This window comes from Bos indicus, chromosome 26 (genome assembly GCF_029378745.1).
Source record: "Bos indicus isolate NIAB-ARS_2022 breed Sahiwal x Tharparkar chromosome 26, NIAB-ARS_B.indTharparkar_mat_pri_1.0, whole genome shotgun sequence".
Lineage (NCBI taxonomy): Eukaryota > Metazoa > Chordata > Mammalia > Artiodactyla > Bovidae > Bos > Bos indicus.
In genome coordinates this window covers 21,770,121-21,912,096 of record NC_091785.1, presented here as the reverse complement: position 1 = coordinate 21,912,096, position 141,976 = coordinate 21,770,121, and the positions used below count along the sequence as shown (strand labels likewise).

General features: G+C 50.0%; 3 protein-coding genes across 15 annotated transcripts; all 3 read right to left on the bottom strand.

The window, feature by feature from the left end:
* Window positions 1-43,558: 43,558 nt before the first annotated feature.
* On the bottom strand, window positions 43,559-50,127 carry TLX1 (T cell leukemia homeobox 1). 4 transcript variants are annotated; one of them, XM_070780691.1, is made up of 3 exons: window positions 49,066-50,127; window positions 46,805-47,042; window positions 43,559-44,487 (listed from the first exon to the last, which is right to left on the bottom strand). In XM_070780691.1, exons 1-3 carry the CDS (start codon window positions 49,646-49,648, stop codon window positions 44,148-44,150), a joined length of 1,161 nt encoding a protein of 386 aa, XP_070636792.1. In that variant the 5' UTR covers window positions 49,649-50,127; the 3' UTR covers window positions 43,559-44,147. The 4 variants fall into 4 exon arrangements, with proteins under 4 accessions (XP_070636792.1, XP_070636793.1, XP_070636794.1 ...); XM_070780692.1 differs by having other exon boundaries at window positions 46,805-47,006; window positions 49,066-50,118; XM_070780693.1 differs by having other exon boundaries at window positions 44,268-44,638; window positions 49,066-50,119.
* An 11,448-nt stretch (window positions 50,128-61,575) lies between these two features.
* Window positions 61,576-113,407, bottom strand: KAZALD1 (Kazal type serine peptidase inhibitor domain 1). 9 transcript variants are annotated; one of them, XM_070780683.1, is made up of 6 exons: window positions 113,246-113,407; window positions 112,289-112,849; window positions 111,008-111,189; window positions 110,780-110,927; window positions 110,475-110,596; window positions 61,576-61,755 (listed from the first exon to the last, which is right to left on the bottom strand). In XM_070780683.1, the coding sequence occupies exons 2-5, from the start codon at window positions 112,797-112,799 to the stop codon at window positions 110,502-110,504; spliced, it is 936 nt and encodes a 311-aa protein (XP_070636784.1). In that variant the 5' UTR covers window positions 112,800-112,849; window positions 113,246-113,407; the 3' UTR covers window positions 61,576-61,755; window positions 110,475-110,501. The 9 variants fall into 9 exon arrangements, with proteins under 9 accessions (XP_070636784.1, XP_070636789.1, XP_070636791.1 ...); XM_070780688.1 differs by having other exon boundaries at window positions 110,502-110,596; XM_070780690.1 differs by lacking the exon at window positions 61,576-61,755 and adding an exon at window positions 73,593-76,392 and having other exon boundaries at window positions 110,502-110,596.
* A 21,089-nt stretch (window positions 113,408-134,496) lies between these two features.
* SFXN3 (sideroflexin 3) lies at window positions 134,497-141,645 on the bottom strand. Of its 2 annotated transcripts, XM_070780681.1 has the most exons (11): window positions 141,471-141,638; window positions 140,105-140,268; window positions 139,278-139,452; window positions 138,885-138,979; window positions 138,462-138,537; window positions 138,229-138,314; window positions 137,900-138,027; window positions 137,654-137,703; window positions 136,709-136,758; window positions 136,195-136,242; window positions 134,497-135,873 (listed from the first exon to the last, which is right to left on the bottom strand). In XM_070780681.1, the coding sequence occupies exons 2-11, from the start codon at window positions 140,263-140,265 to the stop codon at window positions 135,777-135,779; spliced, it is 966 nt and encodes a 321-aa protein (XP_070636782.1). In that variant the 5' UTR covers window positions 140,266-140,268; window positions 141,471-141,638; the 3' UTR covers window positions 134,497-135,776. The 2 variants fall into 2 exon arrangements, with proteins under 2 accessions (XP_070636782.1, XP_070636781.1); XM_070780680.1 differs by lacking the exon at window positions 137,900-138,027 and having other exon boundaries at window positions 141,471-141,645.
* Window positions 141,646-141,976: the final 331 nt, after the last annotated feature.

Sequence of the window (141,976 nt, the reverse complement as noted above, 5' to 3'; positions counted from 1 at the left end):
TGTGACATTGTACAGGAGGCAGTGATCAAGACCATCCACGAGAAAAAGAAATGCAAAAAGGCAAAATGGTTGTCAGAGGAGGCCTTACAAATAGCTGGGAAAAAAAGAGAAGCAAAGACAAAGGAGAAAAGGAAAGATATACACATTTGAATGCAGAGTTCCAAAGAATAGCATGGAGAGATAAGAAAGCCTTCCTCAGTGATCAATGTAAAGAAATAGAGGGAAACAATAGAATGGGAAAGACTAGAGATCTCTTCAAGAAAATTAGTGATACCAAAGGAATATTTCAGGCAAAGATGGGCACAATAAAGGACAGAATGGTATGGACCTAACAGAAGCAGAATATATTAAGAAGTGGCAAGAATACACAGAACTACACAAAAAATATCTTCATGACCCAGATAACCATAATGGTGTGATCACTCACCTAGAGCCAGACATCCTGGAATGAGAAGTCAAGTGGGCCTTAGGAAGCATCAGTATGAACAAAGATAGTGGAAGTGATGGAATTCCAGTTGAGCTGTTTCAAACCTCAAAAGATGATGCTGTCAAAGTGCTGCACTCAATATGCCAGCAAATTTGGAAAACTCAGCAGAGGTCATAGGACTGGAAAAGGTCAGTTTTCATTCCAATCCCAAAGAAAGACAATGCCAAAGAATGCTCAAACTACCACACAATTGCACTCATCTTACATGCTAGTGAAGTAATGCTCAAAATTCTCCAAGCCAGCTTCAACAGTATGTGAACCATGAACTTTCAGATGTTCAAGCTGGATTTAGAAAAGGCAGAGGAACCAGAGATCAAATTGCCAACATCCGTTGGATCATTGAAAAAGCAAGAGAGTTCCAGAAAAACATCTATTTCTGCTTTATTGACTATGCCAAAGCCTTTAACTATGTGGATCACAACAAACAAACTATGGAAAATTCTTCAAGAGATGGGAATACCGGACTACCTTACCTGCCTCCTGAGAAATCTGCATATGCAAGTCATGAAGCAACAGTTAGAACTGGACACGGAACAACAGACTGGTTCCAAATAGGGAAATTGTAGTCAAGGTTGTATGTTGTCACCCTGCTTATTTAACTTATGTGAAGAGTATATCATGCAAAATGCTGGGCTGGATGAAGCATAAGCTGATATCAAGATTGCCGGGAGAAATATCAATAACTCATACGCAGATGACACCACCCTTATGGCAGAAAGCAAAGAACTAAAGTGCCTCTTGATGAAAGTGAAAGAGGAAAGTGAAAAAGTTGGTTTAAAGCTCAACATTCAGAAAACTAAGATCATGGCATCTGGTCCCATCACTTCATGGCAAATAGATGGGGAAACAATGGCAATAGTGAGAGAATTTATTTTTCTGGGCTCCAAAATCACTGCAGATGGTGACTGCCGCCATGAAATTAAAAGACGCTTGCTCCTTGGAAGAAAAGCTATGACCAACCCAGACAGCATATCAAAAAGCAGAGACATTACTTTGCCAACAAAGGTCTGTCTAGTCAAAGCTCTGATTTTTCCAGTAATCATGTATGGATGTGAGAGTTGGACTCTAAAGAAAGCTGAGCACCAAAGGATTGATGATTTTGAACTGTAGTGTTGGAGAAGACTCTTGAGAGTCCCTTGGCTTGCAAGGAGATCCAACCAGTCCATCCTAAAGGAAATCAGTCCTGAGTATTCATTGGAAGGACTGATGCTGAAGTGCCAATACTTTGGCCACCTGATGCAAAGAACGGACTCATTGGCAAAGATCCTGATGCTGGGAAAGATTGAAGGCAGGAGGAGAAGGGGACAACAGGATGAGATCGTTGGATGCCATCGCTGACTCGATGGACATGAGTTTAAGGAAGCTTTGGGAGTTGGTGATGGACAGGGAAGCCAGGCATGCTGCAGTCCATGGGGTCTCAAAGAGTCAGACACAACCGAGCAACTGAACTGAACTAACTAAACTCCATGTTATTCAGTTTCACTAGATTTTCCACTAATGTCCTTTTTATGTTCCAGGATTCCATTCAGGATACTTCGATACACTTAGTTGTCACATCTTAGTTCTTCTGATCTGTGACAGCTTCTCACACTTTGCTTGCGTTCTTAATGTCCCTAACTGTGGAGGAATACTGGTCGGGTATTTTGAGACTCACAATTTGGGTTTGCCTGGTGGTGCTGTTCTCCTGGTTAGACTGGGGTTCTGGGTTTCGGGAAGAAGACCAGAGAGGTCACGTGCCCGTCCTCCTCACATCCCACCTCATGGGGGACACGTAATCCACAAGACTCTTCACCAATGATGTTAAACCCAGTGACCTGGCCGAGGTCCTGCCTCTCCTAACCTGCCCTTTCTTCTTTCCCCAAGTCTCTCTCATTTCCTTCCTGGGAGCCTGTCGACGTTTTGGTAGTTAATGATATGTTTGTGCTGCAGCATCTCCTCCACCCCCTCTCCAGTGCCTTCCTCCCTGTGCCACTTAGGTTGTTGCTCTGATGCTTTTATTACCGATAAGGTGTCCTGTCGGAACACATCCTCTGCCAACAGAAGCACTCATGCAGTCACATGTCTCCTGCCAGCATGAAGCCTCAAAGCTAAAAGGAAGCTGCCCACGGGGGCTGGGAGGCCGGGCTTTGAACAAGCCCAGATAACGCTCCAGGTGATTTAGGAATGTGTAATCTACTCCCATTGAAGGAAAAAATTAGTGATCAGGAACAGGGCAGGACTAGATGAGTAATGGAGGGAGATATCCAGACACACCTGAGTGTTTGCATTTCTTTATATTTTATTCTAAATTCTGAATTATCCCTTTCAATCATATTAGGCTGTAATTATGTGCTGCTGCTTTGACAGCAAGCCAGTCATATTTTCATTTTAGAACAGCAACATTGAATGGGAAACAGCCGGCTGCCCTTCGCACTTTGAGCCTTCAATCTGCCTGTGCTCAATCAGGCAGCCCCCATCCCCACCCTAGACCCAGGGCTTCCTGCTGCCAAGTAGTCATGGACAATGGAGACGTTAAAAGCACATTCCAGGGACTCCACCAAGCAGACTAGGTGCTCAGGAAGGCAGGCTCTGGCCTCCAGGTGGAACTGACTTTTTACAGAGTCCTAAGCACAGGATGGGACAGGTGCCCAGGACTCAGGCTGACCTGCCTCAGCCCCTACAGCCCTAGCAAAATCTGTAGAATCACGTTCAACTTCCAGAATTCTCCATTCAGTGCTAAGTCTGTATGGTTCCAGGACTGTCCTGAGATGGTAAAACATTGGTACCTGCCCTTCCTGAAAGGGCAAGTCATGTACCTGCCAGGCAGGAGTCTGCCTATGGAATGTTCTGTAGGATTCTTAGCCACCCTACACAGGATGCATGATGGGTCCAGATAATGTGTTAGTTCTTCAGTCATGTCCAACTCTATGCAACCCCATGAACTGTAGCCTGCCAGGCTCCTCTGTCCATGAAATTCTCCAGGCAAGAATACTAGACTGGGCTGCCGTTTCCTTCTCCAGAGGATCTTCCTAACCCAGGGATTGAACCTTGGTCTCCTGCATTGCAGGCAGACTCTTTACCACTAAGCCATCAAGGAAGCCTAAAAAACACTCTGTTAGTCCATATAATATGCCACTGGCCAGTACTCCTTTAGGGGTAGTTGTGGTAGGGGGTGGGTGGGACAGTCAGCTGGCACCATCACAAATGCTGGTTGCTCACATGAGATCGAGTGAGGAAAAACGTTCTCTGTGCTTATTTACAAAGAACCGGCCCTTTGATCCAGCTGAACCACACACAAGGAAAGGTGAGGGGCAAACAGGCCCCGAAGGCTATCAGCACCTTAGTCAACTCTGATGGCAGTGAGTGGAGACCCACCCAAAACAGCTTGATACAACAGTCGTCGAGGACTTCTCCTTGAGCCTTCCCCAGAGTCAGGCTGTAGAAGCTGGCGTACAGTGTGACCTCCCCTCCACCAGACATGGCTGATCAGAGCAGAGGTGGATATGACCCAGACTGGACCTGAGCCTTTCTCCTCATTTGGACGAGGGCTGGAGGGTAATCAGGACATCTCTGTGGCCACTTGAATGTGTACACTCCAGGGCTACGAAGGCGCCATGCTCAGCCTTGTGCACACAGAGAACTGGAGGAAGCTGGCCTCAACTAAGATGCTTCAGACCATGGGACCCAGAGAGAGAAGGGCTTCTGGGTGCTCCTGGGGTCGGAAGTGCCACCTGTCCCTAGGGTCCAGGAGACATCTGTCCTACCCTTATGGCCTAAGTTAGCCTGGGTGAGTTTCTGTCACTTAGACCCAAAAAAGCCTAAGACAGAGGGTATTGTAGGAATTCAGAGATTGTCAGAGAAAGGAAAAGCAGGAAACATACTGGGGCTCAGGAATTGGAAAAATCATGTCTTTCTCAAGCTGCCCATCTGCTTCTTTTTCTTGTCTCTATTTATCTCAACAGAAAAGTTTTCTTTTTCTGTTTCCATCAATGAATCTCAAACCCAATGGTTGCCCTAGTCCTGAATCTAGGCAACCTTTAGTTTCAACCATCAGACTGTAATCTCAGTGAAAGTGAAAATCACTCAGTTGTGTCTGGCTCTTTGCGACCCCATGGACTGTATAGTCCATGAAATTCCCCAGGCCAGAATCCTGGAGTGGTCCTCCAGGAGATCTGCCCAACCCAGGGATCGAACCCAGGTCTCCCACATTGCAGGCAGATTCTTTACCAGCTGAGCCACAAGCGAAGCCCAAGAATACTGGAGTGGGTAGCTTATCCCTTCTCCAGCAGATCTTCCCAACCTAGGAATCAAACCAGGGACTCCTGCATTGCAGGTGGATTCTTTACCAACTGAGCTATGAGGGAAGCCCTCTAGTTAAATATGAGAAAGAAATTCTGCTTAGCCTGGGAGACAAGGAGTCTCACACAGTATTTTAACCAGGGACCCTTTCTTCCTCACTCCTTTCTTTCTTTCCTTTCTATCACAGAAGTCCATCTCTAAGTAGCCCAAGGAGAAAAGTGGGCATAGACTAGTTCACACCACTGACATGAACAGACCCGGAAAGGACTCAGGAACAACTCGGCTGAGAAATACCAACAGGGTCCCTGGGGCTCTAGTCTTCTCTTTGTTGGCCTCATTATCTCGTATTGGACCTTTGTGTGGAGTATGGGGAAGGCTGACACCTCTCGGCTTGTATCACCCAGAGTAAATAAAGTGATCCCAGATTTTTCAAAGACCTTCTCTCTCCTGTTACCTGTATGCAAAATTGCAGTTAAGGAGCTAATAACTCAGTCAGAGTCACACTCCCTTCCTTTGGTTGATCACTGTAGCCAGGAGTGCAAGGATAGTGTGAAGACAGCTCCTCAATGCCCCCATGGAAGGGAGGGGGCTCCTTAAAGAACAGAGCTGGTTAGGAGGGTCCACTGTCCTCGGTCTGCAGTGTGACACCCACCCCCGTCAGGGGCCAGGGGTATGGTCGATTATCATCAGGGAAAGCTGGGTTGTGGTGATGGATTCAGATCCTCCCCTTCCGTTTTCTGATCACTCTCCCTCGGATCCTTGTCTTTGCAGATCTTAATCGTTCTGCCAGAAGCCCTTTGGTTTCCTGTGTTCTTGTTCTCCCTGTAACTTTAGTTTCCCACTATGACCTACTCTGCCTGGACCCAGCCCCCTGGCTCTTGGACCCTTGCTTACACTCTGGGGGAAACTGGGGAGAGTAGACCTTGGCTCACAGGGGCCACTGCGGCCACAGGAGGTCAGTTTATGGGGGAAATGTTTGTACCTGGCCCAGTGTCCCTGGCCCAGGCATTAGACCTGGAAGATCCCAGGTTGGACTGACTTCTGTTCTAGGGAGGGTCTTAAGAGTGAGTAGCCCTTCTAGCAGCAATTATAAGCTCCTCTCTGTGTTGATTTCTGTCATCCCCAGGTCTTCAGCAAAGTTCTGTCAAATGCTAACAATAACAGAAAGACATTAAAGGTCAGAGGCCTGCAGGCAAACCCTGCCTTCCACACCGAGACACGGGGAGACATCCGGATTACTTCACAGCTCCAGTTGTCTCTCAAACAAGTCTGTTCAGACATCTTTAAATATGCACTTTAGCACTTCTCTCTGCCAGAGTGTTGACACTCGGGCTGGCTTTCCCAGGGCTGAGTGATGCCTCGACGGGCGTGTGTCACCCCTTCCTGGTACTCGGAGGTTCAGGCATCGCCAAGAGGCAGGAGGCTGAGCCAGAGGAGCATTCCTGCTTCTCAATCAGTATCTTTTCTGTTCGCAGATCGCTCAACACCAACCACTTAGTCCATGTGGACAAATCTGTCCAGACTCTCAAAAGATACAGTTCCTAAGGTGAGGAAAGAGGAAGGACGGTCTTCCTCATACCCTTCGCCCACCTCCTCCTATCCCCCACCTCTCAGCTCTGGCTGGGATGATTCTGAGAGTGGATACAAAAGTGGAAGGTAGGGCATTGCAGTGAAGTCAGATGAGGGTGAGGACCCTGACCCTGGGTCTCCCTGAGAGCTTGGGGTGGTGCTGACTTTGGGACCCATCTCACAAAAATATGAACTAGCATCTGCTGCTGCTGCTAAGTCGCTTCAGTCGTGTCTGACTCTGTGCCCATAGACGGCAGCCCACCAGGCTCCTTCATCCCTGGGATTTTCCAGGCAAGAATACTGGAGTGGGTTGCCATTTCCTTCTCCAATGCATGCATGCATGGTAAGTCGCTTAAGTGGCCCCATGTCTGACTCTGTGTGACCCCATAGATGGCAGCCCACCAGGCTCTTCTGTCCACAGGATTCTCTAGGCAAGAATACTGGAATGGGTTGCCATTTCCTTCTCCTAAACTAGCATCTAATAAGGTTTAAACCAATGCCAGGCTGTGTTAATCAGTAACTCTCTTTAAACAACCTTTTTATGTTGAAAAAATCTTAAACCTACCAAAAGAATAGTATAATAAACTCCCAAATGGCCTTTTCCAAGATTCACTGATAACTAATATTTTGCTGCATTGGCTTTTTTCTCCGTCTCTTTCTCTAGCACATACACACACAGCTGTAATTTTTAAAATGTATTTATTGTTTTGACTGTGCTGGGTCTTTGTTGCTGCTCGGGCTTTCCTGCAGTTGTGGCGAGTGGGGTCCACTCTCCAGTCGTGGCGCGCAGGCTTCTCACTGCAGTGGCTTCTCTTGTTGCAGAGCACAGGCTTTAGGGCGCTCCAGCTTCGGTAGTTGTAGCTCCCAGGCTTAGTTGCTGTGCAGCCTGTGGGATCTTCCCGGATCAGGGATCAAACCCATATCTCCTGCTTTGGCAGGTGGATTCTTTACCACTGAGCCACTAGCAAAGCCCTGTAATTATTTTAATATTTTTTCCTGAACTATTTGAGGATTAGATACAAATGTCATATCCCTATATACTTCAGCAGCATATATCTCTTAAGAACAAGGATATTTTCTTACATATCCTTAGGACAACTACCAAACTAAAAAAATGTGGTTGATAAACACTATTATCCAACATAGGGTGCACATTCAAATTTTGCTCTTTGTCCCATACTGTCTTTTAGAGCATTTGCTTTTTCCCAGTGCGGGACCCAATGCAGAATTACGTGTTGTGGTTAGTTGTCACATCTCTTCCGTAATCTGCAAACATTCTTCTCATCTCTTTTGTCTTTTATAATGTTGACTTTTTGGAAGAGTTTGGATGTCTGACAGCTTTCTCATGGTTAGAGTCTCATGTGCGTTTGGACAAGGATGCCAAGCGAGTGACGCTGCAGCCTCCTTGGTGCCTCCATCAAGAGGGCCCAGGACGTCATTTGGCCCCACTATTGGGGATGTTTAACTTGGTCACTAGGTTAACGTGGTCTCTGCCAAAGGTTATTTTTTTCCCTTGAAATTAATAAGTGCTCTGTTAATTAATGAGAGGTGTTTTGAGACTGTCTTTCCCCCCATAACCTCTTGCCCAATAGTTTTAGCATCCACTGCTGATTCTCTCCTGTATCAACAATTACTGTGACAGTTGAGAAACGGAGTTGACGCCTTTCAACGTCTAGAATCAGTTGCTATTTATTATCTCATTTCACAGATTAAACCACTGAGGCTCTGAAGGTAAAGTAAATTGTAAAGTCAAGTCATTGGGTAAAGTCATTGTCCCACAAAGTAGAAAGGCCACAAAGCTGTGAGATTCAGACTCAGGCCTGACTCCAGGGCCCATCTGTTTGCCCTTCTTCTCTCCTGCCACTCTACTGCTTCTCCAAGCCATCGGCTGTGGAGGTGATGGGATGGTCTCTCAACCCTGTGTGCCCCTCTGAACACATTATTCCTGTTTCTTTCCCTAAATTTGAGGCTGAGGCTCTGGTCACAGAGAAATGGGCCTCAGGGTCATTTTTGCAACACCCCCCCCCCCACCCCGCCCCAACCATGTCCAAGCCTTCCTGCCTCAGTCTCACCTTCTTCCTCGGCAGCCTCTCCAGTGACCAACCACCAGTTTGCTCCCCTTGTGGACACTGTCCTGGGGCCAGGGCCTTCCAAGGCTCCTTTGCAGGAAGGCTATTCTGGTCATGGGGGCTGGGAGGGCCAGATGACTCACTCACTTACTTGTTTGCACTTTATCTCTCACCTGCTTCCAGAAAGTCTTTGAAGTAATTGAAGCCTCAGGTTCCTCAGCCTGCTGAGACAAGGGAATGTCCCAGCTGGAGCATGGCTGGGGTGAGGTGGCTCGGCTTGGCAGGCCCTGGGTTCCTCCGGAGGTTGGAGGAGGGCCGGCCTCCGTGCATGATGGGGAGGACATCAGGGATGAGGCTGAGGAAGGGAAGCTGGACCCAGCCCTGACTGACCACCAGCCTAGAGGGCCAGAGGGGCTGGAGTTTCCACTCTGGATGACGGAATGTGGGAGGAGGCCTGGTGGCAGGCGGGCCCTGAGACCAAAAGTTCCCAGAGTCTGACTGGGTCCACTTCTGGGATTTGCTCAGTTGCTTTCTTGAGTATAGAGAGCCCTGCTGGATATTCCTGGTGGCCAGTCCTGCGTCCTCCAGCTGCCCCAAGGCCCAGGCCCTCTCCACCAGGAACCACCAACTCCTCATCTCTGGGGGGAGGGCCTTTCCCCTGGGGTCCAGGTGCCCCTGGCCACAGGCCGAATCACTTGTTGGGTCCCTGTCCTCCCCCACCCACAGCTGAGTTGGGCCCCAACCACCCCACCCTAAAGCGGTGGAACACCCTGACGACCCACTGCCTTGACAGCCTCGAGGAGGAAGCTCCTGCCCCCACCCACGGGAGGCCCTTCTTTTCCTGCCCCTCCCTACACCATTTCCGGCCTCTTACCTGGAACATCCTGACTTGCCCCAGGCTCCCCTCAACTCAGGTTTCCTTAGGGGGCAGGTTGATGGCGTCCCCACATTACACCAAGTTTTGGCAAGTCCAGCCCAACTCTGACAGACTTTCTGTCACACTTCCCTACAGCTACTTAATCCACTCTTTACTGTGTAATGGAATGCCTTCCATTTAGGGAGGTGGAGGGGGTCTCCCCCAGGCAGGATTAAACGTGATGACAGTTCCTAAAGGCAGCGGCTGGAATCCAGGCTAGAAAAGTAAGGCAGAAAGACTGGAGGGCGACCTCCAAAGTTAGGGGCCAGCATCTGCCAGCCTGGGTTGTGGCGGAAAGGAGGAAGGTGGGGCCTTGGCAGGAGCGAAGCCCACCCTGAAGACAAACGAGGGGGCTCAGCAGACAAGGTGAGAGGGGCTGAATGAGAAAAGGAGGGGAGCGAGCACAAGGAGTGAGGCATGCGCCATGCAGGGCATGGGCAAGGCAAGCTGGGCACCCAAAGCCAGTGCTCTGGGACAACCCAGAGGGAGAGGGTGGGGAGGGAGGTGGGAGTGGGGTTCAGGATCGGGGGCACACATGTATACCTGTGGCTGATTCATGTTGATGTATGGCAAAAACCGTCACAATATTGTAAAGTAATTATCTTCCAATTAAAATAAATAAATTTAAAAAGAGCTTCAGGGCTAGAAGTGCGCTGGCCTCAAATCTTGAAGGCCAGAGGACAGGACAGGGTGCAAAGAGGGCAGGGTGGTGGGGGAGGCAGGAGGCGCCTGGGCAGACAGTTGTTGACCACCATCTGGGATAAAACCTTTTCATAGGTTGAGGTGCATCTGTGTGGGAACAAGTTCCCTGTAAGAGGAATCACTGGCTGCAAGGAGCAGAAACGTGCTCAACTTGCTGAACCAAAACAGGATTTACTAGAAGGAAACAGCAGCAAACCTGTCATACACTTTAAAAAGTTATTATTATTTATTCGATTGCATCCGGTCTTAGTTGTGACATAGAAGGTCTTCACGGCGACAAACAAACTCTAGCTGTGGCCAGCGGCATGTGGAATCTTAGTTCCCCAGCCAGGGATGAAACTTGTGTCCCTTGCATTGCAAGGCGGATTCTTAACGCCAGACGGACAGCTGAGTCCCTGTCATAGATTTCAAGTTGCAGGGATGAAGCTGAGCCTAATAAGGAGCTAGATACAGACATTTGAAAGTGATAACTGGGGTTATTATCCCCAGATGTCAGCAAGCTTACCCACTTGCGTGTCATACTCTCTCTCAACGGGTTTGATCTGCATCTCTTTGCGCCTTGTAGTGGACATTTGCCATTTTGGGGCTACTCAACATCTATATCCCCCCAGTAGAGCACCCCTATTTCCTATGGAGGACTGTTTTTAAATATACTCTGGATTTTGTTTTTATTCAGGAGTGATGAGGCCAGCTGGTCAGGAGATGATTGCCATTGAAAAGACCATTTGTTACTGTTCCCAAGAGAGGAGGGCATGCCTGCCTCACAGGGCCCCAAGGGGAAGCACTGGGGTCACTCACGAGGCAGAAGGAGCCCAGGGAAAGCATGGGCACAAGACTTGCGGTTTCTGGGGGAAAGGTTTAGAATTTGCAAAGTTGAATAATCTCAGTGGGTTCTGGGATCTAGGATGGTGTGTAATTGTCTGGTATCTGGTATCTGGGTCCTGGGATGATCAGGGCTGAGGGATGTCGTGTCCTGGAGTGTAAGAGCCAGATAGGGGTGTTGTTTTGGAGTATGGACTATGGACTGGTTGATTAGTATATATATGAAAGTCACATTCCCTGTACTTCCCTGGTGGTTCAGTGCCAAGACTTTGCATTCCCAATGCAGGGGGCCTGGGTTCAATCCCTGGTCAGGGAACTAGATTCTGCATACTGCAACTAAAGATCCTGCATGCTGTAACTAAGACCCAGCACAGCCAAAATAAATAAATACATTTAAAATAAAAAAAAATTTAAGGTATATGTATATATATATATATATATAGATATATATAAAAAGGCATATTGCCTGTTTGTAATCTCTAAGAACTGGTTAACCCTAGAAACGAGCAGTATCTCTCCAGTCAGTAAGTCCCCAGCTGCCAGAGCATCAAGAATATAGAAAATCAGAAATTATAACGAATATAGGAACTTATCCCACTCCCATTGGACATGACCTTGGTGGGATGGTAAATGCAGGCATTCTTCCTCCATCTATAAAACCAGAGATGATGGGCATGAAGCTGGAGCTATGGGCACAGTTTCTGTGTCTCACAGTCACTCTTAAGGAACTGAGAACTTAATGTTTCAAATGTCCAGAAAAAAATCATCTAATGACCCCACCTCCTACTCCAGCTCCTACAGTACAAATGCCCAGCACACTAGGGCTTATGGGAGATGATCCATAGAGTCATCTTGACTACAAGGCTGGGAGGAAACCTGGGCACTACCAACTGGGCTGTGGTGTCCTCTGATATTATGATTCAAAACCCCCAAGGATAAACCACTGATGCCCTACAGGACGGACAGCAGAAAAGGCTGGGGCCAAGTAAAGGCTTCTAACCCTGACCTAAAGTTGTGGGAAAGTGGCAAGATTATGCTGGCATGTGGCGAGATCTTAGGGCTTCCCAGATGGCACAGCAGTAAAGAATCCACCTGCCAATGCAGGAGATGCAAGAGGTGTGGGTTTTACCCCAGGGTCAGGAAGATCCCCTGGAGTAGGAAATGGCAACCCACTCCAGTATTCTTGCCTGGAAAAGTCCATGGACAGAGGAGCCTGGCAGGCTGCAGTCCCTGGGGTCACAGAGAGTCAGACACGACTAGAAACAAAGATATTTAAACAAATATGAAGCAGAAAATAGAGAGTGAATTTATGAAGGTCTATCATAATCCCCCCACATCCTATCTTCTTTACACAAGTGAAAAAAGTCACGCAGAGTGGATTTATAGGAAGACTGTCTCATATAGAGAAGGGAGAATCTCACAAGAGCATTTAGCCTGCTAAAGATCCAGGGGATTATGATGATGGCTTTTTGATTAGTTAGACTTTTGGAGCAGTTTTAGGTTCACAGTAAAATTGAACATAAAGTACAGAGAGTTTTTGTAAACCCCCTACCTCTCCTTCCATAGCCTCCCCCTGCTATTAACATCCCCATCCAGAGCGGTACGTTTGTTACAGTTGATGAGCCCACATCGACACATCACTATCGTCCAAAGATCATGGCTTACCTTAGGGTTCACTCTTTTGGTTCCATGGGTCTTGACAAATGTATCATGTCATGTATCTACGATGATAGTATCATATAGAATGATTTTGCCACTCTAAAAATCCCCTGTGCTCTGTCCATTCATCTCTCCCTCCCCTCTAACCCCAGGCAACCACTGATCTTTTTCCAAAATGTTGTAGAATTGGAAACATATTGGCTTCTTTCGCTTAGTAACGTGCACTCAAGTTTTCTCCATGTCTCTTCATGGCTTGATAGCATGCCAGCTTGACAGCTTCTTTTAGGTGCTGGTGATATTTCGTTGTGTGATGGTACCAGAGCTTCTTTATCCATCCACCTCATGCAGGAGGACATCTTGGTTGCTTCTGAGTTTTGGCAATTATGAATAAAGCTGATACAAACTGTTTGCAATAGCCAAGACATGGAAGCACCCTAAGTGTCCATCAGCAGATGAACGGATAAAGAAGAGTAAGAACAAAAAGGAGCTCTCTGACACATGTATGTCTGTCTCTTTCTGCCTCTGCCCACAACCTTCAGAAGCAGAATTCCTTCAGAGCTGTTTTACTTCCACCTTCCAAATCTCGAGCAAACTTCTCATTAGGCCAATTCTAGCTCAGAACCACACAAGCAAGGGTGTCTTAAAGTGTACTTCCGGTATAATCGAAGTGACATGGTGCCACAGCACCACAGGACCCAGGCTCCTCCTAGCTCATTGCTAGGTATTCTCACCTCCTGTTAACCACCCTGCGTTGAATCTCCTGAGGAGAGGTAGGTCCACCTTGGAGAGTGGCATTTCAGGAGTAGCAGAACCCAGATTGAAACCCAACGGGCTCATCCAAAGGCACATTCTCTCCTGCCTAAGCACATGGTTGCGGGGGGGAGGGGGGAGGGTCACTGGGGAGGTGGCAGCCAAATTAAGGATCCAGATTGGAGTAGTTCCCTCCCTAGGTACAGACCACCAGGGGAACTTGAGCTCATAAAGAAAAATGAGAAGACGTTGAGTAGTATAATACCTGTAAAAGAAAATGCAAAAAAAATGAACCTATATGAAATGAAGCAGAATGAATGGACCAATAAGAACTGGCTTTAATCATAATAAAATTCTCAGATCATGGATGATAGTATAATAATTGTAACATTATAATTGAAATAGGGAATGAGAATGTATAAAGAATCATCAAGTATGAAAAATATAATAGCTGAAGTAAAGAATTCAATATGAAAGTTGAATGGCAGAATAGATTCAGACTGAGAATGAATTCATAAACTGGAAGACAGGGTTGATGAACTCTCCCAAAAGGTATCAGGAAGGAATAAAGAGGAAGAATACAAGGGTAAAGTTAATAGATATGGAAGATAGATATGTCTTCAAAATGAAAGTTCCAGAAGAGGAGGGGGAAAAAAAAAAAAGCTGGAAGGAAGGAAATATTTGAAAAAAAATAATGAGTAAATGAATTCCCAGAATTTCCCAGAATTAGAGAAAAGTATAAGATTTCAGGCTGAGTACCAACAAGATAGATTTTTTTTAATCACTTGAACTTATTATAGTAAAATTTAATAAAGTGTGTTATCTCTTATTTAAATAAAAATTTTATTTATCAAATAAAATTTAATAAAATTCTAAAAGCTTCTACAGAATCATAACAAATAAGCAAACAAACATAAAATAAAAAACAACACCCACACACTAACCACTAGGAACAAGTATATTGACATCAGCTTTCTCAGCAGCAATACAGAATGCAAGAAAAAGAACTTTAGAACTCAAATTTTAACATAAAAGTGAAATAAAGATGTTCTAAAGCTTTCAAGTTCTTAGAAGATTTATTTACCCAAAGGCCCTCTTTGAGAATACTTTTGGATACTTTAGGACTTCCCCGGTGGCTCAGATGGTAAAGCGTCTGTCTACAATGCGGGAGACCTGGGTTCGATCCCTGGGTCGGGAAGATTCCCTGGAGAAGGAAATGGCAACCCACTCCAGTACTCTTGCCTAGAAAATCCCATGGACGGAGGAGCCTGGTGCAGGCTACCGCCCATGAGGTCGCAAAGAGTCGGACACGACTGAGCAACTTCACTTCACTTCACTTGGGTACTTTAATATATACTTTAAGACATACTTTATCTAATACTTTAAGATACCGGAAGGAAGGCTAATTAAAGAATAGAGTAAGGTATATATTTGTCTAGATGAATAAGTCTAAAAGTAAAAGCAAAAAGCTGTATCTTGAGCATTAAAATTCTAGATGATACAACATGACAGGGTTGTATGTCTGGAAGGTTGTGAAGTCCATTGGGAGGCAAGCACATGCTTTTTATGGAGGAAGAGATATAGCTACTGATAAGTTCAAAATTGATAAGGAAAAATAAACAGAAGTAAGGGTTATCACACATAAACTAGGGGTAACACCAGAAGAATGAAAATAGAATGTATAACTTTCAAACCAAAAAAGAAAATTCAATCTATCCAGTGAAAGTTATGGAAGGAGAAAAAAAGAAAAATTCAATATGGTAAATAGGAAGTATGAAATAAGATAGCTGATATGGGTCTGAATACAACAGCAAATAAACTTAAATATAAATGGGTTAAATTTATAAATCAAAAGAATCTCATTAAATAAAAATAAATAGTATATTGAAATAAAATATGTTATTTTAAAAAGGGACACAGAAAGGTTGAAAACAAAGAGGAAAAAAGATAAACTAAAACATCAATCAAAATAAAGTCATTGTAGCAGTTTTTTTTTTTTTCTTCTTTTTTGAGCTGTGTCACCATGGCTTGGCTTGTGGGATCTTAGTTCCCTAACCAAGGACTGAACCTAGGCCATGACGGTGAAAGTGCCGGGTCCTAACCACTGGACCGCCAGGGAACTCCCTGTAGCAGTTTAGAATCAGACCAAAAAGATTTTAAGGTGAAAAGCATTATAAATGACAAAGAGGGACGTATATATTTGTTAAAGAATAAGTCAAAGGGATAAAATAGCAATGAATAGTGATATAGATTAAATTATGTAAGTGGCAACTGAGAAAACTTGGGTTTGGGATCAGATCAGATCAGATCAGTCGCTCAGTCGCATCTGACTCTCTGCGACCCCATGAATCGCAGCACGCCAGGCCTCCCTGTCCATCACCAACTCCCGGAGTCCACGCAGACTCACGTCCATCGGGTCAGTGATACCATCCAGCCATCTCATCCTCTGTCGTCCCCTTCTCCTCCTGCCCCCAATCCCTCCCAGCATCAGAGTCTTTTCCAATGAGTCAACTCTTCGCATGAGGTGGCCAAAGTACTGGAGTTTCAGCTTCAGCATCATTCCTTCCAAAGAAATCCCAGGGCTGATCTCCTTCAGAATGGACCGGTTGGATCTCCTTGCAGTCCAAGGGACTCTCAAGAGTCTTCTCCAACACCACAGTTCAAAAGCATCAATTCTTCGGCGCTCAGCCTTCTTCACAGTCCAACTCTCACATCCATACATGACCACAGGAAAAACCATAGCCTTGACTAGACGAACCTTTGTTGGCAAAGTAATGTCTCTGCTTTTGAATATGCTATCTAGGGTTTGGGATGGGAATACATAAATCAATGATGGTAATTAGAAAATTTTAACAGATCCTTCTCAAAACTGATAGTTTAGGTAGACAAAAATTGAACAAAGATAGAGCTTATATTTAAACAATATATTAATAAGCTCAAATTAATAGGTATGTATAGAGAAATTTATTCCTTAAAATTGGAAATATTTATGTAATATTAGCAAAACTTGACCTTGTAGTAGATCACAAAGGAAGCTTCGATTAATTTCAAAGAATCAGCATAAAAAATATAGGTCTCAGACTATAGTGCAATAAAATTAGAAATTTACAACAAAAGGGTAGCTTTAAAAATCTATGTCTGTAAGCTAAAATAATACTTCCAAATTATTCTTGATTTAAAGAGGAAATGATAAGGAAAAGTAGGGGAAAATAACTACAGTCACAGCAAAGATTATAAAAATAGTGAAAGCAATCAATACTATATGCTATAGATTAGACTTGTAAATAATCTAGTGGGACAAATTAAGGAGCCCTGAAAAAGACTCACTTATCTATAGATACATACAATATAACAGAGGTGGTATTGCATGGTTTGAATTAGTTAGCTTTCCATATAGGAAAAAATTAGACTTTTATTTCACATCATATAAAAACAAAATTTAGAGGTATTAAAGACATAAAAGGCAAAACTAAATTTTTTAGAAAAAAATAGAATTTTTTTTTTTAGTACCTTTAGGGTAGGTCAAGACTTCTTGAACAAAGAATAAAAGCTCAAATTGTTAATATAAATGCTGATGTATTTCCCCACGTTCAAAATTTTAGGTTACACATGAAAATGACATAGGCAAGGTTGAAAGATAAAGCATAGACTGGGAGAGGACACGTACTGTGCACATTGCCCACAAAGAGTCGGAACACAGAGGACTTTATAAGGAATTCCAACAAATCAATAAAAAACAAACAGCCCAGTAGAAAGGACAAACTCAATGGCCAAGGAAAATGTAAAAGAATGTCCACGTTTGTTCTGCACAGCAAGGGAGACCATAAACAAAATGAAAACACAACCCACAGAGTGGGAGAAAATATTTGCAAATGAAGCAACAAGGGATTAATCTCCAAAATATACAAACAGCTCGTACAGCTCTACGTAAAAGCCAAACAAAATCCTCCCAAAATGGGCAGAAGATCTACATACACATTTCTCCAAAGAAGACATACAGATGGCCAAAAAGCACATGAGAAGATGCTCAACATCACTAACTATCACAGAAGTGCAAATCAAAACTACAAAGACGTATCACCTCCCACCGGTCAGAATGGCCATCATCAAAACGTCTACAAACCGTAAATGCTGAGAGGGTGTGGAGAAAAGGGAACGCTCCTACATTGTTGGTGGGAATGTAAATTGGTACATATACCTATATCCACTCTTTTTTAGATTCTTTGCTGTATATAGCAGAAACTAACACAACACTGTGAATCAACTTTATGCCACAGATATTAAAAAAGAAAAGAATGTCCAACCATTCTAGAGGCCACGGAAATGTGGATTTTTAAAAAATGAGATACCAATTCAGAAAGATTAGACTGGAAAATTATTTAATATCTGACCAGACCAAGTGTTGTCAATGAAGTAGGAAAAGAAGAACTCACATATTGATGGGAGTATAAACTCAGATATTAGTTTAAGTGGAGGATGTTCATGCACACCGCCCATTTCCCTTCCAGGCGTACACCCCAGAGAAAACCTTACCTGTGTTCACAAGAAGACATGTATTCAAATGTTCACCATTGAGGGAATTCCCTGGTAGTCCAGTGCTTCGGACTTGACATATTCACTGCTGTGGCCCAGATTCAATTCCTGGTTGGGGAACTAAGATCCCACAAGCCATGTGGCACAGCCAGGAAAAAAAACAAACAAACAAACTTTACCATTGACAACAACAAGTTGAAAACAACAAGTTGAAAACAATCCAAGTGTCCATCAACAGCAGACTGGAAGGGAAGTACAATCACATGATGGAATTCTACACAGCAGTTAAAATGAACTGGAATTAAAATGATCTGTTAACATGGACAGTCTTCAGAACACGATTTATGAAGCCAGAGAGAAGTTGCAGAATAACATGTGCAATATCTGGAGAAAGGGATGGCAACCCACTCCAGTATGCTTGACTGGAGAATTCCCTGGATAGAGGAGCCTGGCGGGCTACGGTCCATGGGGTCACACAGAGTCGGACACGACTGAGTGACTAACATACACACATGTACGTCATACACTATTTATTGACTTTTAACTTTCTGAAAACAAAATTACATGGCAGTTAAGGAACACAAAAATGGAATAAAAGTACAAAAGTGTACGTGGGAATGATAACGACTAAGTTATTGACAGCAGAAAGCGAAGAAGAACTAAAGAGCCTCTTGATGAAAGTGAAAGAGAAGAGTGAAAATGTTGGCTCCTGAGGGGCTGTGAGTGCGAGAGAGCCAGGAAACCTGTCTCAACTCCCCACCTGCCCGGAGTGCTGTGTGGGTTGGAACACAAAGGCGAGGGCAGAATGGACTTGAGTTTGGCAGATTCACCGGATTCAATTCCACTGAGATTTTCTGGCCACCAGCTGTGTCAAGCCCAGTGAGACAGGCTGGGGGCACTCAAGGTGGGGCCTGGGGTGGGGCACAGACGTGAATCTAGCACAGTGGAATAGAGGTGGCCAAAGAGGGTCAGGGGAGGCTGTACAAAAGACAGGACCAATTCAGCAAGTCTTTAAGGATAAACTGGTGTTTCCCATGCAGATGGGGACATGGGACACACTTCTTGATTTAATTTTGCAGAGCCAATGGATGAAGAAGAACTAGAGAGCCTCTTGATGAAAGTGAAAGAGGAGAGTGAAAAAGTTGGCTTAAAACTCAACATTCAGTAAACTAAGATCATGGCATATGGTCCCATCACTTCATGGCAAACAGTTGGGGAAACAACAGAAACAGTGTGAGACTTTATTTTCTTGGGCTCCCAAATCACTGCAGATGGTGATTGCAGCCTTGAAATTAAAAGATGCTTGTTCCTTGGAAGAAAAGCTATGACCAACCTAGACAGCATATTAAAAAGCATAGACATTACTTTGCTAACAAAGGTCCATCTAGTCAAAGCTCTGATTTTTCCAGTAGTCATGTATGGATGTGAGAGTTGGACTGTAAAGAAAGCTGAGCACCCAAGAACAGATGCTTTTGAACTGTGGTGTTGGAGAAGACTCTTGAGAGTCCCTTGGACTGCAAGGAGATCCAACCAAGTAAAGGAAATCAGTCCTGAATATTCATTGGAAGGACTGTTGCTGAAGCTGAAACTCCAATACTTTGGCCACCTGATGTAAAGAACTGACTCCTTGGAAAAGACCCTGATGCTGGGAAAGATTGAAGGAGGAAGGAAAAGGGGATGATAGAAGATGAGATGGTTGGATGGCATCACCGACTCGGACATGAGTCTGAGTAAGCTCCGGGAGTTGGTGATAGACAGGGAAGCCTGGCATGCTGCAGTCCATGGGGTCTCAAAGAGTTTGACATGACTGAGCAACTGAACTGAACTGAACTGAAGTTACTGATTGTGGTTTCCTTGGGGAAGGGAAGGAGTGAGGTGGGAGAGAGGAGAGGCACCCAGCAGTCTCAGTTGTATTTTCAAGTTTTTCAATAAAACCTCTGAAGTTGACATAGTATAATATTAAGATGTGACAAAGTTGAATTGTGGATACACAGATGTTCTTATATTATTCTCTTTTCTTTGTTTGAAAATTTCATAATTATGCAACAAAGTTTAAAGTAAAAGAATTATTAGAAATAGCTTTATACCAATAAGATTTTAAATCTATAAGAAATGTTTATTGAAATACATAAAATGCCAAACTTTGAATAAGAAGAAATAGAAAATAGGCCAACAACCAATAAAATAATTGAAATTATAATCAAAATTAACACATTAATTTTTTTTTTCTCAGCTCAGTTGACTTTGTAGCTAAGTTCTACCAAACTCATAGTATTAAGCATATCTTTTAATTCTGATGCTTTAATATCTGGAGCCTGGCTAACCTTGGAGAGACTGACATCTGAGGGCCAGCCAATTCCTACAGCTGGTAAAGGACTCACCTTCAAGCACACCTTTGACCTGCAAACTAATCAATCCAGAGTCTACACACCCTACTCCATCTTCTCTGGGCACTTTCTCTCCAGGACACTATTCACCTGCTCTAATCACCAGGGCCAGACACCAGGCCAGTAAGGGCAGCCCCTGTACCCAAGAGTCCAGCCAATTATTTCAATCAGTCAATCCTAAACCTGCTTGCCTTGCCTTGCCTTATCTCCTCTGGGTCTCATGCCTCAGAGCAACCCAAATTCAGGTCCATGAGGAAACACCTATGAGTGTTACTCTCTTCAGCAGAGAATTGGAGTTATCCTAAGTATCTATTATTAGGAGAAAGGATGAGAAAAACCATGATGTGAAAAATGAAAAATGCATTCTGTGGAGTAAATGGGCAGCAGTTGGAAGCAATGGGTTTGAGGAATATATAATAACATGGGTAAGTCTTAAAAGCAGTAAAAAGGAAAGAATAAAAAGAGATATAAAATGTTCACACATTCTCTCTACTGTATAACCCAGGACTCTGCTCAATGTTATGTGGAAGCCTGGATGGGAGGGAGTTTGAGAGAGAATGGATACATATATATGTGTGGCTGGGTCCCTTTGCTGTCTACCTGAAACTGTCACGACATTGTTAATCAGCTACACTCCAATACGAAATGAAAAGTTTAATAAAAAATAAAATGTACACACATTCAAAACTCAATATATTTCTCAAAGACACATATATACACAGGGCTTCCCTGGCGGCTTAGCGGTAAAGCATCTGCCTGTAATGCAGGAGACCTCTACAATACAGGAGACACTTGTTTGGTCCCTGAGTTGGGAAGATCCCCTGGAGGAGGAAATGACAACCCACTCAGTATTCTTGCCTAAAAAACCCACGGACAGAGGAGCCTGGAGGGCTATAGTCCATGGTATCATAAGAGTCGGACATGACTTTGTGACTAAACCACCACCAATATATACCCAAGGGCATAGGCCAACTACAACATAGTAAGTGTCTGTGGGGGAAAGGGGAAAATATTAGCAGCGGTAGTGGTGAAGGGAAGAAAAATACACATACAAGAGAAAGGGCAAGTGTGAGCCCGATTTGGTTGCATGATCCTGCATCACAGCTAAAACACGACACCACACACACTCACAAACACTAAAGCCTTCATCTTATACCAGACCTGTTGGCTTCCTTAAAATCAAGTCTGGGGCGTCTAAGGTGGCAAAGGAAGGGTATCAGGGGGCCCTGGGGTATAAGTACTGTTCTACTACTTGCCCTGCATGATAAGATACTCATTTTATAACTAATTGTTAAACTACACAAATAAGTCGTCTGGATTTTCTTTATTATTCTTTTCCCTCAGTTTTATTTATCTATTTTTTATCTTTGGCTGTGCTGTGTCTTCATTGCTGTGCAGCTTTCTCTAGTTGCGCCCAGCAGGGGCGACTCTTTGTTGTGCTGCTCAGGTCTCTCATTGCAGGGCCGTCTCTTGTTGTGGAGCATGGGCTTTAGGGCAAGCGTGCCTCAGTGGTTGCGGTTCCCAGGCTCTAGAGCACAGGCTCAGCAGTTATGATGCATGGGCTTTGATCCGCAGCACCTGGGATCATCCCGGACCAGGGATAGAACTCATGTCTCCTGCATTGGCAGGTGGGCTCTTCACCACTGAGCCACCAGGGAAGCCCCTCTCATTTTAAAACATGATCTTTTTTGTGCTTCTCTCGTGAAGTAGACAGAGGGGGCTTTGAGCATTTGTAGTCCACCTCATCTCCCTCTCCCTGTCTCCTTGTCTCTGAGAAGTTCTGAGGAACACAGTTTCAAAACTTTCAAACAGATCCAACTCTTGTTTCACTGAGGGGCAAACTGCAGTCCATGTGGGGTGCCTCTGGACTGCCTGTGATCTTCTCAAGGGGGCTAAGCCAGTTGACTATGATGGTCCAGATGGGGATGAAGGCTCCTGTCACTCTGGACCCCAGGAGGCTTCCCTTAATGTGCCTAGCACTAAGCTGGGCACAGATGGTTGAGGTCTTGTTCCTGCCCCCTGCAGGGACAACTGACCTGTGAAGTCCACCCATCCCTGTGCTTCCTTTACTTGGAAATCCTTCTGCTGTCCCTTTTCTGACCTCATCAGGTCCTGTGCTTGTCAGTCCTCAACCTCACCAGATTCCTCCCGGTAGAAAGTTAAAACGGAGTGACTTCCTGCCAGCCCCCAACTGAACCCACGTTTTATCTCTTTGGCTCGAAGCCATCTGTCAGGAAACGGCCCCTCTCCTTTGGGGGACTTACCTGTCAATCTCAGGGTGTGTTTAAAAAGTTTCCATGGGACAGGGGAGAAAAGCAATAAGGTCGCCTGTGAATATTCCTTTCTCTGTGAACATTCTTCTCTCTGAGCAGGGAACACCTGCTCTTTTCAGTCACCCTACAAGTAACTTCCTACAAAAAGATGTTAGATCTTCTTTTCATATCTGTTTCATGGGTGATGACCATGGAGGAGATGGTCTTGCCCAAGGTCACCCACAGAGTGAGAACTGGACGACAGAGCCAGCTCACTCCAGAGCAGGTAGATCAAATCCTATCCATCAGGGCAGAGACTGTGGGGTTCACAACAAAGAGTGCATTCCTAACTGAGGAAGGATATTTGTGGAAGAACACCTTTTCATCCCCTCTGGAGAGATACTAGGAACCTGGTGGTGGTTTGCAGATGCAGAAAAACGAACCTCTGCTGCCTAGATGGCTCCAAGGCCTCAGTGGCCAGGTTCTCGCCCCCATGGGTGAGAGAGGGAGAGAAAAGAGGGCTGGGAAGGAGGGAGGATGGGCCCTGGGGATGTCTAGTGTGGGTGGGAAGAACCAGGAAGAATGAAAAGAACATAATTGGTGGCCATTTGGGGAAACTGGAGTTATTCTGAGGTGGTAAGAATTCAGAGGAAAAAATTCTGGGCTTTAAGAGAAAATACCAGGACAAGGCTGTCAGGAGCCACATAAACTCAGGCACGCACTGGCCTTGGCAGGGGCTGCAGGTGTCTGAGGGTGCTTTGTAACAGCTTTGTAAGGTGTAAATAACCAGTCCTTAAGAGTCGGACATGACTGAAGCGACTTGACGGCAGCAGCAGCAGCAGTGGGAAGAAGCTCCATTGCTGTCCCAGGAACAGGAGCTGCTGCTGCTGCTGCTGCTAAGTTGCTTCAGTCGTGTCCGACTCTTAGCGACCCCATGGACTGCAGCCTACCAGGCTCCTCCGTCCATGGGATTTTCCAGGCAAGAGTACTGGAGTGGGGTGCCATTGCCTTCTCCGAGGGACAGGAGCAGGAATGCACAAATAACTGGGGACGAGCTCCCTCTTGTGGTATTTTGTGGTAATGGCAACCCTGAACTCAGGCCTGGGAATCTGGGGAGATTCCCTCAGGTACCAGCAAGAACTGATGGAGCGTTGATAGTGTGTTGAGCCTTGCAGGAGCCTTACACCTACTGTTTCACCTTTACAACAGCTGGAGGAAAACTGCTTCTCTTTATCTGGTCTTGTCCTCCACCCACTACCTTGAGATGCGAGCTGAAAACTCACTTTCCAGACCTGGGGGACCCCTGCCCCTGTGTCCTGAACCTCTGCTGGTATTTCTAGAAAGCTTGGCTGCCTCTCTGATGCGGTTGCACTTTACTATGATTTGTTTATCCGACTGTTTAGCTTCACCAAAGGACTGTAACTTCCAGCTTAGTCTCCATTACATCCCTGGCAGAGAGAAGGGACTGAATTAATCTGTCAGATGAATAAATGATGAATGAGACAGGATTCCTGGTCTGGTATGCGTGGTTTGGACACAGGGTCAGCATCACCGCAGTGGAGTTATGCAGTGCTCCAAGTGGGTGCTCACTTCAGGGAGAATGTCTCTAAAAAACGTTAAGCTTGAAATCTTGGGTATTTCTCTCTGCAAAGCCCCAGACGACTACGTGTTCTATTCCTTCATGTGAGAACTGTTCTCTCACTGGTAAGATGGAGAGAGGAAACAAGGGAGGAATTTTAGGACATAACCATCTGGAGTTGGGACAGAATCCCTGAGGGTTGGTCCTGGGCACTATCACTGAAGTGGAGGAAGAGGGTCCAGCAGATGACATCACCCAGCAGGTGAACCCCAGGACATTACTTAAGCTGGCTCCTCAAACTTGGGGTTAAGTTCAGTGGGGTCAGGGATCACACTGTCAATCTCTCACCACATTACTTTCTGTAAGGTTTTGATAAGTGACTCTGGCCTCTCCTGGTCAGAGGCTTCTCCTCTTTGGTCATCTGTATGTAGTGGTGGAAATGGCAGCAATGCCAGTGAAACCCTGTGCTCCCTTAAATGTGCCACAGAAACACCTTTGGCAACTCTCAAAGCGCTGGGAAGGCTTCCAACAGTTCAATTTTACAGATGCAGAAACTGAGACTCAAGAGGAATGCAGTCTTGCTCACCATGATACAGCTGGTAAGTAGCAGAACGGGGAGGGTGATCCAAGTCTGTGGTTCCAAATGTGTGAGTAAATAATATACTCACACAACCGGATTCAAACAGTTCAAAGCAGCGGCAAGTCCGCCTCCCTCCCACCCTCTCTCTCAGTCACCCCGTGGCTCTCCCCAGAGAACCAGAGCTGTCGTGTCTTGTGTCCTTCCCAAGCTGTTTCAAACACATTCAGACCCACGTGTTCTCTCCCTCCCTGCACGCATACGTGGAGGGCAGCCTGGCACACGTCCTGTTCTGCATCTTATTCTTTACACATAATATATCTTAGAGTTTGCTCCACGTCAGTGTAATTAGAGCTCTCATTCTTCTCATGGCTGCACATATTACACTGATGGATATAGCATAATTTTCTCAGTTCTCTACGGATGGTCTTTTGTTTCCAATCTTTGAGATTACAAACAACAAGGGAGAGTTGGAGAGGGGGAAATGAGTGCACCAGTGTGGGCTGAGATTGCCCCAGAGGGAAATTACTACGACTGTACTTTCTTCATTCTCCAGCCTTACAGACATCTGTGAGTTCACAGATACCCGCCTCTCTGCAACTAAAACGGTGCTGTTTTGTTCTCAAATAACTTAAAAAATACTTTGGTGAAGGAAATAGCAGAAGCACCAAAAAGCATTAGTAATCTGTTCTGTACAGGCTTGGGGTGCTATTAGAAGATGGTATGGGGCTCTTTGTTTCAAAGAAAATGAAGAACACTATGTGCTTTAGACCAAGTAGTGGCACTTAATAGCAGAGGGAGATGAGCATAAAGAAGACACTAGTCAACAGAACAGACAGGTACTCCATAGACAAAGGTCCCTGACCATTATAGTTATTTTTGTTTCTTCTAATTAAGTGCCTGAAACAAAAGAGGCCACTAAGATGCCACTTGATCAGTACTTAAAAAAAAAATTTATTTATTTAACTGTGCCAGGTCTTCTTTGCGGCATGTAGAATCTAGTTTCTTGACCAGGGATCAAGCCTGCACCTTGTGCATTGGGAGTTGAGTCTTAACCACTAAACCCCAAGGGAAGTCCCAATCAGTACTTTTTAATAGTAAAAACTGGTGAACAGAGGCTTGAGCTGAGTTACTGTGACAAGGATTACTAATTGCTTTCCAATATCTATTTCCCCCTTATCTCTCATAGAAATAGAACCTATGTATGACATCCCTTATATGTGGACTCTAAAAAGAAATGATACAAATGAACTTACTTACAACACAGAAAGAGACTCACAGAATGAACTTATGAGTTCCAGGGGAGTTTGGGATGGACACATACACACTGCTATATTTAAAATGGATAACCAGCAAAGACCTACTGTATAGCACCTGGAATTCTGCTTAATGTTCTGTGGCAGCCTGGATGGGAGGGGTAGCACATGGCCATACCTACCTGCAAGGGAGGCTGGGAAATGTAGTCTTTATTCTTGGTAGCTACGTGTTCTGCTAAAAATCAGAGGTTCTATTTCTTTTTTAAAAAACGTATAATTTTGTATTGGAGTATAGCCAATGAACAGTGTTGTGATAGTTTCAGGTGAACAGTGAAGGGACTCAGCCATGCAGACACATGTATCCATTCTGCCCCACGCTCCTCGCCCGTCCACGCTGCCACACAACATTGAGCAGAGTTCCACGTGCTATACAGTAGGTCCTTGTTGGTTATCCAACCTTCTGCTCAGAACATAGAAGTGGTTATGAGGCATCTTGGAATGTGGATAAGGGCAATAGTTAGTGGTGGTGAGAAAATAAGATAAAAAGGCATGTAGGTCCCTGAGTGTCTTTGTGGACTAGAGATGCCATCCAGCCCTGGACAGCCTGCATTCTGACACTCACATGAGAAAGAAAGGAACTTTCACCTTGTTTAGGACACTGTTATTTTAGGTCTCTGTTACTTGCAGGTAAATGAGTAATGATGATAGATTGGTAAACCCCAATGATAGGGAATGAGGCACCTCCCTCAATTTCCAGACCTGAGTCATTTCATAGACACCCTTAAGTAAAAGGAAAATAGTGTTCTTAGTGAGGAATTCCATAATAACAGCGAAAGAATGTTCTTTAATAATTATAGCTATCATTTATCGAACTTCATTATGTGCCAAGCTCTGTTATAAATGTGTAACATACATTATTTAATCCTTGAAACTATATATAATCCTATACCAAAGAAAATTGGCATATTAACAAAAATTAACTCAAAATGGATTATAGTTCTAAGTATAAAACCAACTATAAAATATCTAGAAGAACACATGGGAGGAAATCTTTATGACTTTGTGTTAAGCAAAGACTTCTTATCTATAGCACCAGACTCACTACCCATTAAAGAAAAAAATCATAAATTCTACTTCATGAAAGTGTTAAAACTTCTGCTCTTCAGTAAACACTGCTCGGAAAATTAAAAGACAGGATACAGACTGGAGGAAAATGTTTGCAAAACATATATCATGGATTGAGGAAGATCCCCTGGAGAAGGAAAAGGCTACCCACTCCAGTATTCTGGCCTGGAGAATTCCATGGACTACAGTCCATGGGGTCACAAAGACTCGGACACAACTGAGTGACTTTCACTTTCACATACTGATCAAGGATTTGTATGCAAGATATATAAAGAGCTCTCAAAACTCAATAAAAAGAAAGCGAGCAGTCCATTTTTTGTAATGGACAGGTGATTTGAATATTTTAGCAAATAGGCACATGGAAAGATCATTAATCATTAGGATAATGTAAATTAAAACCACAGTAAGGGGACTTCCCTGGCGGTCCAGTGGTTAAGACTCTGCATTTCCACTGCAGGGGACAAGGGTTTGATCCCCAGTTTGGGAACTAAGATCTCACATGCTATGCAGCCAAAAACAAACAAACAACAACAACAAAACACCACAATAAGATACCACACCTTAAAATGGTTAAAAACTGAATGTACCAAGTGTTGGCCAGGATATGGAGTGACTGCAACTGTCACACATTGCTGGTGGAATGAAAAATGGCTTATCCATTTTGGAAAATAGTTTCTTATAAGAATATACTTACGCACTTATCATATAACACAGCAATCCCTCTCCTGGGTATTTAACCCAAGAAAAATAAAACTGGAATGTTCACCAAAATCCTGAACATGAATGTTCAGATTAGCTTTGTTCTTAGTTGCCCCAAACTGATAACAACCCTAAAGTCCTTCAACTGTGAATGGAATGCAAACTGTGGTACATCCATACAATGGAATACTACTCAGCAATTAAAAAGTAATGAATTACTGACACATACAACAAGGATGAATCCTAACTGTATCATGCCAAGTGAAAAAAGCCAGACTCAAAAGGCTACATATACAGGATGATTTCATTTCATGGCATTCTAGAAAAGGCAAACTACTGGGACAGAAAATAGAGCAGGTGTCACCAGGAGCTTCAGATGAGGAAGAGGTTGATTACCAAAAGGGTATGAGGGACTTTGGGGGGATGGTGATGAAAATGTTCTATATCTGAGCGTATACCCTCCTCATCCTTCAGCACCAGCTGAGAGATCACATCCCCTGGGCAGTTTACCCTGACCTATGAGTTTTGTCAAAACTCATAGAATTGTTCACTAAAAAAGATGAAATTTGCAGTATGCAGAGTATATCTCAAACATGACTTAGACTTCAAACTACTCTTTGAAGTAGGCACTAAGTTCTACAGTTTAAGAAACTAAGATACAGAGAGATTTCAAACTCACAGAGTCCAGCTCCAGACCTGGGCTCCTGACAGCAAAACTATATTGAATTCCTCTCATGGTCTTCCTTTAAGGAATCCTTTACTATTTCAAGGGGAATTGAGCCCTAGAGAAAGAGGAACACTCATCCTTTAGAGAGATTATTAGTTGCTAGCTTTCAGCTAACATGAATGCTTCTGTGGTCCATTAGAGTAGAAGCTTATGGAGGTCATGAGATCAGTTTTCACTCAATTTGCCATACAGAGGGTCCAATATAAACTATTTCCTGATTATCTTCCTTTCCATCTTCAGAAACTAGCACATACTGGAAATCTAGTATTTGGAAGGGCACCATGGAAGACCCTGGAACTTTCACCAAAACAGTAGATCAAAAGCTACATCCTGAGGGAATTGCAAAACTTATATCATGAAGGACTATAAAAGTGAAGTGGCGGGGGCTTCCCTAGTGCTTTCTTAGTGAAGAATCTCCCTGCCAATGCAAGAGACACGGGTTCCACCCTGATCCTGGGAGATCCCACTAAGCTCGTGCACTGCAACTACTGAACCTGTGCTTTAGAGTCCGGGAGCTGCAACTCCTGAGCCCACCTGCTGCAGCTACTAAAACCCTCGTGCCCTAATCTGTGCTCCATAAGAGAAGCCACCACAGTGAGAAGCCCTCGCCCTGCAACCAGAGAGCAACTCCCACTGGAGGCAACTAGAGAAAAGTCCACATAGCAACAAAGACCGAGCACAGCCAAAATTAAACAGATAAGTATGAAGGCTGATGACTCCTATCACATCTCCATTTAACTACCAAGACACAGTAGAGCATGGATAAGGCTTGGACAAAAGTTCAGTCACTACAGCACATACGGGTGCTACGTGGAGCCTGTGGTATGTCACCATAGAATAGTCACAGAGGAGGCACCTCTCATGGTCCAGCAAAGACTCAAGAGCCTTTTTTTCCCCAAAAAGAAAATAGCTACTCACAGAAGGGGGCTTAGTTTGCTATAAATCACTAAGTATACATGAAACACCAAGATGAACTGAGTCGGCTGCTGTTTGATCTAGCTAACCACGTGTTGACTGTACCCTTTAGAGTCTGTCATCAAGCAGAGGTGGAATCCAGGCAATCAGGTGCAAATAAGTCCTGAAGGCATAAGTAAGTGTCCAGTACAGTCCACTCACCAGGGCCTGGACTAGGGGGAGGTTGACAAGATGTCTATGGTGTAAAATTTATGGAGGCATTCACCCAGGTGCTGAGCTAGTACTTGCACAATCCTGAGAGTGGATGCTTCTGTGTATTTTTCACAACAGGGAGCCCACGGGCCTCACCCTAGCTTATACTACAACATGCCACCCCTCGCTCCACATTTATGGTCTCATGGGGAATACCCTAACACCAGATGAGGGAGGAAGAAAAGTTTCAAGGCCAGTTTACAGTGCAATACAATGACCCTGGTCAGAAACAAATCATTGCTGTACAGTCCCATTTGGGACGGCTCTGAAAAACAACAGAAAAGAGGATCTTACCCAGTGGGTAGAATGTCAAACAGTGTATTTTGTGCTCACCCTGTCTGCAGACAGAAGATGACCTGAGGTAAGGATCTGCAGTGAATGTATGGGTGGTGGCTGATGGTTTAGACAGATGGTCAAGGACTTAAAAGGATTGATGTTAGAGGCTTCAGGTAAGGAAGTGGAAAGAAAAAGGATAAAGAAGAATCTCTGGGAATGGATATAGAGTGTGAAAATATTCATATTTTATGACATCAAGCACCAAAAACCTCCTACTATAGAACAGGTTCTTAATAATCAGGCGGACAAGATAACACATTCTGGATCTGAGTCCTTTACCCCAGGGAATTCCAGGGCCTGCCAGACCTTCTGTTGAATAGATGGTCCCAAGACTGAAATGAAGGCTATATCTGAATTCAACATCTCATCAAAGCCAACCTGGTCACCATCATTGGGAAAGTTCCTAATTTGCCAGCAGCAGCAATCAACCCCAGGTTCCCTATTCTATTGCCCCAGGGGGACCTATTAGACCAGGATCTAGTGGAAGATTTGGATATGTCTTCACCAAATATCAAGATTCTGCCAATATTATCTCCCATAAAGTTAGTCTATGCCTTATAACTGCCATATTTCCCACACAACATTGCTTCTTAAGAATTCATACTCCATCACAATACTGTAATTATCCTCCAATTTAAATAAATAAATAAAATTTTTAAAAAGAATTCATATTGCAGTTTCAAAACCAGGCTAAATTTCATGATATTGACTGATCTTATGTATTTCATCATCCAGAAGCAGCTGACTTTACAGATCAATGGAATGGTATAAAGGAAACTATGCATGTGATATGCTTGGTCACTTCAGTCCTATCTGACTCTTGGTGACACTATGCACTGTAGCCCACCAGGCTTCTCTGTCCATGGGATTCTCCAGACAAGAATACTAGAGTCTGTGGCTTGTCCCATCAAATTCATCCTCCCTTTTTCCTGAGCATATGGTTGTCCATACAGGGACTACATTTCACAACCTCCCTCATTTACCTCAATGGAATGTGAGTGGAACTGAGAAATCATTTCAAGTCATCTTAAAGAGCCTGCCCTGGAGTTGCTGTACCTTTTCCTTCCTGCTAGCCAGGACTGACAACTTTGCAAGGCACTTACTGAGGATGGTAGCACTCCCTCATTAGCGCAGGTCTGGAGATGTGTTCAACCCCCTTCCCTGGTTGTAAGAGAGAAATACATTTTGTCTAGTTTGACCCATTGTGCTTCTAGACTCTTTCTTAAAACAATTTAGCTTTTTATCATGGTGTGCTACAGTACTTCAAGGATGAGCTATATGTTGTGGGCTAGTGATTAATACAGAAGGCTATTTCTCCCACAACCCAATTATATGGGCCCCAAAAGAGGGCCAGAGTTTCCTACAAGTACCCAATGACTCTCTCACTTCTTATGACCCTTATTTCTGCCGGATTGGGGTTAGGGAGTCCTCAAAGGAAGAAAGTTCCTACCAGGAGAAACAACAGTATTTTTACTGAATTATAAGCAGAAACTGCTACCTGGTCACTTCTGGTTACTCACGGCAATGAATAAGGATGTTAAAGAGGGATTATGGGATTGGCCAGGGTGATTAATTCTGAATATCAAGATCAAGCAGGATTTTTTCTCTACACCATAGGCAAAAGGAAGTATTTGTGGAAACAAGGGGCTCCCCTGGGGAGCCTCCTAATGCTGTTATGTCCAGTGGTAAAAGTTAATGGAAATTAAAGTTTAAAATGTTGATGGAAGTAAAAGTTAACATTAACTATAACCCTTCCTAGGCAGGATCATCAAGGTTCTCAGATCCTTCAGACGTAGAGACTTGCTCCTCCTCTGGGTAAAGAGAAAACCAGCAGGTGATAGCTGAAGGCAAGAAAAACACAACGGAAAAAGGAGGAAGGATGTCATAAATACAAAACAGAATCTAATATTACCTAAAGAAAGTGGCTTTTACCTCCGACCTTCTGTCATATTAGACATTTATATATTTGAACTTATTTGCATTTTCTTCCAATTCTTATTTCCTTGCTATTGTATTATTATCTGTGGTGATAATTATCTTTACAATTTGGTCTAGTTCACAGGTTGCAGAATACTGAGCTAGGATGCCAAAAGAATAAGAGGAGAAATAGAAGGAAGACCCTGAATTTAGAGCTATGAGGGTTTGGAATGTCTCCCTTGAGGGCAAGTCAAATGCACTCTGTATGAATGACAGTAGCATGACACTGGATGGGAGCATTTTGTAGGGGGAAAGACTGTAAATTTAGAAAGAAATGTGTGTATGGATGTTGGGCAAAGGGGTGGACTGTAGCAGCATTTATCATTCCCCCCCCCCCATTTTTTTTAAACCCTTCTGAACACTTTCTGATTGGAGAGACTCTCCCCACAGAAGGTCAACATTGGTGGGTGAATTTTAGTTTTTCATATAGAAACCTAAAGGACTGTGTTCATTTTCTCCCCATCTGTGATAGCTGGTGCCTACATGTGTCCTAGGTTTAGCCAATCAAACGATTCCACACAAGATTTAAATCTGAAGGATTAAGGGCAGTAAGGATGGAAGGAGACTTGAAAGATGACACATAGTGATACTTGTATCTCTAAATACAAAAGTATTGGGGTGCCAGAAGTAATGTACTAACTGGGCTTTTCTGCAGTGTGACCTTGTGGTGTCTCCTGATACAATCTTCCTCATTTTTCAACCTTCCTATTGCTCCTGTATACTATCCAATATCCCTGTATTAAGTTAAATTTTCTCTCGAGTTAGCTGAACCCAGACTTACACTGCTGAGCAGGGAGAAAAGTATTCTTGCCTAGAGAATTCCACTGATGAAGGAGCCTGGAAGGCTAGAGTCGATGGGGTCGCAGAGTCAGACACGACTGAGCAACGAACACTTTCAAGGAAGGGGAGGATTCTCCGCAATCTCGGGCAGAGAAGTAGTGAACTTTATACAGGTGGTAAGGGTTTCTGTCCTGTACTGGCTGGAGAGGAACGCTTGTTTCCTACAGGTCCCTTTTGTGGACTCTGGTCACTAAGAAGACTCATTTGTCCTCACAGCCAAGGAGGCTATTGACAGTTGCCAGGCCTGTGGCCCAAAAGACTCAGCCCTCCTTCCCACTGCCCTGACATCCAAGGGCCATAAAGGCAGAGATGCTGTGTAGGCTCAGTTGTCTGGGGAGGAGCAGTCAGGGCTGATCAGCTCCTTTTTCCTGGGATTCCTGGCTGTTCCAAGGAATGTGGGGCTTCCCTGGTGGTTCAGAGGGTAAAGAATCTGCCTGCAATGCAGGAGACCTGGATTCGATACCTGGGTGGGGAAGAGCCCCTGGAGAAAGGAATGGCTAGCCATGCCAGTATTCTTGCCTTAGAAATCCCACAGGCAGAGGAGCCTGGTAGGCTACAGTCCATGGGGTCACAAAGAGTCGGACACAACTGAGCAACTAACACTCACCAAAGAATGTGAAGAGGAACAGCTGCGTTCACTGTAATGAACCTCACAACACAGCTACAAGGGGGCTGCCCAGTAACCCAGGAGCCAAAGGTGCTTTTTCTTCAACAAAAGATAAGGGGTGCCTGAACTCTTCTATCAGCCTTGCCTTTGCCCTCATCCTTCCTGGAAACCGCTAGCTAGGCCAGCCGAGGGGAGAACATATTAGGGGATGATTCCATGGGGGCCTCTTGGGCTGTGATCCCTCTGTAGTGGAGTAATGCCGTCCTGAGGTCCTCCTGGAGCCCCACGGGGCCCAGGACGCAGGTAGGACTAGAGAGAAAGAGGCGCACAGTGGTGCTTATTTGTGCCGGAGGGCCACCAGCAAGTGTGCCTTTCTTTCTGGGTTCTCACCCTGCAACTCTCCTCCCGGCCACTGGATGAATTCTCACTCGAAGTACCCAGCTCCTCCGGCGGGTTTCCAAGCGTTTACAGTTCTGCGGCTGGGCGGATCCCGGGCAGTTGAGCGCTTCTCTAGACTCTACCCCGAAACCCACAGGAGCGAATCCGCGGCCAGGGCGGCCCCGGGTTGGGCAGGGCAGGGCTTCTGCTCAGTCGCGCGTTTCCCACAATTTCTGGAGGCGGGAGTCGGGTAGGGAGTCCTAGAATAGGCAGAAAAAGCGAAGTCGCCGCGCACTTGCCTGCCCGGCTCTGGGTCTTGGGCCCCAGGAAGGGATAAAGCCACCGGAGAGGCCAGGAGCCGCCTGGTGCACGCGTTCCTGGAGCGCAAGAAGAAAAGGCAGGCCGTTCTCTACCCGGGGCCGAGGCCGCCCTCCGCAGCCCAGGTCAGCGCCGAGCGGCTGGATTCCCTAGCCTCTCAGGTCCACTTGGCCGAGTGGAGCCACTCGCTGCTGAAGGAGGGACCAACTTTGCCGAGTTGCCCAGCCCTGTGGGGATCCCCGGGCCCGTGGGATCCACCTCAGAGCTGGGTAGAGGCTTGACTTTACCAACTGATCGGATCCAAGCTGGTGGACGCAGGCTGCGTTTTCTCCGCTGCCGCCCGGCCCCTCGACACCCTAGAAGACCAGTTTGGGAGGACAGAAGTACAAGATGCCCCTCTTCTCCTCTATTTATATTCCTTATCCCAGACCTCACACTTTTCACATTTCTTACAGTTCCAGCCTGGCATCTCCTGCCTGTGTGGCCTCGACGGAGGCGAGGGGACGCTCACTAATCGTCCTTCGAAAGCAGAATTTTCTGCATGTCCTGGAGGCGTCCTGAGTGCCACAGGGCAGCTCCCCGCAGGCCGGCGCTGGAGCTCACTGGCGTCCTGTGAACTCCGGTGAACTGGCGGTGACACCCCGCGACAAGCTGTGTGGAAGGGACAGTGGAACTCACCCCTGGGCAGAAGGTGCAGGAAGTGGTAGGGGGTCCCTAGAACTGAGTATTTGGCTCTGTTGGTGCAATCAAAGGCCCCAGGCCTTCCAGTGATTCCTCTACGTCGATCTACCCCACCCCCATCAAGAAGCATCCAGTCTCTGAGGGACCACCGACCCCTCACTTTCTCTAGGCTAGAAGCCTCCCCCACAGCACCGAGGCTGGCTGGTGTGGACCAGCCCTATAAACCGGACTGAAGTCGCCCTGGGATCCGGCGCGCCTGCGCAGAGAGGCAGGCCAGCACCTAAGACAGTAACCTGGGGCTTCTGTGGGGTTAATAAACTGTCCTCCCCAACTCATGCTGCCCACCAACCGGCAGAATCCGCCCCAGTGGAGCAACCATGCCTCCCCTGTGCTGACCAGGAAGCCCCCAATTTCAGGCCTGAGATGCTAAAGGGAGAGAAGTAGAAGCCTGTGGGTAGAAATGGGTTCAAGGGTACCACTGTGTCTGTGAGCTTGTGGGCTGGACTCCTGAACAAAATGTGTTCAACACACAAGAACTGGTTTTCCCCTGACCGCGAGTAAACTGGTGAGAGGATTCTGCATAGGCTCCTAAGTGTTTTCCTGTGAATCTGTAGGACCCACCTCCGAGCCTATATGCAGGCAGGTGTGACCTTGTGGCCACTGGGGAACAGGTGGGCGAATGCCTGCAAGCCCACAGTTTCCCTAGACTGACACAATCGTGAGGGTGAGATCTGGGGACAGCAGCTGTTGTGTAACCAAGGATCCTGCTGGAATGAATGTGTAGACATATGACAGGATCGTCCCGCCCTGTGGACGCATTGGTTGGTCTGAGACCCAGCCTGAGAGTGAGATAGGAAGAAGGCAGTGTGTGCCTGTGAGCACCCGTGGAGGAAGGTGTGCCGTGTATCTGTGGAAGCGGTGATGGACATTGCTCTGCAGCGGCCCCACCCTGCCCGGGCCTCCAGCCCTCTGGGGCTGAGCCTGTCTCCACCCGTCCCATCCCGCTGGGTACCGGCTCTCACCCCGAGGGCCCGCCCCGTGGACAGTTGGGCGCCTGTGAACACGAGGACTCGCTAATCTGTTCCTTGTTGCCAGGAGGAGCAGGAAGCGCAGCACCTAAATGCACAGTAAGCCTCCCTTTGAAGCGCTGAGTAGGGAAAGCTGCGAGGCCACTTGACTTTACCCCAGGAATCAAGAATCTGGGGATGGGGAGGGGAGGAAGGGGACCTCTGCAGTTTGTAGGACCCGCCCCCCTACTGCCCAACCCCACCTGGTACACAGAAAACCTAGGTCAAGCCACCCTGGGGGCTCCTGGCGCCACTCCTGGAGCACCAGCTAAGAGCCAAAGGCTTTTACTTGCCTTATCTCCTTAATCCCTTCTGTAATCCGGGGAAGAGTTGGCCCTATAATTTGGTCAAGGAAACTGCAGGCTCCTAAAATTTAATTAACTTGCCGGAGGTTAGAAAGCAGGGAAGCAGAGCCCAAAACCTAGGCTGATGCCCAAAGTCACCTCAGCAGGCACCTGGGAGTGAAAGAATTTTAGAAAGAGGGACAGGTGCACTGGAAAAAGAGGGGCCATGCAGGTAACAGGGAAGGAGCAGGACATAAGATAGCAGGGAGTGGTGAGGCCTGTGGCATGCTGGAGAGTGAATTTTAGGGTGCAGTTGTGTCTGTGTTTTTAATTTCTTTAAATAAAATGAAAAAATACTTGGGCAAATAAAGCTGCAGGCCATATTTGATAGATAAGCTTGAGAACCCAGAATTAGATCTCAGACATACAGGGGTGGTACCTTGATCCTTGAAGTAGCATCACCACCACAGGAAGCTTGTTCTAAATCTGGAATCTCAAGCCCCACCCCAGACATAATGAATAAGAATCTACATTTTAACAAGGTTCCCAAGTGTTTCTTATACACCTGAAAGTTTAAGACTGTCAGGTGAAAATTATATATAAATGAATACACCTTCAGTTCAGTTCAGTTCAGTTCAGTCACTCAGTTGTGTCCGACTCCATCACCAACTCCCGGAGTTTACCCAAACTCATGTCCATTGATTTGGTGATGCAATCCAACCATCTCATCCTCTGTCTTCCCCTTCTCCTCCTGCCCTCAATCTTTCCCAGCATCAGGGTCTTTTCAAATGAGTCAGCTCTTCACATCAGGTGGCCAAAGTATTGGAGTTTCAGCTTCAACATCAGTCCTTCCAATGAATACCCAAGACTGATTTCCTTTAGGATGAACTGGTTGGATCTCCTTGTAGTCCAAGGGACTCTCAAGAATCTTCTCCAACACCACAGTTCAAAAGCATCAATTCTTTGGCGCTCAGCTTTCTTTATAGTCCAACTCTCACATCCATACAAGACTCCTGGAAAAACCATAGTCTTGAATACACCTTATATTGTTTGTAAAAGAGCCTCCCAGAGACAACTCACCTACCCACCTCCCCCTTCTCTACCACTCTGGAGGAGGCAGGGAAGAAGGGAAGACAGTGCTCTCTTTTCTTTTCATATTCTGACTGAATTTTACTGTTTAAAAGGTCAGGGCATAAGCCCTTGCTAATTCTCTGACCCACCCCAACATGCTCCCCCATCCTCCAACCCAGAACAACCCCCTCCAGCTACAGGCTTTGCTCAGAGCAGATGGAAAAGAGAGGAAGGTGTCGTGTGCCCTTAAGCAAGTTGCTTAACCTCTCTGGACTTCAATTTTCCTTGTCTATAAAGTGGGATTAAAATACCACTCACATCATAGGGTGGCACTGGTACCCCACTCCAGTACTCTTGCCTGGAAAACCCCATGGATGGAGGAGCCTGGTAGGCTGCAGTCCATGGGGTTGCTAAGAGTCGGACACGACTGAGAGACTTCACTTTCACTTTTCACTTTTCATGCATTGGAAAAGGAAATGGCAACCCACTCCAGTGTTCTTGCCTGGAGAATCCCAGGGATGGGGGAGCCTGGTGGGCTGCCGTCTGTGGGATCACACAGAGTCGGACACGACTGAAGTGACTTAGCAGCAGCAGCAACAGCAAGAATGTATTAATACCTTTAAAACCTAGTGCAGGTTACCTTCCTGGTTCTCCACTTCTTCCTCTAATCAAGTGTGGTACGTTCACTTCTATTTTAGATTTTCTGTTGGCCTGTGTCCCCTATCCTGCTGACCCAGAAGAGCAAGGGGTGGAAGTATATGGAACCCCCTTCCAATCCCAAAGGGCTCCTGGAAGGTGGTAAGCCCTAGCTGAGAAAGCCTAAAGGGTTAGGTGTGGGGAAGGAGGAGGGCAAGGTCTCAAGTCCTGGCAGTGCTGCAGAGGGGATCCTGGAGGGGGGAGCAGTAAAAGCTGGAGGGAACCATGGACTGGGGTGGCTTGGAAACATTTTTTCCAAAGTCCTAAGGGAGTCAGACACGACTGAAATGACTTAGCAGCAGCAGCAAGGGAGCAAAATCCCAGTGGACTTCTGAGCTAAGAGCTCCCTCCATAAAACAAGACATTCCTTGAGGAGTCCTCCCCAAGTCTACCACATCCTAGGACTCGCCATCCATCCCAAAGAAACTGGTTCCAGGGTTAGACCCTGGGGTCTGCCCTGGTGGCTCAGAGGTTAAAGGGTTTGCCTGTAACGCGGGAGACCTGGGTTCAATCCCTGGGTCTGGAAGATCCCCTGAAGGAAATGGCAACCCACTCCAGTATTCTTGCCTGGAGAATCCCACAGAGTCGGACACGACTGAGCGACTTCACTTTCTTTCTTTCACTTTCGAATGCTGGAGTCGTGTGCCCTTAGGCAAGTTGCTTAACCTCTCTGGACTTCAATTTTCCTGTCTATAAAGTGGGATTAAATTACCACTCACGGCATAGGGTGATTGTTAAGAATGTATTAATACCTTTAAAACCTAGTGCAGTGCCTGGAATACAGCAAGTGCTCGATATTGTTAATTATTAATATTATGATCGTTATTATTTTCCACTGGGACTGGTAGCAGCCGCCCCTGAGGTCTCCAGGGTCCCTCAGACCACAAGCTCCCACGGCCTCGGTAGAGGCGCCTCTCCCCGTGCGGCCCCTAGAGGGCGCCCGGAACTCACTTGTCCTGCGTTTCTTCGGGGAAGCCCAGGTCCGGCTCCAGCAGCTTCTGGGCCTTCAGCTTTCCGGATTTGCGACTCCTCCCGCAGGAACCGAAGATACATGGGCTCTGGGGCCACAGGACGGAAAATGTGAGGCGGCAGGAGCAGCTCCTACCAAACCTCCCCATTGAACGGCACCCAGAAGGGGGGCCTCGCACCACCCCCCCATGCCTCCCACGCCCCCCTCTTCTCGCATATACAAGGGAGGCCAGATCGTTGTGGGCTTCGTGGAGGCAGCGGCGGCCGCTGGACCTCCCGGGCCTTGCTAGGGTTCTCGGCCGAATCCACGGCGGCCCGCTGTCCCCACGGTCACGTTGCCAGAGCTGCGGGAGTGGAAACCAAAACGCAGGCCTGGGCAATCTCCACCCCCAAACCGACCGGTAGTTGAATTAGACCCTCCTCCCTCCAGGCTGGGGGAGGAGAGATGGGGAAAGGAAAGGAAGGCCCTTGGCGGGATAGACGCGTGGTAACCACCCATAGGAACTTGATGGGGTCGCCCCTGGCGTGAGCTTCTGGGGATAACTGCGAACGCAGTAGTGGAGACTTCATGCGTGCATGTGTGTGTGTGCCGTGTATGCCCGCGCGTAGAACAGCACACCTGTAGCTTGCCTTGTGTAGTATCGCACACTCCAGTCGTTGTGTAGTTGGAGGAGGTATGTGAGGTCCACAACAACGCAGGCCAAGGGTGAGAGGATGTGATTTTGTACCCATCCTTCAACACAACACGGGCACTCATCGCTCCCTCTACTCACCATCCGCCCCCCCTCCCCCCCCCGCCAACTCCTCTCCTCCCCTCCCCTCTCCTTTCCTTCCCCTCGGTCTTTCCCCACTCGCACCTCCGCCCTGGTTTCCCACGCCCCGGCTGCAAACACCATATTCCGAGCCTGCTCTGAGCTCCTTGGAAAGTCTGAACTGGCTGCACACCTCTCACTCACTCAGCCTGTTCCTATCAGACTCCCGAGGATAAGGAATCCAGGAGTGAGTGCAGGTGGGCCGTTCCAGAGATCTTCCTGGGCCTGCCGTGGATTCGAACGATGCGGGAAAATCGCGCGGGCAGCTCCTCTTAGCTACCCAGGCAGTGACCTGGCTGCTGGGCTCCGAAATCTGAGCTGATTAGGAAGGCCTAGGAGAGTGAGAAGCTGCTTAGGAGGGGGAGGGGGTCTCAGTTCAGTTCAGACGCTCAGTTGTGTCCGATACTTGAGCGGGGGTCTGAGAGGAGTAAAAGGGAAGTGTCTGTGGGGGGGGGGGGGGGACAAGTGTGTGGGACGGTGGGGGCCAAGTGTGTGTGGGGGGCAAGTGTGTGGGGCGGGGTGGGGGGGCAAGTGTGTGGGGCGGGGTGGGGAGCAAGTGTGTGGGGGCAAGTGTGTGGGGGCGGGGGGCAAGTGTGCCTGAGCAAAGTTGGAGAAACAGAGTGGAAGGGGGTCGGTTTCCTCCAGCATCTGGCCTTAGTGCAGCATCTGGCCCTTCGTGCAGCTCTGGGGCCCCAGCTCTAGCCCACTGCCCCTTGCAGCATGTCCTCTGAGTCCCAGCTGCTCCAATTCTGCACAGCCTGGAGATCCCTGCATAACTGTATCATACACCTGGAACCGGCCTGCCCACCTGCAAGTCACTCAGGCCACAAACGGGATGTCTGTCTGAGTCCTGGGCCCAGTGCAGACCCCGTACCTGCCACTGCGGTGGGGGCTTCAGGAGGCAGTACTCAGATTGTGCCCATAGAGCTCACAAGCACGGATATGGCCACACAAAGCCGCTATTATCGTTAACAGGTTAGGCCAGATTCTCTGTGTGCCACCCCAGGGGGCGGGGGCACGGGGCGCTAGGACCCCAGCCCTGCTTGGGTTTCTGGGCCCCAGAAGGCCACCACTCAGTCAGCCAGGTCTGAGGGAGTGATCAAGGCTCACTCACCGCATAATTTGGTCAGGGCAGTCGGCTCACTCAAGCCAAGGAAGGATGTGGCCCTTTCTGCTCAGACAGGTTCGTTAATTCCTCTTCTCCCTCTGCATCTCTACACACCATTATTCGGATCATTTGTTCCTTTTCTATTTCTGAACAGAGACAGACCCTTGCCTGCAGGATTGGTGGCAGATAGGAGTTGTGAGCTTTCTTTGTGCGGCGGGTAGTTGGCCCTGATTGTGACCCTGGCAGCCCCGCCTCCCTTCCAGCCCGCGTCCCCTCGAGACTACGGGGTGTGCGGGCCCCGCCGCCATCCCGGCCTGTCCTCGCCGCGGCCCTCGGCCGACGCGGGATTTACCGAGATTCGGTCCCAACGAATTCCCGACCGAGAATGGGGAGTCGTACGCCGTCCTTCAGCGCCGAGGGCCCCAGTACCCCGGGGAGTGTGCCCCCACCCCTGGGACGCGTCGCCTGGGGTCCCGAGCGCGTGGGAGGGGCCCCGGGAGAGCGCGCGACTGGGGCGGCCTGGGATCCCCGGAAACAGTCGAGCGGGAGCCGGAGCGGGGAGGGGAGGGAAGTCGGGTGGCCTCCCGCGATGGGCGCCCGGGATTCCGGCGTGCGGAAGCCCAGTTCTCCGAGAGGCCCGAATAAGCTGGACTGGGTCTGAGAGCAGAGGGTCTGAGGGGCCTAGCCCCGCGCTGTTTTGAGTGTGACCCCAGCTGTTGATGAAGATCCGGGACGTAGGAGGTATTTGGGGGAGGAGGTGTATTATGCCTGATTTTGCCTGCTTTGTCTCGCCAGAGCAGGGGTGAGGGAGTGCTGGTGAAGAGTCGGGGTTCTCGGGAGTTTGGAGGTTGACTTTGAGCCAGACAGCCACTCCCCGTTCCTGCCTCGGCTAGACAGTCTGTGGCCAGAAAATATCCAGGAGCCCCCGGGCGCCCAGCCTGAAGGGTCCCAGGAGTCAGGAGGTGGGAGGAAGGCCCCAGTTTCCCCTGGGGTTGGCAACTCTGGAATACGGCAACCGGCAGGCACTGAAGGTGCCTCTTAAAGACGCAAATGGAGGAGACATCGCACCAAATGAAAATGGTTTGGGCTGGGCAGCTCCAGTCCTGGCAGGAGGGGAGGGAGAGCCAGACCTACCCAGGTAGGAGGAGCAGAATTCTGCGGTTCCAAGAGGATATTTCCGGATTTCGATTTCGCTTGGCCCGGTACTGGATACCGCCGCGGCACAGGCAGGAGGCCCACTGCAGACCTGATTTTGAGACCAGAACTTTCTCCCCTCGACCCACACACTGTCAGGGTCTGGCCTGGTCACCCGGTGGGTCTGGGGTTGGGGTAGCCCCTCCACTTTGGAAGTCCTTTGGACTCAGAATCCTCCTCTCCTGCCCAGATCCTGCTCAAAGAGGAGCACAGATAAGGGTGGACAAGCAGTGCCCCTTCCACACTCAGCCAAATTTCTTCCTGGGCCTCCTTGGGTTGGAGGTTGCTGTGCTTTGTCCTGTGATATGGCAGAGCCAAGAGGGCAGTCTAGGCCAGGATGAGTACTCTGATGGTTTCCATAACTCTCCTGCCCTCAACCCCAGTCTGGGTGAACACAGCTCTGCATACACGAACAAGTCCCACAACCTACTCTCTTCCAGTTTTTAGCCATAAAGTTCTCTCACTCTTCCACCCTAAAGAAAGAGCCCCCTATGTCCCCACTCTACTACCCCAGGATGGCATGTTTCCTAAAGCCTCTACCACCTGGCTTCTTCCAGAAAAGCAGGCTTAAGTCAGTTTTGTATGTCCTGACATTGGTCTGGTAGGTGGGGGACTAAATGTTATGGGGAGTGTTGTGTACTGTGGCTGCTGTCCTGGCTAGAGTGGTCTGGGGCCTCCCTGAAGGTCCTGGGAAGTCAGTTTTTCAGATCCCTCCTAGGCCAGGCTAGTCTGGAAGCTGGGAAGTCTTGGCTTCAAGCACCACAGAAGATCCTGGTCCAATTACTCATAGAATGCTCCAATCTCTGCAGCTTGCTGGGTAAGGTCCTAGAACCCCAAACTTCTAGCAGATGTGTATACCCCTACAATGGATCTGCACACCCCACCATCATGTACTCCAGCAGTGTACAATTAATTATACCCACTAACACAGCACCATACACACTCACCACAGGGACATGTCATCCACAATGATACATATTCCCCATTAATTCACTCCCCCAATTATATACAATCCTAGACAAGTATCACTCATACAATGAAATACACCTCTAACACATGATTACATACATACAATTATAGATGATATACAGCCATAAACATTCATACATTTAACACAAAAATAGATTCATAATGAAAAACTAATACGTACTCTCACAAATATTAGCCCCTGATTCACTAATAATCACGGATGTTGGTGGGTGATTATACAACTACCCAAAAAGCCAAATTTACACATGATCACACACATACCAATACAAGTCTGTATATATAATGGTAGTTTCGATTCACAACTGAAGCAAAATAAGCACACACAACTGCATACAAAATCACACACTTGAACACTTATTATACAAACACTCATTGTCAGTATAACATCCCGATTGCCCACACCATCACAAACACAGAGTGCACACACGTAACTCTCACTCCCAAAGACAAATCTTGAGCACTAACTGTCCCAGGAGACACTGGCTCTCCCAACTTGTCTCACTGCTGCCTTCTCTTCATTTCTCCTCCTCCTTCTTTCCTCTTTCCAGAACCTGACAGTCCTGACCCCAAGATGTCCTTCAAACTTAAGTATGAGGGGCTGCCCTGGCTGCACCAGCTCACACCAGACCCAAGTAGCTGCAAGGTGCTGGGCTCAGCAAGGAGCAAGCAGCCTTGATTCCGGATTCAGAGGGTTTTATTATTTTTCACATAAATTACACAAGCACTTTATAAAAAGGTTACACAGAAAACACCTTATAAGTGCATAACTTAAACCCCCCCCCCCCCAACAGGATCTGGAGAAATAGGCTTTTTGTGTGGAAACCTGCCTGTGCGTACCTGGGTGCGGCTAGGGTGTGTGATAGGGGTCTGGCAGGCCAAGTGACGCTGTTGTGGCTGCTGTGTGTGCGATGGTGTGTCACAGTGTGACTGTGGCCTTGTATTTGTGAGAAGTGCCATGCTGTTCAGAATGAATCTGGGCCACCCCTGATCGTAAGGGCCAAGGGAGTGAAGGCTATGACCCTGTGTGTGCAAGACACTCTGCCATAGGGCCCCTGTGACTGTGGGGAGACACTAGGAGGGACAGTGAAATCACGTCCGTGTGGGCCGGCTACTACCGGGAGTGGAGAACAGAGAGGGCGGTCTTCCCAAGGCAAGTTCAAACGACAGCTCATGCTGTCCTCTAGGGACCCCACCAGCTCTTCTTCCACCACCTCTTCTGCCTTTCTCAGTCCCACGTTAAAAATCATAATAAAATAAAATAGACGCTAACGGAGGACTCTGAACAGTTCCAGCAGGCGCGGGACCGCGTAGGCATCTGGGAGACGGCGGCGCGTCTCTTTCCTGCGCGCTCTCTTCTTCTTTTCCACCCCAAAGAGAACGGCGTCGGCGCGCGGGCCGGTGCGGAGGGGCGCCTCGATCCCCGGAGGCGTGCAGTCTGCGGCGGAGGGCAGGCGAGAGTCCTGGCTCTCGGGGGGCCTCGAGACCCCTTGGCTGGGCCCGGGTCTCGGGTCTCTCAGAGAGTAGCAGACAGGCTCACTCGCAGGCCGACGCCACGGACGTGACGCTGGTGATCTTGGTCGAGTCGTCAGACCACGGCTGCAGGTTCTGCAGGGCGAAGAGCGAGGAGTTGTGCACGCACAGCGGGTCCGCGGGCAGAGGCTGAGCCAGGCTCTTCTGGAAGGCCTCCTGCTGCAGCTGCAGGAGGATGCGGTTTGCCTGCTGCCTCTCGGCCTCACGCTCCTCCGCAGTCTGCCGCCTGCACCGGGGACAAACCGTTACCCACGCTTCGGGTGCGCTCCCGGGAGACCGCCTGGGAGAGCGCAGCTCCCCCTCTCGGACCCCAATTCCAGCTGGGGGCCCTTGAAAACACTCCCCTAACTTGAGGGTTCTAACTCCGACAAAGACTGGAAACCACCAAAGTAGATAGGGGGTACTCTGGGGGAGCTGTAGGGAGATCCGCTAGGCCCAAGCAGTTGGGGCTCTCTGGCTCCAGGCAGGGCCCACACCCTCACTGGCCTTGGAAGGCACAAGCAGGGCTAGGGTGGCATTTTGCCTCTCCCCAGACTCGAGGAAGACCAGGAGCCTTCCCAAGTCTGAGCGGTCTCACCCTCCCCATCAGTCCAGGGCAGAGGCAGGGACCAGTGGATGTGAGCTGCCACGATGGACCTCTTCACCCCCTTTCTCTCTGAGAATCTCTCCCAGACTTCAGACCTCCTGTGCCAAGCCCTGTGCCGGCCGGGATTCCCACCGGACCAACTGGCTTCCTCCGAGGCGGTCCAGGGAGGCGATGACTCACTTATTCCATTTAATGCCTCCCCTCCACCCAGTCAACTGAGATCAAACGTCTGTCTCTAAGGTGGACAGACCTAATGGGAGTCCCCGGGGCCTCCAGAAGCAATTTGTAGGCGATCGATGAAGGCGAGCGAAGCCAGCGAGAGGGCCTCTCCCAGCAGCGGATGCCGACCTTCTTCTCGCCGCCCTTTCTTGCCTTTTCGCTCTGTCTCTCGTCTGCCCGTTCTTTCCTGAATTTCAAACTATTTCTCTTCTTTAGGCTTTGTGTCTTTTTCTCTGGTTTTTCTCTCACCCCACCCCTTTCCTTCTCTCAGAATTTAAGGGAATTTGTTTGAAACGAAAATGAAGGTTTCCCTAATCTATTGCTTTCCTTTATTATACATAAGACTTCTTCGCCTCCAGGGAAGTCCACTTTATGTTTTATTTTCTCCCTGGGTGGGGTGTTTATCTTTGCCCCCACCTTGTGTATCAGTTTCTCTAAGCCTGCTATACTATTTTCTCTGTGCGCCCACCCCAAGGGCTTGCCTGACTCCCTCCCCTAGGCCGTAGCCTCGGATCGGCCTTGGGAACCCGAGTACGTTCCCCCCTCCCCCCTCCAGTCCTTGCTCCCTCCCTAGCTTTCCAGAGGTCTGAGCTGCGTCCCCCACCCCTTCCCCAGCAGCAGGAATGTGGGGAGAGGGGGAACAGACTCGCGGGGCAGTGGCTTCCTTTGTGGCCACGGTGGCGGAATCTCAGGCAGATTCCTCGCCTTCATTCAGAAAAAGAGGAAACTCCAATTCCTTCCTCCGGGCCCAGGCCCTCCCTGCCCGGCGCCGGGGACTTCTCCCAGACTCTCTTGCTCTCCCGCCTGAGACCTGAGCTAGCAAGAAACTCCCGGCGTGTGTGGAACCAGCAGGCGGGCCAAATGTGCCGGAGGATGCAGGGGTGCAAAAGGGTTCAACCGAAGAAAGCGCCTGCTTGTGGGGAAAACGAGTGTAGCTATGGGTGTGTGACGGGATAAGAGAAAATGTTTCTCTCTTACACACACATACCCATCTGTTCCTGATTGATCCCCCTTTCAGTGGGACCCTCGGAAACCCCGCCGCAGGCGGCGCAGATTGATTTTCCCCTTCCCGGGTGGGGGACCTGCTGCGCCCAGGCCAGGCGTCTAGGGAGGAGGGAGACAGCAGGGCCCAGGCTCGCGGTCTGGGGCCCCAGGCGCTCTAGCAGGAGCCCCGGCTGGGGCGCAGAAACAGAGAGCGTGCTATTCTGCCTCCGGTCTCCAGGATAGAAGAGGCATGTACGCGTAAGTCTGCGCAAACAAAAAGTCCCTCAGGACTCGCTGATCTCGGAAGCCCAGACGGCGTAGACTGCTTAAATCCAGACGTATACCCCAAGCAGCGGCAGAGACCAGCCGCGTCTACCACCGCACTGAGTGTGCCGGCCAGAAAGCCAGAAAGCAAAACAGAGGGGGCTCTCCGGCCCCATCCAGTCATCGGCCACGGTTGCTTCCCACTCCCCTCGAGCCTAGCAGAGCGGTCCGCTCCTCCGAACCAGAACCATCCATCGGAAGGCAGGGATCGAAGGAGTGTGAACTCCCCAGGAGAGGCCTGGAGCCAGAGACTGTGCCGCCCACGCCCCGCCAGCTCACCTCCACTTTGTCCTCCGGTTCTGGAACCAGGTTTTGACTTGCGCGTCGGTCATTTTGAGCGCCTTGGCCAGGGCTGCGCGCTCGGCCGAGGCCAGGTACTTCTGGCGGTGGAAGCGCTTCTCCAGCTCGCAGATCTGCAGGCGCGTGAAGGACGTGCGCGGCTTCTTCTTCTTGGGGGGTGTCCGATTCTGATAGGGGTGACCTATACGGCGTGTTACAGTGAAGGGTGAGAGGGCCACTGGAGCGGGAGAGACAGACAGATGGCAGAGGCAAGCGGCAGAGCGTCAGGAGGCGTCCCAGGCCCGACACCCCGCGAGTCAGCGAGCCCAGCGGCTAGACCCCAGAAGCAGGGCGGTGGTCCTCCTGTCAGCCCTCAGCTCAAGCCTGTGGCCTGAAATGGCCCCCCACCCAGCGGCCAGCCGGGCCGACTCCGCGGCCTCTGCCACCACAGAGGCCTCCCTAGCCCTGGGCTCCTATGTGCCCATCAAACACAGATGCAGTCTTTTTGAGGGGCATGTCTGAGGCGAGCTAAAGGTCGCATTCCCCCCATGGCCCCAGGCCTCCAGCCTCAGAGAAGCTGCTCAACAGTAAGAGACCATCCTTGGTCAAGGCCAGGAATCCTGGATCCTGCCCTGAGGCCTCCATTACACACCAACATACAGACACATCACATACAACAGGGGACAAATGAGAGATCTATAGACCCAGAAAAGCTAACACAGACGACAAGCACAGGCACAGAGACAGATGCCTAAGGTGACAGCCATAAACTCCTTCCGAGCCTTCTTAGGGCTGAAGCAAGGTTAGGGCAGGCTGTGGCTCCCCTCAGTGGGCTATGTGGAGTACCTTTCCACCACTGGGTTCCCAGTGGTTCCAGGCTGGGGGGGCTGGTGGTGCTCCATCAGGGCCCTTTAAGATTAGCTTGGCCTGGCTGGGGGAGTAGGACGGGGCACTAGGCCCTGCCTCCCCAGGACTGAGAGGACTTGGGCTGGGGCACAGGGGCCCTTCTTGAGGCCCAGAGCGAATGGATCTTCTGCTTTCCTCCACCTCTCTTTGCCACTGACCAGAATCTGGGCCAACGTTTCAAGGCTGGAACACGACGCTAGCCCAGGGTCTAGCTCTTAACTGCCTATTCCCCTTCCACCGTTGGGCCCTGGAGCCCGAGCCCCACGGGAATCCCACGTCGTGGTCGATCTAGGCAGCGGCCTCTGCCTCCTGCTTCCTCTCTCTCTAAGGCCCCGCCGGGAACCCAGGCTCAACTCAGGGCTGTTTCCCAGCGGACTTGGGGGCCTGGCCTGGCGGGAAGATCGCAGTCTCGCATCCAGGGAACGCTAGGGGCGGCGGGAAGTGAGGCGGCGTGGAAAAGGACCCGCTCAGGAGCAAAAGCTGAGTGCCGTGAGCGGAAGCAGGAGCGGAGGGAGCCGAGGCGAGCAGAAGCAAGGCGCAGAGTAGGCAGCGGAGAGGAGGGCAGACTGCCGCCGCCGAGTGCGTTATCGTCCCAGGGGTTCTTTCGGCTGCCGATCGATCACGGGCCTGGCCGGTGCATTATTCACGCCAGAGGAAACGAGGCTGGGCCCAGAGCGGAGGACGCTGAGCCCGGACAGAACGAAAATGAAGCAGGCAGCTCAGCCTAGTCGCTGCCACTGACCCGGACGGGGCCCGCAGTCCGGGAAGAAAGGCCGGCCAGCTCTGCGGCTTAACTCCGGCTCACGGTCTCTATCGGCAGTGCGACGGGCACTGGACCTTGGAGCGCGAAATGTGTGTGCGTGCGTGTGTGTGTGTGTGTGTGTGTGTGTGTGTGTGTGTGTAGGGGAAGGAAGGTGGGGAACCTGTTTTCCTTGAGTCTGATTCTGGGGTTCGCCGCCTCGGCCAGACAACGTCTGCCAGGACGTAAGAAACAGTTTGTTCACCTCGCGCCCCTTTCTCCAAGATCCCCGAGCCCCAAATGCCGGCAGAAGGTAGTACCGACGCTACAACCCCTTCCCTTCGCCTGACCGGCCCAGGGACTCCGAGAAGGGATCAGGGAGAACTTCTCAGAGTACGGGGTCCTGTGGGAGAGACGAAGAGGGGCCCAGGCTTGGAGAACTCTTCCAGCGAGTCGATTCCGCGAGAGAGGCGGCGGGTGGCGGAACTTGGGGGAAGCACCCAGAGGAGCCAGGCGGCCGGGCGCGCAGAGGGGGCTGCGGGGAGCCCCGGGGCGGAGGAGGGGTAGAGGAGAGCCGGGGCCGCGGCCAGGCGGGGCGCGCGCGGGCCGGACTCACCTGTGAACCTGTCCTTTGTGTATCTGCGGTTACTCTCCATCCAGGGGAAGGTGAGGCCGGTGAGGTTGTTGACGCCCGGCACGGCAGGCACGGAGGGCACGGTGGGCAAACCGGTAGCCAGAGGTTGAGGGTGGGCCACCGCTCCAGTTAGCGGCCTGTGCGCAGGCACTCGGATCACTCCCGCAGCACTCAGCGTGCCCCCACCGCCGCCTCCACCCCCGCCGCCGCCGCCGCCGCCACCGGGACCGGGGCCGCCCGCCAAGGCCATGTTCACGTTGTAGGAGCCGGCCAGCGGGCCCATGCTGCACGCGCCGCCGCCGCCGCCCGCCGGGCCACCGGGGCCACTCGGGCCTCCAGCGCCATAGGCCCCCGCGCCCCCGGCCCCCGGCCCGGCTGCGGGGCCCCCGCCGCCGTAAGGGTAGGCGCCTCCAACCAAACACCCAAGGCCGTATTCTCCGTCCTGGAGGCGCGAGGAGGGCCCCATGCAGCCGCCCTGGTCTGGGCTGTTGAGGATCTGGTCGATGCCAAAGCTGATGGGCTCCGCGTGGCCCGGGTGGAGATGGTGCGGACCCAGGTGCTCCATGCTGGCCCCCGACCCCGGCCCCGCGGAGGGGGGGGCCTGGGCGGTGGCACTCGCGGTGCTTGGCTCGGGGACAGCGCGCGGCGGCGCGGAGGCGGCAGCGGCTCCTGGCTGCGTGGAGACTTGGAGGCGAAGTGCGCAGAAGGGCTAAAGTGGGCGGGGGGGAGGGGAAGGAGAAGAGGGGGCGCCGTATTCTTCCCCTCTCCGGCTGCTCCTTCCCCTCTCCGGCTGCTTGGTCGCTGTTGACTCTGGGACATCAATCACCGGGCGAAAAAGCCCGGTGCGAGCTAGCCTCTCAGTTTCGGCCGGGTCTCTCCATTGGCTGTGAGCGGAGAGGAGCGGGGTGAATGACAGCGCGGGGGAGGGGCGGAGAAGGCGAGAGGAAAGCCTGGAGCGGAGACAGATGTAGGAGCCAAAGACGGAGGGACTGAGACCGAAGCTCAGAGAAGTAGTTCAGGAAGAGAGGGAAGAGGCGAACCAGAGGCTTCAAAGGAGAAAGAGAATAGGAGGCTGGCATTCCCAGAGACGGATAGACAGATGGCCCCAAGGAGGTGGAGGTCAGAGCCCTCTTCCCCGCCTGACAGGAGCCACCCCCTCGCTTAGAATTGGGCCAGAGGAGCTAGCCCACCAGGCCTCTGGGGAAGGGGCACCCAGCGCTACTGGAGAATCTCCCCAGGGGCTCAGCCGGGAAGCACCAGTCTGTCAACCAGAAGATTTACTCCCAATTTTGTCTGGCTTGTTAGAAAGTAGAAGGCTGTCTGCTCCCCGGGGTATGCCTCCCAGACAGGAAGGTGAGTTCAGGATTGTCTTTTAAAACAAGGGCTTATAAACAGTGGCTATATGTTTTTGAAAAAGTCAGCAGCAACCTCACCTCAGCCTATTTAGAGAAACTGAGGAAGGGAAACTTCCTGAAAGGCAGTCACAAGTCAGAGGAATTGGCTTGGGGCCTGCTTCGGAGGTGCCCAAGATACCCCCTTTCCTTTTAAATAGAAGTCCCAAAAAGCAGTTTCCACAGTATGCGGATGAATTCAATCAGATTGCTTTCACCAGGACTGGTTATTCCAAGCAAGAAACCTTTGGATTGTAGCAAGGGGAAGGAATTATTTTCTTACTTTTGGAATCTTGGAAGGGAGGCCTAGGGGCTTAAGGCAGTGGGGGCTGGGTATGGTGGGACCAAGATCAGGGAAGTACAGCAGGACAAATTTAGGCCTTTTCAAAGTTTTGCCTGTGGCTGACTGGCTTAGAGCCCAGGAGAGAAGAAGGAAACTCCCTTTTTCTGCTTCCTCTCTTTCTCCTCTCTAGTAGAGAAATGTCTGCTCCCTCCTAGGCGCCAAGCCCTAGTAAGGGCACAGGTTGGATCACTTGGGATCTATTTCTGGTCTAGTTCAGATTCAACAGGTCTTCAGGGAGGGGCTGTCTATCAGACAAGATGCTAGAATGTGGTGGCTCATATTCTACTTAACAAGTCTCATTCCAATCTACTTGCTTTGGCCATATGTGTTACTGTAACCTGAAGAGAGCTCCATGGAGGCAGAGAATGGTTTCCTCATCTCTGTCCCTCCCTGTGGAGTGCAGCCCCAACCCATGAAATATACTCATCTTGGGTAGATAATGAGTGAAAGAACCTCTTTATGCAACACATATTTTATTGAATATCTACTACGTGTCAGTCGCTGTTCTTGGCACTGGGAAAACAGCAGTGAACAAAACAAAGTTCCTGTCCTCATGGAGCTTATATTTCACAGCATGAGTGAGACAGTAAACAAAGAAGCAAATACGATAAGCCAGACGGCGGACAGTGTTATGTAGGGTATAAACTCTACACCAAGTCTTCAAGACAAGGATTGTTCCCATTTTATGGATTCAAGGAAACCACATTTCAGCAAGGCTAAATGACTCGATTAAGATGGAGGAGCGGGGTTCAACTTGCTTTTAGGGGTTGGCCTGGAGAGCTGGCTGCTGGTTGGTGGCACATTTCTATGGGAAAAACCTTGCTCGGGCTCCAGGCAGGTGGACAAAGGCCCCTCAAGACAAAGCCAAGTATGAAGCTGTTGGTCGTTTGTAAACATTAAGCAGAAACATGAGAAAGAACTCTATTCCCTTGCCAGTTCTCTCCTCTCCACCCTCCCAGTCAGGCATACTGCACCTTTACACAGGAGGTTCCAGAACTTACTTTGGAAGTTGTTTGAACCTGAATGAGTCTCTTGTCTCTTATCTTGAGGGAACTAAAGCAGAGATAAATATAAATATTTTGCTGAGAAACTAGTGTGCCAGGCACTGATCTCATTTAAGACTCACAACAATCTTGTGAAATTAATAGAAACATCCTCAGTTTTAAATAATTAAGAAAACAGAATGAATGTTCATAGCAGTATTATTCATAATGGCCAAAGTGTGGAAACAATTCAGATATCCATCATCTGATGAATGGATAAATTAAATGTGGTATATCCATACAGTGGAATATTGTTCAGCCATAAAAAGGAATTCCTGCTACAATATGGACAATCCTCCAAAACATTAAGTGAAAGAGGCCAGGCACAAAAAGAAACGTGTAATATGATTCCATTTATATGAACCATCCATAATAGGCAAATCCTTGGAGACAGAAAGTAGACTAGTGGAGCTGGGATTGGTGGGGTGGGGGGAGTAGGAATTGGTTGCAAATGCATACAAAGTTTCTATTTGTAGGGGTGGAAATATTCTAGAATTAAACAGTGGTGATGCTTGCACAACATTGTGAATATAATTTTAAAAACCACTGAATCGTATGAGTTAAAAGATAGTCTGTGTGATATTATAGGAAATTATATCTCATTTATTATAAAAGGAAACAAAAACTGAGGCTTGAGATGAACAAACTTTCCCGAAGTCCCACAGACAGAAGAGGACTGATCTGGGACCCCCAGATCTGAACTATTTTCTCTGTATGAAGCTGAAAATGATGCAGAAGGAAGCTTCAGCTTCCTATGAGGCTGGGTCCCAATTGCCTTCCTCCTTTTGGTCAAGAAGTCACATTTGGGTCTAACCACAGTTCTGGCTGCTACAGTGAAAACCCTGTCTTTCTGGGTTACCCTTGGAACAGCTCCTCTTTGCCACTCTCTGGTCTGTGCTGGAAATCCCTTGAGTGTTTCTAACACTCTTCTTTTCTTCTTTCTCCTTTCTCCTCCCTCCAGATGGACTTTACAGCCCCTTTGGCTTTTCAACCCTGTCTGTTCCAACCCTTTGGACATCTGCCTCACTTACCTCCTCAGGTCTGGCACAAGTTGTCCAAGGTACCTTGGAGGAGACTTTACCCTTGCTGGCCCAGCCCAAGGATGGCAGAGGTCACAGTCGCCTAGTAGCCCACTAAGACTGACTCATCAAAACCCAGAAACCCAGGGACGTCCTAACATTCCCCTGCCCTCACAGGTGCCTGCCTGCCTGATGGCTTCAGTGCCTCCCACTCACCTCTCCTTCTATGAGTCAACTTTTATCCCAATCTAGTTCTGAGGTGCTGGTCTCCCCACATCTGGAGTTTTTGAGTACACTTTAACTTCAGCATTTGTCCCCCACTGAGATAGTTGCTGAGGGGCCAGGGTTATTCTCTCAGTCCCATCTCTGCCTAGGAAGATGAAACAAAAGGGTGAGGATTCACTGGGCTTTGCCCCCACCACACCTCCCAGTGTTAGCTGAGCACAATGCTATAGGTTGGCAAGTGTTCTGAAATGGAGGAGGAGACTCACACAGAGCTTATAGCCAGTGCAGCTTCAGTGTTTCCACAGCGCTTTTCCATACCTTGCAGGATAGTCCTTTTAGGAAAGGGCCCCACAAAGCACAGGTGATGTCCTATGCATCTGCAGTCACAATTACCTCATCTCATCTTTCAATAATCCTGTGATGTGGCTTTTATTATCTCCATTTTACAGATGAGAAAACTGACTCACTGAAACCTGGAAAGGGGCAGAGACTGGACTCAAATGCAGCTTTTCTGACTGCATTCATTACTAGCTGCTTTCTCAACACCAAAGTTGGCAGAGGTGGTCTATGCCTTGCAGGAGTACCCTGCACACATCTAGGTGCCTTTAAGCCCTTAGGCCCCCTGGTAATAACACCCCCAACCCCACCGCCATCCCAGACCCCCTCCCCTTGCCTGCAGGATAATAAGTACCTCCAATTAAAAGAAGAGCAGCTGGGACTGAGGCTGGGGCAGGGGGAGGAGAAAAGGGAGGGCTCAGCCATAGGCAGAGGCCTCTTTGGATCCCACCCGGCTCCCTCCCTGCTCAGGGAGAGACCCCTGGGCCAGAGGTTGTCCTTTAGCTTAGGGGTGTTTGTGATAACTTAATTACTTTGTGTTTGTGGGACTGCAACCACAAGGGGAAAGCGGGTATGAAAGTGCATGGCAGTGAGGGTAGCTGTGCATACATACCGGGCATGTCTTTTAGGACTAATTTGTTAATTTATCCAACAGATACATATTGTCTATTATGTATCAGTGTTAGACTGTTGGGATAGTACCCTATTAGGCTGCAAGAAAAACACTTCAGTAAGGGTGCTGTAAGAGATGAAAGGTGTCTAGGTCATTTTTACAACTGGATTTGTTTGTGTGAGGCTGGATGTCAGTGAGAAGGCAGGTAAATGTGTTTTCTGTAACAGGATAAGAATGTGTTTCTGTAACTGTTCCTCTATAATGGGCACATTTGATAGGGCAAGACTATATTCCAGCTGTGATAGTGTGAGTGTAACAATGATGTGTGCTGCTGATGGTTTGTGTGCATCTGTGGAAGGGGCTTCTTATTTCTAGTGTAATTGTCAGGGAAATAGCCATGTGTTGGCCTGTAGGTGAGGGTGGCAGGAGACAGGGTATGCCCAATAGGCGTTTTGAAGGGAAAGGATGGAACAGGCTGGGAGCTATGTAAAGGCACATGTAGCATAAAGCAGACCATGGGGGTTGGGGGCTGGATTCCCAATACCAAAGGTGTCCCTTCTGCCTTGCTTCCCTGCCTCAGGAAGGGGGCAGAAAATGTCACCATCCATGAAGGAGGCAGGTGAAGCTGGTGACTCAGAGATTTAGAAACCCAGTGAAGGGCACTTCACCTCTGAGGAACCTGGGGGTGAGGGGGTAGGGGAGGTGGTGTTGTCTTTGGGAACCTAGGATGGAGGAGGAGGGATCGAGCAGGTCAGGCTGGTTCCAGTCACACAATTCAGTGATTTTTCAGGGCAGGGAGTGAGGGTTGTCCAGGGTCAGCCCCAGGTGCCCCCACCCAGTCCTTACAGAGTGAGGCCCAAGGACCCCTCCAGCATGGAAGGACAGGCACACGTTTCCCCATCAGTAGAGGAATCCCAAGTCGGTCAAAGACAGAGGGACAGGGGACAGACCTTCCCTGATATTAGACAATCTCAGCTGTCACCTGATTTAGGGGTGAGGACCTTTCTCCTCTTCCTACCCTCAACCCAAAGCCTCCTTGAATCATGGGGTCCTTATGTTCTGGCCCTCCCCTCTACACTACCCCCTCTCAGCTTCTGACCAAAAGGAAGCTGTTGGCCCCATCAGCTCTGGGCAGTGAGCTAGGGCCTCAACTTTCTCTGACCAAATCCATCCCAAGGAAAGCCCAGAGACCCTCAGGCCTCACCATCCAGCACTGGTGCCCTTGACTGGGTGTGTCTTCCATGCTAAGCGTGCTCTCAGGAGGAAAGGGTGGTATGGGGGTGGGAGGGCGTAGGGTCGGGGTAAAGGTGGTGTGAGAGAAAATTCAGGGGAAGACAGATATTTGTGGCTTGGTGGGAAGGCTCCAGAGGCACAGCTTAGGAGGGCTTCCCACCAGTGGACCCCAGTAACAAGGGCCCAGGGCCATGGGAACATGCCAGCCTCCCTCATCTTTGGCCTCTGCCCTTGGCCCTATTCATTGACAGGTGAGTCTCTCTGGATCTGAGGAATTTTCTGTGGCAGAGGGCATCCCCTTAGCCAGGCCCTCAGCTGAGGTGCCCAGGAGGGAGTCAGAGCAGAGAGGGCACAGGCCCCCTGCAGGTCAGCTGTCTGAGGACCACCACTGCCTTCTAAGAACCTCCTCCCTGCGCAGAGCTGGCAGGCTCTGTGAACCACCATGGCCAGATCTACCCAGACTCATTGCCACAATTCCTGTCCACTCCTGGAGCAGAGAGTTGGCTTTAGAGGAAGAGCGGATGGAGATCTCCAAGCCCCTGAAAACCCAGACTCCCTGCGGCGGTTGGGTTCATCCCCCGCTGCAGAGGGGAGGCCAGTTGAAGGTCTCACGGTTGCCCCTAGGAGCTAGGGCTGCCTTGGCAGGAACAGGTCTGGGAGTTCTGAAGGCGCTCAGGGCACATTGTCAGAAGCTGCACGCATCTGTGGATCCCATCACGATGCTCTGGCAAAGGAAAACCTGGCTGGCTGGAAGCCTGCCATCAGTGAGAGCGTCTGACCGCCTCGGCTGTAGCCTCCGTGCCAGCCTGGTGGTTTGGGAAGCATCCTCAAATAAATGAATTGAGCTGGAGTTCAGGTTTGAAGTTAACTCTCAAATCTCTTCCTCCATCAGAAAACACGGGGTGGGGTAAGGGGGACATGAATTCGGCCTGGAAGACCCAGCTGCTCCCACTGTTGGCGCTGGTGCTGGTGGTGCCGGCAGTGGGGTGATGTGTTCCACACTGTCCTGACTGCACTTGGACCCCCGCATGTACACCGATGGTCACGGACAGACATCATCGAATGCCCACTACCTGAGGGTTTCCAGATAACTCCTTGGCGCAGACACAACACCCTCTGGCGCCCAGACTTACAGACCCACACTCACTCTCGCGCACAAAACACAGACACTCCTGTGCGCAATCCCCGCAGATGCTCACAAAGCCTCCTTCTCCCATTCGTATTCAGGTGCCCACAGACACAGGACACATTTTGCACAGATTCAAAACCAAACCAAACCTCTCCCTTCGTGCACACAACCCCACAGGTCACACGGACGCCAGTCGGCAGAAAGGCTGCGAACCTACAGGTACACTCTCTTCCTCGCAAACCCTCCTGCTCAGGTAAGACCCACCTCCCTCCCTTCACTGCACACCCCCAGACGGGCCATTTGGGGCCCACCAGCAGCCAACTGTTTTCCAACTTTTGCAGGGAAGCCAAGGTCGCCCTCTCTCAGGGAGGGCGGGATACGGAGCCGCAGATGCCGGCAAGGGGGGTGGGGAAGCCAAGTTGAAGCGGGAGGGACGGTATCCATATGCATGGGCTCTGCGCTCGAAGAGCAGCTGCCCAAAGCTGAGCCCCAGTGGGCCCAGAGTTGCGGGCAGGCGGCGGCGACCCAGCTAATTGAATTAGGCCGGCCAAGCCCTGCCACCCGCGCCACCCGTGTCCGCTCTGCCATCCGCCCCAGCCGCCGCAGGCGCTCGTTGGGTGCCAAGGGACGGATTGAGGGAGGGAGGCGCTCCCGCCTGAGCCGCTGCCCCAGGCAGCCTCTCCCCCTGGAAATAATCCCATTGTCCCGGGGGCTACGTGGGGCGCTGGGTGCCGGGATCCCCAACTGGACTGCGACGCTGTGATGAATGGGATGGCGGCGAGGGAGCGGACACAGGGAGGGGCCGCGGCCCTTCTCCGCCCACTCTTCTCTCGGTGCTCAGCTGCCTTCCTCTGCGCCCCTTCCGCCTCAAAGTGGGGGCAGGAGAGGGAGGGAGGGGAACCTGCCACTGGAAATGAGACCAGTTGGATGCTTCAGTGAGGGAGGTGGGTGCAGTCTGCGTGGGTATCGGGTGAATGAGTGGGTGGAGGGTTGCAGCCCACTCCAAGTGCGCAACAGCATGGAGAGCTGTGAGCACCTCCCCGCCCTGTAGGTGCAGTGCTGGCCATGTGTGGGGGGCTCAAGGGTAGAGTGTGGAGCTGTGTGTGAGTGAGGTGTGAGTGGGGTGTGTAAGGACACCCAGCCCCTACTACTGGGAGCCACGCGCGGACCCCAAGGCCCTATCTGGAAGCGCCTGCCTAGGGATCTGCCTTCCTCTCCTCCTAGACTTCCAGGGAGTCTCACGGGGGTTGAGAGACCCGCCAGAGTCCACACCACCAGAACTGACAGTGTGGTTTCTGACCCTGCACTTCTGCTCCCCTCCCCCATCTTTCTGGACAACCGTTTCCAAGCACCGGCATCTTTTTGTTCAGCTTTTCTCCTACCCTGACATACTCTAAATCTCGGCTGATCCAGTAACCACACGCAGCCTTTTGAGGTCTGACTCCCAGTGCTCTCCCCACAAGTGCCTGAGAAATAACTCTTGCCCTAGGCCTGGGACTCCCAGGGCTGGAATCAGGTCTCTGTGTCCATCCTAAACTGCCCCGTGCCTCCTGCCCCTTAACTGTACAGTGGGCAGGGTCCCAGCTTGCCCCCCAGCGCTGGCACACACCTATCTACTGGTGCTCCAACACCAGCGAGACTTCCTTGTCTTGTGAGCTCAAGAGCTGTGGAGACTGGGATGTTCAGGGGTTGGGGGCACACGGCCATGCTTCCAAGTCCCTTTGGGGCAAGTTTGCACCCTTGCCTCCTCCACCCAGAAATAGGAGACCTGGGGCTGGCCCCAAATGTTGGGGGGGGGTGTCCTAAGGATTGAGCCACGGGACCCAAGGAAAGCAGAAGAGAGCCACCGCCCTGGGTCTGCAGCTGGTGTTGAGGATCATCCAGTGGCCAACACTGCCCCTGAGACTCTGCCACAGCCAGGACCCCCACCCCAGCCAGGACTCCCACCTGCTGCTGCCTTCCACTGCTGCCCACTGAGCTTTGACAAATCCTCAAGGCTATGCTGTGAAGGTAGAGTTCCTGGGTATCCAACTGGGGTGAGGGGAGCCAAATCTGGGGGCCTTGGGCCCAGCAGAAGTTTCGTGTGTGTCCAGGAGGGCAGCAACTAGGACCTTCTAGAGGAGGGCCACTAAGGGGATCAGTGGCTGTCACCTCTGTTCACAACCCCCTGCCTTGCTGCCTGAGGCTAGGGAGAGACGGTGGGGGTGGGGGGCTCAGGGTGGGCCACCTTGAAAGACCTCGGCACCCACATTGCTCACTCCCACAGCCCATGGCCAGGCCTCAGCAGCCCATGCTGTGTTTCCCGGGACTTTTACTGCAGCACCAAGATGAGCAGTGACGTCCCCTTCTCCCCTTTCATAAATATTGCATCTTCCCAATGCAATTACAGGAGACGGAGCGGCATGAGTGTTTCCTAAATAAGATTATGGGGTAATGCTAATGCCGTTTATGTCTACGCTCTGACACCAGACAAACTCCCTATTAATAACCTCTCAATGAGGCTTGAGGCTCAGAACACGGGGGCTGCCGGCCGTGCTTGGTAAGAATGGCCACAGCATGGCTGCCCGCGCTTAGGGGCTCCACCAGCCTGCCCCTCTCCCTGGGATACCAAGACCATCCTGCTCTCCAGACCTCCTGGCTTGGAGCTCTCCTTGTCTGGAGGCAGCCTCACATCCACCCACAAGCCAGGAACCTCATTGGACACCCTCATTTCTTCCACTTAATTTCTTTATCAGCAAGTTTGGTCCCAGCTGGCACCCCACCCCTCTCCTCTGACTCCACACTGTTGGAAGAGCCCAATTCTCTCCCCCTACAGAGTGTTCAAAATTTCCCAGGTAGCGTTAATGGTAAAGAACCCGCCTGCCAATGCAGGAGACACAGGTTCGATCCCTGGATCAGGAAAATCCCCTGGAGGAGGAAATGGCAATCCACTCCAGTATTCTTGCCTGGAGAATCCCATGGACAGAGGGGCCTGGTGGGTCCATGGGGTCTCAAAGAGTTGGATACAACTGAGGGACGGAACACTCAAAGGGTGTCCAGGGCATGTTCTTCCCTGGCTTAGGAACCTCTTACTGTTGTCTATGGGAAACTCAAAACCCCTCATCCCCGCCATTCAAGGCTCTTAATTTACTTTCCACTCCAGCAACTCCCCCAGTTGCTGGATACTGTTAGCCTTTTTAATAAATGTTAAGAGAGAGAAATATTCTCTCACCTTCCTGCTTGTACCCAACTGTTGGGTGCTATGCTCTGACAACACCCATCTCCCCCAGTGAAAATAATAATAATAAAAGGAAAGGAAATTCCCAATCCTACTTTGAAGTTCTGGCTCCCATGACATTCTCCAGGCATAATTCATGAGGCCCTCGTGGGATCGATAGTATGTGTATTTTAAAAATTACCTTTTCTGTTGTTGTTATTCACTTGGAGTCACGGAGGCATGGAGTGAAGTCTCATCTGCACTGCTTTACAAATGTGAATTGGAACAGATTCATGAACTTCTCTGGCCCATGCTTTTTTCAGGCACAGTGGACTCTGCCTTCAATTTCAACAAGCTACTGTCAGAGTCAGTATAAAGATGAAACATTGTAAGTGTCCTAATTCATCCAGTGTATCTCTGCTTTACCATCTTTCTTATTGCATTGACACTTACATGAAATGTTTGTCATCGCTACGGGTCTGGGAGTCATTGAAACTGAATATTTGTCAAACCCGCCTCAGTTTCCCAGTCCCAGCAGGTGAACTCCTCAGACATACTGGATGCCTTCTCCTTGCCTCCCTAACTCCCCTCCTCTTGAGTCTTCTTCAGAGTCCAGCTGAGAGGGTATGACCAAGGCATTAGAGGTAAGTTCTGGAAAAATAGAACATCGACACAGCAGAAAAGTGTGGACAGGGTTTCAGGTGAGGCAAACCCGGGACTTCCCTGGTGGTCCAGTGGTTAAGAATCTGCCTTCCAGTTCAGGGGTTTGGTCCCTGGTCAGGGAGCTAAGATTCCACCAGCTACAGGGCAACCGAGCCAGTGTACGGCAGCTACTGAGCCCACGTGCTCTGGAGCCCGTGTGCCACCACTAGAGAGAAGCCTGTGCACCTCAGTGAAGACTCCACATGCGGCAGCTAAGACCCAACACAGCCAATAAATAGATAAATAAAATAGAAAAGAGAGGCAGCCCCTTGCTTCAGGCCTTGCCCTGGTACAGGCTGGTCATTAACACAGCCCTGGATTCTTCTTGGCCTTCAACTCAAAAGACATTCATGCCCGAAGACCTCAGTAATAAGGGACCAGGGAAGGGCTGGGCAGCCTGCACGCTCAGCATAAGTTTCCCGGCCTCAGAGGCCTCCCCTCCTTTCTCCTTCCTCCACCATCCCTCTGAAGTCAGCGAAACCATTGAGCAGCTTCTGGAAGAAGGCCTTTGCCTTTGGAGAAGGCAGAAGGGCAAGGGGAGCTGGCAAGACCCCCTCCTAGGCCTCCTGGAGCCTCTCTCCCCTCCCCCAACCTCTCCACCAAGGCCTAATAGTCTTTAGCTCAAAAGGCCATTAGGTCTGGGGGCCCGGGGCCTGAAGGATGGGAGAGGGGAGCCATGCTTAACCATATTCTCCAGTCCCCTTAAAACTAGGGTTACCCCTGGCCAGACCAGCACATACTTATCACCAACTTTGACCTGCCATTCTTGCCCTGGGCTGCAAGTGACTTTGCTGAATTCTGCAAATTGGTCTGAATCTGGAGCACTTCGGACTTCCCACAGCATCCCTTCACTTGGTTTCAAAGCCTCAAATTTGATTGTCTTTCCTCTTCACTTTCTGTCCACCCTAACTCTCTTGTCCCGCCTCCCCGCTGCTTCTTTTCTTCGTGTTCTTGGTACAGGAAATCTTCCTCAGCAGACCTTCTGCCCACTTTGTACATGTGTGCACACAAACACACACAAATTCAGGGGTACATGTAGACGTTCACTCTCAAAAACACAAACACAAACCTTTGAGCTTAAGACATCAGGCTGTCATTGAAGCCCCGGGTTCACCTACTCACACATGCATCTCTGGTATCTTCCACCCAAAAAGCATGCACTCAGAGATGTATCCAACCACACACATTGGCCTGTTCACACCAAAGGACACACAAACACAAATATGCATCCACTCAACATGCCAAGCGTGGTTATCACAGTTTATGCTGCCACCAAATCTTCCAGAGCTTGCCAGGGAATTGCCGTATTTTATTCCTGTTGGGAATTCTGTATACATCTGTGTAATGTCCGCGCAGCATGTTTGGGGCTGGAACAGTTGTACGACAGGATGGATGAAAACCACTCCCGGAAGGTCCCTGAGCTCTGAGTCATCCCAGAGAACCTGGAGAAGGAGGAGGAGCAGAGATCCGAGTGAGGGGTGTGGTCCGCTCGTCGGAATCAGAACCTGCCCATCACCTGTGCTCTGTAAACCAGCAGAAGATCCTGAGGCAGGAAGTAGGAGCCAGTGGGTAACGCCAAAGGGGCGTGGACTTCAAAACAGGAAAGGAAGGAGCTATTGGGGCCTCTAAGTTCCAAAAAGCACAAGGTAAAAATGGCATTTCCCTTGGGGGTGGGCTACATGGGCTCTGGTGAAGCCAGGACTGACTGTGGCCAGGAAGAGCAGCGAGGCTACACCACCACGGTTGGTGTCCATTTTGGTGTGTTTCAAGAACACCAATCAGGGCAAAAAGAAATGGACTAGGGTAAAGAGTGGGGTTTCAAGGAGTCAAGTATAATGGAAAGATCAAAGGCATTGATTCAAATTCTCCTGCCACTCTAGTAGCTGTGTGGTCTTGACAGACATACTTAACCTCTCTGATCCTTAGTTTCCTCCTCTGTTAAATAAAGGTATGCTGCCTTCCTTGTGTGATTGTAGTGAGGATTAAAAGAGATGAAAAGACATAAAAATACTAAGCCCAGTGGCTGGTGCATGCAAGATCCAACAGATGATGGCTGTACGTGAGAAGGAAGTAATTACAAGGCCAGTGTAAGATGGCCTGAAACCCAGGACAGGAAGATTCAGAGTCTTCCTTTCCTTCAGGACCCAGAAAAAGAAGGGCAGCTACAAGCTGAAATGCCTGTTTCTTATCAAGGATGCAGTGCACTGTGGTTAAGAAACTAACGCCAGATGGCCTGAGTTCAAATCCTACTATGTGACCTACAGCTAACTTCTCTATGACTTGGTTTCCTCCTCTGTAAAATGGACATGATAATAATAATAGGATCTCTCTTATGAGCTTATTATGAGAAGTAAATGGCTTAATATTTGTAAAGTACTTAGAGTACTATCTGACACAGAACAAATGCTGTACAAACATAAGCTAAGTAAATAAAAATAAAGCCAGGCTCACATGCTGATGGGGAATATGGCTCTGAGAAGGATTCATAGGCGGCATGGCAGCCATGGGCCAGGCACAGACTGCCTCTTTGGCTGCAGGATCGGCTCTCTTCAGAACCCTGCACTCAGACTCCCTCTTTTGTCTGTGGTTTGTTTACCTTAGGAACAAGTTATCCTTTTAAGTGTTCAAGCTGCTCAAGGTTTTTCTAAGGGAAGAGTAGACATTTCTTTATATGTTGCTGGTGTCGCTATAAATTGGTCCCGTCCTCCCTGGGTTATGTAACAAAAAGCATGATACTGTTCATATCCTTTGATCAGATAATCCCACTTTGGGGATCACATTCCCAAGGAAATAAAAAAGCAGTTTGTACAAAGATGTTTATAGCATCACTATTCACAGTGGCTCAGCCTTGGAAGCAACCCAAATACCCTACACTAGGGGAATGATTAAACCAGCCAGGGAACATCAGCACAAAGGAATAGTATACAGCCAGTCAATCCTCAATGAAATCAGCCCTGAATATCCATTGGAAGGATTGATGCTGAAGCTCCAATACTTGGGCCATCTGATGCCAAGAGCCAACTCATTGGGAAAGACTAACGCTGGGAAAGATTGAGGAGATGGGGGTGGCAGAGGATGAGATGGTTAGATAGCATCACTGATTCAATAGACATGAGTTTGAGCAAATTCCAGGAGATAGTGGAAGACAGAGGAGCCTAGTCAGACATGACTTAGCAGCAGAACAACAAATTCAAATTGCTAACTATGACACAGACAAAAGCAGAACATAACACCTTCCTTGGTGAAGATGCTGAACAGTGTAAAAATATCAATATTCCCCAAGAAAATTTACAGACTGGATTTACTAGTCAAAATCACCCTAGAAATTTTCTTGACCTCAGAAAAAAATTATTCCAAGTTTCACATGAAAGAGTAAATAGGTGAATATATCAGATAATTTTTCTAAACAAGAGCAATTTTGACTAGATGTTCAAATGTTTTGTTATAGAGCAACTAAACGGAAACAGTGTGGTGTAGGCACCAAGATAGACATTGAAATCAGTGGGACAGAAGAGAGCCCAGAAACAGAGCCAATCACACCTAAGAATTGAATAGAGATGTTTGAACACAAGGGAGAAGGGAGTGTAACTCAATAAACAGGGTTGGGAAAGGTTTACCACTTGAACAATAAGTTATTTTATATCATAAAATGTAACACAAGAGGGACTAAATAGTTAAAATGATGACTAAGAGGATGCAGGGAAATGAAATACAATGTAATGTTAAATTTTAAAAATTCACAAAAGATTGTATGTTCTTACTGACTACAGGGGCTTCCATGGTGGCTCAGACAGTAGAGAATCTGCCTGCAAAGCAGGAGACCCGGGTTCGATCCCAGGTTGAGACGATCCCCTAGAGAAGGGATAGGATATCCACTCCAGTATTCTTGCCTGGAAAATCCTATGGACAGAGGAGCCTGGTGGAACATGACTGAGTGACTAACACACACACTCACTGACTACAGTGCTGAAAAAGTACAGGTCATAACCTTGATAAGGATCAAGGGATGGAACATTACAATTGCTGTAATAGTTGATGCTTCAAACTGACGGAATTTTTTGTTATTGAGAAGATAGGAGTTCGATAAAATAGGGAAAGGAGAGGGTGTGAGTCATCCCACCTTTCCATTAACACAGAGAAGTTGGTGCTGCTTGTGGAAGGGGTAGGACTATGTCTGCCCTAGGTCAGAGGAGAGGACCCCAGCAGCAGAGATTCAGGACAGCTAACAGGATACTCACTACCTTCCAAATCTGACTCCTGACTTGGGCTTCGCGTCCCCAAGCCAGCTCCTACCAGCTGGTTATACTCACCAGCTCCCTAGAGGCTACATTGCTGGGTTCCAGTTTCAGTCATTCATCTAAAAACTGGGTAACCTTAGACCAGTAAATTAACCTCTCAGGATCTCAATTTTCTCATCTGTAAAATGGGGATAGTAGTAGCACCTATTCTTAGAATCATTGTGAGGATTAAATCATTTAATTCATGTAACTCCACATAATAGTGTGTGGCCCAGAGTAACTTCTCAGTAAAAGTCAGTCATGATCTGGGGGAGTTGAAAGTTGACAGAATGCTAAGGGAGAAGTCAGAAAACAGCGTTCAATTTCTGCGATACCTATGTCTTCTGCGTCTCCAGCTGGTTGTGAAGCTGAGCCCACCTGGCTCTCTCCCTCATCTCGACTGATGAGGCAAGAGAGACTGGGCCAAGAGGGGCCCTCGAGTGCAGACTAAGAATCCAGTGCTGACACACAGGGCTCAGCTGCCTCAGATTCTTCCTCCCTCCATGGGGGTTCCGCCTCCCCTCCCCACCCAGGGACAAAGACCAAGCAAGTCACCATCAGGGATTTGGGGGAAATAGGCTTTGTGCCTGGGTGATAGAAAGGGGCCAGGTTCTGGGAGCTTGGCTGCAGGCCATGTCTCACTGGCCAGAGGCAGCTCTCCCAGCCAAGAACTGGGCACTCCCCCCACCCCAGCGAGCTCTGTCCCTCTTGGAGTATGCTTGTGTCCTTCAGCGATCCCTCCCTCCTGTTCAATTCCAGCCACAAGTCTTCAGGCTTACAGGAAGATGGAGATGCTTTTCTTGTACTGTCTTCCCTCTTGCTAAATCAGGCATAGATGGGTGGCAAGGGTAGGGGTACAATGGTCTGCTTCGCTGTACACTCCTCGCACATCAACCTGGGAGTACTCTTATCTTTTGATGAACACTTCTGTGTTTATTGCTATATGGCATTGTCATTATTACTTTTATTATAATTAGCCAAGGCAGGACTTCCTAGGACCTACTTAGTGTCCCCCAGGAGGGGCAAAGAGAGTGACTATTGGGTCCATTCAGGATGGAGAGACATGCAGGGCAGGGCTCTTTGAGAACCAGATTGCAAAGTACTTTCTTCTCCTGGGAACCGGACCAGGGGACCCTCTAGGAACCAATGTGATTATAGAATAAAGTGAATGTCAGCCCTGAGGAGGGGCATCCAGAGGGTCAGCTGCAGAAAGAAGAGACGAGGAAGCCTGAAAACGGCTGAGGGTCCTTCCTAACTCCATAGTGAGGCTAATCCCACAAACGTGTTGAAAGACTTTTGAAGCCAGACCCACGGAATGAAACCTCCTTTCATTCATCCCTTCACTTATTTATCCATGCAGCCAACTCGGCTCTGTGCAGACAAACACATATAAGGACAGCAGCTGGGGTGACCACCACTGACGACCATTTCAACGCCACTGACCCAAACAACGTTTTCTCCAAACCAGTGACTGAGCTGGACAGACCTCCTGCGGGGGAGTTCACAGCGGGCAGGCCCAGAAACACTCTCATTTCTGTCAAAGCCGGAAACAACCACTTCTCAACCTTTCTGGAATTCCTGGTGACTTTGTAGTTTGCCTGTGTTTGTTATTTTTGCTAACTCCTGTTTGCCTGTAGTTCCTGATGATTAGAAAAATAAGCAAAGCAAGCCTTAAACACGAGAAGGGGGACATATGGTTATTTCAGAGCTCAGGAGCAGTAGAGACCTGGAGAGGTACAGAGAGAGAGAGAAGTCAGTCTCCTCCCCATCCCCACCACTCCCCCACGAATGTCCCCAACCTCCACCTCACATCCTCTACTCCTTTCTCCTCCCCCTGCTCCCTGACATGTCCCCTAGCATCATACAGGGGCTCAGGTCCCCTCCCCCTCCCCCTTGGGAGTCTGGCCTTGAGCCTGGGGTGCTGGAGAACTTGGGCTGGGCCTGAGCACCCCCTCCCCAACTAATGAGCATTCGTTCTGGGATGAGCCCTGGCCTCCAAGGGTCAAAGGTGGCAGCTTTATTTACTCACAGCCATGCTCTCACTGCTCCAGCCCTTTCATCATTTTTTATAATGGAAACAGCCCAGTGGCCACAGGCGCCCTGGGAGACCACCCCACTACCTCCCTTCTCCCCGCAGCCTCCAGACACACAGACAGTTGTATCCCTCCAATAAGGGCTCAGATTTCTCAACAAAGTACAGCTTTGCTCTCAGGACAGTTCTCAGCTGTCGATTTGATCACATTCCTCTGTCTGTTTAGAGCCTGAACCAGAGAGGCTGGGGGTTGGCCTCAGCCTGTGAAAGTGGGCACGGGGTTGTGAGAAACGGGTGTCATGCATGAGCCTGGGGGTGCATGGTGTGAGGGTGCATTTGTGTGGGAAAACCAAGGTAAGTATAACACATCTGTCTTGAAAACATGTTTGTGTGTGTGAGAACCCCTGTGAGTGTGTATAAGCATGAGTATCTGGGTGTGAGTATTTATATGTGTGCATGATAGTCACATATGTGAGTGTAAGAGAATGTGCACATGTGCATGAGAAGTTGGGTGTGTGTGCATGTGCTTATGTGTGAGTTTGTGTGCATGCTTGTGGCAGAACCATGTACACATGCGCCTGCCTGCCTGTGTGTGAGCACACATATAAGTTTGTGTGCATCTCCAGGTATGAATAGTGTTTAAGGCTGTGTCAGCACAACCTAGAAAGGTCTCAGAACTGTAATGTTAAAGCAAAGACAGACACAGAAGTTAATGTGCTCTACAATGCCATGTGTATGAAGGATGTGTGTGTGCATGCTATATCACTTCAGTTGTGTCCGACTCTTTGTGACCTTATGGGCTGTAGCCCACCAGGCTTCTCTGTCCATGGGATTCTCCAGGCAAGAATACTGGAGAGGATTGCCATGCCCTTCTCCAGGGGATCTTCCCAAACCAGGTATCGAACCCACATCTCTTTTGTCTCCTGCATTGGCAGGCAGGTTCTTTACTACTAGCGCCACGTGGGAAGCCCTTATATGAAGGATAAAAATAGACAAAACTAACCCATTGTATGAGAAGTCAGACTAGGGTATTGTGCATGGAAAGGGGGCATGAGGGAGTCCCTGGGATACTGAGAATATTCTTCATTTTGATCAGGATACTGTCTACATGGGGGTGTCTACCTTGTGGAAACTCACTGAGTTCTATTCACATATATAATAATAAACCATAAGGCACATAATTTAGATATTGTCTGAATATATGTTGTAATTCAATAAAACATTTACCCCCAAAATGAATGTGAAGACTGTCTCCTAAATCTCCACCCACGTGCCTCACACGTGCCCCCGTCATCCCTTCTGGCCACTTGTTCCGCATTCTCTTCCTTCCCCTCCTCACACCCCCTGAAGGTGGGGGTGTCTGGGTGTTTAAGAGGCGTATGTATCAAGGTCACTGAGTCTGGGGTCCTCCCCAGCTTCATGGCCCTCCTCTCTACCTCCATCTCACCTTCCTTGGCCTCTCCTTAAAACTCAGCGACCCCATCCGAGACAGTGTCCTGGGGCTGGAGCTCAGATGAGGGGAGATTTGGGTCTACCCTCTAGGAGCCCTCACACTGAAATTCTGCACTGGGCCAGACCTCAGGTGTGTACACTGATGTGACAATGTTAGAAGTCCAGTCACTCTTAAGAGGGACAGAATGCACATGGGAGGGAGCGGGCACTGCAGGGCGTGTGTTCAGTGTGGGTTTTTAGAAGAAAAAAATCTCAAGAGGGTCTCTCTTTGGAAACCCCCAAAGACAGACCTTGGCTGCACTATTTAAGCTCCTGGGATCTGATTTCTTAAAGTGAAAGAAAGCATTCTGGGCTCCCGCACCGTCCCTGTGATTATGTGTGTATGTGATTGTGTGCACGTGCCCGTGATGTGTGTGGCCATGTGTGTGCTTGTGGCTGTATGTTAGGACACACACATGAGCCCCTGTGATTCCAAGGGGCACAAGAGCGCTTGTGCTCCAAACGGGGGACAGAGTAAGCACATTTCCTTTCAAATTACTCTGCCTTGTGAGTCCCACAACACTGGCCTGCCACACATCCCACTTGGGGGTTCAGACCCTCAGATTTATGCAGGTCTCCAAGACCTGGGGTCTACCCTGGGAAGGGGGCTGTGCCTCTGAGGCAGGAGGGTCAGCTTGGCTCAGTCCTCCCATACTCCTCCAGGCAGACTCATTCACTCCCTTCCGCAGGCTGGCGCCTGCCCTGGCACTCTAAGGAACCTGGCTCTGTCAGCTCCATCCCAGGCCCCCCCTACCCTGCCCCCATCCCTCCCTGAATCAGGGCCCCTCCCACCCTCTCCCAAACCTGCTCAACCCGCCTGGCGGCCCAGCATCTCCCAGAGGTGCCTCTTGCACCCCCCTTCAGGGGAACAGCCATCACACAGAACCAGGAGAGACAGTGAGAGCTGGGAGTGGGGTAGGTGGAGGGCGGGCTGACCCCTTCAGAAGGGGTGGGGAGATCGGGCTTGCTGCTTCCAGAGCTGTCCTGATGCTTCTCTCAGAACTTAGCTATAGCTCCCCCTCCCCCACTGCCCAGGTCTCTCCTGCCAGTCAGGACTCTGATAGTAACCTCCTTTTTCCCACCCCCATCCTCAGTGGCTCAGTCTACCCTGCGGGCTCAGCTGACATTCTATCTAAGTGACCCAGAGGGGCCACTGGGACTTGCCACACCCAGGAGTGTCTTGGAAGCATGGAAGGGATGAGAGACAGTTGTGAGTCACCACACCCCTTCCCAGGGCTCCCTTTGAGGATGGGGGCCTGGCTCTGGACTCTTGGAATAGTGACCCCAATTTCCTGAAGCACCTTAGGAGGAGACCTGGGTTCTATACCTGGATTGGGAAGATTCCCTGGAGAAGGGAAAAGCTACCCACTCCAGTATTCTGGCCTGGAGAATTCCATGGACTGTATGGTCCATGGGGTCCCAAAAGGTTGGACATGACTGAGCAACTTTCACTTTCACTTTAACTAGCTCTATTTCACTTCACAGCAATCCTATGGCAAAGGTACATTCATTATCCCCATTTTAGAGATGGGAAGACTTGTTCAAGATCATATCTCCAGTAAATAGTGGGTTCAAACCCAAGCAACACAAACTGCACTCTTAACTGCCACAACATTTGCATAATTACCCTTAAAGATACACATACTTACTCATACTTAGGACAAGCCATCTCATATACACAGCATAGAAATACATCATTACCCAGATGTTAATCATACCTAATATTCATACAGCAATTCATTTACAAATCACTTTCACGCCTGGACACAATACCTACCAAAGGAGGGATTGTTTTCCCGTAAATAGCGATTAAAGCTGCCATTTACTGACTCAACTGAGGTTCAACTATTTGCTGGAAGTGGTTCATCTTCTCTTTCCTTTCTCTCTTTAAATAAAGGTAAAATATGATTTTACTAAATTAATTTTAGCAGTAAAATGAGAATAGCAGTAAAAATGAGAATAAAGTGAAAAGTAAAAGTCCACCTTCTTCCTCCTGATATTCCCACTTGCAGAGATAACCACTTTAACAGTTTCTTTGTATATTATCCCAGAAATTGTCAATGCACACAGAAGCAAATAGTATTAGAGATTATATGTGGATCTAACCCTTGGGAAGAAGCTTTGCTTCTCCTCTTTTACAGATGAAAATTTCTTAAAGGTGGGGCAGCTCTCCAAGGTTGCTCAGCTATGGTGTTGAGCAAGTTTTGTTGCGAATCCACCTACCTGGCCTGAAACCTGTGTTCTCATTCCCTCTGCTCCCCAGGCCCATTGCATCCTCTTTCACTGTGATGGCCCAGCCTAGGTGAAAGGCTCCATCGCCCCCATAAACAGGTCTGGCCCCTGCTGCTCTGCACTCTAGGGCAGGGTGGGGAGCTCGTCTGGAGAAGTTCATTCCCTCCAGCAACTCAATCTGGGGGACAAGTAGCTGGGCCGATCCCTGCTAAGAGGAGGGTAAGGAGCAGGCCTAGGAACCTGACTGACATCCCTGCAGGGTCCACATCACCAGAGGGACACATCCCAGGGTACCCCTCTTGAGTCCACATTAGGCTCCCCAAGGCCTTGAGGATTAGGGAGTGCTGTAGGAGACAGGCCTTATCAGACGGTGCCTCGCAGGCAGGGACACAGATCAGGGAGCGGGGTGAGGCCAGGGCTCCCAGGAAGAAGAGGGATGTTAGATATAATGTCAGTCTTTAGATACGAACTTCAACCCTCCGCTCTGCCTCCAGGAGAGGCTGACCATGGACACGGCAAGGACTATTCCTAGCTCCTGGGTGCAAGAGGCTCTGGAAGCACCCTGCCCTCTGGGTAAGCTTTTTGTGACTGCTCCTGGGTCAGCTTTCAGTAGGACCTCCCCCCGACCTGTCCTCAACTTCTCTCCCTACAGAGAGGGTGGGAGGGTGCAAGGGTGGGACCTGGGCAGGTGTGAGTTGCCAGGGTTTGGCTGCAACCCAACTGCTGAGGCTTTTAAGACTCCCAAGTGGCTGTTCTGACACAGGTGGCCCAGGCTGTCCCTGATGGTCCTTTGTGCCTTGGAGTTACCACCCAGTACCCACATTTCCTGTCGTTATACATAATCTGGAGAATGGGCCAGGGCCGGGATGCGACCACCCTTCCCCAGTCCACAGGGGAGACTCTTTGGGATAGAATTCTCAGCGAGTTGCCCCCTTCCTATGTGAACAAGAGGGAGTGTCCATCGGGAATGCCTGAGGTCTGTTCTCAGGGGAGGGATAGGAAGCCAAGGCGAGGCTTTCGAGGGCCACGGGGGAGGCACTAAGGCTTTACCCATTGCTCAATCATCTCTGGGCCACGCTGACGCCATGGGACAAGGCAGTTCCTCAAGAGCTCACCCTCTCCCTCCTCTGCACATGGCAGGGCCCCCCCAGGTCCCCGTCACTCCCAGGATCACGACCACACACCTGAACATGGATTGTTTTTGAAAGCCCACAGCTCGTTGAGTACAGGATGGGTGTTCGTGGGACACCCCATTTCCATCTGTTGATAGCACCATGCTGGACCTGAAATCCAAGGACACAAGTCTCTTTCCAGCTTGGCTTGACTCTGGCTAGTCAGTTTCCCACCCTGAGCCTCAGTTTGCCCATCAGTAAAATATGATTTGGACTAAATTTAGAATCATGGGAATCTGGGAATGAGCTGGGGTGAGTGAAGTTGGCAGTGGGGGTTCTGCTTGTGGAATTGAGCAGGATCTCTCTCCAGGGGGAATACTGTGGAAGGCAGGAGCCCCTAAAAAGACATCATTGGTCAAGGAGAAGGGAAGCATGTATGTTTGTTATGAGTGTTTTTATGAATGTATATGTGATGCGCACATGTGTACACAGGGGCACAGACTTATGTGTAAGGGTGTGTGTGTGTGTGTGTGAGGCTAATTGATCCCTCCCTCCCAGTTGGGGTGGGGGAAGGGCCAAGAAGGCAGCCACTCATTAGGAGGCAGCTAATGGGCCCAAATGGCCGTGTCAGCAAAGGCTGAGCTCAGATGAGCTTCCTCCCGGAGGGGGGAGGGGGAGAGATGTGAACTAGGAGGAGGAGGGGGAAGGAGAGCGAAAAAGATGGGATAAGGAAGGGGAAAGAGTAACGCTTTCCCAGAAGAAACTAGAAGACTTGACATGTCTCCAGTGCTGTCCCCGTTAATAAACCCTCCCACCTGCGAGAAGAAAAAGCTCTTTGACCAGAGAAGTGGAGATGGAGAACCAGTGGGGGAGGGAAAGGAGGCCCCAAGAGTTCCTGCCCCAGACACAGGTAGACCGGCCTGCACTCACAGTCGTAGAGACACACACTGCATATCGCACACCCTCAATATGCATCCATGCATGTAGAGGGCCGTGTGCTCACCCTGGGACATGCCCACGAGAAAGTATATGTGCATTCACCCAAGGATGACGGCTCTGTGTCTGGTGCAAGGGAGATAAAAATGAAGAGCCTGCTCCAGGAGCTGACATTTAGTTGGGGCAGTGCTAAGGAAATAGACCATTCATGTGGTCTGACACATGCTGTACCGCAGATGCACCTGTAAAGACCATGAGGGGATCAGCTGCAGTTCTTGCCTGGAGCCACGTTCAAACTGAGGATCGGGGAGTGAGAACCCAGGCCTGCAGCCCCTACTTCTCTTCATTCAGCTGAGTCCTGTGAGGGGACCCTTCACGTCCCACCCATCTCCACCACCACACCTCCTTCCCCACACCAGAAACCTGCCATTGCTTACAGTCTCTCACTTCCAATTGTGAAAACACTACCAGGCAAGCCCTGATTTTGGCAAATCAGATTCCTAGTCCAGGGACCCCAATGATGATGGAGGAGGTCTCCAAACTTTACATATTTCTTTCTATCTTGCACCACTCACAAAGTAGACTCCAGAGGAAATAAATGTTAGGCCCTAAAAATGCTAGAAGACATGTTAAAATTAAATAATTTTGGATTAAAGAAGGCTGTTTAAGACACAAGCTATAAAAGCCATAAAGAACACTGACAAATATACTACAACTAAATTTTAAACTGCTATGTGATAAAAGGTCAGAAATTGCATAGAAAGACAGGCAACCGAAGCATAACAGATGTTAACATCCAGAATAAAGAATGCTAACACACTAAGAAAGAGATTTTTTAAAGCACATTAGGTGGGAGTTCCTAGGTGGTGTAATGGTTAGGATTCGGTGCTTTCACCGTCATGGCCTGAGTTCGATCCCTTGTCAGGGGAACCGAAGCAAGCAGCATGGTACCGCCAAAAAAAAATACTCTAGAAAGATGGGCAAAGTATAGGAGCAGGCAATTTATAGAAACAGAAATACAAAATGTCCAATAAACTTAGGAAAACATGTTCAACATTACAGATGTGCAATTCTAATTATAGAAATGCAAATTAAAACAAATATCAGATTCATTTTTGCTTAATCCAATAGATTAGCAAAAATTCAGAAAACTGATGTTATCCAGCGTTGGAGAAAGCATCCATAACTGGGTGGTCTCATCAGTAACTGGAAGCACTGTAAACAGATTCAGTCTTCTTAGAGGGCACTGTGGCAGTTTCTGTTAAAATCAACAATGGCCATCTTTATCTTAGCAACTTTATTTCTAGATACTCATTATCCTAACGAAATATTCACGTCTGCCCACAGAACCATATACCAGAGAATTTACTGAGCATTGTTCATAACAATGAAAAATTAGAAGCAACCTAACAGTCCCCTGGTGAGGGGTGGCTAAATAAACAGTGAAACCCCATGCTACAGAATACTTAATATGTCACAGTTAAAAACTATGATGTAATCTCTAGGTATTGATTCAGGAGAATCTCAAAGACATTTTTTCCAAGCCATATTTTTAATTAGAAAAGCAAGTTGCAGAAAAATAAGAATATTTGTCCGCAAAGATTAAAAACACACCCCAAAATGGTGTGTTTCTTTGTATATATAACATACAGATAAATGCATAAGAAACGGTCTGGAAGGATACCCAGTACACTGACCACAGCTGTGAACTCTGGGGGGAGATTCTGGAATTGGAAAGGGCGCTTCATCTATATTTCTTACAGCAAGAATTTTGCAATTTAAGTTTTAATAAAAGTTTACTGAATCAATTAATAACAAGATCAGCAGTGAGACCTGACACACACATGAGACACGAAGAGTCTTGGCCACTGACTGCAGAGGGAGGCCCTCTGGCAACAATCCTGCTTTGGCAAATGTCACAAAGGTTTGCCTTCCATTCCACTCCTGAAAAGTGAAAATTAGGGAGCTGTCCAGATGAACTGGCTCGGATCCCTTGTTTTACAGAAGTAAGGAAAGATGGCCAGAGCTCAAAACACAGCTGCCGAAAGATCACAAAAGGTTAACGGAAGGGGGAGCGTGGCAAGTTGACCTAAAATTTGTCATCTTAGATATGGGAGACCTGGGTTCGATCCCTAGGTTGGGAAGATCCCCTGGAGAAGGGAAAGACTACCCATTCCAGTATTCTGGCCTGGAGAATTCCATGGACTATACAGTCCATGGGGTCCCAAAGAGTTGGACGCGACTGAGTGACTTCCACTTCACACTTGTCATCTTAGATATATGTCCAGGCCCAGGGGCTCCTGGTTGTACCCACAGCCTCCGAATTCTGCCCCAGCAATCATGACAAAATTTTTAAAATTCTTTTTATGTTATATATTTATGTATTTATTGGCTGTGCCTTGCAGCATGTGGGATCTTAGTTCCCTGACCAGGGATGGAACCCACGCCCCCTGCATTAGAAGCACAGAGTCTTAACCACTGGACTGCCAGTGGTTATGGGAGTCCCTATTAGGGAGCTCCCTAATTTTCACTTTTCAGGAGTGGAATGGAAGGCAAACCTTTGTGACATTTGCCAAAGCAGATTGTTTGTCCCATAACAAATACTGAGTAGTGGCTGGCACTAACAGTCATTCCATCAGACAGTCCTCTGTAGTCCATAGGATCCTGCCTTATGTTGACGCATTTCCTCACTTGTTCCTCAGTCCATCTCGGAGAGGTAGCTTCTGCTGCTACCCTTATGTCACCGATGAAGAAACTGATGCTCAGAGAGATTCAAGATTTGACCGGGTCCACTCAGACAACAAGGGGCCGAGCAAGACAACCTCAGTCCTTTTGAATCCTAATCTCCAACTCCTTCGACTGCAGCAAAATCCCTTCCAGGGTTCCATTTGTTCCCCGCCGAGTTTTTCTGGGCCCAAGATTTAGTCCTGGCCTGATATTTGCTCTGGGAATAATCCAGACTCTGAGGCTGATCCCAGGCAGAGGACTTAACTGAGGCCTTGGAATGCTGATGAAGACCACGAGAGGCAGTATCGAGTGGTGGTTAAGAGCAGGCACTTAGCATTAGATGCAACAGGGCTCCAGTCCCAGTTTCTAGCCTGGTGACCTTGAGAAAGTTACTTAACATCTTTGCCTATTTCCTCATCCATAAAATAGGAATAATATGAGAATCTCTCAGGGTTGTATTAAACACGCACAGAGATAACAGATGTTAAGGCCTTAGTTCAGTGTTCAGTTCTCACTAATATGCTGAAGATGCTATGGCAAATATTCATGGTGGATGGCCCGCCCACTCTGGTCAGCATGACTTGAATTTTAAGTTTTTTTTTTAATTTCTTTAAAAAAAATTTTTTTTTTACTTATTTGGCTGTGCTTCGTCTTCGTTGGTACAAGTAGGCTTTTCTCTAGTTGTGTGCTCAGGCTTCTCATGTCGGTGGCTTCTCTTGTTGCGGAGCATGGGCTCTAGAGCACAGGCTCAGTAGCTGTGGTGTATGGGGTTGGTTGCTCTGTGGCATGTGGGATCCTCCTGGCCTTGGGATTGAACCCATGTCTCCTGCTTTGGCAGGTAGATTCTTTACCACTGAACCACCAGGAAAGCCCTGGATTTCAGTTTTAGTGCACACTTGTGCCATAGAAGAAGCTGTATCAGAGAAAGATGTGACCGAGCAGCTTGGAAACTGTAGAGGAGCGCCTGACTCCTGGATGCTGAGCAGGCATCCAGCTGCAAACAGGAAGTGAGTCCCCACAAAGATGAGTCCCCACACAAGAAACAGGTCCTTGCAGTGGACAGTCTAAGAGGTAGTCTGAGCTCACTGTGGGGGGATGGGGGAGGGCTGAGGTCAAAAGCAGGATGGGCCAGTATGCTAAGCAGAGTTGCCAGGAGGCATGGACTGGAGAGGTCTTGTGATACTTAGGGTCCAAAATGAGACTCTGCCAGATAGGAACCATGGGCCCAGGTGCTTCGCGGATCTGGATTTCTCTTCATCTGGGTGTCTGTGTCTGGAAGGAAGCCAGAGAGGGATAAAGAGAACAAGGTATTCAGAAGACTTCATCCCCAAAGCAGCCTCCAAGTCTTGGCAACTGCTGACGGGGAACATCCAGAGCTTTCCAAGGTCAAGGAGAGGGGCTCCCTAAGACATCAATTCTGCAACATCATTTCCACAAGGCTGCTTCTGTTGCCTCTCCTCACCCCAATCCTGCAGGAGCCTAAGGCTTAACAGTTACCAGATCGTAGGGCAACAGGTGTGGAAGGAAATGTCCACCTTGCCAAGGCATGGGGCACTTCTCTTCACTAGTTGCCAAGTCAGCAGCTGACTCAGGGGCCACTCTTAAGCCTCCTTACCCTCCAGCTCACCCCACATCCAACTGATCACCAAGCCCTCCCCAGGATTACTAACTTCTCTCTCCCTCCTCACCATCTCCTTCGCCTAGGCCAGCACCTCCCACCTGAACCAAGGCAACAACCTCCTGTGCTACGCTGTGCTTAGGCGCTCAGTCGTGTCCAACTCTTTACAACCCCATGCACTGCAGCCTGCCAGGCTCCTCTGTCCATGGGACTCTCCAGGCAAGCATACTGGAGTGGGTTGCCAGTCCCTTCTCCAGGGGATCTTCCCAACCCGGAGATCAAACGCAGGTTTCCCACATTGCAGGTGGATTCTTTACTGTCTGAGCCACCAGGGAAGCCCAACAACCTCCTGGCTGGAATCTAATTCTCTGACCCGCTGCCCACATGGCCACAAGAACAATCTTTCTAAATTATGTGTCTGAACAAGCTACCCTTCCGTTAAATACCCTCTGGGGCTCCTTATTGCCTTGGAAGCCAAATTCAAGTTCAAACTCTTTGTCAGGTTTTCAAGGTCCCTGCTTTCCTCTCCAGTCTCATCTCTGATCATTCACCATCTCATAATTTATGCTCTGGCTGGACAGAACTACTTAAAGTTCCTTAGGCTCTCTCCTCAGAACTCCTGAAAGAGAATCTGCATTTTAACCTGATTCCTAGATGAGTCGCCTACACATTAAAGTTTGAGAAGCACAGCTCTAGGCTAATTCTCCAAAATTCCCTGAGAATTAGAATTGCAAATGCTCATTCCTGGGCACCATCCTAGCTCCACCAAGTCAGAATTTCCAGCGCAGGGTCCTGGGAAGCTGTATATTTACCAATACGCAACTGATTTTTTTTCACCAGGAAAGTTTGGGAATCATTATCAGTGCTTCTCAATTTCAACTGCACATTAGAATCCCCTGGGGCGGGGGGGTTGCGGTAAAACTATTTCCATGATTAGAGAGGCTGTCCGCATGCAGCCAGGCACCAAGCTGGTTCAGATCATCCCCAGGTGATCCGTGTGAGATGTAGAGGTAGGGTTGAGAACCGCCACACTCAGTAGATGGTTTCCAAAGGCAGTTGTGTGGACTAGTAGCACCGAATCACCTGAGAAGCTCAATGAAGGACCAGGGCTGCCACAGACCTAGAACCCTGGGGTCTCAGTGGGGAATGGTCTGCAGAAAGTTAAGTGAGAGACCCAGGGAGAGAGCCTCTACCCTGGGGCCCTCACCTCCATAGAGGAAGGCAGCAGTAGTTTCCAGAGTGTGATGGGTTGTGGCAAGATGGGGGTTCCCTGGAGCAGAGCAGAGGAGGACGGTGCAGATGGGAACCTGAGTTCAGCACACAGAGCCAAGATGGACAGAGTTTGCAGCTCTACCTGCTCACTCTCTCATCTAACCAACTCTCCTGAACCTGGGCCTGGAGCTTCGTCAGGTGGGCTGCGGCTCTGGCATGCTACCCCACCCCGTCTTGGAACCTGGCTGGGGTATGAGCCTGTCTTTGAGGTGGGAGTCAGGGGAGGGAGGCAGAAGATGGAGAGAGTTCACTGACTTCCCAAGAACCTACAGCTGATGGATTACAAAATGCTGTCTGCCCTATAACTGCATTTGGTGCTCGCGGTTACCCTGTGAGAGGTTTTCTCCACGTGTGTATGTATGGAAACTTAGAGAAGTGATATGTCCAAGCCACAGAGCTGGTCAATAGCATAGCAGAGATTGGATCCTGGATTTTCTGGGAATTTCACTCTAAGATATACCGACAGGAACTGTCTTTCCCACTCATGTTGGTGCCCCCACACCCCTGCACAGTCATTTACATTCAGAAGCACCCACACCCCACACGGTTACACGTGCACATGCCTGGTCCCACTCGCTCTGAGACCACACATTCACTCTCTCACACTGATGAATACACAGCCTCACAGACACACACACTTCCAGTGGCCCGCATACATACTTGCACAGGCACAACGCACCCACACTCACTCTCATAAGGCCCTGTTGGCTCACCTTCCTTCCCAGAGGCCAAGTTAACCTTGACCCCACCACAAGTCTCCACTTACTCATCTGTAAATCAGGGCTGCTATGTCTGCCTGCCTGAAAGGACTGATCAGGTCAGATCAGATCAGATCAGTTGCTCAATCATGTCCGACTCTTTGCGACCCCATGAATCGCAGCATGCCAGGCCTCCCTGTCCATCACCAACCCCCAGAGTTCACTCAGACTCACGTCCATCGAGTCAGTGATGCCATCCAGCCATCTCATCCTCTGTCGTCCCCTTCTCCTCCTGCCCCCAATCCCTCCCAGCATCAGGGTCTTTTCCAATGAGTCAACTCTTCACATGAGTTGGCCAAAGTACTGGAGTTTCAGCTTTAGCATCATTCCTTCCAAAGAAATCCCAGGGCTGATCTCCTTCAGAATGAAGTGGTTGGATCTCCTTGCAGTCCAAGGGACTCTCAAGAGTCTTCTCCAACACCACAGTTCAAAAGCATCAATTCTTCAGTGCTCAGCCTTCTTCACAGTCCAACTCTCACATCCATACATGACCACAGGAAAAACCATAGCCTTGACTAGACGAATCTTTGTTGGCAAAGTAATGTCTCTGCTTTTCAATATGCTATCTAGGTTGGTCATAACTTTGCTTCCAAGGAGTAAGCGCCTTTTAATTTCATGGCTGCAATCACCATCTGTAGTGATTTTGGAGCCCAGAAAATGAAGTCTGACACTGTTTCCACTGTTTCCCCATCTATTTCCCATGAAGTGATGGGACCAGATGCCATGATCTTCATTTTCTGAATGTTGAGCTTTAAGCCAACTTTTTCACTCTCCACTTTCACTTTCCTCAAGAGGCTTTTTAGTTCCTCTTCACTTTCTGCCATAAGGGTGGTGTCATCTGCATATCTGAGGTTATTGATATTTCTCCCGGCAATCTTGATTCCAGCTTGTGTTTCTTCCAGTCCAGCGTTTCTCATGATGTACTCTGCATATAAGTTAAATAAACAGGGTGACAATATACAGCCTTGACGAACTCCTTTTCCTATTTGGAATGTCAAATTACAAAAGCATTTGGCGCAACACATGGAAAATACTCAATAAGTAGGAGCTGGTTTTGTTACCCTTGCTATCGTTGTTGTTCAGTTGCTAAGTCATGTCTGACTCTCTGCGACCCCAAGGACTGCAGCACGCCAAGCTCCCCTGTCCTTCACTATCTCCCATAGTTTGCTCAAACTCATGTCCGCTGAGTCAGTGATGTCATCTAACCAACTCATCCTCTGTCGTCCCCTTCCCCTCCTCCCCTCAATCTATCCCAGCATCAGGGTCTTTCCCTACAAGTCTGCTCTTAGCATTAGGTGGCCAAAGTATTGGAGCTTCAGCATCAGTCCTTCCAATGAATATTCAGGGTTGATTTCCTTTAGAATTAAGTAATCTCCTTGCTGTCCGAGGGACTCTCAAGAGTCTTCTCCAGCACCACAATTGGAAGGCATCAATTCTTCAGTGCTCAGAACCCTTGATATTATGATTGTTATTGAACATGTCCCAGCTGTGGCCTATTGTAGAGATCACCCAATGGGCATATGTGCCATGGTGACTTTTCCTGGGTAAAGCAGAAGGGCAAGGGTAGGGGTAAAAGCAGGCACTGGGGTGAGAAACCAGAGAACAGTGAGTCAGGGGCTCCTCCCAGCTGGGGGCAGGCACAGCTGGTTTGGAAGGCAGTTCCTGCCCCATCACGGAGGCCCATGAGAGCTGGGGGCCTTTCCCTAGTCTTGGCTGCCTGGCATCCCATCCCTCTGAAGCAATAGATAGAAATCAAGGCCCGCCCCTCAGCAGTACCTGCCATCATCCTCTTTATCTCTGGCCCCAGAGCCCCAGCCGGCACCACAGCCTTCTCACTGTCACTCCCCCAGAAGCTTTGTAGCATTCTCCAGGCACCCCAGGAAGGCTTGAAAGATCGGGACTTTCTTCCTCATGGACAGAAAGACTGGGAAGCGTTTTCTGCTAATTTACCCTGAGATGGGAAAATGAGGGTCGGGACCCCAATCCAATCCAGAGAACGCGTCCAGCACAGCTGGACCCAGAAGCCCGGTTGTGACCTCCGTCCTCAGACACTGAGCACCAGGTCTGTGCGAGCCAGCCTGAGGGGTTTAGGAAGGCCAGACTTACTTGGCCAGTGGCTGGGGCGAGATGGCCACCTGATGCAAAGAACTGACTCACTGGAAAAGACTTGATGCTAGGAAAGATTGAAGGCAGGAGGAGAAGGGGACGACAGAGGACGAGATGGTTGGATGACATCACTGACTCAATGGACATGAGTTTGAGTAAACCCTGGGAATCGGTGATGGACAGGGGAGCCTGGTGTGCTGCAGTCCACGGGGTCACAAAGAGTCGGACACAACTGAGCGACTGAACTGAACTGAACTGGGGCAAGACAAGAATTTCCAAACCACTCCCAGGGCTCTATTAGATGAGAATGAAGGGAAGCTAGAGGTGGGAGGGCAGGGCCTGGAGACCAAGACTGCCCTCTCTTGGCAGCCTGGGCTGAGGAGGTCAGTTACTCAGGAGTCTCCACTCCCCAGGGCCCCATCACTAGAAGCAGCTCTCATCGCCTCTAAGCCCAAGTGGATCCCCCTTTATCAGCCCCCCTGGCACCAGCCTGTCTGAGCCTCTCCCATCTCTGTCACCTGGGACATTTGTTTTGGAATCTGTGGTGACTGTGGTCAGAGCGTAATTGGGGTTGAAATGCCCACTCGGACCCCCTGAAGGATAAACAAGCTGGGCTGGGGCAGCCCTGGAACCAGTGCGAAGAAAGACATGAAGACAGCAGTCTGAGGAAGCCAGGCGAGCCAGGTGTGGCAGGCTGGCTGGGAAGGCAGGGGGTGGTGAAGAGACCAACAGTGTGCCTGCTGTCCGGGCAGCTGCTGTAGGGAAGTCAGCGTTGGAGGCCAGCTCCCCAGCTGCCCTGGCCCGTGGCTGCCTTCAGGAAGCTTTGGTTTTAAGAGGGCTTTCCTCTGGCTCCAGGGTGGTCTCTGGTGCAGACTTTAGGAGGCTTGGAGACAGTTCCATCCCCTGGACCCCATCCCCACAGCTTGGTCAGTAGGCCTAGGAGTCACACCTGGAGAAACATGTGTTCATTGATGGGGACTTCCTGACCTTGTCTTCAAGGAGCCTAAGAGCAGGAAATAGGGCCCTGCCTGGGGTGGGAGATTCCATCAGGACACAAAGGCCCTGGTAGGAGCCAGGAGGGCACCCTAGGATCCCAGCTAACACCTGCTGAGAGACAGCGGGGAGGGGTTTACAGCAGGAGAACTGCAGAGGTCATTCCAGTTGTTTTCCTAGGACTCCAGTTGAGGCAGCTGGGCTTGAAGGAGGCCTGGCTGTCCTGCCAGCTCTGCCCTCAGGGCTCAGGACGTTTAAACGGCCTACGTGGCGGGTATGTGTGCTCAGGAGTGTCCGACTCTTCGTGACCCCATGGACTGCAGCCCTCCAGTTCCTCTGACCATGGGATTTCCCAGGCAAGAATATTTGAGTGGTTTGCCATTTCCCCTTCCAGAGGATCGTCCTGACCCAGGGGACTGAACTTGAGTCTTCTGCATCTCCTGCATTGGCAGGTGGATTCTTAACTCCTGAGCCACCTGAAGAGTCCAGAGGGCCAGAGCCCAGCATGTCCGGCGGAGGTATCTCATTGGCTAGGAAGCCACGCAGTGCCATGCATGCTGTGCACACCATCACGCTGCAGCGTCAGCCCAGCCTCAGTAGGTGGCCTATGACCATACCGTTGAGGCACATGTGTGGGCTGAGTGACTTGGGGAAGGGTTAGACTGGGGGTCTCTGAAAAGCCTAGTGTTTAAGCCACAAGTCTCTTGAATCTTAGGAAGCATTTGCATCTTTGAGCAGCTGACCACTCTACTTGGAGGAGGAAAGAGGAGTGGGTCTGTGGGGGAACAGAGGTCCTTGAGAGGAATGAGTCCAAGCAGCTCACAGGCCTGTGATCGGTTTGCTCCAGATGCTGAGAGCTGGGTTTTGCTGGACACCTGCTGACCATATTATACCAGTAACTCCTGTCTTGGATGCTACCAAGGGTCTCCCCGCCAAGAGAGAAGGAGTGAGAACTGATGGACTTGAGTGTGGGAAGGCTGGTCATTTCAGGGGAACTGGGCCAGGGCCAGTGAAGCCAGGACTGGCTACTTGCATCCCTGCAGGGGTCCCACTGCCCACATGGACCTCCTGGGCTCCCAATTCTTCTCCTGAGAGCATCTCACTTAGGGATGCCACCAAATGGTTTTGATGTGAAATGGGCCCTGTCTTGGTCGCGCCAAGGTTCAGCGCCCTTTCCTTAAGTGAGATTCTCCTATCTCCGCTCACTCCCCATCACTCTTCTCCTCAGGGAAACCTACCTTTCCAAAGCTGCTTCCTCACCGGAGCGCTGTTTCCCTGCCTCCGGGAGCTGCCATCCTGGGTTTTAGGTCTGCCATCTGGTGGACATTGCCATAACTACTGCCACCACCTTCTGAGGCTGAGGCCAGAGGCAGTGGCACAGACCCCAGGATAGGACAGAGCGCTGGGGGAGGCAGGACTCTAAATCCCGTGGACACGCCCACATTCTGCTTCCTGGGACCGGGAACTCCCAAGAGCTGGGCTTGATTGGCAGCGGAGACTCAGGTGTTGAGCAGGAACCTCCAGGTAAAATCTCACTGCTCTACCCAGCCCAGTCTTAGGAAGCCCAGGGGCCACCAATAAGCCCCATTCTAAACCCCGTTTCTTCTGTCCAAAACTGCAGAGGTGCCCGAGGGCTTAGCTCTATTTCCTGGAGCTGAAAATTTCCTCTGAGTGCTCTTGGGTAGGACAGATACTTGTGAATGTGGCCCCTTTCCCAAGGGGATCAATCCCCCTTGATCCCCTTGCCTGGGGCTCCATGTCTAGACCAAACTAGTGAATGGCATGGCTGCCATGCGGACCCAGAGGTCTGAGGATCCACGTTGGGGAAGGGAGGATGGAAGCCCTCATTACAGGATTCCTCCACGAGGCTGGCAATGGTGAATAATTTATGTACAAGGCGGAGAAGACAATAAATCAGCTGCAATGATTAACATGAGCTATTTTATGTGTGAGAAAGATGTATGGCAGGAGGCTGGTGATTAATGCTGCTGTTTGCGCTGGCTTCTGGGCCTTTATATTCAATTATGGTCCTAAAGTATGTGGGGGGTCTTGGAGTATGTGGGGGGTCCTGGGGATGGCATGGGGCAGACAGGGAGCCCAGGGAGGGAACCATAGATTCCTAGGACCAAGGTGAGATGACAACAGGTGGCAGCCTAGCCCTGTGGGCACCCTTACTGATGAGAAGTTTCAGTTAGTGGGATGAAATAGTGGCTATTTCTGTAATGGAAGTCACAGTGCCTCTGGGGTCACTTCTAAATACTTTGTCAAGGGGATGCCCTGGGAAGGGGACAGAGATGGAAGGTGGCATCCTTGGGAAAATCAGACTCTTCTGGCATCAAAGGTTCGGTTTCTGAGCCCCCATTTGCCCTCCCCACTCCCACCCCTGTTGCCACCACCACCATGCTAGGAGTTGAGTAACATCCAGCCAGCCAGCCTGGGGCGGGTGGGCAGTGATGAAGGCTAGAAAAAGTTCCCTGTCAGCAACAGAGCTGGGGAGCCAGGTTCTGGCTCCAGATCCTCCGCAGTGATGGTGGCAGCCAGGCAGGCAGGGGACGAAGGCTTGGGGTGTCCCCCTCCCAGCTGACCCCAGGAACCCCCTCCCTGGATTCCCACACTGAGGCCTCTCGTCCTCAGCCAGCTCCAGCTGGCCCCCATCAGTACCGGGGGTTCCAAGGACCAGTGGCGGCTTCGGGGTTAAGTGATTTCGCCCTGCCCTGCTCCTCCCAGCCCTGGCTCCTATCAGCTCCTTCCTCCCTTTCCTCCTCCTCCTGTTCCGTGACCTCTGTGCTTGTGGCCATGCCTCCCCTCAGAACCCAAGGGCTTGTCAGGAGGCCCAGGGTGGGGGTGGGGGTTCTTCGGGGAGCTGAGCTGACGGCTGGGCACAGAGACCTTCTGGAGGACTAGGGGCTGTGGCATAAGAACTCCCCTCTCTCTCCCAGCCTGGCTGGGAGCCTGCTGTAAGTCATTCTAACCACAGGCCAATGCTTCCAAATCTCAGCCCTGGGGCAGGAGGAGTTGCTCAAAGAAAAGGGAAAAGGAACATCATTGCCCTGGTCAAGGTGGACGGGCATCAGGGGAGGCTGGCAGGGGCAGACCAGGGTTTCTGGCTGGAGAGAGAGTCTCTGGTTCATCTCCCCCAAGTCCCCATCCTTGCAGAGCCCGCAGCTTCCAGGGAAGCACTTCTGAGTCACAACAGCGTGAGCCTCTGTGTGTTAGCCTGTGTGAGTATGAAATCTGTGTCTGGTGAGTATCTGGCTCCAAGGTGGCGTGTGTCTGTACATCTGAGCACCTGCTGTGTCCCTGAGCATCTGTGTGGTGAACACACACACATATACTTGACGCTGATCCCCACCTGGGGCCCCACTCACAGCCCTGTTTAACCAACCTATCGTTCCCCAACAACAGTCTTCCTTGGCCCCTAATCCCCTGTTTGCCTGGCTCATCCCCCGGACTCCTTGGGACTCCATTAATGAGCCCTGGACGCCCCAGGACAAGCTCCAAATTAACCCCACTGCTGACCCCGACATGGACACCTGTAATTAGACCAGGAGTGGCTGAGGCAGAGAAGGCCCTGGGGCTCAGTGGGGTGAGTGCAAGGCTGGGCTGGGACAGGGAGCCTAATGCCCAGGAATGCTCTAAAAGCTGTGCTTGGCTCCAGGGCCCGCCGCCTGGCTCACCTTTAATACCTCACAAAGCCTCCCAGACGGGGCTCCAGGGGGATTACCCCATGGAGGGACCCTGAAGTCCAGTAGGACTGCGCAGCAGGCCCACCCTGCCAGCTCTGGGCTGAGAGGCCCTATGGAAGGTGAGGACTGCTTCGTGGTCTCAGAGCCCAGCAGCTGGCCATCAGGTCCTTAGCTGCCCAGAACCCATGCCCATGACAGCAGTGCCCAGGGAAGAGCCAAGTCCAGGCTGGCTGGCGCCCACTGCCAGGGCCAACCCCTCCCTCACCCTAACTTGTTTTGTTTGCTCTGTGCAGCGTGTCGGGTAGCTCCATCCGCATTAACCCCTGACCCTGACTGTAACTCTTCCTCCCCTCTGACAACTGTGTTTACCCCATGACTTTCTTGGGAGCAAAGAGAGGACTTAGGCCTTTCCTCTCCTGCCCATCTCTCCTGGGGGAAGCTGCACTCTCCTCTGACTCCCTGATCCAGCAGCTGCCAGCAGAACCCGTGTCCACAAGTGTGCCTGAATACAACGGATGTGGCCTCAGCTAAGGCCTGGGAGGCAGCGCCTACACCTATTTGGGAGTGAGACTAGATGTACAATCTCAATGTGCAATCTGGCAACATCTGTAAAAAACTTTCACTGGAAATCTCATTTGACCCACCAATTCTACTTCTAGGAATTTGCCTATGTTCTCACTTGTACTCAGAGGCATTGTAAGAGCTAAAGACCAGGGACATTCTCAGTGTCCACCTAAAGGACAAGCTATAATAATGAAGCCATGGCCATAAGGGGAATAGTATGCAGCCATTCAAGAGAATAATCTGCATGTTCCCATTGAGAATAATCTTCAAGGTAAACAGATAGCAAGGTGTAGAACAGAATGTAGAAGATGCCATCATTGGCAGGAGACAGGGAATAAGGGGAAAACAAAAATAAGCATTCACATGAATGCTTTGAAAATATCTTTTAGGGGGACTTCTCTCGTGGTCCAGCAGCTAAGACTCTGTGCTCCCAGTGCAGGGGGCCTGGGTTCAATCTCTGGTCAGGGAACCAGATCCCACCTGCCACAGTGGAAATCAAAGATCCTGCATGCTACAACTAAGACCTGACCCAGCCAGAACAAATAAAAACAAATAATTTTAAAAACAGGCAATTGTTTAAAGAAATGATGGTATATCCAAATTATAATCATTGAGGGACCATACAAAAATGAAGCAGACCTAAAAGTACTGGCAGAGAAACACTACAAGGACAAATGTTAGGGGAAAAAGCAAACTGGCAAAACAATACAAAAATGTCATTCCAGTTATGTAAAAAGGAAAAGAAACCAAGAAAACAAGACTGTTTCTCCGTGTCATATATATATTACATAAATGTATCCCCGAAGACCCTATCCCCCAAGACAAACACCAGTTGATGACAGGAAGAAAATGAGAAGAGGAGGTTCCCTCTGTATAGCTCTGTATGTATCAACACAACAAGACTTCAAGCATTTCTTGTATAATTACAAAATAAGATAAAAGCTTGTACAAATAAAAACAGCACCACAGTCACTCTTTCAGTTTCCTCCCATATCAGCTTTCAGAACCTTCGTGACCATGACATTGCAATTCTCATGTTACAAAGGGACAGCTGAGGCCGAGAGAGATTACGCAGCTCCCCCGAGGTCACACAGCAGACGCCAGCACAATCAGGCCCCGAAGCTCATAGCTTGTCCATGCCATCACTCCCCAGAGGGGAGGTTTTGTCCATGTTCTGAGCCTCTTCAAGGGTGTGTGCACACTGAGCCTGGGTTAATAACATCCCCTGGACTCTTGCCTTCTGCACATCATGAACCCTCTTTCCCTCCTGTCTACCTCACTCCCTCCAGCCCCCTGAGGACCTGCTGGTGAGCCCAGCTGGGCATGGGTTCCAGAAGTGGGTGCAGCTCCCTGCCTCTGCATGGCTGCCAGCTTCCCTATCACCTGCTCCTGTCCTGGCTCCTTCTACCAGGGAGAGCTCAGTACTCTTTCCCCGCCAACAACACCCCCCGTAGAGCACCCCAGTAATTACACTTAATGGCAAAGACCATAAGAGCTTTATTAACTTTATTACGGACCCAATTAGCAGCTAATGCCCCATGACTACTGTCCCCCCCAATAATCCCATTAAACATAATGAAGCAACCATCCCCCCACCCCTCAGGGGTGGGGGTCGAGGGGACAGGGAAATCCATCTTCCTGGGCCTGATTCTGCCCCCTCAGGCCCGTTGGACACCAGCTCAGGCCCAGAGTTTCCCAGGGACTAGGGCTGGGTGTGGGAAGACAGAGATTAATCAGCAAGTATTTTGATGCCAGCCATTGAGTCTACACACACCCATGCACACATACACTCACATATACACCCAGCCTGGCTGATGTCCAAACAACTCCTTTCTCAAAGCAGGGATGTGGAAACACACACAGCCCTCAAACACAGCCCTGTCCAGGACGCAGACATTCTTCCAGCCTGTCCAAGAGCTCCTCAGAGCGGGATGTCCAAGTCGAGGGCCTCTGCCCAAGCTTGTCCAGAGTGAGGGATGGGAGAGCCAGGAATCAGGGAAGACATCTCCCCAACGAAGCCACACCTTCGCCACACCCCCGGCCCTTCCCCTGCTTTGGCTGATGGTTTCAAATGTTTATTCAGCACCTACAATGTGCTAGACACAGTCTGAGGCCCTCTCTGCCATCTCTCTTGGGCATCACCCCAAACCAAGGAAGTAGGCATTATTTCTCCCATTTTACAGATGAGGAAATGGAGGCCCAGAAAGACAACCAGTTTTTTGAAACAGATCTTCTACATGATTTGCCTTAAAAGATCTCTCCTTTCCTTGCCCAGCACCCCACCTTTCCCCAAGGCAGAAGGAGCAGAGATCATGGAGATAATTCTGTTACCCTCCGGCGGAAAACTATGGCACAGAGAATGTTCAAAGGACCATTGTGGTAATCACAGCAAGACAGCCCTTGGTGATCTGATCCCGCATTCACCCAGATAGGGTGAGAGAATTAGAAATCAGAGAACATCCCCATTCTGACACAAAAGGCCCCTGAATTGGATTTCCCTGGTGGCCCAGTGGTTGAGAATCCACCTGGCAATGCAGGGGACATGAGTTTGATTCCTTGGCCCAGGAATATTCCTCACACCTCAGGGAAACTAAGTCTGTGTGCCGCAACGACTGAGCCTGTGCTCTAGAGCCACTGAGCTGCAACCACTGAAGCCTGTACCCTCTAGAGCCCGTGCTCTGCAACAGGAGAAGCCAGCACAATGAAAAGCCCTTGCACCGCAGCGAGAGAGCAGTCCCTGCTGGCCCCAAATAGAGAAAGCCCGTGCACAACAAGGAAGACCCATTGCAGTTATAAATAAATTAATTAATTTAAGAAAAAGAGGCCCCTGAATTACTAGATCCCAGGGTGCAGATTCAGGGTCTGGCATGAAGGCAAAGACTGATGGGGGTGGGGAGTAAAGAGTACATGAAAGCAGCAGGTAAATCCTCAGCCATGCCAGTGATCAAAACCTTAAGACTTGGGGATTCTGGTCCTGAGGGTCTATGGCAGGGGTCTCCATCCACCCCCACCCCAAGCACAAGAATGGCCTCAAGATGCGGTGGGGGTGGCACAGAAAGTTCTGTGGCCTTAGGTCCCTCCACTGGCCTTGGCCCCGGAAAACGGGTAGGGAGTAAACACTGCCAAGACTGACAGGGTGGAATCAATGGCTGCCCTGAGCAAGGGGGCGGGGGCTCAGGAAGGGAGACCCTTGAACCTTTGCTTGGAAACAGGCTCCCTGTTCCCTTTCCCCCTCCCCCTGGCTGGCCCAGCCTGGAAGCAGCCACTTGAAATGGGTCCCAGGGAGCCTGGGAGAGGGGCTGGCCTGGCTCCAGCCTCCAACTCCCAACGCCTCAGCCAGGCCCCCTTCCCCAGCCCCCCTCAGGTCCAGCCCCAAATGGGGTCAGGAGGTGAGAGGGAGAGCTTTCTCTCTCTCTCTCAACCAAGTCAGCATCTACAACCCCCAGCTACCACCACACGCTCAGCATGGCACCCCTCCAACTGGTTCATCCCTGGAGAGGGCGGGTGATGCAGGCAAGTAAGCCTTCTCCTCCCCCAGGAGACTCTGGGAACTGGGGAGGGGGGCAAATCCTCCTCCCTGGGGTTATTGCAGGGCAGAGCCCTGGGTGGGGCTCCTATTCTTTCCTTGGCCCGGGATGAGTGTTCTTTGACACCAAGCCCCCATCCCTACCCTCTGAACAAACAGCACCACCCTCCCCGCCCTCCTCATACCCAGAGGGATCTGCTTCCCAGGGAGCCTCAGCTGGAAACATCTAGAACCAGCTGATAGGGGCTCTAGGGAACCTTGGTGGAGTCCATGTGAAGTCTGGGGGCCTTGGGGGAACATCAGCTTGTGTTGAGGCTCTGGGTAGGGTGCAGGAAATGGCTTTATAGTTTTTTGGCTGTGTGAGCTTCAGCAAGTCTCCTAACTTCTCTGAACCTCAATTTTTCATCTGTAAAATGGAGCTGAAAATAGAACCTACTTCACAGTGCTTTTTTCATAAGCATTAAAGTTGTAACATATAAAATGCTTGGATACTTCAAATGCAATGAATGAGAGCTGTGTTGCTGTCAGGGATGAGGTGGTACCTAGAGTGGTAATGATAATAATAACTGGTGCTGTTAGAGCATTACAGGGACCACGCCACCACCCCCCCACCCTCCCCCCTTGTCCGCACCTTACTGAAAAAGGAGGAGTGAGCTTGTGTCTCCTCACCTTGGCCCTCCAAGGTCTCTGCTTCCTAGAGCCCACCCTGGCATGACAACTTCAGAGGGCTGACTTCGTCCTGGCTCACTTCCAGTAAGCCCTAAAGGTGCCCCCCATCACATCTTATGCATGCTCACGTGCTCTCACACACACACATACACACACACACACACACACAATGTTCCTTCCTTTCCCTGAAGCAAGGAGGAAGAAAGAGATATAAAGGTGAAGGACAAAATTAGCTGAGTGTCAACGTCAAGGTAGCACCCCCACCCCCACCCCTTCTCTGCCCAAGGGAGGGTGTTTCCACAAGTCTCTGCAGGGAGACCCCCAACCCCACCCCCAGGTGTGGACTGACACTGTCAGGCAAGGAGGAGAGTGAGCAGGAGAGGAGGTGGCTTGCCAGGAAGAGCAGCTATCCAGCCCAGGGGCTTGAGCCAGAGCTGGGGCCCCCACACAACACCCCCTCCAGGACTCGGATTTGTGGCCAGGGCCGGAAGAGGCCAGAGGACAACTCAGTATGACCTTCCGGATCACAGCTTCCTTGACCAGAGCCGGAAGTGCCGGGGCTGAGCCAGCTGGTTGGGGAGCAACTCTTTTCCAGGAAGCAGAAGGGATCTAGGACGATGATCTCCATGATCCCAGCCCCACCGCTGGCCTGTCTGAAGCTCTCATTGCAGTCCCTGCCTCTATTTCGCCACCTCTTAAAGAGGGCCAAGAGCTGTTACTTGCTCTGCTTTCTAGGAGTGGTCAAACCGAACGAGGGGTGGGAAGTCTGGGAGAGAAGGGCCCGGCAGTCCTCTCAACCTGTCTCTGTCATCGTTAACAGTCACAATTATTATTATTTGGAGAGATGGGCCAGAGGTGGTCAGGGATGTGGTTGGGTGAATGAAATGAAAAAGTCCTCGGTATGTGCCGTCTAGCCAGGTTAATACTCCTGCCTGTCGGCCTGACAGCTGCAAGATTGATTACTCAGGCCTCTCGCTCTTTATAACTCGATCAGTTGAATTAATCTCTGGCTGTCGGCCCATCTGATGCCTGAATCACAAATTTAATTTGGAGGTGTACAGCTCCTCCCCCATCCCATCTCCTCCTTCCTTCCACCCTCCCCTTCTCCTCTTTCTTCCACTTCTCCACTGTTTCCTGTTCTCCTGCCTCTGCTTCCCTCTCCGCCTCTCAGGCCCCTCGAGGGGACAGTGGTGGAGGAGGGAGACGGGAGTGGGTGGCCCTGAGTCAGCAGCCCCTCTACTCAGGCCAGGGGAGGGGTCATGTTCACCCACCCACTGGGCAATGCGCCCACCCCACCATGCTCCACCCCAAATGGAGAAAGAGGCTTAGCTGACACTAAGTAAGACATATTAATGTACTAAAGACTTAATGAAGTTGGGGGGGGCATGAGGGGTGGAAAGTGCTTGCTTTATTAGTTTATGGCCGATTAATGGGGACGCCATTACTGTGATGGAGATGGATTGCTGCTGTCAGCAGCCTGGGCTGAGGGCCGGCCGCTCCTTCCTCGGGTGGTGGGTGCCCCGAACAGTCAGAGAGAACTTCATTAGAAGAGCCTATGGGGTCCCACCTAGGGAGGCTTAAGGTGAGCCTGACGGGGTGAGGGCAGGGGCTCAACTCTAGGCTTTGGGAGAGAATTGCAAGGGCTGGGGAGCTGGCAGCTCTTATCAGCTGGGAACTCCAAAGGCAACAGGGCAGGGAGGGGGCCTGACTCCAGATCTGCACACCTCAGGGCTCCTTAATGTCACCTGGAGGAAAGGGAGGGAGGAAGCCAAGAGAACAGAATAACCAGGATCCGCCTGATCTGCCCAAGATGAAGGGAGGGAAGAGCAAGGAAAGTGAGCGCTATTCCTTCCATCGTCCCTCAGAGTGGGACATGTCCAAAGACCCCTGGTTCGCCAGCCCCAAGGACTGGCCCACCAACCCTGGGCTGCATGCTTCTCTAACTCTAGAATCCTCAGTTCTGGAGCCAGATACCACCCACACACTGAAGACAGAGTGGAGGAGAAAGCCACACTGCCTCAACTACCTGGCAGTTGCTGACCTCCCAGGCAGCCAGTGGGGAGCAGTAAGAGTGGTGGGGGGAGGACTCAAGGGAGAGCAGTGGGGGCTGGGAGGCCAACACTACCCAGCCACTCGGTTTCCCAGATGGCTTCCTACTCTCAGCAACTTCTTACCTCCATGCCCCAGCCCCTGCCTTGCTTCCTCTGAAGAGGGAGAAGGCTGGCTGTGGCACAGCTCTGCTCCAAGGGGCCCCTTTCTACTGAAGGATCTCTTCATGTTGAAGTATATGACACTTCAACATGGCCATTTTGACGCAGGAACATTAAACTTTCACTAGTTATTATCAAACAGTGTTCAAAACAGCCACTCCACAGCCCCTCCCTAAGCCCCACTCCGTCCTGAGCCTCTACCAACCCGACCCTATCCATGGGAAGAACCAGGGACGAAAAGAGACTCAAGGATGGACTTGGAACCCAAATATTCTGTTGACCAAAATACATGGTACTAAAAAATATTTTGACACTTGTGTGCCTGCTCAGCCACTCAGTCATGTCTGACTCTTCATGACCCCATGGATTGTAGCCTGCCAGGCTCCTCTGTCCATGGGATTTTCCAGGTAAGGACACTGGAGTGGGTTGCATCTCTTCTTTCAGGGGATCTTCCCAACTCAGGGATCGAACTTGAATCTCCTGCAGGTCCTACATTGGCAGGTGGGTTTTTTACCCCTAAGCCACCCTGGGAACCCCATATTTTGACACGTTAGGCTGAACAGTTATGGCAAAGTGAGCTCCAAAAGCCCTGTATGGTCCCTTGGCACTGCTCTTTACTGTGTTTGTGATTCTATGTGGGCAAGTGTGCCTAGCTCCATGGGCTACCCCACGTCTAACCACCAGCCCTGGGTCCGAGCATGCCATGTGTCTGAGTGTCCGGCAAGGGCTTGCTTCTGTGAGTGTCAGGTATCTGTCTGCCTCGCAGCATGGACACTCCCTCCTTGGGACACTGAGCTTGCCACTCACGTCTGCTCAGGCCGAGGGCCAGCCATTGGTTCAGGGGTCACCACCCAGGCTTACTCCCCAAGGTAGAAGCTACCTGCTCAGCCTAACTGGGAAATAAATACCCTGTTTCTGAGAGTAATTTAATTATTGGCTCCCATGGACTAGTGGGTAATTAAATTCCGTAGCTCCCAAAGTAATTAATTGCTATGCAAATAGTAATGCCCTCTGCTTTGGAGAGGAGGATTTTGGCCTGGGTTTGCCCTGCAATTAGAAGCTAATAATTACCCTGTCAGTTCCTCGCTTCTGCCCGGTAATTACCTGCTGAAGCCCCACTGGTCACTGAGAACGTTCCCATCACCTGCTGCCGTGACTCTGGCTCTGGTGGCCCAAACAGCCAGGGAAGGGCATCCCTAGAGTGCTTGTTGATCTTGACATCTTTCCACCCTGCACCACATCCACAAATCCCAGGACCTTAAAGAGCTGCCCTTCCTTCTGACCAAGAACAACTAAGGACAGAACCTCTTTAGCTTCCCTTTGCTTAAGAAGAGGAGCCTCAGCTCCTCGGTGTATAAATTCTTGTTAGGTGGGTTTGACTAACCTATACTGAGATTCCTAGATGTTGGGGACTTTCCCAAAGAGTATCTAAAAGTTAATCTTCATAAAAATCATTTTCACCATGTGATGGATTTCTGATGTGTCAACTAGGCTATGAGAATGGAAGAGAAGGCTGCTGTTATTTGGTAGCAAACACACACCTTCCCCCAGTTATTCAACCAAAGAGTAATCTAGGTCCTGCTGAAAAGGGATTGTGAAGATGTAATTAAAGTCCCTAAGCAGTTGCCTTTAAATTAGAGAGATCCTTTGTGGGCCTGACCTAATCAGGTGAGCCCTTAGAGGGGACTGAGCTATTCTTAATGGAGGAGACTGCAAACAGCAGCTGGGCTGACACCTGCTCTCTGTACAATCACTATATCTTCCCTTCCCTACTGTCTGGGGACAACAGACTTGTCAGTGCTTGGGGCGGAGCTGGGGAGAGGGGCGTCCAACTTGTTCCTGATCTTTCCTTCCTGATTGTCTGAACTACAGATTTTGGGCTTGCCCCTCTCAGGCCCACTCCTTAGGAAAGAGTCAGAGCAATAAGAACCCAGGATGTCAACCCCTATAATCACACCAGACAATCCATCCTCAACCTGAGTGATATACCCCTTTTCAGAGGTTAGGAAACTGGAATCAGACACAAAACAGTGGCTGACTAAAGATGGGATAGCTGTTAAATGGGAAAACAAAGCTTGAAGCTGGACCCCCATGGACCTGGCCCGAGGTCCTAAGTCTCAGTTAGTGTAGACCTGTGTGCAAGTGAGAAGGTATTCATGTATCCCCTACTTCATAACTCACAGGTATCACTATGGCTAAGCTGAGTTTTCGTGTCTTATCTGAATCTTATTCTCTACCTCAGCTCCAGGCCGTTTGTCCCAGATTCTTGATGCTGTCTGGTTCCTTCCTAAGCACATGAGTCTGAGAGTGGTAGCACCTATGTGTTTTTGAGGCTCTGGTCGTTCTTTTTGAGAAACATCTAGACTCCACTGCCTCTGAGCCCTCCTCCTCCAGGTCTGAAATCTTTCAACTGAATCCCTGGAGGATAGTGTCCTGGTGGTCCCAGAGTTGAGAGTTCACCTCCAAAGGCTGGATGCTGGATGGAGTGTGAGTAAGGGAGGATGACTTTTGGAGACTGGACTGAAGGGTGGTGAGCCAAGAATGGGCCCCAGGAGCCTGGGAAATAAGAGGTGGAGGGAGCAGAAGGGACCAACGAGGGTGAGAATCCTTACCTCTCCTCACTTGGGTACCTCCCTCTTCCCTCAGGTCTCAGCTTCAGTGTACTTCCTCAAAGAAGCTCTTCCTTGTCCCTAGAGGAGGGCTGGCCTCATGGCCCACGTTCTCCCTCTCCTATACTTCTGTTCTGGGCCAGGTGAGCAGGAAGGCAGAGGACCCGGGCAGAGGAAATGGACTTTGCAGAGGACCAGCTCTCGTCAGCCCACAGGACCGTATCTAGGACTAAAGGTGGTAGGAAGTGCTACAGGCTTTGAGACCAAAGTCTAGCCCTGTAAATGCCTTGCCTTTGGGTCAGAAACACCCTGGGATGAGTGTGAACCACCTAAGACAGACCTCCTCCACCACCACCAGGGAGGATGAGAGGAAAAATGGTAGGCAGAGGGTGGCATCAGGAAAGCCAGAGGTGGTAAACAAACATGCTTTCCAAACTTCACATGAGGATGTGGGCAGGAACTACAGGGAAATGCTCAAGATTCTCAATAGAGGAGGTGAAGATCCCTTAATATCAGTGAGGGCCTTATCTACTTGGCAGAAGTCAACCTTGGAGAAGGCCCTTACCCCTTCTCCCTTGTTTCACTCTGCCCAGCCCCCCATGACAGAAGAAAAGTAACGGTGTCCCTTGGTCTGGAGTCTGTACCCTGCCTTGTATTCCCAACTTCTGTTTCTCATTTGTTGCAGGAACTGGTAGAAGTTGTGTTCCTACCTGTGCCTTCATGAGGTGGCAATTTCTTGCCTCTTGCTAGAGATTTTAGGACAAAAATGCCTGATCACTTACAAGTTAGCACTCTTCAGAGAGCTCAGAAAGCAGTCCACAAGGGTGGGAGCCATGTCCCTCCCATCAGACTGGAGGTTCCCTAGACACAGGGGACCATGTATCTCCCCTCTAAATAGGGACTCCCAAAGGCAGTTGACATTTCTCTTCTATTTTCCCCTCCAGAGTCTGGCCCCAAGGTTAATAAACAGTGATTCTTAAAAAAAACAACTATGACATAGTCTGGTAAGGACCAGGGGTCTCAGAACACAGTCAAGGACTGATAGGCACCCTCCACACAACCTGGCCTCCTGTCTCGGCTGGTTCGGTTACTGCTCCACTGACAGCTCTTTAGAATCCTTTCACAGCTTTGGCCCCACTATAATCTCTGGGTGATGAATATTTCCCCTAATGAACTGATGGGAATTGGATTAGGTTGGAATGCCCGTGTGCTTAGACTCTAACTGATTAAACCCCCATCTGTGCAAGGCCTGATTATGAACAGCTCGTTACATATAATTTTTGAGAGGGGGTTGGGAAAGATGTTGGTGTCTGAGTTCTGCAAAGGAGCAGGAAAAAAAGTAAAAGCAAAGTGTCTGTCTAGAGCATTGGCAAGGTCTAGTTGCTTTTAATCTGACCAAGCCAGCACTCCCTTCCCCCAGAGCACACCCACTTTCCCCCACTTATGCCATGGGTTCAGGTGCCTGCACCCTTACCCATGAACCCTGCCCAGAATTCTCTGAGCCCACATCTATCTGTCCCCTGCAAGGAGCACTGACTGCACAAGGAGTTGTTTTGGGTAAAGGCAGGAGAGGGAGAAGGGGTTAGAGGGGGAGAAGTCAGACCTATGGATTCAGTTCTCACCACCACAAGCTCTTTGTCCTTACTCCAGAATTATCCAGTTGCCTTCAAAAGAAAGTGTAGGGAGTTTGGAGCTCCATCCAGGACAGAGACTCTGGGCAATTCCTGGGTCCTTTATTGGTCAGGACCAAGGATAGCACCCCAGCCATTTCAAGGATCTCCAAAGTTCCAGGTCCCTCCACTCACTTCTTTCTTCCCTGCCAATCCTGTTTCTCCATTCTTTAACATTCTCTTTCCTTCTCCTTCTCCTCCCCTTTCTCTTATTCATCCTTCTCTTCCTCCTCCTCCTCCTCCTCTTCTCACTCCTTCTCCTTATTAATCCCAGGGACAGAGCCTGGCTTGTGGTTCTCCACCATCAGGTCTGTGCCCTAGAAATCCCTCAAGAAGAGTTATTTAAGTACCTCAAAGAAGACCATCCTACCTAGCCTCTATTAAAGACCTTATCCCCATGATTGACTCTCAGCCACACCATCCAAGAACACATACACACACATGCTGAAGTCTGGTGTCTAGCAGGAAGGAAGAGCAGAGATTGTGTTTGAAAGAATGGCCAACTCTCCCTCTCCCCAGTGCAGTCAGGGATCAGCCCACCTCATTTAAGTATTCCAGCATGACTAAGGCTCTAACTCCATAGCTTTCCCCTCTCTTCTCCTTCCACCCTTTCCCTCCCCCTCCCTTCCTCTCTGCTCCTCTCCTCTGTGTCTCTACGAAAAGTGGCAGCAGCTGCCAGAGAAAGCATACCCTTCAATGAACATCAGCAATTGTCGTGACTGAGTGTCCCAGACTTCTTTCTTGGTTAATCTAACTTGGGAAGAGTTGAGGTGTGCTCTGGCTCCGCTGCCCATGAAAGGCAGAGAATAAATAACAAGCCAGAGGCATAAACAGATGTGCAGATATATGCAGCTGGTGCTTTCCTGCCAAATTACTGCGGATGGAATGCTGGCAGGGGCCCAGGATGCCTCCCCCTCTGCTTGGAGTTCGGCCACCAGGACCCATCCAAGCTCGCCATCCATTTGGCAACATCTGAGTGAGGGGAGGGATGCCAGGAAAGGGAGTGGGGAGGCTGCAGGTGCCCTGAAGTTTGGTTAAGCAGTCCAGAGGTTTATCCCAAAGGCTCAGGTGGGAGGAAGTTAACATGGTGGGGGAGGAATAGGGAGTTCCAACTGGGCGTGCCCTGAAGGTTCTTGAGAGTCCTCTTCCAGGGTGGGGTTTAAAGTGGCTTGAGGGTGTATTAACAACACTACATATATACATCACCACCCTCACTCTCACTCAAGGACTGCAAGTTCCCATGATCTCTGATCACATATGACACTGCTCAGAGGTGGCATGGAGTGCAGTAAGCAGGTGGCAGCTGGATGAGAGCCAAACATGAAAAGATGTCCCTGAAGACTCCAGGCCTGGAACAAGAGATGGAGGAGAAACTGGCTGGAGTTTTTGAGGCACAAGGGAACAAAGCAGGTGAGCAGGAAGAGACAGAATGCCCAAGAGGGCTTCCCTCTTTGGACAACCCTAGATCTGAATTCAGAGAGACACCAAGTCACCTTCTAGGCTTCATCCCGACCACAAGGAGTCTTTCTCTTCATCATTTTGTGGGGTATGGAACAGTTTTTCCAGTGCCTGACTCCTGTTCCTCCTCTAGCTAAGGTGATACCGATTCCTGACCTATGGAGATGGGAGATACCTGTTCTGGTGGACTATAGTGTGATGATGGATCTTGAGTGGACTCAGTCTTGTAGGCAATGGGAAGCAAGAGAGTTCTGTGATAAAGGAAATGGCCAAAAACACATGATGGTCAATGGAGTAAAAGGATGAGTTGAAGGGAGGAGAGATGAAGAGTGGGGAAGCTGTTTTTATTCAAGCCTGATGATGGGATCCAGAGCCATGCAACAGAAAGAATGGAGAGTTGGTGGGAGTTGGTGATGGATTGAATAGGAATCAGAGATAAAAGAGGAATGAAAGTGAAAGTCGCTCAGTTGTGTCCGACTCTTTGAGACCCCGTGGACTATAAAGTCCATGGACTTCTCCACGCCAGAATACTAGAGTGGGTAGCCTTTCCTTTCTCCAGGGGATCTTCCCAACCCCAGGATTGAACCCAGGTCTCCCGCATTGCAGGCAGATTCTTTACCAGCTGAGCCACCACAGAAGCCCAAAGAGGAATAGAGTGGTGATTTAATTTATTGCCCAATCCAGAACAGTTTTGAGTACAAAGAGGTACTATCAATCATTTTTCCAGGGCAGTACACATATGCTGGACAATTCTGGGCAAATCTGGACACACAGACACCTTGGTAAAGATGATCCAAGGTGTGGGGCTTGGGCAATAGCCTGTGTAGGGTGATGCTGACCAAAGCAAGGAGGCTGGAAGGCAGGGAGCAGGATGGAAGAGGAGGGGATCAGGAACTTGGAACTGGACTTCCTGCATTTGAAGTGCTGGGAGACATTCACCTGTAAATACTCAGCAGGCCTGTCTTTCAAGCATCTGTGGACTCTTGCTTGGAAACGTGGGTTTCAAGCTTCAAAGAGAAAGTCAGGGTTAGATATTCATACACTACATATCTCTTGACCCAACAGTGCCACTTTAAGAAATCTGAATCTCAGATATGCTCATTCTTGTGCAAAATGACATAGGTTTATGGAGGTTTACTGTGGCATTGTTTGTAAGAACAAAAACTTCAAAACAGCATAAAAGCCAAGCACTAAGGAATTGGTTAAATCTATTATGGAGTACTATGTGAAATATACCTATATGGATCAAGATATATCCTTATGTGCTGACCTGCCTAATATGTCTGACATTTTTAAAGTGAAATGAGCAAATAGTAAAATAGTAGTATGACATAAATCAATATAATAATTGTTTTAAAATCTAATTTGTGTGTGTTTGTGTGTAGTGAATATGTAAAAGACCTAGAAGAATACATACCATATTGTTAACCCCAGCAACTTATGGAGAAGAGAGTAGAATTAGTGGGGAGGAAAAAGGGGCTTTTGCTTCTTGTCTACACATTTCTGGATTGTTTGAAATTTTCATAAGCATATATCCATGTACTATATTTTAAAAGTAAAGAACAATAAAAAGAACTCTTGAAAAACAGACTAAGGAGTTATGAAGGTGATGAGTGGGGGATGTGGGGGTTGGGGCTGGAATTTGAGACCTATTCCCACAGAAGGGGAGCTGGGAGAAAGGAGCCAGGGCTAGAGAAGAAAGCCTGGAACATTCCCCAAATGACTGGAACTCATTTCTGACCACCAAGGCTGAGATAGACTCTCCACTCCACAAATAAGGCTGCTTGAACCATTCTCTCCAAACTCCAAGCCTCTCCTTCACCAGGGCTGAGCCTATGCAAGAGCCTAGATTTGTTCCAGGGCCCCTAATGGGTCCCCAGAGAAGGCAATGGAAACCCACTCCAGTGTTCTTGCCTGGAGAATCCCAGGGATGGGGGAGCCTGGTGGGCTGCCGTCTATGGGGTCACACAGAGTCGGACACGACTGAAGTGACTTAGGAGCAGCAGCAATGGGTCCCAGGTGACCTACTGCTGCTCCAGACTCCATGCTATTAGAGAAAAGTCCATTTCTTTCTTAAATGCCACACTTGCCTAGGAGACCAGCTCCATCCTAGGTAGCACATTGCTCTGGGTAACACAGAGCCATCCTAGGTGACCCCAACCCAGGCAGTCTTGACTTCTTCCTGCTTCTCTCCTCTCCCCTGGTGCTGTCAAAATGCACAGCGTTTCTTCAGGTGATGAAAATAATAGCCAGAAATGAATTCTCTTTTGGAGCAGGGCTGTGTGTTTAGGGAGGAGGGGAGGGGAATCAAGGGGACAGACAGCAGCGTGACTCACTGGGGTTCCTCCCCTGGGGAGATGGAGCCTGGCAGACCAGGGTGTGGGATGCTTGGAGGTGATTTCCTGACAGGGCTGTCAGCGTCTCACTCCACACTCTCAGCGTGAGTCCCCTGCAGCTGAGCTGAGGCTTCTGCTTCTTTATCTCTCCTCACCTCTCCCGGGCTCTCTTCTCTCTCCAACAATCCCTCTCCCCACTTGCAAGTCCTTTCCGGAGCTAGCTTTCCGCCTCCAGTGCTCCACTCTCCACTCTCTGCAGAGGCATGTCCGTTTTTCTTTTAACAGAAATGTATAGAGTCAGCTTTTCTGTTGGGGTGCCCTGGCCCGGGGCACCTTCCCAACCGCAGCATGTTTCGTAGATGATTGGAAGTCCAGGGATGCACAGTACAAGGGGCAAGGAGGCTGTGTGTGTGAGAGAGAGAAAGAGAAATGCACTCTGGGGCTGTGTCTGCGCTGCTCCAGGGTGGGAGGGGTCCACAGCATGTGTGAGGGGCAGTGGGGGCACAGCTGAGCCTGCTAAGGTTCCTCAGATCTTACTAGATTATGGGACGTGAGTCTTGACAATGTCTATAGAGTTTTTCTCGTCAGTCCCCCCTCAACTCCCCACCCCCGCCACTTTATAAATGAGAAAGCTGAGATCCGGAGACGTTAAATGACTTATCTTCTGTCACACAGCTAGCTAGTGGCAGAACCAGGGTGAGAACCAGGGATCCTGACTCGTGAACAGCACTGTGCCCACGACTCAGTCAGGGACCTTAGAGCAAAGGTCTTGTTTCTCAGACACTGCAGATGACATATTTGAGTAACACTGTCTCGAAGAGATAGAGAAAACTAGAATCTCTTGGCCTTTAGGCTGCCCAGGAGACAAGCAGGGCCCTTTCCCTCTGCACCCCACCCCCAGGAGCCCAGCAGTGACAACACCTCTCCTTCCTGTCTCCTCTCTACTCCCTGGACAAACCCCAGTACTTGGCAATTTGGCTGTGGGAATGCTGTAGTCAAGTTCACCTCCTTGGCTGGAGGTGATTCTTGCCTGACCCTGAGTCCCACCTGCTCCATCCAAGGACCCAGCCCAAATTTGTCTTCTTCCTGTACAAGCTCTGAGTCCAGCCACACCCATCCCACCCCCCCACAGCCTTACTTGACTTTTTAGAAGCATCCTCTATCCCCCACTCCAAATCTGGAGTCCTTTTCAACGGTAGCTCCTATGAGACTGATCCCTGTTCACTGATTGGAAGAATAATTCATCCTTAACACAAGCATGAGTCACCTGCCACAAATGAGAAAAACCAGCATGGCATCCTCTGCCCCCTCTACACCACCCAACACTCTCTTCCTCCTCCTTGTCCTTGTGCAACACTAGTGTATGAAGGACTCCCCCTCACACCACTGTGCTCCCAAATCAGCCCCCAGGCCTTCAGGAGGGTCCTGAACTCCCCAGTGGGAAGAGGTGCGTGCACGGGGCTTTCACCCTCTCCCCTCCCTCTGATCACTTCTCCCAACTTCCCGCAGTTCCCCAGGAAGAGAGTGGAGAGAAGGGTGCAGAAAAGAGGCTGGCAGGGCAATAAAAACGTCAGGGTCCCTCCTCTCAGCGGGCTTCTCCGGCTTCTCCCGCACTCTCCCTTCACCCCCTCCCTCTCCTCCCCGCTCCCCCTTCCTTCACTCTTCAGACCCTGCAGTTGTCTTTGCTGGGCCAGCCGGCCGGGCAGGCAGGCAGGCAGGCAGCCGCGTTTGGGTATGAGGCAGGAGAGGTTAATTATTGCTCCCCTGCCCTCCACGCCCCCCCCACAAGATGTATCTGACTGTCAGAAGCGGTGACAGATGAAGACAAAGTACAGGTACGGCTCCCTCCCGCGAACCCGGCCCTCGAAGTATCAGCCAGGGGTGGGAGTGGAGAGGGGGTGCGCTACCCAAGTTTTAACCCCTCTGACGCCGGTCCACACAGTGGGGGAGGGAGGCAGGAGGTGGGGAATCCTGAGTTAGAACTCGGTCCTGGCCAGGGCAGCTGAGCCCAAGAGACCTGTTGGCCTTTTCGCAGGCCTGGGGTAGAGAACGGGTGAGAGGCAGGGGGGACTGTCCCAGAGGCTGCAGAATCAAGGTCAGGAGAGATGGAGAGATCCATCCAAGAATGTTACAGGCACAGAGAAACTGGCGCACGGAGTCGCCTAGTGGGTAGGTCGATTTGGGGGCCCTCTTTCTTCACGACAGCATCCCACCTCACCCCCAGCTTTGTTGCCAGGTGTCCTTTGATTTCTGTTTGTTTCGGCCTCACAAGGCTGGCAGGGCTAGGCCACCAGGGAAATCCCGGGCTTGTGTGTTTGAGGAGAATTGTGTGTCTCAATCTGTACGCACTGATGATGATACAACTCAACTGTCTTGAAAAGGTCTAGATACGTTGGGTGTGTGTGTGTGTGTGTGTGTGTGTGCACATGCGTGCATACCCCCTGATGCTTGTAAGGGGTATGTGGGGGTACCTGTGAGGTGTGAGGGGGCCTGTGCTGTGAGCCTGATGTATCGGGAGTGTTTGTGTAAGACAGAGAGCGTTCGCCTGGAGCTATGGCGGTGGTAAAGGAATTTATCTTCAGGAGGGTGGATGCTCCAAGCTTGCAAGTACTGAGGTGCCTACATTTGGGAGGGTACGTGGGCAAGGCATGTCTTTCTGTGGGTACACAATGTGCGTCAGTGTGAGGGTCTTCGTGCCGTGATCGAGGCTGTTGTGAGTGGGAGCCTGATTGTGCAGGCCTGTCTGTAGGGTATTTGTGTGCGCATGCACATGTGTGCCAGCCCAAAGCTGCCAACCTCTTCCTCTCATCGGCATCCCTCCCTTTCCTGACTCTCCTCTCACCATAAGCAAACAAGGTAAAATAATTATTTTTCCATTTAAATGCCCCATGTTTGAGCCAGAATGAAAACAAAGTGATTTAATAAAATTGTCTTTAAAAGGGAAAGGAGGAAAATAAACGTCTACTCTGCTCCTTTCCCTGGTGTTCAGGGAGGCCCCAAGCCCTTCAAAGTTAATTAAAACAGGAACTAAAATCACAGGATTGCTTACTAACCTTTTCCCCATCTTCACCTTAAGGGGAAGACAGCCCACAGGAGCCCTGCCTCTGGCCTGGACCCTGTTCCCAGGCTGTTTCTTCCGGAACCGACCCTCATCCTGGACAGGCACCCTGGCTTTCCTGCAGGCACATCTAGGGCAGGGGGTCCCTTCCCTCCTCCCAAAGAGTTATTAAGGGCCTCCGCTGGCCATTTGAAGTCCTTGATGGACAGCGCCCTCATCAGAAGCTTCCGGACCTTGCCTCCTCCCAGGACAGGACATAGCCTGCCCTCAGCCCCTGCTGCCCCTCCCCATGGGTCTCCTGAGTCCCCAGCTGCTCTGAGCTTTATCTGTCTTCACTGACCCCCTGGCCTGGTCCTTAGCTCCAACTCAGCACTGTTCCGGCTGCTTCCGCCTGGTCTGTATCTGTTCCCCATCAGAGGCCCCATTGGAGCTCCAGCCCTTCAGCAACCCTGATAAAAGAGATGGATGGAAGTGAGTTTCCAGGGCGCCCCTCCCTCCAAGCACAGATCTAGAGCCCTGGGTTCTGACAGGGGGTCCCTGAGGGGGCAGGGGTGAGGGTGAAGGCTGCCAAGCTCTCTGAAGCCCAGTCCCTACCCATCCCCACCTTGTCATAGCCCTTCCCCTCCTCCTAAGGCCAAATTCCTCAGGCTTCCTATGGGCAGGCGCGGGACTGTGATTACCCACACACCGCAGCAGGGATCTCTGTACTAGGTACTTTGCCCCATCTCCATGCAACTCCCCCACCCAGAAAAAGTGATAGTAAAATCAACCATTTGTTGAATACCTATTGTGTTTCAGATATTACTTACAAGATCTCTAATCTAATCACAGCACTTATAGGGGACACTTTATCAGTATTTTGCAGAGGACTGGGAAGAAGGGAAACTTACAAACTTGCCCAAGGTATGCACTTAAAAAGCAGTACCACACACCTCAAGTTCCCTAGCCAGCCTGTCCTTGCCCACAGAGCCCCAGATCTGTTCCAAAGACCTAAAATTACCCTTCACTTGATCTTAGCCCAAAGGCTAAGAAACAATATCATCATTACACTTCAGAGACCACTTCCACTAGAGATCCCCACTACTGCCCCCAGAATTTAACCCCTTCTGGTACCAGGGGAGGGGCATGGGAAGCAGGGAAGCCAGAGTTAGAACCTGGGCCCCTGTGAGAGCCAGCTGCATCCAGAAGACCTATGGGGCCTTCTCCAGCTCTGCCCTAAAGATCTGGGGTTGGGGAAGGGGGATCCGAGGGGAAGCAGGAAGTAGAGCCCTTGACCTTCATCCTGGAAGACCCCTTCACTTCTCATGACCCCATTTCAGTACCCTCAAGTCCATCCTGCCTCCCATGATGCTGCCCATCAAGACAGGGTGAACCTTGATTGTGGGGTAGCACTTGTCACCAAAACTGATTTTCATAACTGTTCACCCTGTTCTGAGAGCTCTCAGTTGCCCAGATGGCAGAGAAAATACTGAAAATAAAGCCAGGCCAGGAACTAGCCTGTGTCTTAGTCCCTGGGGTCACAATCTGGGGACCTAAGATCTCAACTCTGGGGGAGGAAAGGACTGAGGAGAGGGAGGCGAGGCAATGAAGGGACATAAACTCTGGCTTTAGGATAAAGTAGCCCAGGACAGGAGGCTTAGAAGTGAGGTGTGAGGTGTTACCACAGACCAAGAGTGAGGATGGCACCTGAAGACTTCTGGCCTCGACTGTGTCTGGAGAACATCAAGCAAAAGGAGGGAAGGAAGGAATGACTCGGAAGCACCTTTCCTAGTTCAGTCTCGGAAATGTGCGTGTGGTGAGGGGAGGTTCTGTGACCTTTCCAGGTCACAGTTGTTTGAAACCCCTGGGCTGAGCCCAGTCTGGAAGCTGGTAATGGCAGTGGGGCAGGCAATGGCCCAGAGGGCTGGGATGGAGCTTCATGGGACAGTGGTGCTGTGAGCTCTGCCTCTTTCAGCCATGCAGGAGTTACCTAAGGCAGGCAGAATCCTGGAGCCTGAGTTCTTCTCCTCTGTCTACAGCATGTCTGGGACCCAGCTTGAGGACAGAGAACTAGAGAAGAATATTAGGGGCTCCCGCATAGAAAAGGAAGGGGTGGGAGAAAGGATGACTCCATCAGAGCTAGCCTCCAAATTCCACCCCAAGACTGGTTTTCCCTGCCACCAGAGCCTCTGCTTCTGTACGCTTCCCCAAGCCCATCCTTCATCCTGACCTCATTACTTCCCTCAGACCCCGTCTCTGTCCACCAGCTCATCCCTCCTCAAGGGTTCTCAAACCACCCCCATTATCTACAACTGAGTCCCAGAGCTCCCATCACTACCTCCCAGAACAGATCCCTTCCAGTCTCTAAATGTCCCTACCACTGTCCTCTAAGAACCTATTCCTACCTCCAGTCTCCCAGACTCCATTCTCACCCACCCCCAACCCATCTTCCTTCCTCCTAAGTTGCTCTGCTTTGAATAGAAGTGAGACTTGATCTTCATTGACATTCCATCACTCTAAGTGAACTTACATAGCTGTTCCCTGTTTAAAAGAACCTAGTCATTCAGAGGAAATATCCAAAACTTATCCTAGAAGGTTATCAGCCTATGTCTCCAGCCTCCTTCCCTTTACCTTCAACTGCCTACATACTTGAGAGTCCTAGGAAATGGGCCCTGAATGTTTAAGCAAAACAACAGGGAATCTCCAAGCCCACCAGAGTATTTAAGCCTGTCTATTCCTCACACATATATATATAAGCATAGCTACACAAACATGCACGTGCAATCCTGTAAACATACATGTATGTAATTAATTCACATGCACATCTTAGAATAGAATGTTAAGTTCCATGAGGGCAAAGACAATGTGCTTTTTTGTGGTGTATCTCCAGCCCTAAGAACAGTGTTGGCACATAAATATTTGGTGAAAGAATGGCATATAATGGAATATGTATTCGCAAATACATGTATGTATACAGCTATATACATATAACAAGGGGCTTCGCAGGTGGCTCAGTGGTAAAGAATCTGCCTGCCAATGCAGCAGACGAGAGTTTGATTCCTGGGTTGGGAAGGTCCTCTGGAGGACAAAATGGCAATCCACTCCAGTATTCTTTCCTAGGAAACTCCATGGACAGAGAAGCCTAGCAGGTTACAGTCTATGGGATCACAAAAAGAGTCAGACATGACTTAGCAACTAAAAAGCAAAAAACACATATAATAGCACATCCATATATACAGTGCTTATATACAGATTTACATATATGCACCTACATGGTTATCTACATATGTTATATACATGTCTTTATGTAATCTACATACATAACGTACTGTGATGTACACACATATGAAAGTATGAAAGTGAAACTCGCTCAGTCCTGTCCGACTCTGTGACCCCATGGACTATACAGTCCATGGAATTGTCCAGGCCAGAATACTGGAGTGGGTAGCCTTTCCCTTCTTCAGGGGACCTTCCCAACCCAGGGGTCGATTCCAGGTCTCCCACACTGCAGGTGGATTCTTTACCAGCTGAGCCATAAAAGGAAGCCCGTACATAAATGTATGTGTATATAAAATGTATACAGTGCATGTAGACACACATATACATACATAACTACTACAAACATATTATAGATATCATATATATACCACATATACATGTGCACCTTCACATACATATATAAACACAAATCCAAGCACCTTTTTACCCAAGTTTTTCCAAATTAACTGTCTCAAGACCCTAGACCCAGGTTTGGCTGCTGCAACCAGAAATAACCACCAGATGGCACTCTTTCACTACTTCCTGTACCCGTCATCCCCCAACCCGCGCCGGGTTGCCAGAGGTGCCGCCAGAGATGTCTCTCCAAGAGGCACAGAACTTGTCTAGCAGGTGTCCCCTACCTACCAAAGCCAAGGACTTGTCCTTGATCTCCAAGGTCTGCAGTCTCGGCCCTCTTTGAAATCACACACACACGAGTTCACCAAAGAGCTAAGAGTTGGGCTTCACCTGGACTCCCTCTGTTCAGACCAGCCTCGGCTCAAGGACACTTCCTTGAAGCCTTCGAGCTAACAACCAGCAACTGGTTTCAGTGGCTCTATTCCCCAAATGGTCTGAGGACTGAGCCAGGGTCATTTGAACATGTGTAGCACCTACACACCTGTACACACAACTCCCTTCCACAGGTTACTCCCTCATCCTGCGTGGACGCCCAGCCCGGGTCAGCCGAAAGCCGGGAGCGGAGTGGCCAGGCCCTGAGAGTACCCTCAGCGAGGGAGGGGCGGGTCTCGGTTTAACCCTTCCTGCTCTGGTCCAGTCTTGACACCAGACCTCTGGTTGAGGGCTGGATAGAAGTGCATTCCACATCTTAGGCAAACTACTTAAAATCCCAGGAATGGGGGGAGGGGAGAGGAGGGGACAGAGCCTCTCCCGCCTCAGACCTAGACCACTGCGAGTCAGCTCTCTTGGAACCTCACATGTCGGGTGTGAGCAACCCAGGAGGAAAGCCGCGAGAAAGGCTTGGAAACCCGTGGGGAAGCGAAGCAGGGGGTTCTGGCAGCAGCTCGGCTTCCCCTTCCTCCTCCCCCTTCCCTCTTCTCCCCCGGGAGCGCCGGGAAATTATTTATTAAAACGCCTCCCGCGCTCTCATTTATTTGCGGAGAATAATCCTTGGCGTTGCAGCGCGTTTATTAAACCTTTCCCGTCCCCGCATTACTTTAATAATAAATCGCATGTCACTTTCCAGCGACGTTATTAAAGCCGGTCCGCTGGAGCAGAGGCAGGGGAAGGGGGTTGGAGGGGGAGGGAGGCAGCAGGGGTTCTTCCTAGTCAAGGTTGTGGGCCCTGAACCTGCAGTGCCGGAGGGGAAAACTGAGGCTAGAAGGAGACTGCACCTGAACATCCTGTAAAATCTGCAAAACTGATCGGGGAGTACAGGTTCTGGGGACGCGTGTGACCCTCTAGGATCTAGTAGAGCCTCTGGTCTCCAAACGGGCGCAGGATTGATGGGCCCGCCAGGGGGCGTCTTTGAGCCCAGCTGGCCCAGAGTCTTGGCGAAGAACAAATCAGGGGCTGATTCCCAGGCGGATTCCGGGGACCCAGACTCCTGTCCCCTCTTCCAGCGCAGAGCAGACCTCCTTCTGGTCCAGACTCCTAATGGGCTGCTCCTCCCCGCAATCGCCGCCACACCGCTCACATCCCTATTCCTGATTTCGCTGTCGACTTAGAATTTGCCCCAAGTAATGCATTCAACCCGCTCGAGCAGTTGAGCACAGCTCCAGGAAACGCCGGACTCTAGCCAGGACTCAGCAATGAGGTTCCACGGGAGGTGCAGCCAAGCCCTTGGGTTGGGGTCTGGGCCACACCCCTCCCAAGAGGCCGGGCTCCCTGCGTTGGGCCTCAGAGGACAAGCTCAGACACCGAGCCAACCACGACTTCTCCTGTTGTGGGCGCCAGGCTTCGGGCGGAGCCCAGGCGCGTAGGAGGCCCTTGACATCCACACACAGGGTCTTGGCCTCTAGAACTTAAGCTTTCATTTTCTCCTTCAAGCAGTCAATAAACACTGCGCCTCAGCCGTGTCCCTGGCTAGGTAAGGAGAAGGTGGAGAGAGCTTTCGGGAGCGAAAGAGTACAGCTCTGTGAGGGACCTCCAGAGAGAGGACATGCCAGTTAGGGCAGATGAGAAAACAGACTTTACATGACTTTGTCTGAGTTCAGCTGGAAAATGGGCGGATTCATAGGGAAGTCCTAGGGTGCGGCTCATACATGTGACCAAACTTCTCCCCTCCTCCATCCAATTTATGCTTTCATACTCGGTCCTACCCACATAGATCTGGTTCCCCACACTGCCTGGGGAGGGGACAGAGGCGCAGGCAATCTGTCTGTAGATCAGCCCCAGTGGAGGCTGGGAGGATACCCTCCCTCCCAATCTGATGGCTCCAGCCTTCCTGCCCGTGTAGGAGGGTGAGGGGGTGTGCAGCTCAAGCTTCCTCTACATCTGGCAGGCACGTGCTTAGAGAGCAGGACCTACAACTTCTGGAAGCCAGATTCCTAGTACCCTGGAAGGCCTCCTAAAGAAATGTGGTCTCTGTGTGCAAATCTGCATGAACCATCTGTGTGGCTCAGTTTGTTTCATAAGTCTTTATTGTATGCCTACTGTGCCTAGTCCTGTGCTAGGCACTGTCCAGTACAAAGTGGTATAAGATATGGTGCTGCCCTCACGGAGTTTCTAGAATGACAGAAAAATTAGACATGACCAAATGCCCATCTTACTGCACTGAGCTAAATAAACTGCTCTATCAGGCTCTCCTGGACAGCAGAGGGCAAACACCAAACACTTAGTAAGTGAACTGGGATTTATGAGAGGGAAATTTCCTAGAAGGTGAGTTTTGAGGAAGGGTAAACTGAGGTTAGGCAAAGATTGTGCTCTAGGAAAATAAGAGCAGGATCTATGCAGAAAAGCAGTCAGAAGACTGGTTGAGCAGTGTTGGAGGGAGGGCTGCTAAAAAGAAGTGGACGAGCCTGGTGTTTGCATGCCTTTGTCTCAGCTCTGCTCCTCCCCACCCACCCAGCCACCCACCCACCTAGCCTACAGACCAGCAGGCAACTGTTACGGTCTGCCTAGTTGGTCCACACAAGAGGCTGTCCTGGCCAGAGTATCTCCTTCATAGGCCCCTTTGCATCCCACCTCTCCTAGTTTCTGGCTCTCTTCTTATCCGCCTCCAATTTTTGTCTTTCCTATCACCATCACATCTCTCCCACTAAAGGCATTAAATCCATCTGTGAAGGGGCCCTGCTCTGCCTTTCCAGATATTTTCAAGAGTGGGAATGAAAACTACCCTCACTCACCCACCCCCACGGGCCACAGCTCTGCACCTAGTAGTAATCTTCACCCTCTTCACTCTCAGCCTCCTCCTCAGGAGCCAGGTGCAGGGATAAGAGCTGGGGGATGCCTGTGGAGTTCAGCTGGTCTGCAAACACATATAGACAAAGGGGGGAGAACAGGAGAGAAGTGTGTCAGTGCCCATGAATCCCAGTCTGTGGGAAAGCCATGCTTGTGTGTGTACCCACATGCACATCACATCTGGACACACAGTCCAGGGCCTGAATCCACCACCTTCCCCCAGCCCCCAGAGCTCAGGGCTTTCCCTTACCTGGTGTGAGGACTGTCAGGCTAGCTGGGGCCTCAACCTGGCCTAGGGCATTGCGGGCCAGGCAGCGGTAGGTGCCCTCATCACTGGGACGCACAGCCTGGATCTGCAGCCAGCCCGTCACCTCAAACCTCTGCGGTCCACCCCTAAACTGGAGCCAGGAGGAGTCAGCAGTATTCTTCTAGGAGGACCCTGGGCTGCCCTGGGGAGGCCTCAGCTCCCTGCCCCTACCTGCACCGAGATGTGGGGGTCATCCCCTGGCAGCTGAATGTCCAAGCCGTCCTTTCTCCACTCTATGGAGGCCATGGGGTAGGCAAACACTTCACAGCCAAAGATCACATCCTGCCCTGTCACATTCCAAACATCATATGGGTGCAACAGGATCTGAGGTGCTGAAGGTAGAGATGGGAGGCCTGAGAATAGAATGGCACACCCAGCCCAGCAAGGACCCCATATAACAAACACTGTGAATGTGTTTGTGAAGGAACACAATATATGCTGAGGTAAATACACATGCATAAACACGACAGGTACACACAGGTAATACATACAAATGTAGCTGCAGATACACACAAGGGTAGGAACGCAGAGATGGAAATGCACAGGCAGTTTGCACGAACAAGCACAGAGACCCACAGCTCAGCTTGGCAGCCACAGTCTGTCCCTGATTGCTCCCCTGTCCTCATTCTGCCCTCCAGGCCCCTATCCTAATGTGTTCATAACCAACACCTCCCTCCCCCACATCCTAACCCCTCCCTACCACGTGCCAGCTGCCAAAGGCCAGAGAAGCAGCCCTTTCCCCACCCCACCCTGGGGAGGTGGGGCAGCCACATGGCAAAGGCAAAGACACTGAAACCAATCTGGGCAGCAGGCAGAAAGCCTAGAGTTGTGGGGGGAAGCTCCTGCAGAGCGTTTGTTTTCCCAGCAGCCCCAGCCAAACCAGACCCCTCAAAGGGGCTCAGGAAGTGAAGGTTACTAAAGCAGCCAAAGAAAACTTGAGGCTTGAATGGCCCTCAGCCCCCTGGGATGGGGGAGGAGAAGCTGGGAGAGCCCCACTTCTACACTAATCCCTAAACGAGAGGTTCGGAGCCTCGGTTAAGTAAGCACTGGCTTTAGGAAGCTGCTCAAACGAAACTTGATTGCATCTCACAGGAACCCGTCTCCCTGCCTGGATTCCGGAGGCCTGGACAGTCTGAGAGTCTCCCATCACTCGCTCAAAGTTGAGGCCAAGCGTTAACTATGTGCCTGCTTTCTCAGAGGGTTGGTCTCTGCCAGCCAGCTCTGGAGCTTGCACGCACCCCAGCGCACGCCGCTTGCTGACAAAGCTCCGGACGCCCACCTTCAGGCGGCTGCCTCCGCGGACCAACCCCGAGAGTAAACTCATAATGGACTCGAGGCCTCCCTGGCCTCATCTTTTTCACTCCGCTGGCCAGACATTCACGCTGTCCGGGACCCGGGAGCAACGCCACGAGGAGCCCCAAGTGCCGGGGGTCTGGGCCCTGCCGTGCGTACCCGTTTCGCAGGGCCCAGGATGCGCCACGGTGAGGTTGGCGTCCGGCCGAGCACGGGCCGCCTCCTGCAGGCGGCAAATCTGGGCGTAGGTGCGGCCGTCGGAACCGCAGAGCGGGCGCTGCGAGCGGCAGACACACAACGGCTCGGGCACCTCTCCGCGACTCAGGTCGCCACCTGCGTCCAACCGGCACTCAAGCTGCTCGCCGCAGCGCCCGTAGAAATGGGCGCTGGGGTCCAGGTCGCAGAGCTGGCCCTCGAGGTTGGCGCATTCCCAACAGCAGCCGCACGCGTCGCGCACCCGGCCGGCCAGGCAGCCCCGCGGCGCGGCGCACTCTTCTGGCCGGCAGGGAGCGCAGCCCTCGCCCTCCGCCAGCAGCCGCAGCCAGCCGCGCCGCAGGTAATCAGGACCTGGGGATGGCCGCGCGCCAGTCGGAGGCGGCGTCCGCACCACCAGCAGTAACAGCAGCAGCAGCACGGGCAGCGCCAAGGCAGCGGCGGGCGGCTGTGGCATGATTAGCTGGAAGCCGAGAGCACTCGGGGCATCAGCGCGTGAGTGGCACCCTGCCGGGAAGGAAAGCCGGGTCAGGAAGGTCAGAAGCAACCTCCCTGTTCCTCTTACCAACTTAAACTCTAGCACTGCCCACTCCCCTGCTACCTCGGAATCAAGTAGACCCTGGACACGGAGGCAGAGTGACCCTGAAGGGGTCATCAGTCATGCTGGGTGGTAATTGATTGGGATGCTCTTGAGGGTTGGGGAGAGGTGAGAGGAGGGAATGGTAAAGCTCAAGCACACACAGGCATCACCACCAGCACTTGAAGCTTCCTGCCCCAGAGGTGGATGCGGACGGATGGTCCCAGGAGAAGGAGTTGTTAACAAGGGTGGAAAGGAAGAAGGGCGGAGGGGTGTGTGTGTTGCGGGGGTGGGGGGGTGATGCCCTGGGGCCCAGAGCGGCTCACCTAGTGTCCGGGACTACGCCCCTCAGAGCAGCCTTGACTCCTGTCCAAAAACGCAGGCAGTGGAAGCGGCCCGTCAGCCACCTCTGCTCCGACTTGAGAATCTCTGACAGAGCCCACGGACTTGCACTCGGAGATCAGCTCCTCCGCCCCCTCTCCCCGCCCCCTAGACGTCGCACACCCCACCCCCTCCCCTTGTTCTGAAGCTGCCAATTTTATGCAGCCGCACGGGACCCTCCTGGGCCACTTCCCTTAGCCTGGGCCAAAGTCAGAACAGAAGAGCAGTAACCGGACACCCAAGCTGGGAAAGGACTAGAGTTGGGGTGGGGTGGGCTGGGATGGGCGTAGGGACTAGGGGGTAGGATGGGAGAGGAAGGTAATTGAGAAGCTAGAGTTGGTTGAAAGGCTAGGCCCTGTAGCATCTGACTTTACAGTCCCATCCGCTAGAAGAGCTGCATAATGGCAAAGCAGTAGGAATTCTGGTCCAAGTCGAGCGCTCCTGCAGGGCAAAACCAACTAACGTCTCCCCGCCGCCCAAGGGCGATTGCAGGCCTGTCCACTCCACTTTCCTACCAAGTCGCCAAGAGACTCGGCGCTTAATTCTGCCTCCTCACATCTGGCCGCCTCCTCCCTCCCCACATCCGGCAGGTGCTTCAACCCCAGGAGCCGGGTGATTAGAAGTTCCAGCCGACTAGCGGCCGCAGGGAGAGGTGGGCGGGGCAACACCCCAATGGGCAGCGTTCCGGGTCGGAATTACAGGTTATGCTTGCGAGGCAGGCAGCGCCGGAGGCATTCGGTCTCGAGGCCGCCACTAGCGCCAACGTGGCACTTTGGGCTGGGGGCGGGGAAGAGAGCATTCCTGGAGGCCTGCCCGCGGTACCCGGGGTCTGCCAGACCCCGCCCCGGCCTGCCCCCAGCAGCCTACAGAAGCTGCGCGGCAGTACAGTTTGTAGGGTCGGAAACTGAGCTCTGCAGCCAGGGAGGGGACGTTATTCAGTCAGGCTCGGTCCAGAAGGAGCTGGCCCGAGATAGAGCGGCTTGGGCTGGCCTCTTCATCAACCCCGAGGTTGGGGGCCGGGCCTCCGCCTGGGCCTCTGGACGGCCCAGAGGAATAGGATCCGCATGCGCACCGAGGGCTCTTGAAGACGGGCTCTCGGAAGCGGTCTGTAACTCTCAACGCAGCCAAGCCCTTTCATTTAGGGGGTCCTTAGCGGCGTAGACGCCACTCCTGACTAGAGGAACTCTGATGAGGTGGGGGTAGGCAGACACACAGTCCTGCAGGTCTCAAACGCAGACGGGGTCGCAAAGCAAACTTCACGCGAGGTCTCCTAACTGTCGCGAGAATCAAAACAGGAAGTCTAGGAATGCAGAACAGGAAAAGCCCGCGGGTTTTAAATCGGAAAAAGAATGGGCGGAGCCAGGTGTGGCTGTTTACGGGTAATTCTTTGTCCTTGGGCCTGGGGGCAACTGAAGTGTTGATCTGGAGCTCAAGTGAACTGTAAGAGAACTGCGGGAAGCCCTGAAAAAAAGGAGGGGATGGGGAACTTGTAATTGCGGGGCTAACTATTGGAGCCACCTAAGGACATGTCTCTGGTTCTGGTTTACAAAGTACCTTAGGGCGGAGATCGATGTCCTGGTTACAGAGGGTAAGCAATCTGGGATTTCTTAATGAATTGTTGTTGTTGTCTGGTCGTCTTTTGCAAACCCATGAACTATAGCCCGCCAGGCTCCTTTGCCCATGGGATTTTCTAGGCAAGAATACTTGTGTGGATTACCATTTCCTTCTCCGGGGGATCTTCCGGACCCTGGAGTAGAAGCCGCGTCTCCTGTTTTGGCAGGCGGATTCTTTACGACTGAGCCACCTGAGAAGCCCCTGGCTTCTAAAACCAGGAGCCAATATTTAAATTAACAGACTCCACAGATACAGAAACTTCACTTATCCCCCCTTGTTCCCGGCTATTTACTTTCAGCCTTTGCTATGCTCTTAGCGTCTGGTATTAGGAATTGTGACTAACACAATTCTGACTAACTCATTCTGATCTTGGAAACCTAGCTCTTCTCCTGGCAGCACAATAAATTCTAGGTAAATATTTATGGATTAAATGTAAAATTTTTCCAGAGTGTAAAAGTCAAGTTTAACGTGAATTTTTCAGAGTCGCTGACGAAGGGTGGATCGACAGGGAAGGAGCGCCCTCTGGTGGTCTTGTGGTTGATGACTAGAGCATGACCGTGAATACACTAGGCATCAAAAATGTTGATTCTACAGATCTGCTTTTTTTTTTTTTTTTTTTTTTAAGGTTATAAAGGGGACCTGATTTAAATCGGAAGAGGGGTCAAAGTGGACAACTTCATTATTTATTTTTTCTTTTTGGCCTCCATACCGCGCAGCCTGTGGGATCCTAGTTATGGAACCAGGTGACCAGGGATGGAATCCTGCCTCTTCCCCCCAAGCGCTGAGTCCTAACTACCGGACTACCAGGGAATTCCCAGGAGATCTGATTTTATTAAGTAGAGATTTGTTCCAGGAAAACTCCACATATTGTAAAAATACTTTCAGAAGGAAATTTTTTGCTTAAGACACAATTGGAAAGTTTAGATTCTTCCCCATTTCCTTATCATCTGACACTTTGTCCACTAAGGCTCCAAAACACATTCAGTAACATTTATTTGCATCATGAATAGTAAAGAAATAGCAAAAAATAAATGTGCATGCTCATACTTTGAAAATGTTGACTCAGTTTGACCAGACCATGCAAAACTGTTGAGTCACAGGAAAAGGATCCTTTTTTTTTTTAACTGGAAGATAATTATTTTACAATATTGTGATGGTTTCTGCCATACATCAGCATAAATCAGCCACAGGCTTATCCTTAAACCTCCTCCTTAAACCTTCCCGATACCACCCCTCTAGGTTGTCACAGAGCTTTGGGTTCCTTGCATCATACAGCAAATTCCCACTGGCTGTCTATTTTACATATGATAGTGTATATGTTTCGATACTACTCTCTCAAGTCATCTCACTCTTTCCCTCCCCCACTGTGACCAAAAGTCTGTTCTTTATGTCTGCATCTCTTTTGCTGCCTTGCAAGTAGGACGATCAGTACCATCTCTCTAGATTCCATATATATGTGTTATTATGTGATGTTTGTCTTTCTGGAAGGATTGTTTTAATTCAGATGATGTGGCTACAGCAAAGGATGCTGGGTGACAGCATCCTTTTGCATCAGCATGAGGGAGACTAGTTCAGATGAGGAGGGTTAAGTTAAAATTTGTTGAAGAACAGATAATCCTGCTTCTTACCCCTCCTCACTTTTTCCTGTAGATGCTTGTACTAAAGAAGGAATGAGTTATAGAATATAGTGTGCTTTCCACTGTGAATCACAGCTTGGAGCTCACAGGTTATCATACCTTTCCTTTTTTCAGCCACTGACCCATGAGATAATTTTTAAATATAATGACAGTATGAAATGGGTCCTAGATAGATGAGCAACATAAGATGAAACAAGGCATAAAGGATCAATAAGGTAAGAAATTTCTTGGTAAGAAATTACGTAGGAGGACTCACACATTCTAACCTGTCACTTCTTGAACCCTGTTTTGACATGACTGGTGAAAATAACAGGGTTGCAACTTTGAGGAAAAAGCAGAAGTGAAAGAATTGGTCCAGACTGACCCATTAGAGATGGATACAGAGGAATTGTGCTTCCCGTGAACATTAGAATCAGTTAAGTCAAAAAAGGCTCAGCGTAGATAATTAAGACAGAATACCTTGTAGCTAGCTGGGCCTTTCCAGGTGGCACCTAGTGGTAAAGAACCTGCCTGCTAATGCAGGAGATGTAGAGACACAGGTTCAATCCCTGGGTCAGGAAGATTCCTTGGAGGAGGGCATGGCAGCCCACCTCAGTATTCTTGCCTGGAGAACTCTTGGACAGAGGAGACTGGTGGGCTACAGCTCATAGGGTCGCAAAGAGTCGGACATGACTGAAGTGACTTAGCATGCATGCATGCACCTGGTAGCTACCTACTATGACAAATAGGTGAACTCAGTCAAAATAAAAAATATGTGTAGGAAAATAGGGTTAAGTGAAAAGGAGAAGTGTATGAATACTAATTTCAGCTGTGTAAATATTTATTACACATACCATCAACAAACACCCTAAGAGAATTTAGAATGAGGCATATGGTTGAGTATAATGCTTATAATCCTTTATTTTGTAAAATTATTTTTTATAATAAAGTAGAAGCTGTTTTTATAGGTAAATTAGGATGGTGAGATAAATGTAAAATGTTGGGATAACCAGGTGAGAAGGTAGGCATTATAAGTTAGCTGCAAAAAATGGTACCAAATGAAAGCTGCTATCCAGCAGACTAGCCCTCTGTAAAACAGAAGCATTAAGGCAACTTGAATGAGCTTTAAGACATGCAGAAAGAAATCAGGTGAAAATTTTCTTCAGTGTACTTTTCTTATGTCAGGGGAGGCAACTCCTCCCCCAGGCTCCCATTTTCCATGCACCTTTGAGATGGAAATCATAGTTCCATCTAACCTAATAACTTGGCCACATTTTTGTATTAGTAAACTTAGAGAAAATGTTAAAATCATTGAATCTTTCTACATTTCTGTTCACTTTGTTTTTAACCTTTTATTTCATTTCAAAGTATAACAGACAAGAGGAAAAGTGCACAAAGTAGAGTTCAGTTAATTAATACAAAATGACCACTCACGTGATCATCTTCCAGGTCAAGAAATACAACATGGTTTACACCCCCAGAAGCTCCCATCATGACTAGTCCCCCCTTTTCCTCCTAGATAACCACTTCTAAACTCTGTCTTTCAATTTTGCCTGGTTTTGACTTTTATATAAACCAGGACACGCCTAGGAATAGAATTGCTGCTGCATGTGATACGCTTGCATTCAACACTAGTTACCACCAAACTGTTTTTCCAAAATTTCTTCCCATTGTGCCACATCCTTGCCAACACTTGGTATCATCAGTCTTTTTCATCTTGGCCATTAAATACATTAGAGATTATGATTCTAAGATGACCAGTTCCACAAGGATTTCCTCCCCTTTATTTTGAAAAATGTTTAGACTTGCATAGAAATTACAAAGATAGCACAGAAGGTTCCAATGTACTTTTCACTCACCCTGTCCCAATGGTGAATCTTATACGACCATGATATAACTATCAGAACCAGGACATTGATATTGCTACAATATTACGAACTATGGGCCTTAATTCACATTTTACCTGTTTTTACATACATGTATGTGTGTGTATATAATTGAAAATTTAAGGTGAGTTAATGGGTCTTGAAAGGACCCTGATGCTGGGAAAGATGGAGGGCAGGAGGAGAAATGGACGACAGAGGATGAGATGGTTCGATGGTGTCACCGACTCAATGGACATGGGTTTGGGTGGACTCTGGAAGTTGGTAATGGACAGGGAGGCCTGGTGTGCTGTGGTTCATGGGGTCACAAAGAGTTGGACACGACTCAGTGACTGAAGTGAACTGAATGGGTCTTCGGACGGAGGAGCCTGGTGGGCTGCAGTCCATGGGGTTGCTAAGAGTCCGACACAACTGAGCGACTTCACTTTCACTTTTCACTTTCATGCACTGGAGAAGGAAATGGCAACCCACTCCAGTGTTCTTGCCTGGAGAATCCCAGGGACAGAGGAGCCTAGTGGGCTGCCGTCTATGGGGTCACACAGACTCAGACACGACTGAAGCGACTTAGCAGCAGCAGCAGCAATGGGTCTTCTGGTGTTTGAGAGGTAAAGTTCATGCTAAGGGAAAAGCCAGTAAAATCTGCAATACTAGACAAAATGTCCTTTAATATATAAGTTGCTTTTCCATTACCCAGAGTCATTGGAGGGAAGGGAGGCTAATTGTCAGGAAAGCTAGATACTCTCACACATTCACACTCCACATCTACCTGCTGGGATGAGTCCCAGGTACACTAACTGAAGACTACATGTTGTTATGGCACACTCAGAATGGAAGATCTGGTGACAATAAATGATGTCCTCCAAAGCAGCAGGCTCTTCAGTCCCGCCTGACTTTTTACTTGATGATTTTGTGTGAGGCCAGTGAGATACCTTCCTGCTGACACCTCTACAGTGATTCCTCATTTCTTCCACCTTTATTTTATATAACACCCAAATGATTACCAAACTATCTCTGGCGCAGACCTTTATACTAAAAGTCACACCAGTATATCCAAACTGATGAATCTATTTCTCATATTTTCTTCCAAGCAGCCAACGAAGAAGGCCATAAGCAGCTCCAGCCTACATTATACTTACGGCCCCCAGAAAAAGCATTAGTACATCAAATTGCTCTAATACTTTGGCCACCTGATACGAAGAGCTGACTCATCAGAAAAGGCCCTGGTGCTGGGAAAGATTGAAGGCAGGAGGAGAAGGGGATGACAGGACGAGATGGTCGGATAGCATCACAGACTCAATGGACATGAGTTTGAGCAAGCTCCGGGAAATGGTGAAGGACAGGGAAGCCTAGTGTGCTGAGGTCCATGGGGTCACAAAGAGTCAGACACAACTGAGAGACTGAACGACAACAACAACATCAAATTGCAAGGAACTATGTTATTGACTCTGCTGGGGTGATGTGCTCAAAAGGAATTAGTCACATGGCCGAGGCCTGACCAGCCTGGAGCTTGTCTCCTCTGCATCAGATGTAGTCGATGCCCCACTCATTTACCACTGACCATCCCAAAGATTACCTGCAGATGGTTCCTGTACCGTCTCATGGGTCTCTCTACCTGTTGAGTCCTCTGGCCCTTAGACAGCTCAGCTAGCAGGGCAGGCTAAAAATGCCAGGGTTAACTCAGGAGCAAGCTGTAGCCAGTGAAGCAAGAGTTGGAGGATAAATACCCCTGCTTCCTTTCCTTTCAGTGGGATAATTCTGTGCTGTATTCTGTCCAGGCTTGTAGAAGGGTTCTCCCTCACTGATGCACCCTTTATTTGCTTTCCCTCCCTTCTCTCACTTCCTCTTTCCCTCACTGTTCTCATGGATAACCTCCCAAACAGTCCTTACGTCAGATTCTGCTTTCTGGGGAACCAAAATTAAGATAAGTTCTGTAGACGGAGGAGGCCAACTGAACAGTCCCATCAAGACCATATGGACCAGGAAAAGTTCTTGGACCCCAAACTACATTTGTTAGTGGCAATAGCCTTGCTTACATCCCACTTTCAACCTTTACTCTTAAGACAAAATAGAGCTTAGCATTGGCTTCTGTGGCAAGTTAGACAATAGGTTAGTATCCAAGATTTTCCTGAGCTGGTTGTTTCCCTGAAGCCAAGGAAGAAGCTGAGAAATGTACGCTAGAACCAAGGAAAAACTGGTGGGAGGCTTTTTCACGGGCTGATGGAAAATGGAGAGGACCTAACAGTAAGCCAGGAACTACTTGGCTTTTAGGTAACCAAATCACAGAGAATCCTGGACTCACAGAGCATCACAATATGGTATATATAATGCTGAGCAGAGAACAATTGCCACCTCTGTTCAGTGTGGACAATTTGGTACTAACAGAACAAACATGTTAGAACATGGGCTAGAAAGAAGAAACCTGAGGGTCAGCATAAACCTTAGAGCATGTTCATGAGTCCATAAACCTTACACGTCAGTGTGAAACAGCCTTACAAATCCCCAATTCCTTCGTGTATTTTCCACCGTTTTCCCCAGGAATAAAATACAGGAAGAGCAGCACCTAAAGATGACAATCAGGCAAACTCTGCCTCACAAACCTCCTGCTGGCTCTGTCCCCTAACTGGGGGACACCTCAAGGGGAATGTGTTGAGTAGATTCACACTGAAGTTGAACTCAAGAATTATGTAGAAATATGGCGCTTTAAATTAAGGAATTGAGATCTTTGGGGCCCTGGGACTTGATTTGCTGCCACACTGCCCTCTACAACATTTTTTTTTTTTTAAGATTTATTTATTTATATTATGGCTATGCAGGGTTTTCATTGCTGTGCGAGGGCCTTCGCCAGTTGTGGCAAGCCAGGACTACTCTCTAGTTGCGGTGGCCAAGCTTCTCTCATTGCAGTGGTCTCTCGTGGCGGGGCACGGGCTGTAGGCACATGGGCTCAGTAGCTGTGGTGCACAGGCTGAGTTGCTCTGCAGCATGTGGGATCTTAACCTCACCACAGATCGAACCCATGTCCCCCTGCATTGGCAAGCAGATTCTTTACCACTGAACCACTAGGGAAGCCCCTTCTACAACATTTTAAAAGAATCTAGAATCTAGATTTATCACAAGAGAGAAGGCTGCTGTATATCAGTCTTGTGCTTTGGGAACTGTCAAGCTCCCAGCTGCTGAGTGCTGTCTGCAAAGCAGGCAGCAGCTGCAGTGGGAGGCAGCTTAAAAGGCCCCATAATCTAGGAGGGGCCTCTGAGAAGTTCTTATTTTACCATAAAATCCAGGCTTTCAGTCAGCTTGGCCAGCAGCTGTGACCCATCTGAACCGCAGTTTATTCTAAGAAACAAGGAATTCAGCCTTCAAACATGTTGTATTTGGCATAGTGGGTTTTCTTCTTAATTGCCAATATTTAAATAATGAGAAATTTTGTATAAATTTAGGGGCCAGAGTCATCAGGCCAGGATGTTCAGAGAGGCCTAAGGGCTCCTAGTGCTGTTCCTAATGCTAAGATTAGGAAGTGAGAAAAGTTGGACCTAGTATCTAAGCTCCGAATGCTGCCAGATTTTTTGGAAAGAGAAGAAAACCCAGGGAATCTGATCCACTCTGCAACCACTGAAGATCAGCATTGGCTGCTGTTGGAGTGGGGCTGGTCCTACCCAGCTCACCACAGTCCTGACCAGGCTTACCTCCCTCACTTAAGATTCCTGCTGGTCCATCTGGCCTTTGAGTTTATGATCCTCGAACTAGCTGGTTCCTTCAGCTCTAACATGCAGTAATAACAATGACAATAGTTACCGCTTATCAAACCATTCCAGCGTTTTAGGCACTGTGGCTAGCAATATACATACATCAGCTAGTTTCAGACTTACAAAGGTGGTATTATTAACCTTACTTTTTAAATGAGAGGACTGAGGTACAGACCTGGAGGTAAAGTTGCCCACTATCACACTCACCAGTAAGCAACAGAGCCAAGACTTGAACCTGGGGCTAACAACATCCAAGGCCTGATTCTAACCATCACATTATCCTGACAGTATCACTGTATCTTTGTCAGCCTAGCTCTAGTGCAGCTAGAGTTGGAACTGCAGCTGGTGTCTTATCATTTAAATACCCCATATTCAGGAGCCAAGCTGCAGAAATGCAGGTGAGCGTGTGCCCAGATCAGGAGATGGGGAGATGATGGGGAACCTCGTTGGTCACAGCATCTAAGCACCTGAGACCAAAGTGCTTCAGAGCTGGCATGAAGAGAGGGGACTTCCCAGGGGCAGTCTTTTAGACTCCCTGCTCCCAATGCTGGGGGCCCAGGTTCAATCACTGGTCAGGGAACTAGATTCCACACGCGGCAACTAAAGGTCCCACATGTTGCAACTAAGACTCAGCACAGTCAAAAAAATTTTTTTTCAAAACAGAGATGACAAGAGAGATGAGCTTGGGTTTCTGGGGAGGCAATAGGGGAAAGGCAGGCTAGTCCCCTGTTAGAGGCCTTGGAGAGAACCCCCAGCTGCTCCTAGTGCTGGGACAGGCAAGTGGGAGGTGAAAGCATTTACAGATGGCTGATACCTGAACTGCTGGTGTCGGCAGGAACCATCCTGCGTATGTGTGGTTGGGCTGGAGGGCCTGGTGAATGAAAATGAGGTGGTTTCCTGAGCTGGGGGGCAGTGTGAGCCTCAGAGCCGTGGGGCTTCAGGGCCTCTCTACCCTCCTTGCTTGAGTGGTTGGTCTGTCGTGACCAGGAGGCTCCTTTGTAGGAGGCAGCCCAGCTCCCTCACAAGAAAAAAAATAGCATTGGAGCCCTCCTTAGGTGCAGAAATACAGCAATTTACCCAAGGCCTCCGGACCACGGCCACGTGCAATAATACATGGAAGTGGGAGGGGAAGGGAGGAAAGGTCACGTCCTGAGGCGCCTAAGCTCGGCCCAGGGCGCTGGGACGCCACACACCTGGCCCGGCGGGGAGCAGGCAGGAAGAGGCGCTGTCTGGGGCTGAGGGCACCAAGCGGTTCCGCGGCCCGGTCAGGCGGGTGACCCGGAGCCCTGAGCCCGGTGGCTTGGCTGGGGAGCGGCCCCTGCGAGAGCCGAGAACGCCGCAGGCAGGTGGCAGCGCCGGGAGAGAAAGCCGACGGAGGGAGCTCTCCAGCCCCGCCGGAGCCCGGGGTGCGTCCGCGTCCCACCTGCGCGAGGGCACCTAGCCCGCGGGAGGAGGCTCGGGAGTCCGAGGCGGGTCGGATTCCCAGCCAGCTCTGTCCTCACAGGAGGCGGCCCATTATCCGGCGTCGTTAAAGAGCAATTAGATGGAAATTAAGCCGAGAACAAGTATTGATTATCTCATTAAGGCCGGGGGAGCCCTGTCTGTCGGCGAGAGTTTACTGCGGCTCACCCCATTATCTGCAAGGTGAAAGCCTGCGGTCATCAACACCTAGTGAAGTATCGATCTGGTCCCAAACCCAGTCCCGCCCCTTCCCCCTAGAGTAAGGGTTCTAAGAGGTGACACTAGGGGTGTGACAAGGTGGAGGAAGAACTCGGGCCCCCCACTCTCTCTGTCTTAGCTGTTCTCTGTAGCTGCCTTCCTTTCTTGCTCCCAAATCATTTCACACCCTGGTGCTGGCCAGGGGCGGGGCTGTAGGTGTAGGGACTGGAGAGGAAGGTCAGAGGTAGTTCACAACCCTCCAGGCCTGGAGAGATGAGACTCCCCTAGTTTTACATCCAAAGAAGAGAAACTAGAGTTGAGATTTAATGGAAAGAATTTGCCCCAGCTGACACAGCGCACAGGGCACCTCCGGACCCCAAGCCCCTGGAGGGAGGGGGAAAGGCTTCGTCTGGTTGACTACCATCACCAAAGGCAGAGACACCTGGGACCACCCCACAGATTTCCCAATGCTTAGTAACCTCAGAATTCAGAAGACGTTTCCTCAGGATCCCAGATGATGTGACATTTGGAGAAAAATCACAGTGTGTTGGAGATGAGTTTTTTTCATCCCAGCTTTGCTTCTAGTTTGGTTGTGTGACCTTGGACAAGTCACTTTGCTTCTCCGGGTCACAGAATCCTCTAAAGAATGGAGTCGAAAGAGCTCTATGGCTCTTGAGTCCTCAGACACCATAATCTGACCGACTAACTGCTGAGCTCCTGCCTAGTAGGGGCTTCCCAGGTGACTCAGTGGTAAAGAATCCACTTGCCAATGCAGGAGACTCAGGTTCAATCCCTGGGTCGGGAAGATCCCCCATAGAAGACATGGCAACCACTCCAGTATTCTTGCCTTGGAAATCCCATGGACAGAGGAGCCTGATGGGCTACAGTTCATGCGGTCACAGTGGAGTTGGACATGACAGTGACTAAACAACGAGAACCCAGCAGGTAGATGCTAGGGAGGCAGCTGAGTGCCCAGCTTCTGCCCACACTCCACGAGTTATGACCTCAATGGAGAGAAGATATCAAATTGATAATCACAGAAATAGTAATTCACAATTATTAATTAGAAGAGTACAGATGCTGTGAGGGTGTTTAAGAAGAGGGTGGTGGAATTTACATAGGAAACAGGTATTTCCATTAAAAAAAAAAACAAAAACAAAAACACAGGGAACAAGCCTGTTGCCCACTCATCCACTGACCACAAAATTACTGAAGGTGCTCCAGAGCCCATGGTGAGTAAAGTGATGGTCCCTTCCACCTGGAGACTGGTGTCAAGTAGGGGAGAGAGACAATGACATAATAAACAGATGAAGGTAAAAGCACACACATGGTCTGTATACTGAAAAATATGACATGGGGATATGAGTGAGAATAAGAAAAGGAATTTACTTAGGAGCGGGGGTCAAGGGAACCTCTCTGAGAAAGCGAAGTTCAGTCCATCATTTAAAATCAAAAGTCCTTCAGTCAAACCCGCGGGAGGAAGGGAGAGGGCTCACCTTCCTCCCCTACTGGCCTAGCCTCAGACCTCTGCCCAGGTCGGAGACGGAGAAGGAAATAGAATTGCGGTCTCTGGCACTCCTGACCCTTTTATGGGGCTCACCTGACGGAAAGGAGGTGGAGAGAGGGATGGCGGCGGGTGGTGCGGCCGGCACCAGGTTGGCCAGCGCCGAGCGAGCGGCGCTGCAGCGATATCTGGGCTCATCTCCCTGCCCCGGAGTCCGGGAACTATTAATCTTGGTTGACGGTTTCTAATGTCCTAATTGGGAGGTGGGGAGAGCGGCCCAGTCCGCCCTAAAGGTAGAAGCAGCTAATGGGCCTCTTCATCACCGCCAGGAGCGAGTCCCTGGCGGAGAGCTAGGGGCGCTTCAGCAGGTGAGACGCGGAGCTGGCAGCGACCCTTAATGAAGCTGCCCGAGCGGCGGCGGACCGTGAGGGAGCTGGAGAGGGAGGCTGTTCCGGAGGTGAGTGGAGAGGTCGCACATTCCCGCCCGGCAGCCCAGCTCCGGAGCTCACCTGGGCACACTTTATCTGAGGAGACTTCCTGGGGGTTCAGTGCTGGGGGTGAAGGTGCTGAGTTAGCCTTGCCCAGATAGGAATCTTATCAGAGGTGACAGGAGCTGGGTAGGCTACACAGGGAGGAGGAGTGTCTGAAAGCCCAAGCTCCCCTACCGTAAGCAAGGGCTGGGCACGAAGTGGGCACTCTGATGTGTGTTGACCTACGAGGCCTAGGCCCTACCTGTGCGGGTAAGTAGATGTTAGGAACAAGTGTGAATTCGCAGGCCTCTGGGACCCCATGACTCCAGAGCGCCCGGTCTTTTCATAGTTGTGCCCCTCACCCCTCGATGACTCACTTTCCCTTCTGGGGAGGGTTGGTAAGCTCCCAGTCCTCCAGCTCTCAAGCCCGTCTCTTCCACCAGCACCTGCGAGCGGGATCTGTCTCTAACCCAATCCTTCCAACGCAGCCCTCCTCACCCCCGCCCCCATCCTAGTCCAAACTGCCGGAGGAAGAGAAGCTGGGCGGGGGTGTGGGGGGGAGGTGCCCCCATGCCTCCGGGTCGGCGCCTCTCCTCCGCCCTCCCCAGGGGCCCGCCGTGCTTCTCTTCGGGATTCACTGTCTCTCACTCGCTGTCAGCCTCTTTCCCGCCCCCTCCCTCTTCCAGCCGCATCAGAAATATATTGTATTCTCGCCTAATCCCGTTCAATTACAGCATAATAAAACACATAATAAAAACCTAATTCATTTTTCTCCTGCGCCCCCCATCTCCCTGCATCTTCTTGCTCGGGATTAAAAATTTGTCTTCATGTTTGTGGCACCGCAGTCCCGGCGCCTCCGCATCTTTAATGTATGAACCGGGAGTTAGGGACCAGCGGGTTCTGCAGTCTTCGCTCCGGGAAGGCGCCCACCAGTCACCTAAGGATGCGGACTGGGAAGGAGAAAGAAGAGTAGACCAGCACTGGGCCTCACCAGCACCCACCCGCTCCGTCCCCAGGGATAGAGGCGGATCAAAGGCCAGCAGATTTGAGTGGCCTCGAGATAGCGCGTCCATTCTTCCAACGGATCCAGCGTGGCCTCCAGGGGGCTTAGTGTGGGGCAGGTCTCTGGGGATTTTACCAAGGAGGCTGGGCTACCTGATGCAGCTTAGCTGAAGGTACAGAGCAGCGCTGTCTTCAGCCTCCATTCTCTCCTTTGCTTCTGATCTGAGCTGACTTCATCAATGCAGCTCTGGCTTCCAATTTAGCAGTACCATCCCCAGTCCCTAGGGACACTCTACCACCTTCTGATCAGTGTGAACAACTGGATCACTGAAACAAGGTTAGAACTCCCCAGAAGGAATTATTAAGAATTCAGTAGGAGGACTTCCCTATCGGTCCAGTGGTGGGAACTTGCTAATTCAGGGGGCATGGGTTCGATCCCTGGTCTGGGAAGATTCTACATGTCTTGTTCAGCTAAGCTCCACACCGGCTACTAAAGCCTGCAGGCCTAGAATCTGTGCTCTGCAACAAGAGAAGCCTCTGCAATGAGATGCCCGTGCACTGCAACTAGAGTGTAGCCACCACTCACCATGACCAGAGAAAGTCTACACAAGAAAAATTTTTTTAAAAAAAGAGTTTTACTATTAAAAAACAAATTAATTTTTAAAAATTAAATTTAATTTAATTTTCAAAAAGGAATTCAGTAAGAGAAAATTTTCCCACAAAGGCGCAAGTACTTGGGGAGCTTAGAGAGGGCAAGTCTGAGACCCAAGTGCAACCCAGTGATATTCCTTCACTTCTTCCTTCATTCATCTAGGGCAGGAGTTACCAAATTTTCTACATTAATGGAGCCCTTAGTTTTTCAGGAATTTTTTCACAGTACTCTAGGCCAAAAAAAATATCTAACAATTCCCTTTAAATACTTAGTTCCAAAACAACTTAATATTTACATCCTAACTTCTTTATGCAGCTGTTTGAAAACCTAACACATAAATTGGAAGAAAAATAGAATGGTTTTACATTATTCTTACCAATGGATGGAACGTGTGTGCCTGTTGGGCTCTGCATAACTTCTCAAACCTTGGAATCAGCTTGGATACTGCCATCATCTCCTATTCCACAGTGACTTTTGTATAGTTCTTGCTTTTTGTGATAGCAACCATCAAAAACCCAGTTTTGCAAAGACATCTTTAAAAGTAAGGTAGCACAATCTAATTTTGGAACTGTGAACTACCTCGAGCTAGTAGTTTTTGCAGTGTCCCAGAAATGTTGATTATTCTGGGGTTTCCCTGGAAGTCCTGAGTCTACTATGGCACTCTGAGGAGCCTCAGTATACTGTGTGGAAACCACAGACTTAGAGAGTCTACCTGTTTTCCTTAAGCAACAAGCCTTCTCAGTGGTCTTAGAAAAGTGCAGTTCAGTTCAGTTCAGTCACTCAGTCATGTCCAACTCTTTGAGACCCCATGGACTGCAGCACACCAGGCCTCCCTGTGCATCACCAGCTCCCAGAGTTTACTCATGCCCATTGAGTCAGTGATGCCATCCAACCATCTCATCCTCTGTCATCCCCTTCTCCTGCCTTCAATCTTTCCCAGCATCAGGATCTTTACAAATGAGTCAGTTCATCGCATCAGGTGGCCAAAGTATTGGAGCTTCAGCTTCAACATCAGTCCTTCCAATGAATATTCAGGACTGATTTCCTTTAGGATGGACTGGTAAGAAGTCATCTGATTTAGCCAAAGGAAAAGAACTAAAATCTTATCCACAGCTTATGGGTCAGATATAAACAGGGGAGTCTGATAGCCTGGGGGTTCAGGTGTTAGAAGCCAGCATGCAGAATGTGGCTCTGAAAGAAAATCACTAGCAGTGATGATCAAGTCTAGCAGGATGAACCAGACACAGAAGCCTTGATTATCATAAAAAGCAGTTCCTTAATCTTATATCACCACTACCCACCACCACCCCTGATCCTACTGTGCCATGATACCCTGGAAAGGAGGTCATGACAATGAAAGTATATCACCAGAGACCAGTAACTCTGCTATGGGAAACCAAACAAGAATGAGGTGATGTCTCTTTCCCAGCATACCTTAAAAGATGGCAGCTCAAAAAAAAAAAAAGATGGCAGCTCAGAGCCAGCCCCAAGAACTGGCAGGTCAGCACCACAGAAACTGCCAAGAGGAAAAGGCATTGACGTGTAGAAGGAAGCAGATAGACAGCAGAGTTGGAGACAGTGGCTCTGATTACATGTTAGATATTCTGTCCCCACCTCCCTGCATTTAGGACTCCTAGAGAGACACAGAGAGGGAGGGCTGAGTTCCTTCCCTTGCTGGCTATCACATGTTGGAAGATCTCTAGGAACAAGCTTCACTTTGCCTAGGGGACTTATCAAGTCACATTACCCCCAAGATTCTGACATACCTCCCTGGGAGGGTAAGGTGAAAATCCCTGAAGCTGTGAGCCACTGTTTCTGTTGTGAATATGTTATGTCTTTTAAGTTTGTTGAGGAGTAAAATAGATTGAGAGCCACTGTGTCAGTAAACTAACCTTGGACAAATATCTGAGTGGGGTTTAGAGCACTTTTGGATTCCACATTCATTTATTCAGGAAACATGTATCGTGTACCTACCGTGGATCGGGCACTATTACAGGTGCAGTGGGCATGCACACGAAAGTGAAGATATGAGTGGTTGCTTAATGGGTATAGAGTTTCAGACGTGCAAGATGAAAAAGTTATGAAGATCTACTCCACAATGATGTGAATATACTTAATACTACTGAACTGTACACTTAAACATGGTTAAGGTGGTAAGGTTTATCTTACATGTTTTTTTAATCACAATAAAAAAAATAGTGAAGATATGATGCCTGCCCTCAGCTTTTTTATTTAAACTGGCAAGAATCCTTTGTATAGGATCAATAGGAAAACATACTGTAGCAAATACCACTCAGGTTAATTCCCAGCTCACGATAATTGCCCTTCTTTGAGAACAGCCCCAACCACAGAGAGGGACCTGAAGTAATGATGCACAATGCCCTTGCAACTTGACCCTGACCTCTGGCTACCTCCTAGGGGCAGACAACTGATCTAAGCTGCACCAATTTTTGAAACTTAAACAGAGAGACTGAAGCTGTTACCTTTATGACAGTGTCTGAGTACTGCCATTGCTGAGACCTCCGGAACTGCTCAGCTTCTTGCCCTTTCTAAGGCCTGGTTGATTAGCTACATCTCTGGTTCTGAGAGCTATGGCAGAATCCTTTCAATTTAATGAAGCTATCCACAATCATTCTCTACTGCTCTCCACCAATAACTTCAACTATAACCCAAAGCAGTAGTGCTCCTTCTGGGAAATAAAAGTTGAGGATTTGCTGGTGACAGAGGAGGGGAGGTCTTCAGTCAGAAAATAGCATAGGTGGTTAATTTACAGATTGAAATAGCAAATTCTTGTTTCATAAGCACTTTACCCTGAAGGAGCTGCAGTGTTGCTTGTTACAGACGGAGTTATTTTCCTAGTGGATGTGAGGGGATGGTGGGGAGGACAGAGTTGTGTGAATAGCCTAAATTATTCACAGTCCCTCCCCGATTCTCCTCATCCTTGTTATTCAGTTGCAAAATGTTGCTGGGAAGACTGGAAGGAGAAAGCTTGAGGAGGCTGTGGCCTGAAGTTGTGGCTGCTATGGTCCTTCTGGCAGCCTGGGCTGGGGCTGCCAGTGAGGGAAAAATAGAAGAGTGAAGGGGGCAGCTTCAGAGGCTCTCTTTGGGAAAATGATACAACTGGTTTGAGGTTCCTCCACAATTTCTAGCAAAAGATTGTTCGGCTTCAGGACCCAAGATCAGTGCAACACGCAGGGAGACTAAGGGGACCGCCTGCCGAGCACTGGCTGTGTGCCAGCAGGTGGGATGGGACTCTTCACCCAACAGTCCATTTCTACTCAGCGCTGGGCACAGAGCCACACTTAGCAGAGTTTACTGAACTGTGGCATGCAAGGGTAGAGAGACGGAGAGACCGCGGAAGGCGCAAGATGCAGAGTCAACAGCCTCATAGGCCGCTGCGGGGGAAAAAAAAAAAACAAACAAACAGGCCTTGGAACCCAGGAAGGGCCTCGCGTGATTCCTCGAAAACCTCGCGTATTTCTGGGCGGGAAGTCAAAAGGCGGACGCTGGGGCACTTGTGGGTTTCGAAAGTGGAAACTAGGGAGGGGATTTGGCGGATTTAACGGCCCAGGACCCAGATGATCAACGAAGCGGATCTGTGACCTGTGACGCAGGTTCCAGGCTCAGGTAGGCGCAGAGAACTGTATCCTCAGCCTGCTGCGCTAAAGCCGTTGCCCGGGAAATGGGGAGGAGGCGGAGCCAACCGAACTTGGACTGACCGGAGCCACAGCAGGGGCGGGACTCTGCTTCTAACTGGTTATGTTCCTCGCGAGGGGCGTGCTCGCTTGTGACCAAGCGGCCGCAGGGGCGGGTTGGCTTGTGACTGACAAGCTTGACTGGGGAGAAAATGAGACTTGGTTTTAACAAGTAGGGCACCAGCCAGGGCGGGACTAGGATAGTCTGAATGGCATAAGTCCATAGGGCAGGAGCTAAAGCTAGCACGAACCACCTGTCCTACGCAGGCATTTTAGACACAGTCAGGGGAAGGACATGGTGAGGTGATTTGGGAGAATAGCAGTGAAACATTTATATTCAGTTCAGTTCAGTTCAGTCGCTCTGTCGTGTCCGACTCTTTGAGACCCCATGGACTGCAGCAGGCCAGGCCTCCCTGTCCATCAACCAGCTCCCGGAATTTACTCAAACTCATGCCCATTGGGTCAGTGATGCCATCCAGCCATCTCATCCTCTGTCATCCCCTTCTCCACCCGCCTTGCCTTCAATCTTTCCCAGCATCAGGGTCTTTTCAAATGAGTCAGCTCTTCGCATCAGGTGGCCAAAGTATTGGAGTTTCAGCTTCAACATCAGTCCTTCCAATGAATATTCAGGACTGATTTCTTTTAGGATGGACTGGTTGGATCTCCTTGCAGTCCAAGGAACTCTCAAGAGTCTTCTCCAACACCACAGTTAATAAGCATCAATTCTTTGGCACTCAGCTTTCTTTATAGTCCAACTCTCACATCCATATATGACTACTGGAAAAACCATAGTCTTGATTAGACGGACCTATGTTGGCAAAGTAAAGTCTCTGCTTTTTAATATGCTGTCTAGGTTGTCATAAATTTTCTTCCAAGGAGTAAGCATCTTTCATGGCTGCAGTCACCATCTGCAGTGACTTTGGAGCCCCCAAAAATAAAGTCTGCCACTGTTTCCAACATATATATATTACCATATGTAAAATAGCCAGCGGGAGTTAGATATATGAGGCAGGGAACCCAAAGCCAGGGTTTTGTGACAACCTCAAGGGGTTGGGATAGGGAGGGAGGTGGGAGGGGAGTTCAAGAGGGAAGGGACGTATGCATACCTAATGCTGATTCACATTGATGGGTAGCAAAAACCATAACAATACTGTGAAGTAATAATCCTCTAATTTAAAAAAAGAAAGAAGGAAAAAAGATGTTGGCCTCCATTGGAAATATATACATTAAAAAAAAAAAAAAAAGATGTCGAACTCATTAGCCCCAATGGCCAAGGAAAACAGCCCCTGGCTCCCTCCTTATAGCCAGGGTAAGCCAGGCCTCCAGATCCAAGCCATTTCCCCCCCTTAGAACATGGACCAGGAGAGAGGAAGAAGGCTGGGTAGGAAGGCCAAGGATGCTGATACAAGTTCCCAGAGAAGGTTCCCGGAGTCTGAGCACTGGGAGGAAGACAGAAGGCCCAAGAATGGGGCAGATTACTTTCCAGTGAGTAAAGTGCTATCTCTGCGCAAATGCTAGCTTCCAAAGAAAATTCCAAGCATGTGGAAGCAGTTTGGAAAGCATACCTCACTAGGATTTGCCCCTAAAGAACCTGTGAAGTTAACCTTAACCAAACTTTTTTTCTTTTGAGAACCTGGTGTGAAACTAGGAATTTTGGTGGCAGAAAAGCCTTCCTACTAACTGGCCCTCTGGTGCCCTGTCCAGTCTTCTCTCTAACATGGTTTAGTATTATTTGCGGAGTACAATAATTGTTACTAAATATTCTTAATCATTTTGTTTTACAAATATTCCTGCACCTCACTTCCTAAGTAGATTTCTTTTGCCTAGATTTTCCAGTAAAGTGCAAGGCCTCTTTTCAAGGGGATTGCCAATGGTCAAAGCTATAACTATAGAAAGAGGTTTCGAGATTTGACCCAGGGTGCCAGCTGGGCTTGGTGGGAGACACTGTTCCCTGGCAGGATGCAATTGAAACTGGTTATCTAACTGTCATCCCATAGTTAATCAAGAATGGGAATCTTTGCTTATACTCCTTGTTATAAAACCCTCAAGCTTGGAAACTCTTCAGTGGCTTTGGTAAAAGGTCTGTCAATTTTTTCTGTCCTATAAACAAATTGGGCCCGGGAGGAGATGCCCTGGAATGTCAAAAGGACTAGAAGAACGACCTCAAGTTTAACTGGCGGGTGAGGAAAAAGCATAGCACAGGCTTCAGAGTCACTCAACTTGGCTTGAATCCTGATTCCACCACCAGATAGTTGTGTAGCTGTAAGCAATTTTCTTAATGTCTTAAATAAGTCTGTTTTCTTGCTATAGTGAAAGTGATAGCCACTTAGTCGTGTCCAATTCTTTGCGACCCATGAACTGTCACCTGCCAGGCTCCTCTCTCCATGGAATTCTCCAGGCAAGAATACTGGAGTGGGTATCCATTCCCTTCTCCAGAGGATCTTCCCAACCCAGGGATTGAACCATGGGTTTCCTGCATTTTTCTTGCTATGAATGGACATAATATGTCTGGCCTCACAAGGGTGTTTGTGGAGCTCAAAAGACACAATGGACTTAACAGCACTTAGTTTCATTAAGCCTGCCTGGCATGACTGGAAGGATTCAATTAGCAGTAGCTAGCGTCACTCCAGTGTTCTTGCCTGGAGAATCCCATGGACGGAGAAGCCTGGTAGGCTGCAGTCCATGGGGTCACACAGAGTCGGACATGACTGAAATGACTTGGCAGCGGCAGCAGGGTCACCCCTTGCTGTCCATCAAGTAAACTACTTTCCACAAGGAATGGGTGAGCTCAGGCTGGGGTAACAGGTCACTTGAGGCTGTTGTGGGACTATTCAGTCCTAAAGGTTCCTAAAGATTTCTCTTGACAACCTATTGTGAGAGCTTTAGGCTGAGAAAAAAAGGAGATGAGTGCGTAGAGGTGTGTGGCACCCTAACAACTTCTCTGATGGAGCTAGGCAGTCCTTAGCCCTCTAGCCTTTCTCTCTTAGAGATCACCACACCATCCCATGCCAAATGCCTGAAAACAACCAAGAAGCCTGAGCTGATTTGTAGGTGTGTGATCAGCCCCTTGCCACCCCCGTCCCCCGCCCCAGCTCCCCTCTCCTCCAAGGGAATAGGAGGTGGAGTCATCATCTACCTGCATCCTTCCTACTTTAGTACTCTGGGTGTGGATGGAAGATTGATTTTTCTAATCTCAGAGCGCCCTCTGCTGGCATCTGAGGCTCCCTACAAATAGGGAGGGAAGAGACTAAGATTCGAATTTTGTAGGGAGAGAAGGCTCCCTACAGAAGACTGCAGAAAGGAGGCTCTTCCCTGGCACTCAGGACGTGGAATTGAGTGACAAAGAAGAAACAGACAGGTGTTCAGTTTACTGAGTAACAATGGCACCATAGCTTTTATTACTGGTGGCGGTTGGTTGCGGGAAGCAGGAAGGTGCTCTTAGAGGATCTCACTGGGGCCTTCACCCCACTTCAGCCAGATGTCACAAGAGTTGGAGGCAAGGTCCAACTCTTCACTCTGTGAATTCACCAGCACATATTCCATCCCCAAGCCCACCTCCCCTTTGGACCAGCCATTGACATCTGGGCCCTTCCGCCTCTTGGAGATGGGGGTGGGGGTGGGAGCAGAACCAGCCCTCAAGAAAGAGAAGGAACTAGGATCAGGATGCTGCGGAATGTCTAACAAGATCAGTGGAACACAAAATCCCCTGTCTTAAGATTGTACACTCAGGCTTTGTTGCCCTGAGGTGTCTTACAGCCACTCAGACACCTGTGGAGTGTAAGCACCATTCCCACAGCTGCTTCCCTCTGTCAGAGGGTGCTGTGGGGGCTCTTAAAAAGGAATGCTTTGCCATGCCTTCAAGGCTTTTTGGTTGTGGGAGGGTGCTGGGATTTTAAGTTTAGCTTGAGGTTATGATGTCAGAGTGGACCGAAACTCCTGGGATTGTGCCCTAAGATGGCCTTATTGTAGTGGGAGGCAGGGAGAATGGGAAGCTGGCAAGAGCAGTACAGGATGCTGACACTCCTTTGTTCTATAGAGGAGAGGAAATGACCCATTCCGGGATGTGGGGGGTGGGACAAGCCCCCTGCCTCCCTTATCCCCCCATGTCCTCCTCCGCCAGCTCAGTTCTTGCCAGCTCAGTTCTCGAGTCAGCTTTGGGAGCCGGAAAGCAGAATTCTGAAGGATTCAGCCCAGTTTGGCCTGCTAAATGTCCTTCAATCTCTGTCGTGAGATCCTGGGGCTCCTATGTCCAGAAGGGGCAAGGTCCCATCAGAAATGACTTGGCTGGTGAAACTGTTTAGGCAAGAAAGCCCTGTACTCTGGCTGGCAGATAGCCAAGAAGGGAAGCCAGACATGAGAACATCCCAGGACAGCCTGCACACACACACGTTATCACTTATGTACATACACAGACGTACTAGCGTAGGAGAAAGGGATTATGTGACCCTGCCTTTTGAAATCAGAGGAGAGAAAAAGGCTTGTGGGGGCACCTCTCAGCCTAATGGATCGCTGGTCTCAATGGCTGCTCCCCCATCAAGCCCTCTGCCCAGCACCAGGCAGATGGAAAGCAGCAAAGACGGCAAGGCTCCACTAAGCAGCAGCCCAAGGAGGCGAGGAAGGAGGCCACGGGCTGACCTTGCCTCAGAGCCCCTTGTTGTAGTAAACCACTTCGATGCTGGGGTTTTGCTCCTGAATCTGAGCTCTCAGCTCCGGCTCCAGCCTGCTCACGTGTATGGAGCTGTAACAGAAGAGCAGGCTGGCTGAGTGTCCCCTGAGCCCACCCCTCACGCTCAGGGACCACCATCCCTCATCCTCCCAGGCTGCAGAATCTTCTGCTCCGACTGCCAGAGGCCCAGATCACAGTCATTCCCTCACCCCCAGGATAAGGTGAATGTCCATCAGGCCCCTTCCTGGAACACATTGATGGGACCTAAGGTCAGCTGCTACCACAGGTGTGGAAAAGTGGAAGTGAAAGTGTTAGTCCCTCAGTTGTGTCCAACTCTTTGCGACCCTATGGACCTGTCCAAAGCCCCCAGCCAAGCCCAGAGACAGCACTTACCTTCTCTGGGGGAACAGGGCACAGCACAGGGGGGTGGCAAATACCAGGCTGAGGGAGAAGAGTGTTAGAGAGGTTTGTGAAGCGCTGATCTAAGAGTGTTCCCTCCCAGTCCCCCACCCTATCTCTGGAGACAGCCCCTACGGGTGGAAACTGATTAAAGCCAACGATGACAGATGACAGTATGTTCTGGCTGAGGAAAGAGCCTCCAGAGCAGTGATCCGGAGCGCCACAGCCAGTGACAGAACCAGGAATTAAATGTGCATCAAACTCTAAGATGGCACCAAAAGGCTTATTTCCATGGTGGATGCGGGACCCCTTTGACTAGACTCTTGACCTTCAAGAACAGACCTCACCCCTTAACACACACAGTATGCTTTACAGGTGTCCAAGACCCCTACCAGCTGACTGTATGAATGAATGACATATACAAACATCTTAAAAGCAATAATACCCACCCACATTCACCACAGAAAGGACACTCACACACACTCTAGCTGTCTTCCTGCATACTTACCAGAAGCCCACCAGGCCCATCTGCAGTGGGGCCCCCAGCCAGGGGCGGCGCTACGGGTAGAGAGAGAATATAACAGTGTGTGTCCCCTGCCCCCCTCACCCGTAAACCCATACCATGGCAGCGGTTCTATCCCATCAGCTCTACCTTTAAGCCTCTGAAATATGGCCCTTTTCTTTCCCCTAATCCCATAACAGCGATTGGCCGCCTTCCATTCCAGCCAGGCATGCTTGCCAACACCCTTCCTAGCATACCATCCTAACCCTTACCTCTCAGAATCACTTCCTACAGTTCCTCCAGGAGCATTTCTCCAGGAAGCCTTCTCTAACCCTCCACTCCCTCCCTCCCATCTCACTGCATCAATCTGTCCATTTCCAAACACACCTCCTGCTCTGCACACCCTTCTTGATTTGTTCCAGCCATACAGACCACCAATCTGTTGCTCCATGTGTGTGTGTGTGTGTGTGTGTGTGTGTGTGTGTGTGTGTGTGTAGCTGGCACTCAATAAATATTTGTGAATAAAGGATTCATCAAATGAGTCAGAGCTTATATTGTAAACTACAGCATGTTCTGTCCTGTTTACACATGTGTGAGCCTGTGTGTGTGTGTGCATGTGTCTCAATGCTTTTCACAGCTGACAGCACGAGCATGATACCAGGTGTGACTGTGATGGTCCCTCCCTATGTGTGTCTCTGGAGTGACACCAGCTTCCTTCAGGACAGAAACCCTTTCCATCCTTTCCTGCCCTTCTCCTCCTGCACCCTCAGTGCTCCTTCACTCCAGTTCAATTTAGTCTTGCTGAATGAATTAATGAAGGGGGGGAGCACAGGGGTGCAGACAGGTGGCAAGTCTTAGACTTAGGTCAGGCTGCAGAGGAGGTTGGGGAACTGGTCACTTCTGCCCCTAGGCACCACTACTTCCAGGATGGGAAAGGAGAAGGTGACCTACCTTCAGGAAGTCTTTCTTCTCCAGGGTGTCCATGATCACTGGGGGAATAGCTGAGGGAAGAGCAGGGCAGGGAGGGAGGGAATGAATGCAGTGAAAGTCAGGACCCTCAGGAAGGGGTGATTCCCCCTTAGCAGCTCCTCCCACTCTCCCCAGAATCTTACAGCTCCCAGAATCCTCACACCCCCTGGAAAATGGCATCCCTTCTCTTAGGGCCTCCCGTGCCCCATGGAGCCACCCCTGCCTCACCCATGGCAGGAATCGCCATGCAGATTCTTGATATCACCACCTGGAAGATTCCTTTCTTGGCTGCAGCCACGGAATGGCCAAGCCTCTGACCCTGTTCATTGGTCACTGGGATGCCCACCTGAAGCTCCCTGAGAAGGGAAAGGGGTGGGGATCAGATCACAGGCAGCTGGTCCCTGGGGTCCCTCAGACAGCCTAGATTCAAAGGTTGGTTCTCCCACTCCACTATCCCCCCAGCACCAGATGGAGACTAGGCCCAGCAGTTTGCATGGCCAGCTGGTATGCCTACAAGCACTCTGTGCATGCACACGCCAGAAGCAGGGGCCACTCACCTTTGCCTCATCAGGGGGATGTTGATGCAGTTGGCAGCTGCAACGGCTGCAAAGGGCACAAATCTGCCAACCAGTGGGGGAAGATGCTGGGGGAGGAAAGGTGTCACTGAGTGGCCTTAAGGGCCATGGGGTGGTGGGGAACTCTGAGGAGAGTCACCAGGAGCCTATAGGTTGGGTGGAGGAGGGGAAAGGGAAGAAGGAGGTAAGTAAAGAGCGAATGGGGGGGCATTTACCTTGGTCAGGGATTTGAGTCCCAGGGCCGTGGCCACAGCCCCGGTGGTGGCACTCACGTATGCTGTTCCCAGCTGCCTGTGGGTGGAAGAGCCAGGAAATGAGGTGGAAATGAACAACCCAGCATGTGGCTCTTTGCTCCAGGGACACGCCAAATCCTCAGTAACTGAGGCGTGGGAGGCTGGCCTCACTGCAGAGAAACATCTCCCCTGCTCCAGTGTAGACCTGTCTGGAAGCCCCAATCCCTCCACTTGAAGAGGGTCCCCCAAAGCATACACAAGAAGACCTCGCACCATCAGTCAGGCCAGGAAAGTGAGCAGGGGACTGGCTGAGAGGAGGGCATTGAGCCACGGGCTGCACAGGCCCGGGGGGACAAGAGAGAGAAATGGAGGGCCAGGAGGAGAGCCCCTGGGGTGAGCTCTCACCTCACAGTGATGGGAGCGTCGCCACTGCGGTTGGAGTAGTTCACGACGGCATTGAAGGACTGATTTAGCCACTGCCAGAACACCACGGTTGGGGTCTTCCTGAGGGAACAAAGGCCCTTATGTCCACAGTGTCCCACATCCTTGGACACCGACAATAAAACCCCAAAGGTTATCCCCAAACCCTCAAGAGAGGCCCTGGTGATGACCCCAGAACCTGCTCTGATGACCTGTGCATGACCCTCCTTACACAAACACACCTGAATTTTGAGAAATGGAAGAAATTCTAATACAAGCATTCAGCCACCCACTATTTTCTGCCCAAACTGGCCCTGAGGACATGCCTAATCATCTAGCCTGAACAGAGTACCAGGGAGGAGACACACAAGATAGGACCTGCCTGTAGAAGATGAGCATGCAGCCGGTGATGGTCATGTTCATGGGCACCTGGGCTGACATGCGGCCAATCAGGACCACCTTCTCTCCTGTGTCTGGATGGAAGGCAGAGTCGTACACGTACTTGGCCCTCCACAGCTGGTCCTCGGTGAGCCCTGGTGTTACTATGCCAGCCCTGCAGAAGTTGGGAAGGAGCTGACAGGAAAGTCTAGGGGGTAGATCCACCCTCCCAAGCCCCGCCCACCCAGCTTAGGGGTGATCTGGACAGAGGACCAGACACTCTGGCTCCCAATCTCAGAACAAATGAGCTTTTTGTCTCTGGGGAAGAATCAAATCTTCCAGAAAGAGCGCTCCTATTTCTATTTCCCTTCTGGCCACACAAAGAGGGGTGCCCTTCTGTTTCTGTCTAATGCTAGGTCATGGGTCATGGTGGTTTCCAATGGGTCAAAAATGGCTGGGGTGCTCTGAGGGTTTTTTCTCCTGGAAACAAGGAGGCTGCCCTCCTAATTTCTTGGGACTCAACTTTGAGCCCCTCCATCCTTGCAGAGGGTGGCCCAGCAGAGGGACAGGTCCTGTAGAGGGTTTGTGAAGCACAGAACAGCCCCCTATCCATAAATATCAACACCACCTCCTCTACCCAAATACCCTGAAATCCTTTGGGCTGAAGTTCTGTGTCTTAGTTGTCAGTGATTCCAACAGATAGAGTCAAGGAGTGAGGGGGTGGAGGAGTAGAACAGGGTCATGCTCAAGTGAGGGGAGATAGGTACAAAAAGTACTGTATGAATAGCAGGGAATGAGCCCCTGGGTCAGATGGGGTCAGGGGTCACCTGTAGTTCTGCACGATGTTCCGGGAAGCTTCCAGCTGTGCCCCAGACAGCAGCAGATTTCGGGGGTCCGTCACGGTGAAGAAGTGCCGGGCTCTGCCTAGGAAAGTTCTTTGGTCCCAGCGAGGTTCCTGGATATTGATATCTAAGGGCAACTCACCCATTTTCTGCAGGGCAGGGACCAAAGTCAGAGGACTCCAAGGAAGGGGTCCAAGGGCTCCACATGGGGGAAACTTCGGTGGTGCTGCCCTGGTCCCTGGGCCTATTGCCAATCCTTCTGGAGCTCAAGGTAACTCCAGATAGGTAAGCAAGTGGGGGAGGAGCTGCTCTCTAGGCAATGTTCCAGCCCAGGGACCTACAGCCACTGGAGGAGGGGACAGGAGAGAACAGGGCCAGGAAAGCAGATGTCCTTGTGCTCTGGCCTGCTGCAGATTTTCATGAGTGAGGATTTACACGTGTGTGGTTGACGCATGAGCGGCAACTAATCCCATGCAGCTACTCTTGTGCTCTGTATGCACAAAAATGCAGATTATATGCATCACACATCCACATTTATGTCAGCTTTAGGCCCCAGTTGCTTTGAGATCTACATACAAACACCCGAGGCTGTTTGGAAAAATGGCATAAGCTGTACCACACTCCAGGCCCTAAATGGAGGAGAGCAAGGGCTCAACAGCTCCAGGGCTTACCTATTCCGGTCTCAAACAGGGGACTGATGCCAGCCAGCCAGTGTGCTCGCAGGCATCCACAAGTTGCCTCTCCAGACCCATCTCCCTCAACCACACTGAACTGCCCAACCCACACTGAATTGCCCAAAGTTCTTGTTCCCCAGGTGGGCAGGGCTGGCATAGACACCCACTCACCTCTTCCTGAGCCACCTGCCTCTAAAGGAGCAGGATTCAGTAAGTGACCCCTTCACTCGGCATAGAGAGGAAAGCCTGAAGCAGCCATCTGGCCACGTTGGGCAAAATCCTACAAAATGACTAATCCTCTCCAACCACACTTCCTCACAGGCAGGCACACCCTCCCCTCTCGCACACTCACATTCACATACCCACACACAGAGACACCAGCATACTCGCCCTACACAGACCTGGAGACAGGGTGGACACACCCTGCACACCAAGACCGTTACTTACTTACTTACATACACACACATGCACAGCCTACATCCATCAGCTGCAGACACTTGAATGTGTGACCACACAGAGCCCCACCCTAACATTCCCTCCCTAACCAACTCCCCTGTGCCCCATGAGCCGAAGATACTGAATCCTATAGGACAGGGGCAGCTTCCCTTTCTGACTCCCAGCCCTCAACCCTCTACTCCCCTGACCCCCAAGCCCCACCCGGCACAGCGAGCACTCACGCTTTCCTAGGCTCCTGGGCTCCGCGGTTCTGCAGCCCTCAAACTCGCCTTCCTCTCCGCGCTTCCCCCGCCTCCCCGCCCCCGCCTTCACATCCATCACGCGAAACGTCACGCGTGACGCTCACGGGCTTGCGAGGCGGGGGCTCCGCCCGACGAGGCCAGGGATTGGCAGGGCCTGGGGGCGATGAGTGTCATTAAAGGCGACGCCCCCGGCCCTGGCTACCGAGACCCAGCCCTCCACAGCCTCCCAGAGCCAATCAGGGCTCGGGAATCAGTTCTGGCCGCGTCCCCAGCGCGAGAGAGGAGGGGAGGAGCTGCCCCGTTTACTTGCATTCCCTTGGCTGGCCTCGGGAGGCATCCGGCCTCTGCCCAAGGGGTCTAGGTGCCCCCCCGAGAAGGCAGGAGGCGCGGAGGGGCATCCTCTGACGGTGCGCCCAGAGGGACTCGTGTTACCTCCAGGCTTGTTTACATGATGGCTACCTTGGCCGAGGCCTTTGCCTACTTGG

Coding starts and splice junctions, on each gene's coding strand:
- TLX1 (XM_070780691.1), bottom strand. CDS start 49,648: ATGGAGCACCTGGGTCCGCACCATCTCCACCCGGGCCACGCGGAGCCC. Junction 47,043..49,065: donor CACAAAGGACAGGTTCACAG/GTGAGTCCGGCC, acceptor CTCCCGCTCCAG/TGGCCCTCTCACCCTTCACT. Junction 44,488..46,804: donor AACCGGAGGACAAAGTGGAG/GTGAGCTGGCGG, acceptor TTCGCCCTGCAG/AACCTGCAGCCGTGGTCTGA.
- KAZALD1 (XM_070780683.1), bottom strand. CDS start 112,799: ATGCCACAGCCGCCCGCCGCTGCCTTGGCGCTGCCCGTGCTGCTGCTG. Junction 111,190..112,288: donor TCCTGGGCCCTGCGAAACGG/GTACGCACGGCA, acceptor TTCTATTCTCAG/GCCTCCCATCTCTACCTTCA. Junction 110,597..110,779: donor CCTGACAGTCCTCACACCAG/GTAAGGGAAAGC, acceptor ATGTGTTTGCAG/ACCAGCTGAACTCCACAGGC.
- SFXN3 (XM_070780680.1), bottom strand. CDS start 140,265: ATGGGTGAGTTGCCCTTAGATATCAATATCCAGGAACCTCGCTGGGAC. Junction 138,315..138,461: donor GACTCAAATCCCTGACCAAG/GTAAATGCCCCC, acceptor TTCCTCCCCCAG/CATCTTCCCCCACTGGTTGG. Junction 135,874..136,194: donor GCCCTGTTCCCCCAGAGAAG/GTAAGTGCTGTC, acceptor CTTCTGTTACAG/CTCCATACACGTGAGCAGGC.